The following is a 128161-nucleotide window of genomic DNA, read 5'->3' as shown; positions in this document are numbered from 1 at the left end:
TATAAGTATTTTTGTACACGTTTGGGATACAGACCTAGTAGTGGTATTGGCCAAACATTCTGATGGAGTAACTGTAATAAAGGTTGGTGAAACAAGTAATATAGAAGTGAATAAAAAGAAAGACTGAGTTCCTGATGCACTAAATGCTACTTGTGCAGGTTTTGAAGAAAGTATAAACCTATGAGGTGGTTGTGCATGGCTTTGATGCATTCTGAAAACCTTAGAAATCACAGCTCCAGCTAATGAAGATTTTTTTAAAATTTAGAATAAAAATAATGAAAAGACACTGAAAATCCTCAAAGTGACCATTGCTGAGAATGCAGAGGTTGAAGGATCATTGATGGATAAGGAACTTTCACAGAGCTCTTTAGAGACAGTTATGATGTCATACTCAGAGATTTTGAGAATATAAAAAAAGAACAATTGACCAAAATAAATTTGTGAGACCTGCTTTGTTGGGTACCACTCATGTAGCTTTCCAGTTAACTACTGCAAAAATTGTGGTCACTGGGGCAGCTAGGTGGCACAGTGGATAGAGCTCTGGCCTTGGAGTCAGGAGGACCTAAGTTCAAATCTGGCCTCAGACACTTGACATTTACTAGCTGTGCGACCCTGGTCAAGTCACTTAATCTTGATTGCCTCACCAAAAAAAAAGCAAAAAAAAATTATAGTCACTGAAATTCCCGAAGAAAAGAAGGAACCTGGCATGAGAGGGTAGCATGGGTAGGGGAATGGGAGGTGGCATGGTCAAATTTCCTAGAGTTGTGATCTATCATTACGAAATGTGATGCAAGAGATGCCTCAAGGCAGAGGACTAATGTCAGAGCAGTCAAGTGGAGATACTGACTAAAGTAAAGGCTGATGTTTAAGAGGATCACTTATGATCAACAGGTACTGATTTAAACTGACCCAAAAAAAATGTAATGGTTTACTGCTATCATGATTTGCCTCCAGATAATTCATTTTGTACTTTTGTTTCTTTTCTTTTTTTGGGGGGGGGAGGTGAGGCAATCAGGGTTAAGTGACCTGCCCAGGGTCACATAGCTAGTGTCAAGTGTCTGAGGTCACATTTGAACTCAGGTCCTTCTGACTTCAAGGCCAGTGTTCTTTCCACTGCACCACCTAGCTGTCCCTGTTCTGTGCTTTTGAACAGAAGGATATTTGTGTATTCCTAACAGTGGATGCCACACTCGTACTTCTTTCAACTTAAATAAGTTGAGGCATTCTATTTAACTGTGAAATCAGAATTTAATGCTTGCTGTTCCTAGAAGAAAAATTCAGAAACAGCTTTTCTGTGCCAAGTAAGAATAATTAAAATTATATACAAAGCAGGGAAATATCTGATTATGTGACAATCTTTGTGTAATAAATTTTTTTTGCTTAAAAAATTTTTTTCTGAACCTGATACCAAATAAAATAGCTGTTTCATATACATAGTGTTAACCAAAAACAATATCACAAGTCCATGAGACATTGCATTGCAACTAAATTTATTATAAGAGAAATTAATATGCATGTGGAACCCTAAGCAAGCTAATAGAGTCCACAATTCATACAGAAGTTTGCATATTTATGACAGTACAAAGAAGGAAGGAGAAGAAAACAAAAATCCCCTCCCAAAGGGGAGTGGTATGGGAGAGGGAAAGGTACAGTAGAGGTAGATAAAGGACAAAACCCCTCCCAAAGGGAGAAGCAAGGCAGTGGCAAAAGCAGCCTTCTTTTCCATTGGGAACTGCTAGTACTGAAGATATAATGGTCTGCCTATCTACAAGGGTCCCAGCTGCACAATCAGTTTCTCAGTCTAGTGCAGAGTGACTGGTGCCTGTCTTGACTCCCAAGGACACAAAATGAATCCAGCTTGGGGTACAAGCAAAAAATTATATTAATTCAAGGTGTTCAGGGCATTTTGCATACTCTGGGACTGGTGTTTCTGGAAAATATGGCAACTAAAAAAGAAAAGTTCAGAGGACCCCTTAACATTCCTTAACAATAATCATATCACACCTATCAGATTGGCTAACATGATAAAACAGGAAAATGATAAATGTTGGAGAAGAGGTGGGAAAATTGGAACACCAATGCATTGTTGGTGGAGTTGTGAAATGATCCAACCATTCTGGAGAGCAATTTGGAACTATGCCCAAAGGGCTATAAAAATGTGCATATCCTTAGACTCAGCAATACCACTTCTAGGTCTGTATCCCAAAGAGATCATAAAAATGGGAAAAGGACCCACATGTACAAAAATATTTATAGAAGCTCTTTTTTGTGATGGCCAAGAATTGGAAATTGAGAAGATGTCTATCAATTGGGGAATGACTGAACAAGTTGTGGTATATGAATGTAATGGAATACTATTGTGCCATAAGAAATGATGAGCAGGCAGACTTCAGAAAAACCTGGGAAGACTTACATAAACTGATGCTGAGTGAAGTGAGCAGAACCAAGAGAACATTGTACACAATAACAGCAACATTGTGTGATGACCAGCTTTGATAGACTTGGCTATTCCAAAGCAATACAATGATCTAAGACAATTCCAAAAGACTCATGATGGAAAATGCTATCCACATCCAAAGAAAGAACTATGGATTCTGAACGCAGATCAAAGCATACTATTTTCTCTCTCTCTCTTTTTTTTTTTGTTTCTTCTTTCTTGTGATTCTCCCCTTTGGCTCTAATTCTTCTTTACAACATGACTAATGTGGAAATAAGTTTTAATGTGATTGTACATACATAGCTAATATCAGATTGCATGCTATCTTTGTGAGAAGGGAGCAGAGGGAGGGGGAGCAAATTTAGAACTCAAAATCTTATAGAAGTGAATGTTGAAAACTAAAAACAAAATAAATTTAATTCAAAAAAATCCTTAACAATAATAAAACAGAGAATGAAGGTTATACCTGAAACTGAAGATCCCTACTATGTCTGGCTTGCTTTTCTTTTCAAGTCTAGGGTTGAGGTTTCTAGTACTATCATTCATGAGCCCCTATCAGTGTACTCCTCATTACAACCAACCAGTTGAACTCTATTAGCTTTTTTTTTTGTAGGGGATTTACTTGGAACCACAAGATTAGGTGGTACAAAGCAATCTCTCCCTCCCACCCCCCCAAAAAAACCAAACCCCAAGGAATACTTTCCCCTTACACACACAAAGTCCCCAGGGAAAATGGGCTCAAACTTAAAACATAAAGGTAGTGAGATATGTGTGCTTACTCTTATAGCACCAACACTTATTAGTTGTCACACCACTGGAGGAGTCACATAACCTATCAGACTTTTTTCTTCCACCATAAAATAAGAATGATACCACCCATGTAACTTGTCTCACAAGGTGATTGTGAGGAAAGAGCTTTGTAAACTTAAATAGCTATGTAAATAAAATTATTATTTATTATTACATCTGTACTTCAACCTTCATAGCTTGAGAGTGAGGGAAGCTCAAATGCAGGGGTTTCTTTCTCCAGAGGCCCGTGGGCATAGGGTGGAGAATGTTGGATCTATGGAATGTTCAGATCTGGCCTCAGACACTTACTAGTGTGTGACCCTGAGCAAGTCACTCAACCCTGTTTGCTTCAGTTTCCTCACCTGTAAAATGAGCTGGAGAAGGAAATGGCAAAGCACTCCAGTATTTTTGCCAAAAAAATCTCACATAGCTTCATGAAGAGTAGGACTTGACTGAAAACGACTGAACAGCAACAAAAGTCTCTCAACCCACACCCTACTAATTCAATCTCCAGCTCTTCAGTGGTTAAAGCAAAACCAAGAAGGTCAAAGTTCACCAATACGGAAGCAACTCCAAGCAGGAAAGAGCTCATTGCTCTCTTTCATTCTTTTATGGGCCCATCCTGGACACCAGATTTGGAAAACCGTAGGGTCAAGTCTCTAGTCAGGGGTGTTCTATGAGGCATCTCCTATGCCTCAGAAAGCCTGTTCCCTAGTACAGGAAACAGATGAGCCAATAGTTAAATATTCACAGTCTCATATCACTATTATAATATCCTCCTAACTGCCATCCTTGTTTCCAGGGGATTCCTGTTCAGGTGGGAATTAGACTACCTGTTCTCAAGAATTGGTGGCAATTGAAGCCTTGGTGATAATGAAGCCCACCGTCTTCTTTGGTGGAACACACCCTGGTTATGATAATATACGTCAGTAATGTCATGAACAGATGCATTTCAAGATTCAATGAAGAAGGCTGGTTTGTTGTTGATTGCAGAAAAATATCAAATAGTGCCAATAAACTTGAAATGTATCTTTCCTACAATGTTCTTTGTTTTCCTTTTCAACATCCTCTTACTTGACAATATCTCTTGCAAGAGCTGGGAGATCAGTTGAGTTGATCCATTAGCACATTGCTCAACGTACTGATAAATGCTAACAAAAGTCATCATCTAGGAATAAAATATAAACATGGGTTTGTGATGTGAGCTTTTTCACTACACTTCTGGTACTAAAAGGATGGTCACCAGGGACCCTGCCCAAGGCTTTAAATTAGTCCAGCTAATCACTGTCGTTTTGTTGTCAGTTAAGAACAGTATAGTTTGGGCAGTGAATGCTTGCTAATTGATGGAGGTAAGGAATGCTTGGAATCTTTGATATTGGATGGTGAGATCAGATTTTCAAATAAGAGCCAGGCTGTATAGTGTATCACAAACTACTTTATAAATGGACATGACTTCTTACTTTGTAAGGGGAAAGGGCTAGGCATGTTTTTCTCTCAAGGGAAAATTACTAGTATGGCAATATGGATCTGTTACTGTTGAATCAGGTACTAATATACCTGCTTGGTCTGATACCTCCACCTTCCTCATAACACCACATAGATCAGAAACAGTGGTATGTACTGTAGAAATTGAAATCCCAATATAACAAGATGTAAAACACAAAGCCAAAGGTAGCAACATTCTCTAATTTAAAAAAAAATTGCTCTTTATGTCATAACAACCCCTTGGGTTAGGCCATTCCCTGAAGGGTTAGGCCTGTGAAGCTACATATAAATTTTAGAGTGCATAACAGGAACTCTTATAGGAATAGCAGACATATGAGGAAATCCAGTTCTGAAATGGCCTGTGATTTCCCATGCTTGCACCCCCAGAGACTGCTGAGAGCAGGCTTCTCCAGGAGGTGAGATTGTCTCTCCTTGGTTGAGCTGAGATTTTATATCATTCCTGAGTCAAAGAGCCCGTTTATTCTTATGTAGGTAATACAGGGTTCGGGCCTGGATCATTTGCATAAGACTCTCCTCATTAGTGGAGAGAATGATGACTGGATATTGCATGTCTCCATGGGGATGTACTTAACAACAGAGCTTTGAAAAGGAGAGACATTCTTCTTTCTTCCTGTTTTAAGAGAGTTCACACACACAGTTCTAAACTCTCTTCAGAGGGAGATCTATGGAGAAAGAGAATGTAGTTTAAGAGGCAGCATGTAGGAGAAAACTGGCTTCTCAATATGTCCCTAATTTCTAGCTTCCTTTGGTAGAGATGTCAGGGAATTTCTCCTTGAGTAAGATTGGGGCCTTTCTCTAGGTGAATCTGAGATAGTTTATTTAATAGGAGAGCTCATTCATTGTATTTATTGCATAGCATATTTTAATAACATCTCTGATTTCTTTTTTTTAATTAATGTATTTTGATTTATCAAATATCTCTGATTTCTGTTTGTTATTTGCTTGGGTAAATGGATTTATTTACCATTCACTCTTTGTGAAGGTCTTGGGAGGAAGGGTGAAACCTTACGAAATAAGGTTGAGGTACTCCTTTTTTAAAGGATCATGACAGGGGCAGCCAGGATAGAACGCCCTGGCCTTGAATTCAGGAGGACCTGAGTTCAAATCTGGACTCAGACACATAACACTTACTAGCTGTGTGACCCTGGGCAAGTCATTTAACTCCATTGCCTAGCCAAAAAAAAAAAAAAGGATCATGACCAGGAAAGTATTTGTAACTTGTGATAAAAATTATTCCCCTAGAATTATTACCAATATTTAGCAGAGTAGTAATAATAATAGCTAGCATTTATATATCCCTTACTATATGGTAGGCACTGCATTTAGCGCTTGACAAATATTATCTCATTTAATCTTCACAACAGCTCTGGGAGGTAGGTGCTATTATTATGCCCATTTTGCAGTTGAGGAAACTGAGGCAAATAAAGGATAAGTGACTTGCCCAGGATCTCACAGCCAGTAAGAGTCTGAGACTGGATTTGAACTTAGGACTTCTCTTAGAATCTAGATCCAGGTCTAGTGCTCTGTCCACTGTATCACCAAGCTGACTAATCTGATCCACAATCTCTGAGGACAGCAGAGCAACCAGCTCTGAGAAGGTTGACCCCTTCTGTTCCCCTCCAGGCAAGAATCAAAGCCTCCGTTGGAGAGGAATGAGTAAGATTCCTGATATATCTATCAAATCCTCACAACCAACTGCATTTAGACAAGTCCACAGACACACATGTAACCTACATGGCAACACACACACTGTATTGTCTACCCTATTCTGCATTACTTCCCCAGTTTCTGCTACCTTGGATAAATATGTTTACTGGCTAACAATGATTGTCTTTTGTGCGACAAGCATGTGATTGGAGGGAGCTAAGCGGCCAAGAATAGGCTATTATGTCCCAAATTGGAATAGGAATTTCCTCCCAGAATGACCAGGAAAAGTGGTTTTTATTCTGAACCGCCAAGTAGCATTGAGTCCCTAGGCTGCAAATATTTGATATGTAGAAGATAGATATCCTTCTAGCCTAGAGATAGGGGAGTGGAGGAGCAAATCCCAGCCACTGCCCTCTTCCTGCTTCAACTAAAAATGGAAATGGGACTTTCTGGATCCCAGATATTATCTATTTATATCCTTGCACCATAGGCAGTCTGCAGCCCTGTGGCTCAGGCTTAAACCTTGTGACGTAAGCCAATTTGTATTACAATGTCTCTTGCTTTCATATCATCTACATTTCTCATTATACCACCCTTCCACCCTGCCCTCTACCTCAGAGCCATTCTTTACAGCAAGGAGTTAAAAACAAAAGGGGAAAAAAAAGTCAGAAAAACTAACCAACTCATCAAAAATGTATAACATTATCAGCCAGTATTATTTTCAAGGTCACTTTTCTGACGTTCCTAGAATGAATGTTTCCTCCGCATCTAGAAACTTGACAAACCTTGAATCAATCCATTTCCCTTCAGTTCAATACAACAAACCTTTGATGTGATGCCTACTTGGCCTTGCTTGTCTTTTCTTCAGTATCCCCCCATATTCCTCACAAATCAAAGGTGCCAAATGGAGGGAAAGTGTATGACTCGAGTAGCTTCAGGAGACTGAACACAAAAGTAATTGTCCAAACGGGCCAAAACATGATCTAATTGTAGCATTGCAGCCAAGTCTGTAAAAACAAAGGCAATTGATTTCTTTATGGTAGATTGTTAGCCAGACACACAAAAGAGAGATGAAGCATGGTAAGCTTGCATACTGTTGTAGGGACTCTGCTAAATAGGGGATATTGTCTCCTCCCTCCCCCCTTTTCCTGGGCATCTATGGATCCGAGATTGTAATTTGTGAACTGTTAATGAGGCTGTGGCTGCTTTGATGAGGAGCTCACCAAAAAACTCTGGAAGAGAAGAGTGGGGAATCATGCCTAATACACTGTATGCGCAGTGCAATTAATAATGGGGCCTTGATGCAGCAGAGTGAGAAGTGGGGATGAATATTAGCAACAGCAAAGAAAACTTCTTCCTGACCATCATACTTCAAAATTTGCCCATCAATGGACCAGGAAGCAGTCACAGTCTCTACAAGAGTTGGTATAGGGAGCAGACTCAACCAAATTTGTGAAAATGTCCTTTTCTACTCTTTAAACTTTGATACTGGGCTGCCAGATGCCTGATACTTCCCACTACAATTGTCCTCTGAGCAAATATGTTCCCTTGGAGAAAATGAAGTTGTGAGATCAGATCTTAATGGGATCTTGTTGCTGACACCAGTCTATGAGGAGTTCAAATCTCACAAGAAGCACTGAATTATAAGCTGTTCAGGAGTGTTTATATTGTAATTTTGTAAGAGCCATTCTCCAGTTGATAAATGGTCAAAGGATATGAACAGGAAATTGTCAGAAGAAATCAAAGCAGTCTATAGTCATATTAAAATGATCTAAATCACTATTGATAAGAGAAATCCAAATGCAAACAACTCTGAGCTATCACCCCACACTTATCAGACAGGCTAATATGACAGAAAAGGAAAATGACAAATGCTGGAGGGAATATGGAAAAATAGGTACACTAATCCACTGTTGGAGGAACTACGAATTTGTCTAACCGTTATGGAGAATGATTTGAAACTATGCCCAAAAGGCTATAAAACTTCGCATACCCTTTGACCCAGCAGTACCACTACTAGGTCTGTGTCTGAAAGAGATCAAAGAAAAAGGAAAAGGACATATATATACATACACACACACATATATATGCACACATATATATACATACACACACAGAGAAATATTTATAGTAGCTCTCATTGTGGCAAAAATTGGAAATTGAGGGGTTGCTCATCAACTGGAGGGTGGCTAAACAAATTGTGGTATAAGATTGCGATGGAAAACCATTGTGCTATAAGAAATGAAAAGGATGATGGTTTCAGAAAAAAACACAGAAAATGCCTAAATGAACTGATGAAGAGTGAAGTGAGCAGAACCAAGAGGTCATTGTAACATTGTTGTCATTACAGCAATATTGTAATAATGATCAGCTGTGAAAGACTTGACTACCTTGATTAATACGATGATCCAAGACAATTCAGATTATTAGTGTTAAAGAATACCATCCATGGGGCAACTAGGTGGCACAGTGGATAGAGCACCGGCCCTGAAGTCAGGAGGACCTAAGTTCAAATCTGGCCTCATACACATAACACTCACTACCTGTGTGACCCTGGGCAAAGTCACTTAACCCCAATTGCCTCACCAAAAAAAAAAGAATGGCATCCACTTCTTGAGAACTGATGAACTCTGAGAACAAATTGAACTATAAGGGGTTTTTTTTACTTTTTCATTTTTCTTGGGTTTTTTTGCAATGTGGCTTATATAAAATTTATGTTTTGCATGATTTCACATGTGCAATTGATATCATATTGCTTGCTTTTTCAGTGGGTAGGAGAGGGGCTGGAAGGAGAGAGAATTTAGAACTCAAAATTTAAAAAAAAATTTAAAGTAAATAATAATTTTTAAATTAAGAAATATATTGCAATTTTATTTATAATACTGTTCAGTAAGTCTACTGTAATCAGTAATACAATTATATATTTCTTCAAATCCCATAAGGTTGAAAGGAGATAAGAATCTTAATGAGGGTAAAGGATGAGCTAATTTAGATAAATTTATGAAATATTGTATGATAATCTTCATTGCATTTTAAACTATAGACTAAACAAAATAGAGAATGGGGATCATGTGAAGCCAGGCTGGTCTGATTGTGTCTGTAGAGGTCTAGGCAGGCTTGTATTGAAAGGAGGCCTTGGCCTGGTAAGCTCTAGCTTAAACCACCACCTGGTGGCTAATATAGAGATTGCAGTCTGAGTACATACTGCTTCCAATGCATCTAGGAGGTAAGAGGGTGTGGTCTGTCCACCCACTTTGCCTTTCTGTTTTTAATGGCCCAGTAAGACAGGTGCCTTCTGTGTCAAGGAAGGTCAAGAAGTATTTATTAAGCACCTACTATGTTCCAGGAAGAGGAAACACCCATATCTTTGCATTTATTAAGCACCTACAATGTTTGAGAAACTAGAGAGACAAAGACAAAGAAAACCAGTCTGCCATCAAGGAGCTGACATTCTCCTGGACCATACAATGAGTACATCCTTACCTGGAAAAGAATCCCCTCCACTATTTAGGTGACAAGAGGTAATCCAGTGTTTGCTTGAAGATCTGTATTGAGGGGGCTTCCTACTTCTTGGGTAGACCATTCTACTTTTAGATAAATCTAATTGTCAAAGTGTTTTCCCTTATATTTAGCTTAAATTTGCCCCTTTGTAATTAAATTTAGGAATGTTATTTTTTCAGTTGAGTGGAGAACAGATTGGAGAGAGGAAAGATTGGAAATAGTAAGGTCAGTTAGGAGGCTTTTAAAATAATTCAGGCAAGAGATGATGAGGGCCTAGACTAGGGTGGTCATCATGTGAATGAACAGAATGGAATAGAGGCAAGTGCTGTCGGGGAGATAAAACTGACCAGATTTGACAGCTGATTAAGTATGAGGGTTAAGACTAGAGAAGGGTCAAGGATGACTCCAAGGTTTGCAAACCTTGCCTTTACCTGAAAGAAGGAAGTTTAGAGAATGGATTAATTTGAGAAGGGGATGGGGAGAGATAATAAGTTTTGTTTGAGACATGTTGAGTTTGAAATGCTGGTGAGACATTTAGGTTAAAATGTGCGCTTAAAACAATACAGGTTTTGGGTTAAGGAGAGCAATAGGGTTGGATAGATTTGAAAATCATTTGCATAAAGATGATAAAACCAATGAGAGCTAATGATATTGACAAGAAAGAAGAAAGAGAAGAGGGCATAAGGCAGAACCTTGAGGTTGTTTCTCCCTGGGATTGATTAAATAAAACAAATTAATAAAGTCTCATGTCCATTAAATGTGTGTTTGCAGTGGCAAGATCCAAAATGGGTTTACAAAATCTCAAGAATTCACTGATATATTTTTTTGTATGAATGGAGCTGGAAAAAGTCATGAAACCTTGCTGATTGGACCACCACAAATTTATGTTACATAATCCCAAGGCCTCACTGCAACAAGTCATGTCTTTTACAGTTTCTCCAGTTGCAGAGAACTTATTCCATACCTTTTTATCCCTCCTCAAGACTCCCAAGACCCTCCCTCCATGTTATCAGCTAAGAACCTTGCCTCAATTCACAGAAAACAATGAGGCCATTCACTATGAGCTCTTCCTTATTTTATATCACTCAGACATTTTCTCTTACTAGTTCTACCTTCATTCCCACCTCAGATGAAAAGTTGACCTTTTTTCTTTTCCAAGGCAAACCTCACCTACGTATACCCTTAATTTAATTCCATCCTATATTCTTCAAGCAGATTGTCTTCTCTATTATTCTCACTTTCTGTAAACTTCAGTCTTTTCCTTTCTATTGTCTCCTTCCTTATTGCCTATAAATACATTCATGTCTTTCTTCAACTACTAAAAAACCTTCACTTGGTCTTACTAGCCCTGTTATCTACTGTCCTATATTTCTCTTCCCTTTCTCAGTTAAGCTCCTTGAAAAGCTGTTTACAGGGGCAGCTAGGTGGTGCAATGGATAGAGCACCAGCCCTGAAGTCAGGATGACCTGAGTTCAGATCTGATCTCAGACCAAACACTTGACACTTACTAGCTGTGTGACTCTGGGCAAGTCACTTAATCCCAATTGCCTAAAACAACCCCAAAAAACTCAACTATTTACAATTAGTGGCTCCACTTTCCTTTCACTCTCTTTTACACTTTCTGCAATATGGCTTTTGACCTCATCACTCAATGAAAATTGCTCTCTCTAAAGTCACCAATGATCTCATAATTGCCAAGTCTATTGTCCTTTTCTCAATCCTCATCCTTCTTGACCTCTGTAACCTCTGCACTGAAGATCACCCTTTTCTCTTGGACACTCTTCCCTCTCTAGGTTTTTATGATGTTTTATTCTACTAATTTTTCTCCTTCCTGTTTGACTAGTCTTCAGTCCCCTTTACTGTATCATCATCTAAGCCACTCCCAATAACCATAGGTGTCCCCCAAGGCTCTACCCTGAACCCCCTTCTCTTCTCCCTCAATATTATCTTGCTCAGTAATCTCATCCATTTCCATGGGTTCAATTATCATCTGTATGCAGATAATTCCAGATCCATATAATTACTCCTAGTCTCTCTTCTCAGTTCCAGTTACTTATCACCAATTATCCTTTGGACATCTCCAATTGTATGTCCCTTAGGCATCTCAAACTGGATATGTCCCAAACCGCATCTTCCTCCAAAAACTTCTCCTCCCCCAAACATGTCCTTCCAATTACTGAGGCTCACAACCTCAGTGTCATTATCAACTTCTCTCTCTAATTCATTTCACATATCCAACCTGTTGCCCTGTCTTAGCATTTGTACCTTCACATCTCTTGTATATGTCCCCTTCTCTTCACTTACATAGCCAGCACAGTGGTACAGACTTTCATCACTTCATACCTAGACTATTTCATGAGTTGATTGGTTTCCCTGCCTTGAGTCTCTTCCCACTCCAATCCATCTTCCCTCTACTCGGCTGCCAAAGTGATGTTCCTAAAGTGCTCAATAAACTAGTTGTTCCCTATTTTCTATTGCTGTTGTTTGCCCTTCATTCTCCAAGAGGGCCACGCCATCAGGAAGATGATGCTGTGACTTGCAAGTGAATTGGATTTAAGTTAGGGAGGGTTGTGCAAGGTCACCAGCCTCACTTTCTCCTCCAGAGCCATCTGGGCCCAGTGGCCAGATACAGCTTAGGACGGCTGAAGATGGCCCCCTCATTTTCTATAGGATAAATATAAAATGCTCTATTTAACACTGAAAGCCCTGTACAACCTGGCCCCTTCCTAGCTTTCTAATCTTCTTACACTACTCCTTTTCTACATACCCTAAAATTCAGCAACAATAGCCTTCTTGACTTTTTGTTGTTCCTAGCACACAACAATGCTGTCTCCAGACTTTATGCTTTTTCACTGGTAGTCCTTCATGTTCTCCTTTCTCATCTCTGCCTCCCAACTTTCCTGGTTTCCTTCAAAAACTCATCTCAAGCCTTTCTTGAACTCCACCCCCACCCCCAGCCCCACTGCTAAAATAAGCCCACCTTCTATTATAGTATTTATTCCCTCATTAATTTTTTTTGTTTGCTTTTTTTTTGGTTAGGCAATGGGGTTAAGTGAGTTGCCCAGGGCCAAACAACTAGTAACTGTTATGTGTCTGAGGTCGGATTTGAACTCAGGTCCTCCTGAATCTAGGGCTGGTGCTCTTTCCACTGCGTCACCTAGCTGCCCTTCTCTCATTAATTTTTAACCAATCACTTTCCAACTGTTGGGAACACTCACTCTTCCAAGGGTATCTAAAAGTTCAGCGACCCCCAAGGTTGATTTTTGGTTTACAAGAGAAAGCCACTGACTTCAATCTATTAATTATTCACTAGCCATAATTAATAAATTGATTACTAATTACCCAGAAACTTTATCTGTTGGACTTTTCATTGGTCACACCTACATGGGGTACCTTCCTTGAGCCACTCCATTTTTCAGTGGTCTGTTTCAGCTTCTTTGCTTCAGCTATCTTCCCCTCATTAGGATACAAACTCCTTGTATATGTGTTCTTTTCTTTTTCTTTTTTTCTGTATGTTCTCTTCTTTTGCTTGTGAGGCTGATGACTCTATGCAACTCTGCCCCATTTAAATCCAATTCATTCTAAAGTCAAGATATCACCCATAACGTCATCAGCCTTTGAAACAAAGAATGAACAACAACGTGTGTACTCAGCACTTAACATAGTATCTGCAGCATAAGGGCTTAATAAACGCTCCATCTATGTATTTTTTTTCTGTACGTAGTTGTTTGGATGTTATCTCTCTTATTAGAATGTGAACTTCTTTTGGGAAATGATCATGTTTTTGCCTTTCTTTATATTCCCAGCTCTCAGTGTCTGGCAAATATTAAACACTTACTTAATGCTTGTTGACTAACTTTTCCCATTTCTGTTGGCTATTTGATTAGATAAATGGCTTTACTCCCTGTTTGCTATTTTCGATGGTCCTTTATGTAGTGTTTGATGGGAAGTACTTAAGCTAAGGGATAACATCCAGGGAAGCAGATTTTGTTTTATGCTGATAGGCCAACAACATTTGATGAGGCAGACATACAATTCTATTCCACTACTCCTAGGTGGCACAACGGGTAGAGCACCGAGCCTGGAGTCAGAAGGACCTGAGTTCAAATCCAGCTTCAGACCAGACACTTGACACTTACTAGCTGTGTGATACTAGGCAAGTCACTTAACCCCAATTGCCCCACCAAAGGAGAGAGAGAGAGAGAGAGAGAGAGAGAGAGAGAAGTAAATACCTAGCCCCAGCCATTCACCAGCTTCCCTCAAGCTAGGCAGCTAGGTGATACAGTAGAGTCTGAGTCTGGAGTCAGGAAGACCCAAATTCAGATATAACCTTAGATATTTACTAGCTGTGTGACCCTAGGCAAGTCACTTAGCCTCTGCCTGCTTCAATTTTCTCAGCTGTATGCAATCCTAGTCCCAAAGCCCATTGGTACTGCACTCTCCTCATTGATGGAGATCAGTACCCTCAGGAAGGCAAGAATTGGCAAGAGCCAGGGAAAAAACAAAAAACCTATAGCATTTCTTTGGAGTACTTTGAGGCTTTTCCATTTCCTCAGGCTTAGCAGTTGCTTCTGACTTCCAGTTTAGAAAGAGAAGATGGATAATTCCAGCCTCACTGCAGGTTGCTGAAGGAAAAGACTCTGGGAAAAAGCCAACGTGAGAGAATCTGGCAGTCTCCATCATGTCCCTATCCCTAGCATGCTATTCCAGAGACTTCAGGAAATTTCCTCTTGGGTGAGACCTGTTACTCTCTCTTTTGGTTGGGTTAAGGACCCCACACCCTATATATTTTCTTACGATTTCTCTTTCTATGAACTTGGATAAATGGGTTTCTTTGCTACCTTCTCTCTCTCTCTCTCTCTCTCTCTCTCTCTCTCTCTCTCTCTCTCTCTCTTTTCTGTGTGTGTGTGTGTTCATTGCAGAATTTGTATTTGGCGGGAAGGGAGCCAAGCCTTTAATAAAAAGTTTGGGGTCCTGCTTCCACCCAATTAATGAAACAGTTATCAGAAGTTAGCGTGAACCTGAAAATCACATTCCCCAGAAAAAACCTGTAAGAGAACAGATAGATATAATTCTAACCCAGTATCCCCTCTCTCTGAGGAGAGCAGAATGGCCAAGCTTCTAGCCTCAACCTCCTGCTTCCCTTCCTGGCAAGAAATAAAGTCTCCTTGCAGAAGGGTGGGGGAAGAAGAGGCTAGAGAAGCCTATTCTGCCTCCTTTTGAGCCACACAATGACACCCCCATGCTGCATGTGAGGGGACAGCCCTCACTACATGTAAAATAAAAATAATAATAGTACCTACAGCCCAGTGTTGTTGTGAGGATTAAATTATTGTGTGTGCTTAATAAATGCTTATTTCCTTCCTTCTTCCCTCCCTCTCTCCCTTTCTTATTCTCTTCCTCCCTCCATCCCTCACTTCCTTCTCTCCTTCCTTCCCTTCCTTTCTTCCTCCCTCCCTTCCTTTTCTTTTCCCTTCCTCCCTTTTTTCCTCCTTCCCTCTCTCCCTCCCACTCTCTCTCCCTCTCTTCCTTCTTTCCTTTCTCAAGGAAGAAACTTTAGTACATCTTGGAGAAGAGTCAGCCAGATTCCAGAGATATCTATCCATACCAGCCACTTGTAAGTCACATTTAGACAACACATGTGGACAAATGTATGTTACATGGGCCCGCACATCTTATGTAAAGAATAGTATGTTTTCTGTTTTCATTAATGACACTGACTTCCAAGTAGCTAGGATTTCATCTGTGTGGATGCTTTCTCCACTCACACATGTGATCACAAGCAAGTCCCTAATTCCTTTCTCCTTAGTTTCCACCTCTGTAAAATGGAGATGATCATACGTCACCTACTACATAGAGCTGTCGTGGGGAAAGCTCTTTGTACACTTCAAAGAGTAACTTTCTTTTATGCCTTCAGAGATGGTTTAATGACTTACTTTAAACAAAATGAAAGCCCATCACCCAGGGATCAGCTTGTTGCTAGGTCTCTGTGCACTTTACTCCTCTCTAAGGTTACTGTGTATCTACTTTGGAAGTAGCTTGTCTATAGGTATAGGTGTTGCTTCCATTTAGAATGTAAACCCCTTGAAGGCAGAGAAAATTTCAAGTTTTTGCTTTTGTATCCCCAGCTCTTAGCACAGTGCTTGGAAGATAAATGCTTGCTCAACTAGTCTTTGAACAATAAACATACAGGCTTTTATTCAAAGACTTTTCACTCTGGAAAAACCTGTCATTGCAATTTGTTGGGACAGCCTTTAAAAGTTCAGGGTTGCGGCAGCTGGGTGGCGCAGTGGATAGAGCACCAGCCCTGGATTCAGGAGGACCTGAGTTTAAATCTAGCCTCAGACACATAATACTTACTACCTGTGTGACCCTGGGCAACTCACTTAACCACTTTGCCTACCCCCCCCTCAAAAATGAATAAAATAAAAGTTCAGGGTCACCTCAGTATTGCAATGAGGCATCTAAGGACTATAGTCCTATATTATTAATAATTTTTTAAAAAGCTCAAGTTCAAGTTTGAAGGGTTTTGTTTTCATTTTTGTTTTAAATTTAAGCTGTCTGACGGTGGAGAGGTGGGGGCTAGAATGCCTGTCGTTGTGCCAGAGATTGTCCCAGTAAAAGTAGGCTGATGCGAAAATTCAATGTGACCCTTACTGAAATAGTCATTAATCTTATTCCTCACTTGGGAATAAGTACATTTACCCTTTAATCTGGAATTTGGCACAGACTTCCTAGCTCTTTGATCTTTATGACATGGGCTGAGCAGTTAGAAGTGCCCACTGATGTAACAGAAGGATTTCAGCCAGGTATGCCCCCAACCTGAATCTTCATTTTAACTCTTTTACAGTTAGCTTCAGTTGTTCAATCATTTTTTAGTTGTGTCCAACTCTTTGTGACCCCATTTGTGGTTTTCTTGGCAGAGATACTGAAGCAGTTTGCCATTTCCTTCTCCCCCTCATTTTATAGTTGAGGAAACTGAGGCAAACAGGGTTAAGTGACTTGCCGAGGGTCACACAACTAGTAAGTGTCTGATTTGAACTCAGGAAAAAGAATCTTCCTGACTCCAGGTTCAGCACTTTATCCACTGTACCACCTAGCTGCCTCCATTAACACTTAGAATCACCTTTAATTAAGAAAATCTAACCATTTTCCAGTTATTGACTAACTTTTTCTTACTATGCAAATATAGGAGGGAATTAGTACTGAAAATTAGCCGTGCAGAAGTCCTGATGAATTGGCAATTTATTTTTCCATATTTGTAAGGCCAGTATATTAACTTTAGAGTCAGAGGAGTTGGGTTCAAATTACACCTCTGACGTCATCTTTGGCAAATCACTTAAGTTCCCCATTACCCAATTTTATCCCATTACATAAGAGGGTTAGACTAGACGGCCTCTCCGATCCCCTCTACCACAAAATCTATGATCCTTTGATGACAAGAAGGAGTACATTTTCTTTACCCAGTTTTTGTGTCATGGTTGAAAAGTCTTTAAATGCCCAGCTTGAGCCACTAATGTTGTTGAATGGACTTGGATTAATGTATTTATATTTAAGCTCTAAGTCAAATTAGGAGCAATGGGTAGGAATTGCAAAAAACAAAAATTAGATTTAATGGAAGGAACAACTTCCTAACAATTAATGCTGTCCAAAAATGGAATGAGGTAGTAGATTCCACATCACTACAGGTTTTCAAGCAAAAGCTGGAAAATTACTTCTCAGATAAGTAGTAGAGGGCATTATTTTTCAGGTATGGGTCGTACTATTATGGCTTCTGAAATCCTGAAATTCTATGATCCTGATATCACAAAATGGATAACAATTTAAGTTGTTTTTCTTAAAAAGAAAAAAAATATATATATATACACACAAACATCTGGAGGGATTATAGACAGGTTTAATAGGCAACTAAAAGAAATATGAAGAGGATTGGCATGAGTATTTTAATATACAAGCAACTTTGAATTTAAAAAACAATCAAAATGTTCAATGATCTCAAAAAGGCTATGGTTTTCATATTCAGTGACTCTGAAGATTAAAGTACATCAATCGTTTCTTCAGAAAGAATTTGCCTCATTCTTTTGAATATTAATGAAATATTCTAAAGGGAAAATACATCAAGATACATTAAGAGAGCTACAATTAGATTAGTTTGACATTGTCTTATTTTCCAGGATAATTTGAATGTCTTCTGATGAAAAGTTTCTGAAAAGAAGTGGCTGCAATTTTTCCTTACTATTAAAGAAATTAGCTCTTTCCCCTCCCCCAACCTTACTCCACAGCCATTTATTGTGAGTTGGTGAGGTCCCTGTTCCTCGAGTAAACAGCTTGGGTTATTTAAACAAATAGCTTTTACATGCCAGTTCTCAAAAAAAAAAAGCGATAGTCCTTAGGAAGGGGTTAAAAATAATCCCAGGGCTTGTGACACTTAAACAAATAACTGCTACATGCCAGTTCTCCAAAAAGCAATAGCCACGAGTAGAGCCAAGATGGTGGAATAAAGGTAGGAACTCACCCAAACTCTCCCAGATTCCCCTCCAAACAACTTTAAAATAACACCTCAAATAGATTTCCAGCCCAAGACAGTTTAGGAGGTTGGCAAGAAAGGTCTGTCATACCAGGGTGGTGGTTGGGCCTGGAGTACAGTGCAGGCCCATCAAAGCAACACCAGCAGCAGCAGCTTCAGGAGCTCCCAGCCCACAGACAGTAAGCGAATTGGACAACTGGTCAGAAAGAGATTATTACAAGACACCCTTTGCTGGTGCTGGTTTAGGACCCAGGACTCTGTCGCATTGCCCATATGCAGTTCTGGGTTGAAGTTCTAGGGCCAAGAGGAGCACCAGTACTTGTGGAACAAGGTCCCTTCCGGGTAAAGACCAGAGCATAGGCCAGGAAAGCAGTGAGAACACCTCTCCTTAGATCATACCATCTTGGAAGAATTGAAAACTTTACAGACCCCCCAGAACTAGCTCTGAAAACATCAGCATGAAAAATATGAAGCTTGGGACAGTAACCCTTTGACTTTGGAAGCAAGGCCTAACTTTAACATAAAGTTTAAAGTCAAGAAATAGGCTGGAAAAATGAGCAAACAAGAAAAAAAGAACCTGACTGTAAAAAGTTACTACGGCAACAGGGATGATTAAGACACAAACCCAGAAGAAGACAATGATGTCAAAACAGCTACAAGCAAAGCCCCAAAGAAAAATGGGAATTGGATGTGAGCCCAATGTGAATTCTTGGAAAAGCTCAAAAAGAATTTAAAACTCAAATAAGAGAGAGAGAGGAAAAATAGGGAAAGAAATGAGAGTGAAGATTATGAAAAGATAGTCACAAAAGAGAGGCACAAAAACCACTAAAGAGAAGAGAACATCTTAATAAGTAGAATAGGCCAAGATGTACAAAAATTCACTGAAGAGAAAAACTCCTTAAAAAGTAAAATTTGCCACATGGACAAGAAGGTATAAAAGATCTCTGAAGAAAATAATTCCTTAAAAATTAGAATTGGGCAAGTGGAAGCTAATCCATTTAAGAAACAAATCAAACAAAATCAAAATAATGAAAAAATAGAAGATAATATGAAATATCTCATTGGAAAAACAACTGATCTGGAAAATAGATCCAAGAGAGATAATTTAAGAATTATTGGACTACCTGAAAGCCATGATAAAAAACAGGACCTAGATATCATCTTTCAAGAAATTACCAAGGAATACTGCCTTGATAATCTGGAACCAGAGGGTAAAATAGAAATGCAAAGAATCCACCAATCACCTCCTGAAAGAGATCCCAAAATGAAAGCTCCCAGGAATATTATAGCTAAATACGAGAGCTCCCAGGTCAAGAAGAAAATATTGCAAACAGCCAGAAAGAAAGAATTCAAAAATCGTAGAGCCACAGTCAAGATCACACAAGATTTAGCTGCTTCTACATTAAAGAATTGGAGGGCTTAGAATATGATATTCCAAAAGGCAAAGGATTACAACTAAGAATCATCTACCCAGCAAAACCAAGTATAATCCTTTAGAGGAAAAAAAAAGTGGATATTCAATGAAACGAGGACTTTCAAACATTCGTAAGGAAAAGACCAGGCTGACTTTCAAATACAATATTCAAGAGAAACATAAAACAGTTTCTCTGATAAAGGCTCCATTTCTCAAATATGTAGAGAACTGAATCAAATTTGTAAAAGTATGAGCCATTCCCTAATTTTTGTTTCCCTAATTTTGACTTCCTTATTTTGAAATTATACATCTTAATTTTGACAATCTGACTCCCTAATTTTGACTCTGTAATTTGATTCCCTCATTGTGTCAATTTTGCTTTCTAATTTTGAATTTCTATTTTTACTACCTAATTTTGACTATTTTACCTTCGAATTTTCACTATTTGATGCCCTAATTTTAACTCCTTAATTTTCACTCACTAAATTTGACAATATGACTGCATAATTTTGACCCTTTAATTTTCACAATTAACCTATTTTTAATTTTGAGTCACTCATTTTGACTTCTTGATTTTGAATCTTTAATTTTGCCAATTTGACTCCATAATTTTGACATTTGACTCCCTTGATGTCAAGGTCATCCACAACATCCTGGGCCATTGCCAATCATCTTGACTTTTGTCTTGCCACTGGACTTCAATGACTCTGGAAGAGAGTGAGACTGATGATTTTGTTCAACTCTTCCTCATTTAAATCTAATTTATGTGGAAGTCAAGACATCACCCAGTGATGTCATTAGTCTTCTTCAAAAATGAAGGACAAATAGCAGTCCTCCTCAGGTCATCCTAACTGAGTCACAGAATCATAAAATCATAGAAATAGAGAATTGGAAGGAACTTCAGTGGCCATCTTGTCCATTCTATACACAAAAGGAATCTCAGCAACATCATATCCAAGAAATGATGGTCCAGCCTCTGCTTGAAGACCTTCAAGGAGGGGAAACCCACCACTTAATGAGACAAGAAATTCCACTTTTACACAGTTCTAATGGTTAGGACTTTTTTTTCCCTGACAGCAAGCTTAAATCAATCTCTTTTCAACTTCTTCCCATGTTTCCTGGCTCTGTCTTATGGGACAAATGGTCAAGTCAATTCAACAGACATTTATTAAGTGTTTACTAAGTGCCGGGCACCATGCTAAGTTCTGGAAATATAAATACAAGTTAAAAAGAAAGATAGTCCCTACCCTCAAGAAGCTTATATTCTAATGGGGGAAGGCAACACATAAAAAAGAGTAGAAAAATAGGGAGGGGCATATTGGTAAAGTCCAGAGAGTCAGAAGCAGAGTTGAGAGAGGAAATGACCTTCATCCATCATTCTTACACAAAATGGAAGTTCTAGGTAACTTACGAATAGGAGAAGGGGCCTTTGGGGGGTGAAAGGATGTTTCAGGGTGAGGTGATTGCAGGGATAAAAGGAAATTCAGAAAAAGTTTAAATCCTTTTTTCTACATGATAATTCTTCAAATACTTGATGACACTATCACACATCCTCTGAGACATTTCTTTTCCAGGCCAGACTTCCAAATTCTTTCAATAGACTCTCATAATGTGTAGACATAGGCCCTTTATCCAACATTCCGAATGTTTTTCCAACTTATCAATGTTCTTCCTGAACAAAATACTCCAAATGTAGTCTGACCTGGAAGTATAGACACACTATCATTTTCTTATTCCCAGAATTATGTCTCTCTTAATGTAGTTCAAGATTGTATTAGCTTTTAGGGCTGCCATGCCACACTGGAGATTTATTTTGAATTTGCAAGGTACTAAAATGCCTGAGCTTTTTTTCAGACAAACTGCTGTTTAATCACATCTCCTTTATCTTTTATTTGAGAAGTTAAGTTATTGAACTCAAGCATAAAACTATATTTTTTCCTATTGTTGAAGAACTTATTTAGTTCTGTAAATTTGTCTTCTTTAGTCAAAGCATTGTTCTTTATTCTTGTTGTTATTTGTCCTTAATTTTTGAAGAGGACCAATAATGTGGCGAGGTGATGTCTTGACTTGTGAGTGAACTGGATTTAAGTGTTAAGGATTAAGAGCCCCTCATGGGCTGTTAGAACACATTGTTCTCATCTTCCCATGCCAACCAGGAAGACTTCACATGGTTGGGGTAGACGTTCCCATAATTCACAGACAAGTTTAAGGCCTGTCAGTTACCCTCACTCTGCTATACCTACTGCTGAGACAGTTTTATCAGGGTGTGACCACTGAGCATTCTATAGCTCCTTGGAGCCACAGGTGAGAGATGGGTGACAGATGAACACCAAAGGTAATGGAGCAGTCCTCAAAAGGACTCAGAAGGGCAGCTAGATGGCGCAGTAGATAGAGCTCCAGACTTGGAGTCAGGAGTACCTGAGTTCAAATCCAGCCTCAGACACTTGACACTTACTAGCTGTGTAACCCTGGGCAAGTCACTTAACCCCATTGCCTAACAAAAATAAAAAAGAAAGAAAGAAAGAAAGAAAAGGACTCGGCAAACCCTTACACCAGAAGTGCTAGCCCTCCTTGAACACCCCATACATCTCTCTTTATTCTTACAGATATAAGAAAAGAGCCTGGATGCATGTACTGATGGGTGTCTAAACCAATTCTTTTACTGAACTGAACAAAATCTGAACATTTTATAATCTTTCAAACTTGGTTGAGAAAATAAAAGACAAATGGCATAGTATAGAGTTGGAGGACAGATGAGGGGAATAAGTAACCTTTTAACAAGATATGTTTAAGGAAAGGTAAGGCAAAGCAAAATTTTCCATGGTAAAGAAAATTTCTCTAAGTCCTTCAAGGTAGCAGTATCTAATCTATCCACAGCCCTTGGTAATAATGTTAATTTTCCTAGAAGTACAATAATGTAAGATAGACTTAGAACTTTTATTCCACATGATTACATTTCATCTTATTGGATTCATATCTTAAACTATTTAGATCTTTTTAGATCATGATCCTATCATCCAGTATGTTAACCAGGGGTGTGCTGAAAAATGTTTAATAACTGGTTCTCTGAAAAAAAATTATATATGATATACTTTTAAAGTTTAATCTGCATTATTAACATTTTCTCCATTACTTTGTCTAGATAATCAATTTTTTAAAAATCCTGATTTGTAGAACTTGCCAATTTCCAAGTATAAAATGTATAACTCAGTTGTCATGAGTGATACAAGCCAGCTCCAGTACACCATTGGTATTAATTCTCTCCCTCAGTTTTGTGTCCCCTAAAAATAAGCAGCCATCTGTCTTTATCCAAGTTATTAATAAAAGTGGTAAGCAGAGCAGGAACAAATACAGATCTTTGCAGCACTCCACTGTAGGTTTTCTTCCAAGTTGGCATCAAGCCCTTAGTGACTACTCTTTAGGTCTGGCCATTCAACCAGTTCCGAATATATGTAATTGTCCTATAGTCTAGTCCACATATCTCTCCATATTTTCCACAAAATAGTGAGATATATTATCCAATCTGTTGCTAAAAATCAGGTTAAACTATTTATGAAGTATTTTCCTGATCTACTAGTTTTCAGGATAAACTATATGTGTGTATATGTACGTTGTGTATATGTACCTGTGCTGTATGTGTAGACACACACGTACATACACACAGTATTCTCCTGACTTAGCAGCTTAGTAACCCTGTCCAAAAAGGAAATAAAGTTAGACTGGACTAACCTGTTCTTGGCAAAGCCACACCAGATCTTTATGATTACTCTTTCCTTTGCTAGACGTTCACTAACTCTCTTTAATAATATGTGCTAGAATTTTGGCAAGAATCAAATTAAAACTCACTGGCATGTGGTTTAGATACAAATACAAGCAATAAAAAAAGACAGTCCCTGCCCTCAAGAAACTTATATTCTAATGGGAAAAAGCAACACATAAAAGGAGGCAGAAGATAGGGAGGGGCAACAATTTATGGTCATTGTGATTCAGTGCCAACCTTTGAACGAGTGGTGAGTAATTTGTCCTTTTGAAGTATATATGCAACGCTGAAGAACCATTTAGACTCATGAGATATTTCATTATGTGAAAATGGGTTGACTTGATTCCTTTTCTCAGATTTCATTTGCTTGAATGTTTTTGTTTCTGCATCTAAAGAGTTTTCTTGCTCAAAGTGCTTATGGTACTTGAAGGTAGAGAATAATTAAAAACCTTCCCCCAAATCCTTACATGTGTTGAGGGTCTCTTACTTCATAAAACCATTCATTTTTCATCTCTCTTCATTTTCTCATCTGTTAAATGGGTTAATAACATTTGTACTCCCTACTTCACACAGGTGATGTAAAGAAAAGTACTCTGTAGGTTGTGAAGAGCTAAAGAATTGTAAAGAATTCACATTATTCCTGTCATTATTACCATTATTATCAGGGCAGGAATTCCTGCAGGAGACAACCTTCTACTATTATTTTGTGTTATCATGGCTAAGATGGACTTGGATCTAACACCTATAAGTTCATGGATTTGGGTCATGATTACTCTTTAACAGCTGTTCTTGTCTGCATTGTACTTATTATATGATATTGTATAGTTCTATGCGTGTCATATCCCCATGCCAGATTTGGGTCAAGGACTCTGTGTTAGGGGCCAAAGATCTCTTTTATCTCTGCCAGCACTTAAGACAGTGCTTTACATATATATAAATAGTTTCATAAGTGGTTGAGTGAATGAATTGTGATCATTTGTTTTAACTAAGGTCTCCTTAATTTACTACTGTTTTCATATCTGTCTATATAAGTTGAAGTGTGTGAATTTCCTAAGAGTGTGTGTATATGTATGTATGCATTTGAATTTCATAGGTCTTGCATTTTTTTGGGGGGGCAATTGGGGTTAAGTGACTTGCCCAGAGTCACACAGCTAGTAAGTGTCAATTATTTGGTCTGAGGCCGGATTTGAACTCAGGTCCTCCTGACTTCGGGGCCGGTGCTCTATCCACTGCGCCACCTACCTGCCCCATAGCCTTGTATTCCTTAGTGAAAAATTAGACCAGCTCAGTATAGTCTCATGACTGTTATTATAATCATGTTCTTGGGGGGGATAAGTCTTAAGCTAACAAATGATCGTGTTTCACAATAGCTTTACAAATAGGATTCGAATGAATGTGCTTCTTGTTTTTCCTTAGCCCAGTTTGATAATAGAATAACATTCCATAACTGGCAGGGAAGAAGAGACAAAATATTCATGAGTTTTTACAGTTAAGATTAGGTGAAAGTGTTTGTTTAACAGATTTTGAAGGGTTACGGGCCTTCAGAAATGGCACTTCAAGAGTAAGTATGTTAGCCGCTGTAAACATCTTCCTCTGATGTCTCATCATGGCACAGAATTTTAAAAGGTTATACTAGGTAAGAAACAATTTTATAGGAATTTTTGAGTACAGGAGCAGTCATAGAGAATAAGCATTTATTAAACACCTACTAAGTACTAAGGGCTTTACATATATCATTTGATTCTCACAAAAGCCCTGAGACATAGGTGCTATTATTGTCCCTGTTTTATAGTTGAGGAAACTGAGGCAGATAGGTATTAAGTGACTTGCTCAGGGTCACACAGCTAATAAGTGTCTGGGGTTTCCTGACTTCAGGGCCAGCGCTCGATCCATTGTGCCACCTACTGTTCTCTAGTCATAGATTGTGTATTATCTGAGAATCAGCCTCACTCAGCTCAGGGTATCCACCGCCAGGATAGCCACAGGTTGGATTCGTTTCTGGTCACAGAAACTCAAGAAGACAGTTTCCTGGGTTGTAGAGGGTCTGCAATATGCTTTTGTGGATGTGTTGAGGCAGATGGAGTAAACCGGATGTAGGATGTGAATATGAGATAAGATGCAAGATGTGACCAGCCAGAAAAGTGATCAACGAAGGCTATGCATTGAAGTCCCCCACCGTGGACTTACCTGTGTGCTTTCACAAAGCACCCCCAATTACCTGACATTCCAGAACAACTCTTCCCCTCCCCTGTCCTGTTCCCTTTACTTACTTGTATGGACTCTGGAGCTACGTTCCTCTTCCCCCTTACCTGTTCTCCTTGCTTATCTGTATGACAAAGGCACCTCTGGACTACCCAATATTCCAAGCATTCCAGAGCTGTGCTTGCCCCTCCTCCCATTCTTTTTTTCCCCTTCCTCCATTCCATAAAATCGTATTTAAACTAGACCTTTAACCTGGCAAATGCTTCTGCTTCCTATAGAAGCAGGCCTGCTTGGGTGTGTCACCCCAATAAATGCCTTTCTTTATCTTGGAGAACATCCTAGCGAACATCTTTCAGGACACTAGAAACCACATGTCTATATGTTATCATTTCTGGTGGTATCCCAACATTCTTGGGGTGCACCCTGAACTCTTCAACCAACAAAATCACAGACCCTTAAAGTGTTGAAAAAATTTAGCCAAGCCCAGGCAACCATTTCATATGGAAACATTCCTAATCCCAGAATATTCCTGATTTAAAACAACATTTTGCCTTTAATTTAAAATGTCAGCCTAATTGATGGATTTAATCATTGTTTTTCCTTGTACTGGACTTAGATGGTATTATATATATATATATATATATATATATATATATGTGTGTGTGTGTATGTATATGTATATGTATTATATATATACATATATATATAATGTTAATATATATATTATACATATACAGGTATATACGCATTTATTTGTGTGGTCGTGTACATAAGTAAAGTCACTCCTTCTAATGCTACTTCTTGTTTGCTTTCTAAAGCACTCGATGCCTCCTAAAGAGCATGCCCAACTCCTGGTTCCTGGTATTCTTGGAAGGTCAATGAGTAGCTTTTAGGGAGGGCTTTCCGAGTTCTTAACTGGCCTTATTTTGTCAGTTGGCCTGCGTGAATATGTCAAGGAATGCTTTAGGCACCACGGCTGTTGTAGATCCTGCCATTGGCTTAGAACTTTGAATGATGGCAAATAATATTGAGAACGATATTGCAGATGCAAGTAAAAGTAATAAGGTGCTTTTAAAAGCCCACAAAGAACTGTTTTCTTCATTATTGAACAGATCACAAGCTTAAAGACTTAAGATCCACCTAGGCTCTTTTCTTTTCCCCTCCTCTTTAGCACCCTTTCAGGATTGTCACAGAGGGGAGCTATTCCTGTTGCTTCGTCTTTCTTGTTTTGTTATTGAAGTGCCAAATAATAATAATAACAATAACAGCTAACATTTATATAGCATTTGGTAACTTGCAAAGTGCTTTACAAATATTATCTCATTTTATCCTCACAAAAATCCTGGGAGGTAGGTGCTATTATTATCTTCATTTTATAGATGAGGAAATGAAGGCAGAGAGAGATTAGGTGACTATACTTATAGTTAGTAAGTATATTTTTTTGGAGGGGGGGATATGTTTTATTTTTTTCCAATAACATGTAAAAACAATTTTTAAGTTTATTTTTTACAATTTTGACTTCCAAGTTCTCTCCCTCCTACCTCCCCTAAACCCTCATTGAAAAGGCAAGCAATTTGATAAAGGTTATACGTGTGCAGTTTTACAAAACATAATTTCCATATTAGTCATGTTGTAAAAGAAAACACAGACAAAAAAGAAAAAGAAATAAAGTAAAAAAAACCCCCACTATGCTTCAATCTGTATTCAGATTCCATCAGTTCTTTCTCTGGAAGTCAATAGCATTTTTCATATAGATCCTTCAGAACTGTCTTGGATCATTGCATTGCTGAGATTAGCTAAGTCATTCATAGTTGATCATTGTACAATATTGTCACTGTGTACAGTGTTTTCCTGATTATGCTCACTTCACTTTGTATCAGTTGATGTAAGACTTTCTAGGTTTTTTCTGAAGCCATCCCCCTTGTCATTTCTTATAGCACAATTTCCTATCACAATCATGTACTGCAACTTGTTCAGCTATTCCCCAATTGATGGGCATCCCCTCAATGTCCAACTGTTCGCCATGACAAAAAGAGCTAATATAAATATTTTTGTACAGATAGGTCATTTTTCTTTTTTCTTTTTAAAATCTCTTTCAGATACAAACCTAGTAGTGGTATTACTGGTCAAATGGTGTGCATGGTTTTATAGCCCTTTGGGCATAGTTCTAAATTGCTCTCCGAAATGGTTGGATCAGTTCACAACTCCACCAACAATGCATTAGTATCTCAATTTTCCCACCTCCCAACATTTGTCATTTTCCTTTTCTGTCATGTTAACCAATCTGATAAGTATGAAGTAGTACCTCAGAGTTGTTTTAATTTGTATTTCTCTAATCAATAGTGATTTAGAGCATTTTTTTCATATAACTAGATTAGGTAGTAAGTATCTGAAGCCAAATTTCATATCAGGTTTTCCTGACCCCAGATCAAATACTCTATTGCACTAACTCACTGCCTCAGAGAATACCCTCTCTCCATTTTTTTTTCAAGTTCTAAGTCATTTGATATGACGAGCTGTTCACACAGAAACAGAATTAGACATGTTATGCTTGGGCCCAGAGGGCAAAGTTAGGAGCAGTGGATGAAAATTTACAAAGAGAAAGATTTAGGCTTGTTAACAGAATTTTAAATGTACCGTGGATCGGATTACTCTCTAACCTGTGAATTCCTGGAGCCACACAAAACAGGCCAGACACAGGAATGCCAGGAAACAAGTAGCAGTTTAATTAATTACTTTCAGAGTGAGGAATGCTCTCTATGGTGGAGTAAAGGCACAGCTAATACACATAAATCACGAGTGGGGGAGGAGAGGGAAGGTAGAGTGCGAACAATCATTTTCAGGGGCTGAGTAGTTTTCTACAACATGCCCGCAAGTGCAGGACAATAGAGGTGTTCTGGATCCTGTGAGAATAGTATTGTTTCAAGTCTTTGGGGGTCGTTACTTGGTGGGGCTCAGGACCAGAATTCGGTGATGGGAACAGGCTGTACAATCTTTGATTCACTTCACTTAATGCACACAAACACAGAAGAAATGCAGTGATTGTGAAAGCATTGTCAAGGGTTTGATTGATAGTTTCAAGCGGTATTGTAAGCTTTTGACTCCCAGGCCAGAAGAGGCAGCTCTGAGAAATCTAAATTATTAGTATATTCTTTACATGTGTATCAATTAATATGAAAATCATACTTCCCTTCACAGGTTCAGTATAAGAAAGAACTTTCTAATGACTGGAGGTCTTTAAGCAAAACTTGACTACCACCAGTAGCATGTTGTAGAGATGATTAGAATAAATAGATTTCTAGGTCCCTTCTAATTTGGAAGTTTTGTAATTCAGTGATATTCTTTTATTCTTGTGACCTTTAGAATGTAACTATACTTCAGGGCCCATGTCCTTGGGATCATGATTGCCTTTTTAGATAGATAGAGAGATAGATAGATAGATAGATAGATAGATAGATAGATAGATAGATAGATAGACAGATAGATAGATAAAGGATTTATTGAATGGCCTGGTACAGAAATATTTAATCATTGGAGGGATGGCTAAGACAGCATTTTGCAATTTAGTTGGCTTTTTATTTATTAGACTATGACTAAACTATTGCTATGGGATAATTTTCCTTAAAGTAAGAAAAAGGCAATACAGGACAAGATCTTGAGTGAGCAGAAAGGTTATACTCTTGCTTTTACTTATCAATTGCTCTTTTTTTTTTAACTTAAAAAATCATTTGTTTTCTCTCCTTCTCACCTCTCCCCCAAAAAACTGAAGATAAGAAGAAAAGCAAAACCCTTCAAACAAATGCTCATATTTGAATAAAACAAATTCCCACATTGGTGATGTCTAAAAATATATGTATCATTCTGCATCTTGAGTCTAGGACCTTTTTGTGAGGAGGTGGGTACCATGTTTCCATCATAGGTCCTCTGGAATGATTGTTGGTTTCTTCACTGGACAGAATTATTAAGTCCTTCAGTTTTTTTTTTACAATGTTGTCATTATTATGCAAATTCTTCTCCTTGTTCTGTTCACTTCACTCTGAGTCATTTCAAACAACTCTTTCCAAATTCCTCCGAAACTACCCCTTCTATAATTTCCTATAGCACAACAATATTCTACTACATTCATATACTATTCTTCCTTTCTCTAAATGATAGGCATCCCTTTAGTTTCTATCTGCTTGCTACAACAAAAGGTGCTGCTATAAATATTTTTGTTATATGGTTACATTTATTATATGGTTACATTATATATGGTTACATTTATTCTCTGAACCTCAGTTTCCTCATCTGTAAAAATTAGGGAGTAAACTCTATGACCTCTAAGGTACTCCCAACTCTAAATCTATGATCCTATGATACTTAAAGCCCTATGTAATTATGTTGTTATTATAATCATAACCTGAGATGAATTCATTTCTATTTATGTATTGCTAGACACCCCTCCCCTAGTCCCTAGGAGCTCTTAGGTATTTACCAAAGAGTGGGCATTGCCATTAGCTCAGATTATATATACACCATTTCCTGCCACTTATCTCTGCTTCTTAGAATCTTTAGCTTCCTCCCAGCTTAGCTCATGTGCTAAAAGCCTTTCAATATCAATTTCCTTCCATTCAAATTATCATGTATGCACTTATCTGTTTATATGTCGTTTATTCTCACTAGACTATAAGCCACCTAAGTATAGGGACTATTTTTCATTTTGTCTTTTGCAGGCCCCAATATATGTGTCTAGATTCCTTCCTCCAACAGAATAAAGAAAGCTTTTTGCTTATAACCATTGTTAGCTCTTTGGTTTTATTTTATTTTATTTTATTTTATCTTATCTTAGAGTAAACTGTGGTTGTGATAACCTATGTGAGCTCTTTGAATTTTTCAGAGTTAATAGTGGTTGCATAGCCACTGAGGCTCTTTGGCTTTATTTTATTTTTCAGAGTTAGAAGCAGTTGCATAACCTCTGTGACTCTTTGGTCATTTGTTTTCAGAGTTGACACCCATAGGTAGATCCAGTTTGAAATCCCAGGGTGAGGAGGAGCACTGGCACACCAGAGTATTGCCACAGGACAGCAGTACCTGGCCACAATTCCAGGGTACAAAAGAATGCTTGTGTTCACTCACAGACCAGAGCACAGTCCAGGAGAGAAGTGACTACACCTCTCCCTATTATCATACCACCTTAGAAGAAATGAAAACTTACAACCCCCAGAACTACCTCTGAAAACAATAGCATGAAAAACCTAAAGCTTGGGACAGTGCCCCTTCTACCCCAGGAGCAGAGCCCAATTCTAAGATAATATTAGAAGTTAAGAAATATGCCAGAAAAATGAGCAAACAGCCATAAAAAAGAACCTGACCATAGAAAGTCACTATGATGACAGAGAAGATCAAAACAAACTCAGAAGAAGACAACAATGTCAAAACAGCTATACCCAAAGCCTCAAAGAAAACGTGAATTGGTCTCAGGCCCCAAAAGAATTCCTGGAAGAGCTCAAAAAATCTTCAAAATCAAATAAGAGAAGGAGAGAAAAAAATTGGGAAAAGAAATGAGAGTGATGCAAGAAAATCACACACAAAAAAAGTCAACAGCTTGGTAAAGAAGGCACAAAAAATACTGAAGAAAAGAACAACTTAAAAAGCAGAATAGGCCAAATGGTAAAAGAGGCATGAAAATCCACTAAAAAGAAGAACATCTTAAAAAAAAAAAAGCCTAACTGGTCAAATGAAAAAGATGTACAACAATTCGCTGAAAAAAAGAACTCCTTAAAAAGCAGAATTGGCCACATGGACAAGGAGGTATAAAAGCTGTCTGAAGAAAATAATTCCTTAAAAATTAGAATTGGTTCCCCCATCCTCAATGAGGCACTCAGGGTCCAGGTATTGATGTTTGCCTGCTCCACTACCTGGGCTTCAGGATCTCCTCCTGGTATGCTGAGGCGGGGCTTTCCACTAGCTTGCCGGGATGCCTCCCATTCTGTACTGTCCCCTTCCCCCAGGATAAGAGGGGCCTTTCTAGTTAATCCCTCAATCTACCTGGACTACTGGACTGCTGCACCCCATCTTTCTTCTGGTTCAGCTATTCCAAGGTTTTTCCTGGGGTGATATTTTCTGGGCTTTCAGGGGTTAATAAGAGGGAGTGAGAGAGACTCACCTCTTACTCCACCATCTTGGCTCCCGGAAGTGGAAACCAGCTCCCACCAGCTGCCTCAGCATTCTACAGCTACTGGCTCTCCCAGTGCCTCAGAAAAACTACGGGAAGTAGCACTCCAAGGAGCCCCAGGCAGATAAACACCCTACAACATCCATCTGAAAGTAGCTGAAGAAAGCAAAAGGAAGAAAAGGCCTGGGTGAGCAGGAAATCTCCAGAAGCCACACTACCCAATCTTACCCCTAGAGTTCCAGTATTGCTGCTTTCAGCCTAACACCAGGTAAGCTGCCAGAATCCTACAGCCTACAACTGCCAACACTGGAGGCCCTAGCACACAAAGCCATCGACCAGGCCCTAGGCTCCCAACACAAGAAGCTTGGGTCAGTACCCTCTGTTCCTCAGCAGGAGAGCCCAATCTCTTTAAAGGCCAGGAAATAAGCAAACACCATGGGCAAAAAGAAACATACAATAGATTCTTATTATGGGAAGACTGAAGATCAAGGCAGAAATTCTGAAGAGGACGACATTGTCAACAAACCCACATCTGGAACCTCAAAAGGGAATATGAACTAGTCTGAAGCCCAAAAAACCTTGTTAGAAGAGCTCAAGAAGGATTTTAAAAGTCAAATAAAAGAGGTAGAAGGAAAAATGAGAAAAGAAATGAAAAGTATGCAAGATAGAGTCAATAGCTTGGAAAAGGAAGGACAAAAATTAACTATAGAAAACAAGTCCTTAAAAAATACAATTGGCCAACTGGAAAAAAAGTACACTGAAGAAAACAAGTCCCTAAAAAATACAATTGACCAAATGGGGAAGGAGGTACAAAATCGAATAGAAGAAAACAATTTGTTAAAAATTAAAATTGAAGGGGCAGCTAGGTGGTGCAGCAGATATGGCACTGGCTCTGAAGTCAAGAGGACCTGAGTTCAAATCCAGCCTCAGACCAAACACTTGACACTTACTAGCTGTGTGACCCTGGGCAAGTCACTTAACCCCAATTGCCTAAAAAAAAAAATTAGAATTGAGCAAATGGAAGCTAATGACTCTATGAGAGAACAAGAATCAGTCAAACAAAAACAAAAGAATGAAAAAATAGATGAAAATGTAAAATATCTCAATGGTAAAACAACTGACCTAGAAAATCGATCCAGGAGAGACAATTAAAAAATTATTGGTCTACCTGAAAAATGATTAAAAAAAAGAACCTGGACAGCATCTTTCAGGAAATCATAAAGGAAAACTGCCCTGAGGTCCTAGACCCAGAGGGTAAAATAGCCATAGAAAGAATCCACTGATCACTTCCTGAAAGAGACCCCAAATTGAAAATGCCAAGGAATATAGTTAGCCAAATTCCAAAATTATCAGGTCAAAGAGAAAATATTGCAAGCAGCCAGAAAGAAACAATTTAAATATCATGGAACCACAATCAGGATTACACAGGACCTTGCAGCTTCTACATTAAAAGACTGTAGGGCATGGAATATGATATTCTGTAAGGCAAAGGAGCTTGGATTACAACCAAGGATCAACTACTCAGCAAAAATGAGCATGATCTTTCAGGAGAGGAGATGGATATTCAACAAAATAGATGACTTCCATACCTTCCTGATAAAAAGACCAGAGCTCAACAGAAAATTTGATCTTTAAATACAAGACTCAAGAGAGACATAAAAAGGTAAACGGAACAGAAAGTAACAACATATTATTAATAAGGACAAACTCTTTACATCCCTATAAGGGAAGATAACACTTGTAACTCTTGAGAACTGTATTGTTATTACACCATGTTAAACTGGTATACATAAAGGGAGTGGGTATAAATTGACTTTGATGTAATGATAAAAAAAATCTTATCAAGTAGGTTAAATGGATCCAAGTAAATGAATTAATCTGATCTAACTAAGAAAATGTACTGAGAGAAAAGGAAAGGAGGAGTCAGACAAGGATAAATTACATCACAGGAAAAGGCACAAAAACCTCTTCCAAGCAGAGGGAAAGGAGGGAGGGAGATGAGCATTGTTGGAACCTTACTCTCATCAGATTTGGCTTAAGAAGGGAATAATATAATCAGTTAGGTATAGAAATCTAACATGCCCTAGAGGCAGTAGGAGGGAAAGGAGGTAAAGAAAAGGGAGGGGCTAATAGAAGGGAGGTGGGACTGAGGGAGGCAGTGGTAAAAAGCAAAACATTAGTGAGGAGGGAAAAGGAGAAAGGAGAAAGAAAAGCATAAACAAGGGGGGGAAAGGATGAAGAGAAAGACACAGATAGTTATCATAATTGTGAATGTAATATATGAATGTAATGAAATACTATTGTGCTATAAGAAATGATGAACAGGCAAACTTCAGATAAACCTGGAAAGACTTGTATGGTTTGATGCTAAGTGAAGTGAGCAGAACCAGGAGAACATTATACACAGTAACAGCCACATTAAGTGATGACTGACTTTGACAGACTTAACCCCTGTCAGTAATACAAGTATCTAAGACATCTCCAAAAGCCTCATGATAGAAAACGCTACCCACATCCAAAGAAAGAACTATGGAGTTTGAATGCAGATCAAAGCATATTATTTGCTATTTTTTTTCTTCTGTTGTGTTTTGTTTTCTCTTTCTGGTGGTTCTGAAGAGGTCTAGGGGTTTTGGGGTGCTGGGACCCCAAGATCACAGTACCGGGCCCTGTCTGAAAGAATTCAACTCAAATCTTCTTCAGCCAGAGGAAAAGTTTATTGGTGGTAAAACATATAGGCCGGGTGACGCCCATAAAGACGGAGCGGGCATGAGAGGTTCTCAGCCTTTTGAGCGTGAGATTCTCAGCATCTGAATGAGGGCCAAGGTGGATCTTAAATACTAAAGTAACTTTGGGTGGCCAGAGAAGGGGGTTGGGTAAAGGGTGTAGGTAACAATTCTAATTGGGGAGGTCGCCCGAGATTAAATAGACAATGGGAATAGATAATGGAGGAACAGGAAGGCAGAAGTTTGAAAGGCATCTGCACAGAATCAAGGTGGGGCTAGGACTTTCAAAAGGAGACAAAGGAAGGCCTTTCTGGGGCCTATAGACAAGAGGGAGCCTAAGGCTTTTAGGGCCTTTAATCTGAATAAGATTAAAAGGTAAAGCTAAGGCTTTCAAAGGGACATGAGGGTCTGGGGCCTGTGAGTCAGATTCCCTTTGAGGCAAAGGGTGAAGATCTTGGCTTGGGCCCCGCCCTCATCAGTTCCTCCTATTAGTTCTAATTCTTCCTTACAACATCACTAATGTGAAAATGTTTAATAAGAATGTATATGTATAGCCCACATTAGATTGCGTGCTGTCTTGAGGAGGGAGAGAGGGAGAGAGGGGGAGAAAAATTTAAAACTCAAAAGCTTATGGAAGTGATGTTGATAAATCAAAATAAATTAATAAAAAAAAGAGAAAAAACTGGAACTGGGCAAGCAGAAGCTAATCCACTTAAGAAACAATCAAAAGAATGAAAAAAAGAAAAAATCTCATTGGAAAAACAACTGACCTGGAAAATAGATCCAGGAGAGAACATTTAAGAATTATTTCATTCCTGAAAGCCACGATCAAAAAAAGAACCTAGACATTATTTTTCAAGAAATTTATCAAGGAAAGCTGCCCTCATATTCTACAACCAGAGAATAAAATAGAAAACTCCCAGGAATATTATAGCCAAATACCAGAGCTCCCAGGTCAAGGAGAAAATATTGCAAGCAGCCAGAAAAAAAACAATTCAAAAATCATGGAGCCACAGTCAAGATCACATAAGATTTAGCTGCTTCTACATTAAAGAATTGGAGGGCTTGGAATATGATATTCCAGAAGGCAAAGGAGCTAGGATTACAACTAAGAATCACCTACCCAGCAAAACCAAGTATAATCCTTCAGAGGAAACAATAGATATTCAGTGAAATAAAGAACTTTTAAGAATTCCTGATGAAAAGACCAGAACTGAACAGAAAACTTGACTTTCAAATACAAGACTCAAGAGAACCCAAAAAGGTAATTAGGAAAGAGAAATCATAAAGGATTCAATAAGGTAGACTGTTTGCATTACTTCATGGGAACCTGATATTTGTAACTCCTAAGAGCTTAAGAAGGCAAGGCTGTAAGTTGACTATGATGGAATGATATCTAAAAAAATAAAATTAAGGGGTGAGAAAGAGAGATGCATTGGAAGAATGGAGAAGGGAGAGGTAGAATGGGGTAAATTATCTCACATAAAAGAGGCACAAAAGAGTTTTTACAATGGAGGAGAAGATGGGGTGGTGGTAGACAATGCTTGAACTATTGGAATTGGTTCAAAGAGGAAATAACATATATACTCAGAATATCTTACCCTACATGGAAGTAGAAGGGGAAGAGGATAACAGAAGGGAAGCTGATAGAATGAGGGGCGATTTGAAGGAGGTGAAGGTCAGAAGCAAAACACTTTTAAGAAAGTAGAGAGAGGGTGAAAGTAGAGAGAGAAAAGGATAAAAGAGGGGAAATTGATTGGAGGGAAATACACCATAAATAAGTATAACCGTGAAAAAAAATTTACAGCAAATTTCTCTGATAAAGTCCAAAGCACCTGTATCAGTCATCTTTGTGGCCTTTGGAGCAAATTATTCTCATCCATCCATTCTGATAGGGGAAGTCTTCACACGCATGGGGTAGACACTCCCCTAACTCACCAGCAGGTTTGAAGCTTGTTAATCCCCTCAACCCGGTATAGCCCACTTACCAGTTTTACCAGGGTGTGTATGTGGCTCCAAGAAGCTGTAGCATGAGGAGGATATGAGAGTTGGAACAGAGGAAGAACTCAAACTGAAGGACAAGAAGAAGAAATATTCAAGGCAAAAGGAAAGAAGTATGGTACAGTGGATAGAGCACCAACTCTGGAGTCACAGGGTCGCACTTCAAGTCTCAGTTATGCTACTTACCACCTGGATGACCCTGGGCAAGTCACTTAACTTCTCTAGGGTTCAGACCCCTCCTCTGTAAAAGGTAAGGGTTGTGGGGGCAGCTAGGTGGCACAGTGGATAAAGCACCGGCGCTGGAATCAGGAGGACCTGAGTTCAAATCCGGCCTCAGATGCATAATACTCATTAGCCATGTGACCCTGGGCAAGTCACTTAACCCCAACTGCCTCACCCCCCCAAAAAAAAGGCAAGAGTTGAACTATATGACCCCTAAGATCCCTCTGAGCTCTAAGTCTATGATCCTATGACTTGAGGAGAAGGAATATTTACCCTATTAATATTTTATATACATATATGTATTCCCCTATTAGACCATGAGCTGTGGAGAGGAAACACCATCTTTGACTTGTCTTTATATCCCCAATACTTAGCACAATGCCTAGCACTTAATAGCTTAATAAATGTTTGTCAAACAAGGCCAATGCAACCAAGATTAGAAGGGAAGTGGGAAGCTGGGAAACAGTTTTTACAGCTAGTGTCTCTGATAAAGGCCTCATTTCTAAAATACATAGAGAACTGAGTCGAATTTATAAGAATACAAGTCATTCCCCAATTGATAAATGGTCAAAGGATATGAATAGGCAGTTTTCAGAGGAAGAAATTAAAGCTATCTATAGTCCTATAAAAATGCTCTAAATCACCATTGATTAGAGAAATGCAAATCAAAACAACTCTGAGGTACTGATGAGATCTAGAAGTTTGTGGTGCTGGAACCCCAAGATCACAACGCAGGCCCTACCTGAATGAATTCAACTCAAATCTTCTTTCAGCCAGAGGATAGGTTTATTAGAGATAAATCATATAGGCCAGGTGACACCCGTAAGGATGAGCGGGCATGAGAAAAGCTCAGTCTTTTGGGCATGAGAGAGTCTCAGTGTTTGTATGGGGGTCAGGGTGGATCTTATATACACTAAAGTAACTTTGGGTGGCCAGAGGAGGGGGCTGGGAAAAGGGTCTAGGTAAGAATTCTGATTGAAAGGTCTAAGAGATTGAATAGACAAAGGGAACTGGAAGGAAGAAGTTTGAAAGGCATGTGCATAAGATCAAAAGGTGGGGCTAGGGCTTTCAAAGGGAGATAAGGAGAATCCAGAAGGAACCTAAAAGGTTAAGGGTTTTCTGGTGCTCATAGACAAACGGGAGCAAGATTCTTTTTGTTGAAAGGGGCAAACATCTTGGCTTCTGAAACTGAATGATGGGCCCATACCCCGTCAGTACCACATCACACTTATCAGATTGGCCAACACGACAAAACAGGAAAATGATAAATGTTGGAGAAGATGTGGGAAAATTGGAATGCTAGTACATTGTTGGTGGAGTTGTGAACTGATCCAATCATTCTGGAGAACAATTTGGAAGGGTGCCCAAAGGGCTAAAAAATTGTGCATACCCTTTGACCCAGCAACACTGCTTCTAGATCTGTATCCCAAAGAGATAACAAAAATGGGAAAAAAGACCCACACGTACAAAAATACTTATGGCAGCTCTTTTTGTGGTGGCAAAGATTTGGAAATTGAGGGGATGCCCATCAACTGGGGAATGGCTGAACAAATTGTGGTATATGAATGTAATAGAATACTATTGTGCTATAAGAAATGATGAGCAGGCAAACTTCAGAAAAACCTGGAAAGACTTGTATGAACTGATGCTGAGTGAAATAAGCAGAACCAGGAGAACATTGTACACAGTAACAGCTACATTGTGTGATGACTGACTTTGATAGGCTTAGCTCTTCTCAGCAACACAAGGATCTAAGACAACTCCAAAAGACTCACAATGGAAAATGCTATCCACATCCAGAGAAAGAACTATGGAGTCTGAATGAAGATGGAAGCACACTATTTGCTCTCCTTTTCTTTTGTTGTTTTGTTTTGTTTTGTTTCTTCTTTCTCATGGTTCCTCCCATTAGTTCTAGTTCTTCTTTACATCATGACTAATGTGAAAATATGCCTAATATGAATGTGTAAGTAGAGACTATATCAGATTGCATTCCATCTTGGGCAGGGGAGGAGAGAGAGGGAGAAAATTTAAAACTTAAAATCTTATGGAAGTGAATGTTGAAAACTAAAAATAGATTAATTAATTACTAATAAATAAATAAATAATTGTGTGTCATCTTATTAGCTACTTAGTTGCTTGAATGTTGTCTTCTCCATTAGAATGTGAACTTCTTGAGGGCAAGGACTGTTTTTGCCTTTCTTTGTGTCCCTGGCACTAAGCACCATATGGGGAGCATAGTAAGCCTTAGTAAATGCTTATTGATTGACTGGTTGACTAAAGTAAGGGAAGAGATGTTAAGACAAAGGAAAGAAAGTTGGTTAGGGCCCTAAGGGTGCTAACAAGGTGGGAAGATATTAAAGAAAAGGTGACACAACACTAGAGCTGAAAACTTCTACTACTAATTGGCCACAGCAGTTTTACAGGGCAGCTACTAGTAAGAAAGATAAAGGACTAATTGGAAAATACTTTTGCAGTGAACTACGCTATATTTCTATTATGATCAAGTGACTTCTATTTATACTCAAAGTGCAGTCTATTCTCCTTCCTAGAAGGAAAAGTAAAGAGACTTAAAGAATGCCCCTTTAGTCTCCAAGTTATTGCTAAGAGAAGAGGATAGATAAGAGAGATGTTATAGAGATAGAATCAATAAGATCTGGCAACTGATACAATATGTGGTGAGGGAGACAAATAAGTAAAGCATGATTGAGTGAATAGAAGAATAATGGTGCCCTCAACAGGAATAAGAAAGTTTAAGGAAAAGATGGATTTAAGAGAACAGATGAGTTCTGCTTTGGACTTGTCAAGTTTGAGAACCTAGGGAACAGCCATTTAGAAATGTCCAGGGCATTTGGCACTTAGTCCAGTGAAGCTACTAGCTAAGTGGTAGTTAGATGCCAGACTATTGCTCAGGAGGGACACTAGAACTGGATATATGAAGCTGGGAGTCATCTGAATAGAGGAAATAACAGAACCCATGGAAGCTAATGATATTGACAAAGGAGAGTGTAGAAAGAGGAAGAGAAGAGGGTCCAGGACAGAATCTTGAGTTATACCCTTAATTAGAGAAAGAGACATGAATGATCATCGAGGAAAGGAAGATGAGAATGAATGACTAGACAGGAAGCAGAACCAAAACAAATCTACATCATGTAAACACAGAATGGAGAGACTATGCAAGAGAAGATATCAAGTGTTTCAGAGAGGTCAAGAAGGATTGGACTGAGAGAAAAAAAAACATTTAATCTGGCAATTAAGCAATCATTGGTGATTTTGGAGAGAATAATTTCAGTTGAGTGATGAAGTCAGAAACCAGGTTACAGAGGGTTAAGGAGTTAATGAAAGGAGAGGAAGTAGAAGTATATACTAAGTATAGATAGCTTTTTCTAGTTTGATTCTGAGAGCAGGGAGAGATATAAAATGATAATCTGAGGAGATGGCAGGGTAAAGAAAAGTTTTTTTGTTTTTTTTTAAGATAGAAGAGTTTTGGATATGACTATAGGCATCAGGGAAGAAATCTCTAAAATCAAAGCAATTGAAAAGAGAGGGATATGATTATGGGGGCAATCTGATGGAAAATATGGGAGTGGGCATAATCAAGAGTACAAATTCTTGGTGAGGAATAGGTACCCTTCTTCATTGGAGACTAGAATAAAGGATAAGAGGATGGAGGATCATGAAAGGGTTTTTGAGATTTAGAGAAGAAATAGGGAGCTCATAGTGAATGGCAAGCTTCTTTGCTAAGAGAGGTAGAGTAGAGGTTTGAGGAGAGAAGATAAAGTTCGGAACAGCTGATTATGGAATATGATAAAGAACTAACCATAGAATAAAAAGATTACCTTACAATAGTAAAGGCATAGTTGGAGAGTAGCAAACATAAGGGTACCCAGTCAGCATAATCGTTCAACTTCTTCTAGGTTTAGCAGAGAGTGAGTACAAATGGAGGAAGCAAATGGTGGAAGTAATCCAAGACAGAGTTTTGGCAAGACATGAGCAAGGGATAGGACAAGATGGAAAGACATTCAAGAGTAGAAGACAACATAAAGTTAAACTGATCAGATACAGTGTCATGACTTAGAAGAGGAAAAGGTGAAGCCAGTGCAGAGGTAATGGTCTGGGACAGCATTAAGGATTGGAATCACCAGAGGTAATGGTAAGGACAAAGAACAGATTTTGGAGGAGTGAGATACAGGGAGAGATGGAATGATAGGAAGTTATGATTAGATAAAAGAATTATAGAGTTTTTTATCATAGAAGTAGAATATTTATGAGTGATAATGAAATCAAGGATGTGACCATTCACATGTGGCTAATGTGGAGTGAAGGTGTAAGTCATGGAAATTGAAGAGGCTGATGAACTGGGAGGCCAGTATATCTGAGAAAATATGAACACTGAATTTTCCTAATATAAGAGACTGGGGAAAAGAGAAAGACTGATCTAGGTCTTGAACACCTTGAAAGAAAAAATGGAATGACTTGAGAAACAACAGATAACTGCCATCAGGGTCTGGATAGGATGATTAATCCAGATGGTAAGAATTTCTAAGGATAACTTGGCATTTACTGTGGCGGAAGAAGGATCTGGGAATGTTGTAACAGTCACCAGATAAGCAGAAAGGTTCAGAAGAGGAGAAGCTGTGTTTATCAGTTACTTGTGTCACATATTTGTCCTTGAGGGAAACCAAGGACATTAAGTCCAAACTTGCGAATTGCCTCAAACAAATGAGTTCCTTATGTGCCTCTATATTTGTAAGTTTTGGCCCACTCTTCGGCATAAATACTGTGTATATTCATGGGATGGTGAGCCCTATGTTTATGGATACAATGTTATGTTTTCTTTATTCTTGTTTTGGCTTCTATTTAGTAAATGTTTCTATTTAGGTTCGATAGTGTCATCTTGGCTGATTCATTGATTGGAAACACACCAGGGGGGGCTCAGGAGCTATAGTTGTAAGTAGAAGTGTATTCTGCCCACCAGGGCTATCTGAGAGTAAGTTGTAGCAATATGGCTACTCCTCTGGAAACCCCCAACCTGCCAGTATGAATGCAGGTGAGTAAGAAAGCCAACCCAGAAAGAAAAAAGAGAGAAAGGAATGCAGGTTGTGTATCACATCAAAATCCACATGTAGATATCCCAGCAATGTTTTTTGGAGGATGCAAAGTCTCAGAAGATAAAAGGAATATGAGAAGAAAAGGTCCAGATGAAGGAAAGTACTCCATGCATATCCCAACTACTTTGTAACTTCACAATCTTCAAGAGTTGCTGAAAAACATTACTTTGTGCCCAAACTGGTGATGAGTCCAAGTGAACTTAGCTGGGTCTTCCAATAGCAATCAATAGGAATTACCAAAAGTAGAGCAGTTAAGAATTTCTTGGTTTGTCTTTATGTTAATTTCACACTTCAAAAGATGGAAGAGGGGCAGCTAGGTGGCATAGTGGACAGAGCACTGGCCCTGAAGTCAGGAGGACCTGAGTTCAAATCTGACCTCAGACCAAACACTTGACACTTACTAGCTGTGTGACTTAACCCCAATTGCCTAAAGTGACTAGCAAGTCACTTAACCCCAATTGCCTAAAAAAAAAAAGAAAGAAAGATGGAAGAAATTGGGGCAGCTAAGTGGTGCAGTGGATAGAGCTCCAGACTTGGAGTCAGGAGGACCTGAGTTCAAATCCAGCCTCAGACACTTGACACTAGCTGTGTGATCCTGGGCAAGTCACTTAACCCCAATTGCTTCACCAAAAAAGAAAAAAAAAGATGGAAGAAATGCTATTCTGGACTTAATTCTCATTAACAAGAAGTGGTTGCTTAGGAAAAATGATGGAAACCTTGAGGTGAAATGACCAATCTAACTTTGAATTTGTGGTAGAGGAAAGTATAGTCAGATATAGTCTAACAAATACCCTAGATTTTGGGAGAACAAATTTTAAGGGCTTCAGAGAAGGGAAAGGTAGAATCCCATGACCTAAAATTTTATAAAGGAGATCAGCTTAGGAAAGATGATAAACTTCCCAAGAATGATATTCTGAAAAGAGAAATGTGAAGAGAAATTATTTCTATGAGGAAGAAAAAAATCAGTGTGGATATACAGGAACAGTGTGTATATATAGGGAATGTATTTGTCAACTTAGATTTCTTAAATATTTCCACAGAAGATGAAAGCAAAGGCAAGTAATAGAAAATGAATACACCCCTCTCAAAAACAAAAAAATAAAAGGTGGGAGGTGCTAAAAGTGTCAGGAGTACTATAGTTCAGAAGAAGCTAGGGCTAGTGAGAAATATTAGAGACAATAAATAGAGTTTTTAAAAAGATGCGTCCATATACACATTTATGTATGTATATATATGTATATGTATGAGTATGTACATATGCATATCTATGTGTGCATATGCATGTATGTGTACGTAAATTATGAAAATAGGAGGCTCAAAGAAGTTCTTGGACTGCTATGTGGGTTGGATTTAACAATGATAACTAATGACAGGGAGAAGTCAGAACTATCCATCTCTTATTTTATCTGTTTTCTCTTACAAGGAGAATTTTCTTTGAGTGTGTGCCCCACTTATAATTCAGCTAAGTTAAAGGTAGTAAGCAGGGCAAAGATAGAAAAAGACACATTTTTAAAGTGAGGCTGTTTTGGCATTCTGCACCTTGAAAGGGATTCTGAAGGTATGAGTAACTCAATTACATATGAAAAAAGAGGGAAGGAGGTTTTCAAAGCCTGAAGGAATGAGCCTAGTATTCAGCCACAGCCAGATCTTCACCACCACCCACATCACCCCCCCCTCCCAGAAGTCACCTGGGACAGAGACCAAAGTTGGTGAACTATCAATTTCCCAGCAGAAGAGGATGGGACAGTTTGAGTTGCAGCCCCTAGGAAAACCACAATCAAAGGAGAGTCAGAAAATGAGCCATAGGGGAAAATAATAGAAAAAAGACTGAAATTACCAAAGATCTCAGGAGAAAGAAAACTCAATTATAGACCTTCAGCTTAAGCACAGAAAAAACAACAGGGGCTATATTATTAGCAGAAGGGAATATGGCCTCCAAATCAGATTAAAAGACTTCAGGTATCTATCAATAAATATTGTAAAACAAAGGAAAATAATTCAGTATCTCATGAGGGCAGAAGACTATGGATTTAGGGAGCATGGAACCATAGTAAAATGTTCTGAATGGCTTAAAAGAAAAGTAAGAGGGGCAACTAGGTGGTGCAGTGGATAGAGCACCAGCCCTGGAGTCAAGAGGACCTGAGTTCAAGTCCGACCTCAGACACTTGACATTTCCTAGCTGTGTGACCCTGGGGCAAGTCACTTAACCCCACTGCTTAGCAAAAAACAAAAACAAAGAAAAATAAGAACTGTGAAAGTGGGATTTATGGCCTACACAGTAGAAATAATTGGCAGAACAAATTGAATCCATGGTTGTAGGTCTCACCAAAGAAACAAAACAAAGAGTAACTGAGCAGGAATGCAAATACACTGAAACAAAGGACAATTTGGAAGAAGAGAAGCAAAAAAGCAACAAAATTCAAATAAAGCACTATCTCAATGGAAGCAAAATATCTTCATCTTAAGATGCCCAGAGACAACTTAAGAATAATAGGGCTCCCAGAAGAACACAAGTCAAAAAACCTGAACATCATAATGCAAGAAATGATACAAGAAAATCACTCAGAACTTCTGAACCCAGAAAACAAATTGCCTATTTAAAGAATCCTTAGATTGGCTCCAGAAAAGAATGCCACTTCACAAACTTCAAGACATATATGGACAAACAACAAATTCTACAGGCAATCAAGAGAAAGACTTTCAAATATAAAGGAAAGAAATTCAAATAATACAAGATTCCTCTGTACCCACCAGAAATAGCTGGAGAGACTAGAACAGTATGTCCAAAGAGCAAAGTTCAAGATGGACCCCAACGTGATCTACCCTACAAAACTCAGTCTAATCATAAATGAAAAAAGATGGATGTTCAATTATAAAAAAGAGACAGGCATTAGAAACATTCCTACGAAGATCAGATCTGAAGAAATTGCCTGCTTCTCAAATACCCCAGACAACAGAAATACAAGAAGGGTAAACACACAGAGCAAACAACAACAACAAAATAACAACATTGAAAGATTCTTTCTAAATGTATAGGAAGAGACAAGGATAATAGTAGAAGTCAAATAGAAAGTGGTGGTGGAAAAATGGGCCTGAAACATAATGGATTAAACCTCATAATATCTTGTCCAGCAGTGAATCAATGTTTTTTTAGGGGGGGACTAAATTGCCAGAATAGGAAATCACATAAAAGGGAGGAAGAAAAAGATGGAAGGAGAATATGCAGTGTACCCTAATCAAGTCAAAAGCTAACAATGAAGGGAAAATAACTCCTATAATCTCTCAGAAAGAAGAGAGTCTTCAGGGAAACAGATGAGGAGGCAAAAGGAGGTATTGATAAAGGGGGGGGAGAAATCTTGTTTCAGTACTGGTTGTTATTCAGTCACATACAGCCCTTTGTGACTCTAGTTGGTGTTTTCTTGGGAAAGATACTGGTTTGTCATTTCCTCCTCCAAATAGGGTCACAGAGGGACACAACTGAAGAACAACACATATCATGGGGGTGTGTGTGTGTATATATATATATCGTATTTGTACGTAGTCATTTACACGTTGTCTATCCCCATCAGACTATGAATCTCTTGAATGTCTATTTTTGTGCTTTTCTTTGTATCCCAATCATTTAGGTTCCCAAAGTGGGCAATACTGCCTCCCTGGGGGCACTGGACCAATCTGGGTGGGAGTTGATAGTAGTTTGAAATTACCCAAATTTAAAAAAAAAACTGCTAAAGGGTTAAAGAAAGTAGAGTAGGGGGAGAGGGGGCCACTGAGTAATTTTTTTAAAAAAGGGAGTAGTAGGTCAAATAAGTTTTGGGAACCTCTGAATGCCTGGAACATAGTAGGCCTTCATAAATGCTTATTGACTTGACTTGACTTCCATGTCACATCTATCAGATTTGCAAAATGACCACAAGAAGGAAATGACAGTTGTTAGATAGGGGCACTAATATATTGTTAGTGGAACTATGAATTGATATAGCCGTTCTCATAAGCAATTTGGAACCATATCCAAAAAGTCAGCACCTATGCATACCCTTTGACCCAGCAATACCACTAATATGTCTGTATCCTAAAGAGATCAAAGAAAGAGAAAAAGAATTTAAATGCGCAAAAATATTTATAACAACTCTTTGTAGTGGCAAAGAGCTGGAAACTAAGAGGGTGTCCATCAGTTGAGAAACAGCTGAATAGAAATTATGATAGATGAATAGCTGAACAAAATTATGACAGATGAATACAGTGACATATTAATTCATCTTGAGGAATGATTTTGTAAAAGGGGGATAGTTTTAGACATACCTGGGAAGACTTGTATGAACTGATGGAGAATAAAGTGGGTATATTCATGAGCTGATCAATCAACAAGCATTTATTAAGTACCTACTACATTCCAAACACTGTGCTAAGCTCTAGAGATCAATTCATGCAGGAATGAGGTTAAAATCACTCTATTCCAGGGGTGGGGAACCTTCGGCCTCAAGGCCACAAGTGGTCCCCTAGGTCCTCAGGTGTGGCATTTTGAATCCAAATTTCACAGAACAAATCCCCTAAATAAAAGGATTTGTTCTATAAAACTCAGACTCAGTAAACGGCTGCACCCAAGGACCTAGAAGGCCACAGGCTCCCCACCCCTGCATCCCATTTAACCCTGATATAATGTAAGAATACATTTTAACCTCTTAGCCCTGATATATTTATCAGGTGAAAACAAGACTCAATTAATCAATCATTTCAATTTAGACTAAGTGGGAAAAGTCCTTGGAAATCATCAGATAACCTGCAGTGGCTACACAGGAAGTCTTTTGCAATTGAGTGAAAAACTTGGTAAATATAAGAACAGGGAGCCAGTTCAGAAGCCAAGAGATTTTGAGCAAGTAGAGAGAAGAGTCCAATTTGGAGGCGGTTATTAGGAAAGCACCCTGATCTGTTGCACTGAGGCTCTTCTTAGGGAGCTGAGCATGTGCTCCCTAATTGCCAAGGATGGACACATTTGTTTCTCAGGATTACCTTCAGTACTACTCCAACCAGCTAAACTGTTACAAAGTACTTGATTGAAGGAGAAAAACAGCTTTGAGCTCAGTCTTAGCCTGGTCTCCTCTTTCCTACCCTTAGGTGGAGAAGTTCCTGCAAATTTCAAAGGGTCTGGAGGATTTGGGATTTCCATCGCCCATTTGTGAATTTGCAATGTTGCTGGAGCAGTTGCTGGCAGTATCTACACTGAGAGCCAAGGACATCCCAGATAGATTCAAGACTCCAAAGAGTCCAATAGAAACATTACAGCTTACCTAAAGCAAACATCTGGAGGACACTAGCAAAAGGATTTCTAGGGACTATGAGCTACCTTTTTGCCACACATGCTCTAAGCTCTGAGTGTGTTTTCCCCTGGATTCTGAATGTACTTATGGCAAAGTGAGTGAAACTTTTGAGGAATGTTTGCACCAATTGTTCTTACTGTTCTACCTCAGTAAATTGTTGTTGTTCAGTTGTTTCAGTTGTGTCTGATACTTCATGACCCTATTTGGGGTTTTCTTGACAAAGATATTGGACTGGTTTGCCATTTCCTTGTCCAGCTCATTTTACAGTTGAGGAAACTAAGGCAAACAGAGTTAAGTGACTTACCCAGGGTCACACAAGTAGTACATGTCTGAGGCTGGATTTGAATTCAGGAAGATGAGTCTTCTGTCTCTAGGCCTAGAACTCTCTCCACTGCACCAACTAGTGCAGTATTTACCTTAGTAAATGTTCACTTTCTAAAAACTAAGTCTGGCTGATAAATAGATAATCAATTGACAATCATGTCTGGAAGCACCACACAGATGGAGACTTGTGAGCTATAGAGCAACAGAAATATAACACTCTCCCAGCCCTAAAGCTCTGAGGGTACAAGTAGCAGCCTTGCTCTGGGCACCCAACCTGGCAGTATGAGTTGAGTTTCAGAGCATAAACAACAACAACAACATAAAGCAAAAAACTGTGGCCAGTATTTCCTGATTGGTCCCCTTGTTTCCCCATGCCTAGGGCTATTAAAGATAATATGTTACTGAGCCAGGAAGAGCCACCACCCACCCAGTAGTCTATAAAAAGAAAGAAGAAAGGCCTCACCTCTCTTTTTCTTCTTTTAAGCACATCATTTTGGAGCTCTGCCAGCTCCCTCTTGGATTTCTGGAGAGCAGGAGGAGGGGGAAAAAAATCTCCCCTATTGACAAAGGGTCCATTTGATCAATAAATCAAGAAGCATTTATTAAGCACCTACCAACCACCAGGAAATATGTTAGGCCTCCTGAGCAAGCAAACATTTTTCTCCCTACCCCCAAAGTCTCTAATATAATGAGGAGTAAGAACATATGTCAAGGAGAACATGTGTGTATCTAGAGGAGTCTGAAACTGGATCTCAAGTCCTGAATGCTTCTTCTGTTTTGTATTTCTTTCCTAGAGCCCAGATCACTGATCAGTAATCCTTGGAAACAGATGTGTCCATCATTGAAAGTTACAGAGCACATGCTCAGCTCCATGAGAAGTGCCTCAGTCCAACAAATCAGGGTGCCCTTCTGATTCCCCTCTCTAAATAGGAATGGAAGAGAGCCTGTGCAAGGATATGAAATCAGAAGGTGGAACACTGTGTGAGGAACAGCAAAAGCTAGTTTGGCTGTATCATAGAGATACAGATAGAGATCACAGTGTGTGTTGGGGCGGGGGAGGGAGGGTATGATGTATAATTAATTTTGAAAGCTAGACTAGAACCAACTTGTGAAGGGCTTTAAATTTTAAACAGAGGAGTCTGTGCTTTACTCCAGAGGCAACAGGGATCCAAAATTTCTTAAGCAGGGAAGTGACATGGCCAAAACTATGTTAGAAATATCACTTTGGCCATATGTAAAGGATACATTGTAGAGGAGAAAGACTGCAAGGAGTATATTTAAATAGTCTTGGTGAGAAGTGATTAAGGTCCTAGACTAGGATAGTTGGACAAGGGTCTCCTTTTCATCAGGCTGTTTTGAGTAGAGAAAAGGGGATGGATATGAGAGTTGTCGAGGGGTAGAATAGAAGAGACTTGGCAACTAATTGAATATACCACCTAATCTCCAGATGGTACTTATTAGTACACAGAGACCCTTTTATTCTTCCCTTATTAACTATCTCACCACCCATTGTTAATATACTAAACCCACTTTCCTCTCCTCAAGCTAAGTCCTTTACTGCCAGAAGATTTTGACTCTTATTTAATTAAGAAAGTAGAGACCATTTGCTGTCAGTTTCTTCTCACCCAATCCATACCTCGAATGCCCATTCTCTGTTCCTTTGCTCAAGTCGCTGAGGAAGATATGACCTTTCTCCTTATCAAGGTCAGATCTTCTATATTTGTGCACTTGATTCTATCCTTGGACTTGGTTGCTGTTGGACAGAGTGGATCTTGGGGCTCCACAGTAGGGCTTCAGCCCATGACCTGAGGTGTCTGGTCCTGCTTGGTCCAGGGCTTGAGAGAGGAATCTGAGAGCAATTTAATCCAAGCCAAACAAGTGCTTTCTCTGCTGCGTGGTGGTATAGTGGATAGATTGAGGGACTTAGAGTTAAGATCTAAATTCCAGTCCTGCTTTGGACTTGCTATGTGACCCTAAGCAAGTTAATCTCTGGTACCTCAGTTTCCTCAACACAATGGGAATAACACCTACTTCACAGGCTTGTTGTGAGAATCAAATGAGGCAACATATATAAAGTGCTTTGTAAACCTTGAAACACTATGTAAATGTTAGCTTTTATTATTGAACTCAAGCCCAAAGCCAATTAGTATGAGACTCTCTCCTCATTGGTAGAGATATGTCTTGTGCCTGCATGGAGGTCAGAATGGAACTGTTGAGAGTAGGAGAAAAGAGAGATCTGATCCAGTCCCTTCAGTTTATTTGGGTTCTTCTGGCTTCCAGCTTCAAGAGAAAAGTTCTGAAATGCCAACCTCTCTTCAAGTTGCTTAAGGGAAAGAAAGATTCTGGAAAGAAGTCAACATGAGGGGAGCTAGCAGTGTCCATCACATCCCTATCCATACCTTAGAATTTCTCTTTGAGTGAGATCTGAGATTTTCTCCCTCTTTCTCTCTCTCTCTCCTTTGAGCTGACTTATCTTGATCCCAATGGGAGTGTTCATTTATTTGGGGTATTATTTGGAATATATCCTCATATGTGTACTTTCTCTGATTTCTATTTTTCTATCAACTTCGATAAATTGGTTTCTTTGCTATGTGCTATGTATGAATTCATTGGAAACTGGTATTTGGTAGGAAGGGGGTCAAACCTAGGCTATAAAGCTTGGCCTCCCCTTCCCCCATTAGGAAATAGTGGTCTGGAGTTCAGCTTTAACCTAAAAATTACATTTCCTAGACTAACAATACTTAGGGGGGTAGATAGGTATAACTCTAGCCCAGTACTATCTGTCTTAGGAGAGCAAAGGAGCCAGACTCTGGTCTCAACTTCCTGCTTCCCTTTCTGGCAGGAATTAAAGTCTCCATTGGAGAAAGGGGAGGGGCAGAGATGCTAAAGGTATCTATTCTTGCCTCCTTACAATTATTACTAATGCTATATTATTACTAATACATATTATTATTATTTATTAAATTTATATGATTAAATTAATATTAAAATATTATTAATAAATAAAATAAAAGCTAATTGGAAGGAGAGAACAATGTCAAGGTGGGCTGAAGAATAAGAAAGACAGCCTTTAGAAAATGGTACCTGAGCTGAGCCTTTCAGGAAACGAGGAGTAAAAGAAGTCAGGATAGAGTGCATGGGGTACATAACCTATGCAAAGATGGGGAAGGCAGAGACAGGAGCTGGAATATTGAATTCTCATAATATCAAGGAAATCAATTTGATTGAGACAGTACATGCAGAGGAGAAATGGACAGGGTCAAGGGAGTAAACCAGATTGCTGGCCCTGTGAGAGAAGTGCAGGGAGGTGAGGTGGAGAAAAGAGAAAAGAGACAGAAATGTCTGAAAGGGTGGTGGAGGAAGAGGTAATGACTAGCAGGCCATGTCTGTTTACACACTTGATCTCAGCCAGAGGCAGTGACACACTCCTTTGTATGTGAATCATCACAGATTTGGTGCTTAGTAAAATTTAAGACAGTCTGTACTGCCGTCTGAGTCCCCTTCTGCCATATATTGGATTTATTGACTAAAAGTAAGAGAAGTGGCCATTTCTCCAATGCTCAGGCCTAATCTATAGCTGGGTTAGAAATGTGGGGAAGCTAATCTGATGAAATATCCTGAATTCTTGCAAGGGCTGGGATTGCCAGGTCCAACTTGGCTCTTAATGGGTTAGGAAATGCTAAGAGTTTGAGAGACTACATAGACCAGGATACATTGCAGCTGTATTAATTATATCTCCAAGGAAGGTCAATGTAGAGGCTTGCTGGGTAATGTAGTTCTTGGGCACTCTGATTTGGTCTCAGCTTCTCCTAGTTCTACTGCTCTCCAATGTCACCAAGGACTGTTCCTTACCTTCCCCACAAAGTCACCACAGTGACAAGAAAAAAACAGTCATCTGGGTTAGAAAAGCCTGGGCCTGGAACCTGGAGTAGAACCCAGGAGTTCTGACTGCCCCCTTCCTCTCCATTTCCCTTATTTTATATGCCTTATTCAAGAAGATTCCATTTCTTCATCAAGGGCATCAAGAAGTGTCTGAATAACCTACCTGGTATAGAGTCCAGCAAGACCATGTCACACATACCTGGGAAGAAGGGGAGAGAAAAGGGGAACCACCTGTTTGAAGACCAGAAGCCAGCTCAGCTCATATATTCATAGGATGTAAAGCTTATAGCTGGGAAGGTCTTTAGAGATCATCTATTCCAACCTCCTCATTTTACAGATAAGAACATTGAAGCACAAAGAGAGTTAAATGACTTGCCCAAGGACACACAGTTAGTGAGCAGCAGAGGTAGAAGTGAAACCTAGGTCCTCTGGCTCCAAATCCAGTAAGGCATTGGTCCACATTCTCATCCCAGCCCTGGTCAGCCCAGCATCATTGGGTGGTCAACACAGGTCATTCCTTATGTGCTGTTAATAGTGATAACACAGGAACTAGGGAGTTCACCAGAGAGGACAAAGTAAAAGGAAGAACATATAGTAGGATTATAACATTCATAAAAAATTAATAATAATATTAACAATAACAATATTACTAATAATGAAGCTAGGTGGCCCAGTGGATAGAGCACTGGGCCTGGAGTCAGGAGGAGCTAAGTTCAAATCCAGCCCCAGATACTAACTGTGTGACCTTAGGTAAACCACTTAACCTGTCTACCTCGGTTTCCTCATCTGTAAAATGAGAATAATAATAGCACCCACCTGCCAGGGTTTTTGTGAGGATCAAATGAGATAATAATTGTAAAGTACTTATCATAGTGTCTGGCACATGGTATGTGCTATATAAATGTTAGTTATTTTTCATAAGTGACAGTAATGAATTGAATTCAGGTCTTTTGACTCCATATTCAGTATATGACTTTTTTCATTACACAATAGTGCCTCCTAATCCAGGGGCTTGAACACATCAGCAACCCAGGAGGGAAAATCCTACCCCCAGCCTCAACGCTAACATCGAATCAGAGCCAACTCCCCTTTCCCCCCTCCCAATACAAGCACAGCACTATACTTGTACACCAAACCCTGGCATTTATTGACAGGAAGTAGTAAATGATTCTTGATTAAAATAGGCCACTCTATTTCACAGGAACTTATTTTCACTGTAGAGTGAGATTGGTTTCTGCAGACCCATAAGGCAAACAAAGGCAAAGTGACTTGCCTGGGAACACACAGCTAGTGTCTGAAATCAAATTTGAACTCAGGTCCTCCTGACTCCAGGCCTGGCACTCCACTTCACCAACTAGATGCCTCCACTTGAGATATATATATATCTGGGCCTCATTTTCTTTTGTCTGTAAAGTAAGAGAGATTCTATTAGATGATTTCTTTGGAGCCTTGCAGGTCTAAGTTCTACGAGAACATGAAATTCTTGTTTAGTCTCCTAACCCCTCAACTCCTCTTTCTGTTGAGGGTCCTGAGAGAAACAAGACTATTTCAACTGAGTGAAGTATAGCTTCAGGCTGAGCTTCAGATTAGGTCCACAGGTATTGGTAGTCTTCTTGCAATGAAACAACGCTAGCCCCTGGGGCCACCAGATTAATTAGCATTCAATGGGATGACTGTCGGATCCTTGCACTGGAAACCTGAGAAAACATTTACAATGAATGATTGGAGGATCTCCTTATAAATTCCTGTTGTGCTCGAAAAAGTAATGCTGTCTTTTGTCCAGCAGATGGCAATAACTCACTCTAATTGACTGGTTTAGTACTCATCTAAATAATAACAAATCCATAATACCAGTGCCATGAGGCTCATATAAGATAATAGATATAAAGCACTTGGCAAACCTTAAAGTGTTACATAAGTGCCTATTATCATTATCACTACTATTTTTGTTGTTGTTCAGTAATTTCAGTTTGTGTCCAACTCTTCATTTGGGGTTTTCTTGGCAAAGATGCTGGAGTGGTTTGCCATTTCCTTCTCCAGCTCATTTTACAGATGAGGAAACTGAGGTAAACAACGTCAAGTGACTTGCCCAGGATCATATAGCTAGTAGGTGTCTGAGGCCACATTTGAATTCATGAGGATGAATCTTCCTGACTGCAGGCCGAGTGTTCTATCTACTGTACTATCTAGAGTAGAAGTAGAAGTGTAGTGGCAGAAGTAGGAGGAAGAGGAGGAGGGGGAAGAGAAGGAGGCAGGGAGGATAGTAGTAGTAATAGTATTAGCAGTATGGTGGTAATAGTGGGAGTAGGAGTAGAAGTAGTAATAATAGTAGGAGTAGGAGTATAGTAGTCATCATCTGCCCTGCAAACTGGTGATACCTTCATTCCCTTAGCCTTCAAGTTTATTCCTCCTGAGCTCAAGCAATGTTTATAGAGCAATACAGAGGTGTGCTGCTAAATGTTTAATAACCAGGCTCTCCAGAAAGCAAAACTAGTGTATGCACACACTTCTAAGTTTAATCCACATCATTAACACTTTAGGTCTAGCCAATCAACAAAATAAGTGCCAATTTCTGAGGTATAAGTCCTCACAATGAAAATTTAACAATCTCTGGCAAGCAAGCCAATTACAGTTGGCTCTAGCACACCCCTGGATACTACTCTATATTTTCTCAGAGAGCCCACAGTATCATCACATCAATTCATTAAATTCCTACGAGTTATTTAAGAGGACAGGGTCAATTCCTGTACTGTAGGTGGAGACCCTGAAGCATTAGAAAGTGAAGCATTTGCCTAAGATCTCATAGTTACAAAGGGTTAAGCTCTGGAAGTTGAACCCAATTCTTCTTCTGGAAGGGGAAGAGATTCCAGTAGGTTACTTTCTCTTCTCAAAGACCACCACATAGAGTAGGGTATCCCATAAAGCAGTACAGTCTACTCCTGAATATCAAAATTCATTAAAAAGTCATTTCAGTTGGAGTCTAGGATGCATTACATACCTTATTTTATAATACTGCTACCTTAATTGGGTTTGATTTAGGCTAACATTCAAGTGAAGTTGTATTTCTGGTATACACACCTACTGGCAGTGAATGAAGGTGTTCTGAGTGGGAGAGGGAAGTCAGCCCAGAATTTAAAGGTTGCCATGGATAATACACAAGATGGAGAACAAGTTCATATCCAGCTAATCAAATCTTTGCTGCAGCCTTTGAACTGTGCTATACATAAGCATACTTGCATATTTGTCTTGTATCTGTGGCTTTAAAGCCTGGTAAACTACCTTCTGGTGTTATTTTTGGAGGGGGATTTCTGAGCCCCACGTATGGTGATAGGCCTTTATAGAAATGCTGCTGTCAGATGACTTTAGAGTGATTATGAAACTAGCCTCTTTCTGAAATCCCAGACACATCATAAAGCTAGTCTTCAAAAAAGAAGCTTTTTTTGAGGAATGATTTGGTTTATAAATACAGTGAAATCATATTATGGACTTAGAACCTTACTTTTCTACAGACTCTATTAGCCTTCTTCCTTGTCCACCAAAAAATGTCTTCTCTTAGAACCCAGAAAATTAGTGCTGTCTTCCCTTGTCATTTTATGTGTTATTAACAGATTGTTGCTTGTTCTTTGTTCTTGAAGAGGACCATAACATCAGGGAGGTGATGCCATGACATGCAAGTGAATTGGATTTAAGTGAGGGAGGGCTGTTCAAAGTCACCAGCCTCACTTTCTCCTCCAGACCTATCTCCTGATCTACATCAACAGATAATGCTGTAATAAAGTCCTGACTCCTAGGACCTGAAAGATGTGTTGGAAGTGTCACCATATATTTCTTGGACTCTAATTGGTTTAGGATTCAGAACTGACTATAATTTAACTAGTGTCAAAGGCAAAATCATAACTAGGGAAGAGCAATTGGGGCTTTTTACAAGGATACAAAATTTAGAGAGTGCTAACAACTTGCACAATCCTTCCAGGTAGAAACAATAGAGTTTAGCACCTTGCTAGCAAGAAACTAATTAACAAGAAGCTACCAGATGGCCAGCCAGGTGGTGCAATGCATAGAGTACCAGGCCTGGAATCCAGAAGACCAGTGTTCAAATCTGCCTTCAGATACTACTAGCTGTGTGACCCTGGGTGAGTCACTTAACCCTATTTGCTTCAGTTTCTCAACTGTAAAATGAGCTGGAGAAGGAAATGGCAAACCGCTCTAGTATCTCTATCAAGAAACAAAACAAAACCCAAACAAACCTAAACAGGGTTACAAAGAGTTGGACATGACTGAAATGACTATATGCGACAATAACAAATGCTATATAGAAATTGAGCTAGGTCAAGCCTATTCTTTCTAGATACTGAAGTGGTATAGGGGAAGGGGTCATAGCCTTAAGATATCAAGAAAATATTTATACATTGTTCTTGTCATATCATTGAAGTAAATATCCCTTTGGACTGAGCTTAAGTGGTTAGATGTAACAGGGATGCTATCATAGGCAACTAACAATGGGGGCAACACTGGTGAAGGTTTGAGTCAATGGTAGTAGAGTAAATACCTTCAGGGTATTTACTCTACAACTCTGAGGCCCCATAAGAGCAGACCAGAGTATTCACACTACATCTTCTAGGGGTCTCCATACACTCTAATGCCTCGGCCAGGTGCTTCCATTCTATATCATCACAATTCTCTGAGAAGCAGGCTCCTCAGAGTCCTCCACATGGAGAAAAGCCAAATGAGAATTTCTATGCATGTACAAGACCTTTCCCCCAACATTACACATATTTGATATTTTTATTGGAGAGGTATTTCTGATGACTGGTCCTTGTAGAAATCCTGTTTATTTTTCCATTATCTCCTTAACTGGTATCATCTTCTAGATGGGGAAACCAAGCCCTTGAGAACCTGGCATAATATAGAACCTATATTGTGGTGGGAAACACACTTGAACACCCTGATCTCCAATACAGCATGCTTAAATTTTTTTAAAAAATCAAAATGTCACGTCAATGACCTTCTTTAAAGAACGTGGCTGAGAAGGGCTGAAATCAGCTCTTGAAATGTCAATAATTAAGCTACTCATTATCACTAAACTCCCTCTCAGAGATTTTTTTGTTCACTTCAGTATTTTGTTCCTCTTTGAAGTTCATGAAGCTGTTTTCCCTAAGCCTGTCCAACTAGTGAGATATACAGTTTATGATATTCATTTGCTGCTCAAAATCTGAAACTTCCCGGTCAAGCTTTGGCAGGGAAAGTTTTACTTTCTTTTCTGTTTAAAAAAAAAGACAGAGAGAGAGGGACACAGAGAGAGATTACCGAGAATGAGAGGCTGCTCAGGGACCTGGAATGAGTCACCCTCTTTTTTAAGCTAGTAAGCAGCCCCTCCCAGTGTGCTAAAGTAACATGACGTCAGAATTGTGTCTTTGGGCTTTTAACATCTACAAGCCCCAACTACTCTACTGACTTCATAGGCTACTAAGGAGGAAGACAAGGAGTGCTAATTCTGTGGGTGTGTCACAATTTTCTGTAGAGGTAGCATGGACCTTGATTCTGGGCTTCTGGGTCATCTTCCCAACTCTGCTGCCAATCTCTTGCGTGACCTTGGTGGAGTCACTGCTCCCCTCTGTTCCTCAGTTTCTCCCTCTGTACCAATGGGGAGATTATTTTTCAACAACAGGTAATATCTGGAACTGGAACTTATATTTCTCTGATGGCTGATGATCTATTCTGTGTTTCAAAATTGGCATGTTGAACTTTTAAAAGTTTGAGTATTCTGGTTTATTATTTGTTTTCTTCTCCTCAGGACATTCCATTCGGGTGAGCAGAGACAGCTTGATACTCCGTGGAGCCTGATATCAATGGGACATGGGCAAAATGCAGTACCAGCTTCTCTGACTTCTGGGCAAGACGCTGGACAGGTAGTCTCTGATACTGGACCCCTCAATCCAGCTCTGGATCAGGTAGGTACAACTTGGGTAGTAACAGAGAAAATTCTTCCATTAATTCAACTGGGGCCACTAGCTAGTTAAGGCTTCAGGGTTACCCTTTGGTTGACAGTGATAGCAAAATTGGAGATAAGAATTTCCAGGGCTGTGTAACTGGCTGCTTATTCGGGGAATTAGTATGTGGTTTGAATGAGGGAACCCCCTAGATTCATTTCAAGGTTGAAAAGTTGGGAGATCCCCTACCTGCACAGCTTTTCTGAGAGTGTGAAGGGTCCTAGTGGTATTCTTTGAAATGCAGAGGTTATGGGAGGAAGGTAAAATGTCTGTAAGGTTCTTTAACCTCTCTGATGGTTATCATCAAACCATCTGGCAGTTTTGTGCCTAACTCTAGGGAGAATATATTTACAATATTTTATTAAGAAATAATTTTGTTAAGCCCTTTCATAATCCTATCCTTATTTTTTTTTCCTGTGCATATTTTATCTTATGGAACTGGAAATTTTTTAAATTAAGAAATTTAATTATCCTTATAATCTGAGAGAACTCTACATCCTATATTGTGGAAGACCTCGAGGTAGAAGGTAAAGAGATGTTATCCTGGTTAACCAGGTAGTCTAGTGGATAAAAGGATTTTTTTAGCATCGGAGAGATTGGTGAACTAGGCAGAGGTGGATGTCATCTTCTGAAAAGACTAAATTTAATTAATAAGGGAAAGAGAAAAGAGACAAGAGAAGCCAGAAGCCAGAAGCCAGAAGAAGGAGGCTCATATTAGATACTAGAAATTACCCTAATCTCAGGCAGTCTCCATATCATATTTAGATTCAGGTCAGGCATTCATCGAAGATGAAAGGGCATATAGGACTGGTCTTAATGAAGGCAACACGCAGGGTTCAATGCTATGGGGAATAACATAGTTTATTCAAGCCAAGCAGTTGAGTATGAATGTTGCAATGGCATGTGTTTGATTTTTGGATTGGGAAAACATGGAATTACACAATTTTAACTGTATGTCAAGCAGTGTAAAAGGAGTGGGATCAGATACACAGGAAGTAGAATAAAACAGCTAAGATGTATATAGCATTTTAAAGCCTGTAAAGCACTTTATGTACATTACAATATTGAAGGAGGGGGAATTTGAATACAGCTATTTTTCAACTTCGAGTTCAGCCAATGTTACTTCTGAGGGTTGCAAAAGATCATTTATTTATTTATTTATTTTTCTAATATAAATTTGTTTATTTTTAGCTTTCAACATTTACTTCCACAATATTTTGAATTTCAAATTTTCACCCCATCTTGCCCCTCCCCCACACCCCAAGATGGCATGCATTCTGAATACCCCTTCCCCTAGTCTGCCCTCCCTTCTATCCCCCCCTTCTCTTATCCCCTTCCCCTTCTATTTTTCTGTAGGGCAGGATAGATTTCTGTACCTCATTTCCTGTATTTCTTATTTCCCAGTTGCATGTGGAAACATTTTTTTTAAACATGTGTTTTTAAAACTTTGGGTTCCAAATTTTCTCCCTTCCTCCCACCCCACCCACCCTCATTGAAAAGGCAAGCAAGTCAATACAGGCCATACATGTGCAGTTATGCAAAACACTTCCATAGTAGACTGTGTTGTGAAAAACTAACTCTATTTCCCTTAATCCTATTCTGCCCCCCTCATTTATTCTATTCTTTCTTTTGCAAAAGATTATTTAAAGGAAGGAAAGAAGCATTTTCTAAGCACCTACTATATACTAGGCAGTGTGCAAAGCACTTTACAAATATTATCTTGTTTGATTCTCAAGCCTTGGGAGATAGGTGCTATTATTATTCCACTTTTACAGTTGAGGAAGCTGAGGCAGAGGTTAAGTGACTTGCCCAGGGTTACATAGTGTCTAAGATCAGAACTGAAATTAGGTCTTCCTAAGAGATCCACTGGACCACCTAAGTTGTTTCTTTAGGGCACATCATTCCCTTCATTATTTCTGATTCTACTATTCTTTCGAGGTAATATCATAAAATCTCCTTTATTGGAAATGACAGGAGAGGAAAGAGAAAAGCCAGTTTAAATTACAGAAAATTTTAAAATAAATTCAATTTTTTTTCTTTCAGGGATATAGAATTCTATTTTTAAAAAAAAGTACTAGGCTTACCTTGTTGCCAAATAATCTTAATAGGAAGTTTTACAAAAGAATTTACAGTTAATAAAACAATAGATTGTATGTAAATGATACTTCTGAAGTGCTTTTAAAACCTTTATTTTCTTTAAGGACAGGGACTGGACCTTTGATTTCATTGGTACAGGGAACTCCCCAGAGGAGTTCCTTTTACCAAGGTAGGTAGGTGTGCAATTTGCTTCTCTGTAATTTATAGGTTGAGATAGCTGCCTAGAGCATAGATTAGGTGATTTGCCCATGATCACACTGAGAGGTAAGATCTGAACTCAGACCTTTCTGGTTCTGCCTTTACCTCTCAATCTATTATGGCTCTTTTTCAATGTAATTTTCTTTAAAAGATAATGAATTTGTTCAGCAAATAACCTTGCTAGCTGGGATCTTAGAGATCATCTGATCCTATCCCCTCATTTTATAAATGTTAAAACTAAGGCCTAGAGAGATTATCAAGTCACTTGTTTAAGGTTAAACAATTAGTGTCAGAGTCAGCTCTCTTGACTTAGCCTACACCAGTGCCCTTTCCTGTCCCTTCTTAACAAGAGCAAATTTCATCAAAATTATTCAGATTTTGAATGGAGGTGATGGTGGTGGTGATGGTGGTTGTGGTGGTGGAGGGGGGGAGGTTGTCGGTTGGGTTTGAAATTTTATTGTTAATTCCTCAGAAATTGAATGATATAAGCAAGGTTGAACAACTTCCTCATACACTGGTCCACACAGGCTTCCTGTTAAATCTGATAGTGTATTAATAATATCATTTTGGGTCTTTGAGATTCTGTAATACAGTAGAAAATGCTTGAGGGCTAGGTTATCCATTTGGTTTATAATTGAGCCCTGGGGAAGAGCCTTTGACTATTTCCAATCATTGGTTATGGAAAAAATTTCTACTTTTAATGACACAAGCCTCATTCTTTGGGTGTGTCTAATTTAATATAATGATAACTGAGACCTGAATTCATCAGCAGCTACTCTGAGTAAAATGTAATCTGATGATAACTCTTCACCTCTTCAGCATTTAAGGTACTTGGTTCAGACTATTTTAACTACTTCTATAACAACCTTATAGCTATCTAGAATCAAAGAATGCTAGGGTTGAATGAGACCTTGATGGGGTGTGGCCCAAGCCAAGGTCTTTGCCCCTTGTCCCAAAGGGAATCTGGCTCCCCTTTTGTCTACAGGCCCCAGCCCCTCATCTCCCTTTGAAAACCTTAGCCTACCTTTTAATCTCATTCAGATACCTTTCAGTTCCTTCATTATCCATTCCCATTGTCTATTCAATCTCTTAGACATTCCAATCTCTGGGAATTCTCACCCAGACCCTTTTCCCAGACCCTTCCCTGGTCACCCAAAGTATATAAGATCTACCCTGGCCCTCATTCAGGGCTAAGAATCTCATACTCAAAAAGCTGAGAACCTCTTGTACCCGCTCCTCCTTACAGCAGTCACCTGGCCCTAAGTGTTTTATCACCAACAAACTTTTCCTCTGGCTGAAGAAGAGTTGAGTTGAATTCTTTCAGGCAGGGCCCGGTACCACGATCTTGGGGTTCCACCAGCACCCCAAAAGTTCTAGACCTCTTCAACCTGAGATCAAATTATACAACTGGCTCATTTTAACTTTCACATCTATTGATCTAATTTTATCCTCATAACAATTCTGTTTGAGGCAGCAAAGCATTAGTGCTGACTTTAGAGTCAGGAAAGAAGGGGGGTCAAGTCCTGCCCCTGTGATGCATATTAGTTGTGAATCCATAGACCAATCATCTAAACTTTCAGTGTTAGAGACAACTCTGTAAGACTATAAATTTCAGGAAATTAATTTGCTGAAATGCATTGGTAGAGGGAGTTTTTACCTGGGGAAGTGCCTATTTTTATGAAATTATAGATCCAGATTTCCTCTTCCCCCGTCCACTCCATGCCCCAAGGGGGAGAAAAATACTACCAGTTTCATGAAGTAGGTACTTGTCCTTTGATTGAAAGTGTAGATCACATAGGTAGGTGGTGGCAGCCCTGGGTTTAAGAACCCCAGATTCCTAGCTTTCTCCTATTTAAATTAGACAATCCTGCTTCAGCTGTAGCTGTTTCTACCAGGTATTTGTTCTTTGCCTTCAAGTATTCCAATATCAGGTACTGTGTCTTCCATATAATCTATACCAGAGGCGCTCTTAACTGGTTAGGGTTTCAAAAATGATTTTCAGGTAATTTAGAGATCCCTTCTAGTGTAACATTCTTTGGAAGGTGCCAGAGTATCAAAGGAAAAGTAACATTAGTTTGAGGTAGTTATATTTAATTTCTTCTGTATTGGTTCAAAACACTAGAGTTTCAAAGACCTTAAAGACCAATAACTTTATAGAATCAGGTGCAGAATAAGGGACAGGGGAATTCACTGAAGAGATGGTTTTTAAAAATTGTCAAATTCAGGATATTTTCTAGGCAAAGTTTCACCATCCTCGATTTTCATTCCTCTTGGAACCTTCTGACACATAACATTCTATTATAGTACTTATTGCTGCTACCCATTGAAGAGAATTGTGTGAAATGTGTAAAGTGAAGATTTAGATTTGAGGTTACCTGTTTCTGGCTTTTGGTTACAGTGGCTTATATCACATTTCATTCATGGTGAAAGTGGGGGCAAGTAGTGATGTTTTTAAGCTAATCAGTCTTAATGTAAGATCCTGGTGGCCTGGAAGATGTATAAGTCATCATAGTTAAAAGCCTCCTTTTGGACCTCAGGACCCCCATCTCAATTAAACATTTAGTAAGCACCTACTGGGTGCACTGCACTGGAAATATGAGGTTTTTTTTATTTTTAAAAGACAGTCCTTGGGGCAGCTAGGTGGCGCAGTGGATAGAGCATCTCCCCTGAAGTCAGGAGCACCTGAGTTCAAATGCCGCCTCAGACCAAACACTTCACATTTAACTAGCTGTGTGACCCTGGGCAAGTCACTTAACCCCAATTGCCTAAAAAAACAAAAACAAAAACAAAAGGCAGTCCTTACTTATAAGTAGCTTACAGTTTAATGACAGGACAGGATAGGACATAGACATAAATATGTATGATAGAAGGGAGAAGGTGATAACAGGGAAAAAAGAGATAAGAAAAACTTGAGAATTCCAGGATTATTTTCAGTAAGGTTTGGGGGTGGGGTGGTATTATCAAATTTCCTCTGGCTGAGTAAGACTACAGAGAAAGGGTGAGGCCCTTGACCCTGAAGCCTGGGAAAGGGTGGGCTAGGACCTACGTTGGTATTTTGTGCAATGGGCCCCACCACCCCCATGTCACTGGGGCACCTGTATGTGTACCCACATTGTCTCACTTCTTCAAAGAAAAGAGGAGGTACATTTTTCTTCATTTTTTTTTCCTGGGGCCCAAGTCATTAGTTTCACTATGTTTGGTTTCAATTTAGTAGGAAAATTCTAATCCTTTAAAGTATAAGTAACTGAGACGAGAAGGGTGTCCAGCTCGGGCCGGGACAGCCGGACGAGGCAGTGCCTCTCCGCGGTAGCCTTACCCCGAGCCACTCAAGTGGAGTTACAAGAGTAAGCCATCGACCAGCCCCAGGGAGCCTCCCTCACACCTCTCTGTCCCGGGGGGCAGAGATGACCCCAAATGAGCTCGGAAAAGGCGGGAGGCCGATTTAAGTAGTAACGGCCGCCGCAGGGCCAGCCAATCAGCGGCGGCTGCGGCTCCCTCCCCCTCCCCCGTTCTTCTCCCCCAGCCCCACCACTCTGTTTTTCTCCCCCCCCCATCACCGCCGCCGCCGCCTCTTGGGCCCTCCTCCTGCCTGTCAGTCACTGCCCCGGGAGTGGGGGGGGTGGGGCCGGCGGCGGCTGCTGCGGCGGCGACTCGGGCTCCAGTTCCGGGGCGAGCGGCGGCCGTTGGGGTGAGTTGGAGGCGGTTGGGGCCGATGAACCCCGGAGCGGGAGCGGGAGAGGGGGAGGGGGAATTCCGTTGCGATTAGCGGGACCGAGCCGGCCCGAGCCGCGGGAGGCAGCTGTGGCCGCAGCCTCCCCTCGAGGGGGCAGGTGGGCTGGGAACTGGGGGCCCGGTCTCTCTCGTCTCCCCCTCCTCTTCAGGTGCCCGAGGACGGGAAGGGGGCGACACTCCCTCCGGGCCCTTCGGGACGGGTCTTCCTGCTCCCCGAGCCCCTCCGCTCACCTCCACCCCGGGCAGGCCGGCCTGGGCCGGGGCACGCTCCTCGGCCTCGGCCTTCCCCTCCTCGAGCCGCCCGGGCGGACCCTCACTCTCGCGGAAATTGGGCCGGGGGTGGAAAAGGCGTGGGGAGGCCAAGTTGGGGGAAACCGAGATTTCCAAACTCCGTTTTGCCCTTATTTGCATCGAGTCCTGGAGAGAGGAAGTCGGTGGGGGGAGGCGGGGAAGGAGCCGGTGAAGGGGAATTTCCAGGTCTTCTTTAGGATCGGGGCTTGACAGGAAGCGCTTCGCCGGGAGCCCTTGGCATATTTGCGTGCGGAGGAGAGGTGCTCAGCAAATGGGAGAAGGCCCCCAGGGGTTCTTCTCAAGGTTCCCACCCCCTACCCCGGGGGGACTTTTCCTTGGGAATCGTCCTGACACTGAAAGCCAGTTTTTTGTTATTATTGTTGTTTTATCTGAGTAGTCCATGAATGGATTCCCTGGGCTGACTTGGCTCACATCCTTCTTAAAGTGTTCCAAAGATTCCTGACTTATGTATGCATGCATACCTTTTCAAGGGACAGGCCTAAAATGTTCTGTCTGGATAGAAGAGATACAGGTTCATTTTAAACCCTTACTTTTCATAGTGATGGCGTTCAGGAGAGAGCAGTAGAGGCTCCAGCCATTAGAATTCACATTGGTGCTTTTACAAAGAATTTATCTCATTTGATTCTCACAATGACCCAGTGAAATAAGTAGTATTTTTTACTATTTTGCAGATAAGGAAGCTTAAGAATCTCAGAAACTTTTAAGTGACTGCTTGCCCAAGTTCATACAGTACTGTAGTTAATGTGTGGCAGAATCATGACTTTTTGCCCAGAATCATACTCACAGCTCACCGCTCTTCAAGATCATGTTCAAGCCCTTTTAGAACCAAGTAATATTTTTACTATTTTAGCGATAATAGAACTTGAGAATCCCAGAAACTTTTAATTGACTGCTTGCCCAAGTTCATACACTACTATAGGTACTGTGTGGCAGACTCAAGATTTTATGCCCAGTCTTCAGACTTGTATAGGGCACGCTGCTCTTCAAGAGCATGTTCTATCTCCATTAGGGTCATTCAGATTCACTATTTCGTGGCCATAAAATGTATCACTACTCCCTAGCAAGCTGTATCTTACTGTGTCACAGGTCAAGAGTGTGGTTTGCTCAGTGTAATCTCTTATCACTGCTGGAAAAGCAGTTCAAAATGTTTTCTATTTTCAGTGGAGTGCCAACTTTTTAGATCAAGGACAGCACATTTTGTCATTTACCAGGGCTTAAGGCCTTGATGGCAAGGCATGGAGGTCTGATTAGAATGAAATTGAGCTCTCCTTATTTGGAACCTTAGGTCTGGTTTCTAGTCTCAGTCATACTACTGTATCATTTTGAGCAGATGGATTTTATCAACAGGTATCCATTATTTTATAGTTGAACAAGCACTGGACTGTGTCTAGAGACTTAGATTCATGTCTTAGCTCTTAACTAGATTAAAATGTAATCTTGGGCAAGTTGTTTTAACTACATAGGCCCTATGTCTTTATCTGTAAAATGGGGGAAGAGGTTGGACTAGATACTGTCAGGATTTTTGGAAGTTGGCAAAGGGGCAAATTTTAAATTTGTTGTAAAGAAAAACTTCTAACAAATAAGGTTTTCCCAGAGTGCAGTGGGTCTTTTGGGGAGCTGGTCAGTTCTCCTTCCCTGGAAGTCTTCATTATAGACCCCACAAAGTAGAAATACTAGATTATGGTAAAATACTAGCTTGGATAGTACTTTGGATAGTAAAAAGCTTACAAAATAAATTTTTCCCATGAATTGAAAATATGACACATTCTGGGAGAAATATATAGTTGTGGTGATTCTTTTTTGGGTATGGGTTGGACTATAGTCAACCTCTTGAGTTCCTTTCCAACTCTGATATTATGTGATTCTTTGCTTTTTCCCTTCAGCTTTCTCTAAAATCATTCCAGGAGTCCCTAATACTGAGTTCTAGGTACTCTGAGGAATATAGAAATTAAGATATGATACTGCCTTTTGAGAAACTTGTATTCTACTAGGGGATCAAAAGTAAGCCACTGGAAAAAAATTTAAACAGTTAAATACTGACCTGCATGGTATTGACTAATACATTCATAGGTGGTACTCTTAGGATAGACTATGTGGGCTGGAATAGTCAGAAGGTTTCTTAGGACTGAAAGGATAGATAGGTGTTGTGTGAAGAATAGGTAGGATTTAGATGGTGTGGGGGGGAGGTGCTACATTTTTAGTCTCAGGACTTGGATTCAGATCTTGTCTCTGACACTACCTATATGGCCTTTGGCAAATCACTTAAATTCATTGAGCCTCAGTTTCCTTATCTATATGATGTGGGGGTTCGACTAGATGGCCCTTGAGAGCTTATCCAGTTCTATAGCTATGATCCTTTGCCCTCTCTGGGACAGTTTCCTCATCTGTAAAATGAGAGGATTTGACTAGGTGACTTTTGATTGAGGTTCCTTCTGGTTCTAAATCTGTAATCCCATGATAGAAGGAAGGACACTTCCAAATTCCTGATGCCAGGCCCTTCACTCCATCTACTATGCTTCTTATCGCTGTCTATCAGAGGCAGCTAAGTGGCTCATTGGATGGAACCTGGAAGACCTGAGTTCAAATGCAGCCGCAGACATTTACTAGCTGTGTGACTCTGGGCAAGTTATTTAACATCTCTCTGGCTTAGTTTCCTCATCTGCAAAATGAAGATAATAATGGCATCTTCATTTCAGATAGTTGTTAGTATAAAATGAGAAGATACTTGTATGCGCATTGTAAACCTTAAAGCGCTATGTGTTATTTTCTCACAGGGTTATTGTAAGGATAAAATAAGCTGTGAAATCACTTTAAGGCATAAAAATACTTTTTAAATGGAAGGTAGTGTTTTTCTCCCAGAATGTGATTCATGAAAAAATGTATTTTGTATGTATTTTACTATCCATAGTACTATCCAAGCTAGTATTTTACCATAATCTAATATTTCTACTTTGTGGGATCTACCCCATATTGTTGCATATCTAAGCAATCTTTATGAATAGATTGCTGTAAAATAATTGTTCTTCATGTTAGTATGCAAAATTTAAAAAAAAATTATTTTGATGCCTTTTGTCTTTATTTCCAGATAAATTCCTGTACCATTCCTTCCCTGACAGTTTTCTCCTGTGGCAAAGAAAAACATTTAAGCAAAACCCACTGACATAGCACCTGTGTTCCAATTCTACTTTAGACATGTCATTTTAATCTCACTGGGCCTCAGTTTCCTTATCTGTAAAATGAGGGAGTTGAACTAGATCAACTTCCAATTTAGGATCTGTGATACTGTGGTTGTATCTGATTCTACATCCTTAATCTCCCAACTCTCCAAGGAAAAGAGGAGGTGTATTTCTTCATTTTTTTCCCCTCTGGGGCCAAGATTGGTCCTTACAGTTTCACTGGTTTTGGTTTCAGTTTAGTGGGAGAATGCTATTTCTGAAAATTGTGACATTTGGATGATGTTTTGATAAAAATAATAGTCTATGGTTAAATGAAACAACCTGGCCAATTTTTGAGAGTACAGAGGAGCTAGATTCTAGTAGTGTAGTCTTATGTAGTTTGTAGTAGAGTTGTAAAAACTACATCCCTTTTTGCTGTATTTGATGAAGGTCCCTCCTTAAAATCTGTCCCACACTGCATTCATGAGTTCTGGCACTTACGTACCTAGGTTAATATTAAGTGATATTTTGTGGTCTTTGGTACAGTATAGGACAGCTGGTTAGAATGTTACTGACCACGGGGTGACGTTGGTTATGGGCAGAAGTGTGCTGTAGTACATTCCTGACTCTTGACTCAAATGCCTGCAAGAGGTGTATTTGAGAACTTCCTATCATTGTAAAAATTTCTTACTCACTGGAAAGATTTACTTAGGTGGTGAAGAAAAATTGCTGTGTTTTCATGGGGCAACCAGTAGCATGAAATTATGGATTCTGGTTTTTTTTTTTAATGTTTTCAAGACTTGGTCTTTTCAAAATTGTTTATAAAAATAATTTTAGTAGTGTTTTGGTCATTGAATTGTATAGTATTCGTAAGAATGGATTTTGTATAATAAGGACTAATTGGAATGAATTGTGGTATGTGGTAAGCTTGATGACTGGTCTCTGCTCAGTAAATATTGTTGAATCAATGAAAAGTGTCCTTCGTTTTAAAATTAGGGATTATTATGTCAAAGGGTATGCTTTTTTTTTGGTGATTCTTATATATTGCCAGATTGCCCTCTTAAGAGATTCTTCCAATCTACAATTCTATCAGCAATGTGTGAGTGTACTACTCAACTCTGCCAGCATTGTTTTATCACTTTTTTTTCTAATTTGATGGTTATAAAAGTAGTAATAAATCAATTAACATTTGTTATTAACCTACAGTGTGTCAGGTGATAGTGATACAAATACAAAAGTAATACAGACCTGCCCTCCTTCTGGAGCCTTCTTCTGGAGGGGTAGAGAGAGGTAATCACTTAGTTTAAACAGTCCCAGGGATAGTGAGTAACGATAAATACTGGTAGATTATCACACTTTTAAGTAAAAGCAACAGTATTGATTTGATTATTGTTTCTTGATTGTGAGATGGTGGAGGACTTGGAGGGAATGTCTAGTTAGTTAATGAGACAAGACTGATGCCATTCAACTAAGCCCTGGTCTCCTAGTGAATAGCTGCCTAGGCAGTAATGATAATATTAATAATTACAATAACTAGCATTTATATAATGCCTACTATGTACCAGGCATTGTGCTAAGTACTTTGCAAATATTATCTCATCTGATCCTCACAACAATCCTGGTGCTATTATTATCCCCATTTTGCAGTTGAGGAAAATGAGATAGAAGTTAAGTCATTTGCTCAGTCACACAGGTAGTAAGTATCTGAGGCTGGACTTGAATTCAGGCCTTCTTGGCTCCTGACCCAGTGGTTTATCTACTTTGTCACCTTGCTGCAGAGTACTACCTTGAAAATTTAACAGTTTTAATTTAACAGTTTAAAAACTTTAAGGGATAGCTAGGTGGCACAGTGGATAGAGCACTGGCCCTGAAGTTAGGAGGACCTGAGTTCAAATCCAGCCGCAGACCAGCCGTTTGACCCTTACTAGCTGTGTGACCCTGGGCAAGTCTCTTAACCCCAATTGCCTTAAAAAAAAAACCCAGCACTTTAACAAGGATTTGTCTTGAAGCTGAATGGGGGTGAAGAGGGGGAAAGAGTACTTCAGAATTGTTATAAATTAAAAATTTTCTGATTATTAGTGAAATTAATGAGATTGTTTATGTTCATATTTTTTGACCATCCACTGGGGACTGGGTGCTGCTTTTGAATATTTATATTAGTCTTTGTAAATGTATATGTTAAGATTTTACCTGTTTTATTTGGTGCAAATATTTTCCCCAACTTAGTATTTTTTAATTATATTGTTTTTGCTTTCTAGAACTTTACATTTTTTGTAATGAAAGATAATTTCTTCCATTTGTTTAGTAATTGGTATCTGTCCTCAGTTGAAATAAATATATCATTTCTTTTTTTCTGATATTTTATGATTCATTTTCTTGTGGTTCAGTCTATGATCCAGCTGGCATTTATTATGGCATATGTTGTTTTTTATTTTCAAATTAATATTTTAAAATATTCCTAAAATAAATTAGAATACTGTTCATCCCTGAGTATCTATAGGATGAACTGTTGAATTATTAAATATAATTTAGTGATTAGTCAGTCAGTAAACATTTATTAAGCACCTCATATTTGTCAGGCACTGTGTTAAAAACTGGAGATACAAAAAGAGGCAAAAGACAGTTTAAAAAAGGGGGGGGCGGAGCCAAGATGGCAGTGTGAAAGCAGTGACTTGCTTGAACTCTCCCCCAAACCCTTCCAAATACCCATAAAAAAAGGCTCTAAACAAATTCTAAAGCAGCAGAACCCACAAAAAGATAGAGTAAAACAAATTTCCAGCCCAAGACAGCCTGGAAGGTTGATCGGAAAGGCATATTGCGCCTGGCTGGGAGCTGAGTGCAGTGCGGTGTGGGCGCGCAGGCTGCAGTGAACCTACAGCAGGTCTCAGAGGACGGAATCACGGGCAGCTGGGGCGGCTTCCAGACTCCTCAATCCACGAACGCCAAAGACAACTTAGAAGGTCAGTGGGAAAAGTCTGTTTTTGTGGTGAGAGAAGAGCGCGGGTGCTGGGGCGGTGGCTGTGTCCTGAGCTTCCGGCCCACAGACTAAGGGGGAATCAAGTGGCTGATCAGAGGGGGACTGCAGGGATCTCTTTGCTGGTGCTGAGGCAGGAATCTCTTGCTTTGCCCGGAATCTCTTGCTTTGCCCTTGCTTGGATCTGGGTCACGGTTCTGGGTGGCGGTCCTGGGGTGAGGAGGCGAGCCAGTACAGTGGAGCTTGTAGTGGTGGTGCAGAGGAAACCCTCCTCACAGTTCCAAGAGAGAAAAGACTGCTTGTGGCTGGTCACTCAAAGACCAAAACTCAGGCCAGGAAAAGAGTAAATACCTCCACCCTTATCATACCACCTTGGAGGAACTGAAAATTTACAGGTCCCTAGAAGTATCTCTGAAAACAGCTATACAAACACCTGAAGCTTGGGACAGTACATTCTCCACATTGGAAGCAGACTTTTACCTTAACAAAGAGTTTAAAACTCAAGTAGTTGGCTGGGATCATGAGCAAACCTTGCAAAAAGAGTCAGACTATATTATCTTACTTTGGTGACAAAGAAGATCAAAACATACAACCAGAAGAAGACAACAAAGTCAAAGCTCCTACATCCAAAGCCTCCAAGAAAAATATGAATCAGTCCCAGGCCTTGGAAGAGCTCAAAAGGGATTTTGAGAAGCAAGGGAAATAGAAGAAAAACTGGGAAGAGAAATGAGAGTGATGCAAGAAAATCATGAAAAACAAGTCAACAGCTTGCTAAAGGAGACCCAAAAAATACTGAAGAAAATAACACCTTAAAAAAGCCTAACCCAAATGGCAAAAGAGGTCCAAAAAGCCAATGAGGAGAAGAATGCCCTAAAAAGCAAAATTGGCCAAATGGAAAAGGAAGTCCAAAAGCTTACTGAAGAAAATACTTCCTTAAAAATTAGAATAGAGCAATTGGAAGATAGTGACTTTATGAGAAATCAAACACAGTAAAACAAATCCAAAAGAATGAAAAATTAGAAAACAATGTGAAATATCTCATTGGAAAAACAACTGACCTGGAAAATAGATCCAGGAGAGAGAATTTAAAAATTATTGGACTATCTGAAAGCCATGATCAAAAAAAGAGCCTAGACATCATCTTTCAAGAAATTATCAAGGAAAACTGCCCTGATATTTTAGAACCAGAGGGCAAAATAGAAATTGAAAGAATCCACAGATCTCCCCTGAAAGAGATCCCCAAAGGAAAACTCCTAGGAATATTGTAGCCAAATTCCAGAGTTCCCAGGTCAAGGAGAAATATTGCAAGCAGCCAGAAAGAAACAATTCAAGTATGTGGAAACACAATCAGGATAACACAAGATTTAGCAGCTTCTACATTAAGGGACCGGAGGGCATGGAATATAATATTCTGGAGGGCAAAGGAGATAGGATTACAACCAAGAATCACCTACCCAGCAAAACTGAGTATAATCCTTCAGGGGAAAAAATGGTCATTCAGTGAAATAGAGGACTTTCAAGCATTCTTGATGAAAAGACCAGAGCTGAATAGAAAATTTGACTTTCAAATACAAGACTCAAGTGGAACATGAAGAGGTAAACAGGAAAGAGAAATCGTAAGAGACTTATTAAGGCTGAACTGTTTACATTCCTGCATGGAAAGATGATATTTATAACTCATGAGACCTTTGTCAGTATTAGGGTAGTGGGAGGGGAAAAATTGTATTTATGTATAGATAGGTAGATAGATAGGTAGAGGGCACAGGGTGAGTTGAAGATGAAGGGGTAATATCTGGAGAATAAAATTAAGGGGTGAGAGGATTATACTAGGAGAAGGAGAAAGGGAGAGGTAGAATGGGGTATATTATCTTGCACAAAACAGACAAGAAAAGGTTCTTACAGTGGAGGGAAAACAGGGAAAGGTGAGAGGAAATGAGGGAATCTTATTCTCATAGGATTTGGCTTAAGGAGAGAATAACATACACACTCAATTGGGTATGGAAAATAGGGGAGGAAGGGGACAAGAGAGCAGGGGAATGGATGATAGAGAGAAGAGCAGATTGGGAAAGGGAAGTACTTCTGAGGAGGGACAGGGTCAAAAGAAAGAATAGAAGAAATGGAGGGGGCAGGATAGGATTAAGGGAAATAGAGTTAGTTTTTCACAGCACCTCTACTATGGAAGTGTTTTGCATAACTGCACATGTGTGGCCTGTATTGACTTGCTTGCCTTTTCAATGAGGGTGGGTGGGGTGGGAGGAAGGGAGAAAATTTGGAACCCAAAGTTTTAAAAACACATGTTTTTAAAAAAAATGTTTCCATATGCAACTGGGAAATAAGAAATACAGGAAATGAGGTACAGAAATCTGTCCTGCCCTACAGGAAAATAAAAGGGGAAGGGGATAAGAGAAGGGGGGGAGAGATATAAGGGAGGGCAGACTAAGGGAAGGGGTATTCAGAATGCATGCCATCATGGGGTGGGGGGAGGGGCAAGATGGGGTGAAAATATGGAATTCAAAATCTTGTGGAAGTAAATGTTGAAAACTAAATATAAATAAATTTATATATATAAAAATATTTTTTGTTGGTTTTTGTTAGGCAGTTGGAGTTGAGTGACTTGCCCAGGGTCACACAGCTGGTAAGTGTCAAGTGTTTGGTCTGAGGCCGGATTTGAACTCAGGTCCTCCTGACTTCAGGGCCGATGCCCTATCCATTGTGCCACCTAGCTGCCTCTTACACTTTTTTACATTAAAAAAACCTTTTTAATAAGCAGCACTGTTTTCCTTTCGCTGCGATCACTTGTTTTATGGAATTTAGCAGTGAGTTGTCAGAGTTTTGAGGTATATTCTTTAATGCTTTATTATGAAAGCACACTTCACATTGGATATTAAGCACAACTTTGACAAACATTCCATCTTTCCAAGTCTAGCCTTGATTATGACCATATAGGTTTTGAATGGAGTTTAAATAAGGCAAATTCTCTGTTTTATCTCTATCTCTTGGTTTAACTTCTTAATCTTTTGTGATATGTGGCATGGTATAAAGTCATGTTGCAATAGTCTAGCTCCATTTGAGAATTTCTGTAATTCTCTCTCTTTTTTTTTTTTGAGAGGCAGTTGGGGTTGAGTGACTTGCCTATGGTCACACAGCTATTAAGTGTCAAGTGTGTGGTCTGAGGCAGGATTTGAACTCAGGTTCTCCTGAATCCAGGGCCGGTGTTCTATCTACTGTGCCACCTAGCTGCCCCAAATTTCTGTAATTCTCAAACAATTTTGTATGTTATTGTATTTACCAGAGCTCATCATTACTTCTAGGAGGACAAGACTTTCAGGCATGCCGGAATTTAAAAAATCTCCTAAAATTCTTTTTTGAGTGGATGTTTTATATTCTGTTTAAGATGCCCAGGTCTTAAAGGCTTACCTGTACTTTTCATAGTGTTTTTGGCATAACATTGAATAAGAAAGTCTCATCAGTAAAAAACAAGAACAAAACAATCTTTAGTTCTCCAGGCTTTATATTGTCATGTTCATAATAAGGTTTTTTAAAAAAAATAATATTAACAGCTTTTTTTTTTATTGTTCTTCCAATTACAGGAAGGCTATACCATACTCTAGAGGAATCAGTAACAATCCCTTTAGCTGTCAGCTTCCTCAGAAGGTCTTTACTTGTTTTTTGTGGACAGTTTTCTTGATTCTTGGCATTTTTCTTAATTTTTGACTTTCCTTTGCACTTTGGTGCTGTTGATTGTTAGTTTTAATGGGTTTTAACACTTAACTTCCCCTCAGTAACAGCTGTCATGTTGTCTCTGTCATTGAAGTGTGCTCTTTAGAGTTATAATTTTTGCGTGTTTCCTTGCAATTATCCATTCTTTAAAACAACATAATTAAAAATGCAACTAAGGAGAGCAGTGAAACATGTAGTTATGTAACCAAATCCAGGACTCAGCTTACAGATGCACTGAACTGAAGGTTAGCCACTAAAGTGACTTTCCTAAATTATAGGTCTGGCATTGTCACTTCCATGTTCAGTAAGCTCCAGTGGATCCCTACTAGGGGATCAAATACAAAAATCCTCTGCTGGTGCTGTGTAATGACACTCTGGATAATAAGAAAGTACTTTGAAGATATCAGAAATTATTGATATCAAATGATAGCATTATTTGTAGTTTCACATTACAAAGGTGAATCTAGTATTTAATAGTTGAGTCTGTAGTAAATGGAGTTTTTTAAGTGTTACCAACACAAATAATAACATTGCAAAATAATACAGTTGCTGTAGGCAAATATTTGTTCTTCACCCCCCTGCCACATTAAGGTTGCATGTATAAACAAGAATCAGAAATTGCAAAATTGCAACTTCTCCCAGCAGCAGTGGCTTGCTTGATTTACTTTTGTTACTTTAACCTGACTAGTTGCATTTTAAATGCCCCAAAGCTTTAATTTATTGTTAATCCCATAAATAATATTGCATGTGATATTTCCGTCTAATGTCTTTGGTAGTCTTTTAATTAAATTCACAACTTACTATCTGGCAGGTGCTAAACAGGGTGTTTGAAAAATGGTAGAAGTATACTGCAATGGAGTAGAAGGCATACCTTGAAGATATTGTAGGTTCAGTTCCAGACCAATGCAGTAAAGCAAATCATAGGAATTTTTTGGTTTCCCAGTGCATATAAAAGTTATGTTTACATTACACTGTAGTCTATTAAGTGTGCAGTAGTATTATGTCTAAAAAAGTAAATACCTTAATTAAAAGATACTTTATTACTAAAAAATGCTAACTGTCATCTGAGCCTTAAACTAGTCATAATCTTTTTCCTTGATGTGGATGGCAGCTGACTATATAAGGTAGTGGTTGCTGAAGGTTGAGGTGACTATGGCAATTTCTTAAAAGAAGACAGTAATGACATTTGCTACGTCAGTTGACTGTTCCTTTCGTGAAAGATTTCTCTGTAGCATGCGATACTATTTAATAGCATTTTACCCACAGTAGAACTTCTTTGAAAATTGGGACTCAGTCCTCTCAAACTCTGCTGCTGCTTTATCGACTAAGTTCATGTAATACCCTTCAATGTAGTTGTGTCTCAGGGAATAGGGAGGCCCAAGGAATGGAAGAAAGACGGGGAATGGCCAGTCAGTGGAGCAGTCAGAACACATATTTATTAAGTTTGCAGTCTTAATGGGCATAGGTTTGTGGCACCCCAAAATCATTGTAATATTAGCATCAAAGATCACTGATCACAGATTACCATAACAGATATAATAATAATTAAAAAAATTTGAAATGTTGCAAGAATTACCAGAATGTTACTTAGAAAAAGGATATAAGCACATACTGTTGGAAAAATAGTGCCGATTGACTTGATCAATGCCTGATTGCCACAAACCTTCAATTTATTAAAAAAAAACCACATCTGTGAAGAGCAATAAAGCAAAGCACAATAAAATGGGGTATGCCTGTATTTGACATATTTTGTATCAGTCAAACATTTATTACATCCTTACTATGTTCTAGGTACTATTGGTTACAAAGAAAAAGTAGTTCCTGCCCTTAAGGAACTTGTATTCTGAAGAAAATACATATAAGTAGATATATAATGTCTATAAAGTAAATACAGGATAATGGCCACTAGGAACTGGTAGCACCAAGAAAAGCTTCATTTAGGAGGTATCATGACCTAAGCTAAACTTCGGAAGAAGTTAGATGTGTTAAGATGCAAAGGCGAGGAATGAGTGGGAGAAGGAATGTCATGTGTGAAGGATAGCAGTCAGGAGGACCTGAGTTCAAATGCCACCTCAGACACTTGACACTTACTAGCTTGTGTGATTCTGGGCAAGTCACTTAACCCCAATTGCCTCACCAAAAAGCCAAAAAAAGGGGGGGAAAAGGCAAGATATTAAGACATATAGATACGAAGATATCATTAGAAATCAAAATATCTTTGTTTCTTCCATCAAATTCCTCTGAAAAATATGATCTGTTCTTATAGTCCTATGTAGGACTGTAAGCTAACCTATTCTAAGGATGGATAAAATGGACTTAAATTGAAGAACATATGAAAGGATATCATCAGTCAACAAAAATAGGTACTAAGTACCAATTGAGTACCCAGCATTATGGTAAGGTAATTTAGAAGAGATAAGAAACACAGGATTCATTGCCCTTAAGGAGTTATGATGTGGTTGGAAAAGGTGAGAAGGATATATATGAGCTAAGAAAAGAATAGAGTGTACACTAAAATTCATTGTTAAAAAGGGGATAATGTAGTTTCTCTTGTCTGGTGTTTAAAAATTAACACCCATCTCCAAGATGAGTTCTTTAGGTGTTAAACTGGCTAGAGGCAAGATCCCTTCCTGCTTTGTTTTAATGAGTTTGTGAACTGTTATTGACAGATATTGCTTGTTAGGAAGGAGTACATAGTTTATTTTTGCAAAAATCTTAAAAGGCCACTAGAGATTATCTCATAAATGGTCATTTGCAGTGTTCATTTTGTAGATTATGGTTGAGAGTGAAAATTTTTTTCAGAAATATGTGAATACTTGTGTATTAATTTTAAGATCAGATCCAATGCTTTTAAATTTAAACAGATTTACTAATATTTTTTAACATTTTGGCATGCCCAGGAGAGGAGAATGTATAGATTATTTTTTAGTTGCTTGAAAATTGGTTACCATAGTTCTTATATGAAGCCAATGAAACATGATATGGTTATCAGGGTTAACATAACTTGTGAGGCTTGTATGTATGTCATACTGGTAGAGATACCATTATATGTGCTTTCAGGCATTTTTTTTTTTTGGCTAGGCAGTGGGGTTAAGTGATTTGCCCAAGGTCACACAGCTAGTTAAGTGCTATGTGTCTGAGGTCGGATTTGAACTCAGGTCCTCCTGAATTCAGGGCCAGTGCTGTATCCACTGCGCCACCTAGCTGCCCGTATATTTTTGGATAAAGGGAAACATTTAGTGTAGATAGGAAGTTTCTGAGTTTTGATAACCCTGCAAAAGGAACTAATAAAGTCTACTTAAAATCTTGAGGTGTTAAAATGCCTGTATTTTGGAGATTTATTGTCAACTTGTTCACAAGTTTGAGTGGAGACATATTTTTCTGCTTTCCTAAAGAGATTATGTAGATTATTTATTACGCAAAATAATGACTCAACTGTAAAGTTCTCAAAAACAAAACAGAACAAAACTACTTTGTCTAAGAATAAGTACCTGTGTACTTCAGTAGCTTGCTATTTACTGGAATCTAATGGAGAATCCTTTTGTAAAGCAGATTGTTAATTTTTATATCATTACCCCTCTCAATTTATCTGCTTTTGTAAATTGAGATCCTTTCATGTGTTTTTAACAGTAGTATGCAAAGTACATATGTGTCTTTTTTACATATAATACATATGTGTATATACATATACGTGTGTATATATAACCTTTTGTTGAAAAGCTTCCCAATTACCTTCAGATTAGGTAAATGAGTTCCTTGAAGTTATTGTGATTTCTTTGTAGGAAAACGTTTGTGTGGTAAGACAAGTGAAAGAATAAAATAATAGTGAACAGAACCTAGAAAAGAGGGGCCTGTAATACCAGCTTAAGACTTTTTAAAAGCACCTTTAGTTAGGTTCATTTCTAATAAATTCAGTAAAAATGACAAAGCAGCTTAGTAAATTTCTGTTGGGAAATTATTTATATAGGTACTAATGCCTGCCTGGAAATAGTTTTTCAGAATGAAGTTTATCATTATTGAGTTTTTTTTTTTAAATTATAAAAGTATTACAAAAGAAAACTTGTAACTACCCGAAAACTATTGCAATAGTCCAGGCATGAGGTGATGAGGGCCTACACCTGAGTGGTGGCAATGTCAGAGGAGAGAAGGGGGCATACTGGAGAGATATTGCAAAGGTGAAATCAACAGGCCTTGCCAACAGTTTGGATATAGGGGGGTGCGAAATAATGAGGAGTTAAGTATGACTCCTAGGTTGCAGGCATTAAGGATTGAGAAGGTTGGTGTTGACCTTGATAATAATAGCAAAGGTAAGAGTGGTAGAGGGTTTAAGGAGAAAAATAATGAGTTATTTTTTTATATGTTGAGTTTAAGGTGTCTACCGGACACCGAGTTTGAGATGTTTGAAAGGCAGGAGCTGATTGAGATCACCAAGTGTGGTGGTATAGAGGGAGGAGAGAAGAGAAGAGGGTCCAGGACAGAACATTAGGGGATACCTGTAGTTGGAGGATTTGATCTGAATGAGTATCCAGCAAAGGAGACAGAACAATTGGATAGGTAGGAGAACCAGGATAGAGTGGTGTCCTGAATATCTGAAAAGAAGATAGTATAAAGGAGGAGAGAGTAATCAACAGTGTTTCAAAAGCTACAGAAGGGTCAAGAAGAATAAGACTAGAGAAAAGGTCATTGGATTTGTCAACTAAGAGATTATCGGTAACTTTAGAGAGAGCAGTTTTGGTGAAATAATGTCAGAAGCCAGATTGTAGGGAGTTAAGAGGGTGAGGAGACAAAATGGAGGCACCTTTTTATAAATGCCTTTTCAAGGAGTTTAGCCACAAAGGGCAGACAAGATATAGGATGACAATTAACAGGATTGGAAGAATCAAATGAGGGTGTTTTGAGGATGGAGGAGACCTGGATATATTTGTAGGCAGTGCAGGAGTCATTAAACAGGTAAAGACTGAAAATAAATGTTGGAGGAGATAGGATGGAATGAGATCACTTGAGCAAGTTAGAGGAGTTAGCCTTCGCAAAGGAGTAAGGCAGCCTTATCATGTGAGGCAGGGGGTGACAAAGATAGTGGCGGAAAACCATCTGAGTGAGATAAATGAAGAAAAAAAGAAAAGGGAGCTCATAGTGAATGGCCTGTAAATTCTTTCCTGTAAAATATGAGGTGAAGTTCTCATTTGAGAGAGTGGGTGGGGGGAAGGCCATGGGAGATTAGAGGAGAAATGAAAAGGTTTAGAAGAGCCACAGTGGAGAATGGGATGGTGAATTGATAAGGGAGTTATAATAGCATTGCCTAGCAGCAGTGAGGTTCTAGTTGAGGTTGCGTAACACAAATTTGAAGTGGACCCAGTCAGAACAGTTGCGTGATTTTCTCTATTTTCATTCAGCAACAGTTGTGTAGGAGCTAAGGCAGTGAATGGTAGGAGTATTCCAATGCTGAGGCTCTGCTGGGCACATTCAGTGAAATGCTAAGAGAGCCAGGGATTCAAGAGAGGAGGACAATATAGTGTTGAATTAGTTCACTAAAGGGTCAGATAGGAAAAAGAGGAAAGTGGCAATGGAGATGACCTGGGAGAGAATTGAAGGGTTAAAGGATTGGAAGTCATGGTGTGGACAAGGAATAGGGTTTGGCAGAAGGAGAAGTGGAAAGCAATAGATTATGATTGGATAAGATTATGATCGGATTTCAGAATTCTCAAATATGAAGTTATTACTTTTTGTGATGACAAGATCAAGGGTATGACCACCTTTATATATGGCTGAAGTAGAATGGGGGAGTAGCTCATGGGAAGTGAGCAGGTTGAGGAACTAAATAGTTAGGGTGTTTGAAAGAGCATCAGTATGTATGTTGAATACTTCTAGTATTGAGGGCAGGAGTTGAGGAGAGAAAAATTGTGAGCCAGGTACTGAATTCATTGAGGAAGTAAGGGTTTGACTTGGAGGTCTGTAGGGCAACAGCTACCAGATTTTAATTGGGACTTAGAGATAATTGTATGAACTTCAAATGAGAACCAAATCACTGATAAGAGAAATGCAAATCAAAACATTTCTGAAGTTTTAGCTCATGCCCAGTAAATTGGCAAAGATGAAAAAAAGAAGAAAATTGTCAATGTTGGGGCTACTATAGGAAAGACACTCATGTATATACTAAGAAAGTGACCAAAATGTTCATACACTTTAGGATCCCACTGATAAAACAAAGGACAAACAACAATTTACCTCAAAGAGGTCAAAGATGGAAAGAAGGGTCTTATAAACACAAATATACATAGCAGCATTTTTTTTGTAGTAACAAAGAAATGGAAACAAGATGCTAATCAGTTGGGAAATAGTCAATTAGCAAGTATTGGTTAAATGTTGTGCTTAGTGCCAGGGATACAAATAAAATAAAAAACAGTCCTTGCTGTCAAGGGGGAGACAACAGTAAATAACTAGGTACATCCAAAATAGTGATCTCAAAGGGGAAGACACAGGAGGATGGGCAAGACCTCCTTTAGAAGGTGGGATTTAAAGTTGAATCTTTATAAGAGCCAAGGAAACTAAGAGGTAGAGGTAAGGGGTCTGAGCATTCTAGACCTGGAGAGGGACAGCTGCTGGTGGAAGGCGTAGAAATGAGAGATGGAATGTTTCGTATGAGAAATAGCCAGCAAGCTACTGTAGCTGGATAATGGAGTATGTGGAAGAGAATAATAAGAATATTAAAAAGATGGGAAGGGACCAAATTTTATGAAGAGCTTTCAGTGGAGTTGAAGTGGAACAGTCATTGGAGTTTATTGAGTAGGGAAATGACATCATTAGATTTAAATGCCTCAGAATTGTTATGTTAAGTGTAATGGAATATTACCATGCCATAAAAATGATGAATATGAAGAATTCAGAGAAGCAAAGAAAGACTTATATGAACCATTGTAAAGTGAAGTAACCAGGACCAGGAAAACAATAGGAAATACAATAGGAAACTAGTAACTACGTCAATGACTGGCACACAGTAAATGAGAACAAAAGAAATTGAAACTTAATACCTTGTAATTTTAATAGCCAAACTTGTCCTCCAAGAAGAAAAAAAAAGTCCCTTATTTGCAGACATGAAGCAATATGTGTGGAATATTGAATATCAAATTTATTTGATGTATTGTAAATTTTGTTGAATTGCTTTTTGTTGTTGCTGCTGCTGCAAGGGATGGGGAAATAAATATTTTGGGATTTTTTTCAGAAATTAAGGTGACATCAAAAACAACACATTAGTTTAAAACTTTAAAAATCATAGTAGAGGTCTTGAGAAGATTCCTGTGTCAGAGGATAAGGCTAGCAGAGTTCCCGAAGGTTCATCATCACATTGGCTCTAGGTTGATGAATTTTTTAGTCGCATAAAGAATTCGGGTTGTAAAAGTGCATTGATGGAAGGATGAACCATACCAATGAAATCACAGATATTTGAAACTAAAAGAACTAATAGATATGATTGCTGATCCACTATCTGTGATCTTTGGAAGATTGAAGAATGGGAGAGAGAGACTGGAGGAGTGCAAATGTTTGTGTTTTCCAAAAAAGGAAGAGAAAAGTCTGGAGAGAAGAGTCTTCAAACTGTGGGCTGATATACTTGAATTCTATTCTTGACAACAGCTTAGAAAATTTTATTAAAGGGAGTGGTTAGTGGTTAGTGAACATTTGGAAAAGAGAATAGTGATCACACCAGTGCTGGTATATAACTTCAGCTAGAAATCATGTTGGCCTAACCTCATTCCTGTTTTGACTGCGTTACTAGATCTAATCATCTGTGCTAATTCACTTCAATTCAACAAATAGTTATTAAGTACCTGTTTTGTCACAGGGCCCCCCAGGGCTAGTAGTTGTGGAGACAAAGAGAAAAGGGCTAGTCCTTGCCCTCAAGGACTTTACCTTCTACTGGAGGAATTATAAAGCATATATAAAAGAACTTCACATATGACTAATCTAAAGCCTCACCTTAGCTAGCACTTTTGACCTTATTCCTCCTCAAATTTTACACAAATTTTGTACAAAGGATAACATGAATAGATTTTGAATTTTTTCTCCTCTGCTAAAAGAAAACCTGACAGTTGAAGCAAAAGTTCTTTATAACCGATCTCTGGATAGTCAGGATTTAATATTTTACCTTCCCTATTCTTTTTTTTCTATCCCAGAAGGAACCATATCATTTTTTTATTCTGACGTTAACAAACACCAAGTAAAATGAGTATTTCCGTATATATTGTAGAATAAAAGGTTATTGTATATGAAACTGAATTTATTATATAGAGCTTGCTTGCTTTTCTTTTTAAGTATATAATAAATTCATCATGAAACTTTGAAAGTTTTCTTGCTTGCCTGTGATTCCTTTTGGTCTTCCTTCTGTCCTCTTCTCTGTATTTAAAGAAGAAAAAAGATTCTTCAATGACACTTTATTTCTTCCCTTCCCCTCTTTTCTCTTTTCCTTAGCTTTCCTTATCTCCCTTCAAACTTATCACCTACCCCATTGTGGGGAAAAGTTCCTCCAAAGCCTTTATAATAAATATGCATAGCCAGGCAAAACACATCCTCATGCTGCCTTTTTCAAAAAATGTACATCTTATTTCACATCTTGAGTCTATTACTTCTCTGTCAAGAGGTGGGGTAACATCATGTTTCATCACCAGTCCTCTAGAATCAGTTGATCAGTACATTGATCAGAGTTATCTAGTTTTTCAAAGTTGTTTTTATGATATTGTTATTGTATAACTTGTTCTACAGGTTCTGCTTATTTCATTCTGAGCTAATAAACATTTTCATTGAGTGGGTTAAGCCAGGGTAGTAAGACTCTCTATGTGAACTTTGAGGTATGTAGCAGAAAACATGTACTATATATAAATTATTTGATGCTGTCTAGGTAGGGTATATGAGGGCAATCTTAGCCTATCTATTTTGGGAGTTCTATTCTTAGATTGCCCTCCATCAGGTATGGGGCAGCTTTAACTTGTCCAGGAATCCAGCTTTGAAACTTGAGTTGTGAGAGAATCGAGTGAGTTTTCCTTTCCTGTGAGCTTTGGACACTGCTAAATGAAAACACTTTAAATTGAGTGGTTGGAAGTTGAGGCTTCTTTTGTAGAAAGGGGAGCCTCACCCGGCATGCTTAATTATATTAGACTGGGACTTCTAGGTACTAGCCCTGGTTCTTCCCTTTACTAACTATAGAATGTTAGAGAAATTATTTAATTTCCTTGAAATTCCTGATCTCTAAGGAAGTTAAACTTAATAATCTCTAGAGTCCCTGTCATCTGTCATCCCTAAAATTCCGTGATTAGGGATTCAGTTATAAACCCCTAACTCTTAAATTTTGAGTGAACCCAGTGTTCTTTTCTGGTCACGGGCCTGACCCTGCCACCCCCCCAAGATAATAGTGAGGTGAAAATCTCAACTAATTTATAACCCACTGTTTTCTCTTACAGGGTCTAGAAGTTCATTTGAGGGTTGTGGCTCACATGGCAACAGCAAATTCTACTCCTCCAGGCTCTTTAGATTTGCTTCAGCCTGGATTTTCAAAGGATATCCTAGGAACAAAACTAGAAGATAAATATCTCTGCTCTGCTTGCAAGAACATTTTGAGAAGACCATTTCAAGCTCAGTGTGGACATCGTTACTGTTCTTATTGTCTGACCAGCATCATAAGGTACTGATTGTGATTTTTGAAACTTTTAAGACCCAGTATAGTGGGAATGATGTGTTCATTGCTTGTGCAGAAATTATCAGTCAGCCAACATTTATTAAGTGACTATTATGTGTCAGGCACTGTGCTCAGTGCTAGGGATACAAAGAAAGGCAAAAGACAATCCCTGCCCTCAAGATGCTCACAGTCTAATAGGGGAGACAACATGTAAACAACTATGTATGACAAACTGCATATCAGTTAAATTGAGAATTGTCAACTGGAGGGAAGACACTAGAAGTAACAGGAAAGGCTTCTTGTGGAAGGTGGGATTACCTGGGACGTGAAGAAAGCCAGGAGGCCAAGATGAGGAAGGAGCACGTTCCATGCATGGGGGACAGCCAGGAGTCAGGAAGTGGAGTGTCTTGTGTGAGGAACAGCAAGGACCAGTGTCAATTATACATATTCTTTTGTCACTGTTGCAGGGAATTAGGATCTGGGTGCTGAATAAATACTAGTTAGATAATGGGTGTAGAAGACTAGGGGTTCTATTAAATCTACATAAAGATGGGTTTTTTTTCCCTGAATAAACAACAAATCATGATTTTGGCAGCATTTGTTTATTGGATATTGTACCTCATCAGAGAATACTTATAAGGGCATGTTTCTTTTCTATTTTAATAAGCACTGGGCCTCAGAATTGTGCTGCCTGCATTCAGGAGGGAATATATGAAGAAGGCATTTCTATTTTAGAAAGTAGTTCGGTAAGTAAGAGTTCTCTAAATTGAAAATACTTTAATTGCTAAATTGAATTTGCCTTGGTTTCAGAGGTCATAGGATAAAATTTTAGAGAGCTATAAAACTATTTCTTAACATATTTAAATTTTATTAAGAAACTGCTCTGCCAAGAGTCTTGGTTTAGCTGAGGTTACAAAGACAAAAGCAGACAGTTCTTACACTCATGGATGTTGAAGGTTTTTTAGTGTTCCTTTTTTATGCAAGTCATTTTTCAAATATGTTTAGAACGCCCTTCTAACTTGAACATTCATCTCTGACTTCTTTAACATGTCATTAGTTTGGTTCATATATGACTGAAAGGTGATTCTTTGATATTTATAAAGAGCCATGTAATAAAGAGGAAATTGTAACCTCAGAGAAACTTCTTTTTGTTTTTTTCTAAGGCTTTTCCAGATAATGCTGCTCGAAGAGAGGTAGAAAGCCTACCAGCTATCTGTGTCAATGATGGTTGCACATGGAAAGGCACTATAAAAGAATATGAGGTAAAGACTGGAGTGTTTTGTTTGCTTTTGTGTAGTCTTTTCTTATGCATGTCTCAGTGGATATATGACTGAACTGCATTTAAGTGCTTACTATATGGCAAGCACTCTACTACTACTATTACTAGCATTTATTTAATGTTTACTAACATCAGGCACTGTACTAAGTGCTTTACAAATGTTGTCTTGTTTGACCTTAACAGCCACTCTGTGAGAGGTAGGTGTTATTACCCTGTTTTTACAGGAGAAGTACGGTTAAGCACTCTATCCATTAAGCCACCTAACTGCCTCCAGTGCTTGATAAGTATTGGAGTTACATATATAAAATTCAAGCTAGTCCTCAACCTCAAGGAATTTACATTTGAATGATGTGAGATGAAGAGGAAGGGAGAATGTTTTCAGTAAAATATGAGACAAGGTTCTTCGCTGAGAAGGTAAACAGAGGAAAGGGAGCCACTGGAGGTTTGAAGAGGGATGAAAAGGTTTGGAAAAGCTGCTGTGAGGTGTGAGGTGACTCAGCAGGCAGAAAGGGAATGCCTTGCCACAGTGAGGGTCCAGTTGAGATTATGTAACGTAAATTTGTAGTGGCCCCAGTTAGCATAGCTTCATGATTTCTCCAGCTTTGTTCAGCAACATGTGAGTAGGAGTGAAAACAGTGGATGGTGAGAGTAAGGCTGAGCCTAGGCAGGGCAGGATTGGCAGTAGGATGACAGGGCAAGGAACTCAAAACAAGAAAAAAGTTTAGAGTTGAACTGGTTCTCCAAGGAAAGGGTTGAGATAAGGAAAGGAAGGAGACTATTGCTATCACAGGGGTGTTGGCCCTGGGAAAGAGCCAAAGAGTTGAGGGATTGGAGATCATGGTGAGGATGAACAGGATTTGGGGTTTCAAGGCAGAAGAGGTAGAATGTCAATAGATTGTGATTAGATAAAGGAATTTCAGAGTGCATGAACATGGAAGGTGGTGCATTTGTGGATGATGACAAGGTCAATGGCATGACCATCCCTGTGTGTAGCTGAGATAGGGTGGAAGATTATGTGAAATAAACTGTGGGATTGGAGAGTTAAGGTGTCTGAGTGAGTATCAGTATGTATGTTGAAATCTGCTAGTTTGAAGGCAGGGGTTGAGGAGGAAAGATTGTGAACCAAACACTGAGCCTTATAAAAGGAGTTTCTAGGAGGTCAGTAGACAACAGCTACAAGGATTTTGATTGGGTGTTCGATATGTAGTGAATGAACTTCAAAGGAGGAGAAGTTAATGAGCAGTGGTGGTAGAGGGAGATGCTAGAGGTGGCAGCGGGGAGCAAGTATTCCAACTCCTTTACCTTGACCCATAAGTCAGGAGAATGAATAGAAGCGCAACCAGTGCTAGGAAGTGTGGCCAGGGAGGCTGTATCATCAAGAAGGAGGGAATAAGGGAGTGGGCTGTTGGTGACAGAGAAGGAGTTTGAACAATGGCAGGGAAAACCTTCAGAATCGCTGGGGTGGTGGGATGGGTGTAACCAGATGAGGGTTTGCTAATCCCTGAAGAATGAATTCAGGGGAGTTATTAACATCCCTAGGTGTTAGGCAGTTCAGGTGGAGAGACTAGTGAAGGGAGCTAGTGGAATGGCATTCCTTTTAATCTTGAAGACAGCAGATAGAGATAAGGATTGGACTTGCTATTTGATTGCATTGGTATAGGTAACTCCTGGGTGAGAAAACACCTTCTGCCAATCATGTTGGCACCTTCTCTGTAGCATATGGGCTTGAAGAGTTGCATAGAGCACTGAAAGGTCAAGTAACTCTCCCAGGGTGAGACAGAAGACTTTAACCCAGGCCTTCCTGGCTTTAAGGCCAGCTCTATCCATTATGCCACACTGCTTCTCATATAAGTAATTACAGAATAAATATAATAATGTTAAATACCAGGTAATTAGGGAGGGGGTGAACACTAGCACTTGGGGTGAGGAAAGGCTTTTTTTGAAAGAGGGTGCTGGATCTGTGTCTGGAAGGAAGAGAGGGATTCTGTGACATGTAGAATTAGTAAGGAGGTGCATTTCAGGCATGTGGGATGACCAGTGAAAGAGTATAGAAATGGGAGATGTAGTATCATGTGTGAGAAGTAGAGAGAAGGCCAATTGGTTAAATCAAAGAGTTCAGGGAGAGGGAATAATGTCAGTGATTCTGGAAAACTGGAACTATGATTAGATCCCTGTTCAAGCAAAGTCACTTTAGTAGTTATGTGGAGGATAGAACTAGAGTGGGGAGAAATTTGAGGCAAAGAGAACAGTTAGCAGGCTATTAAAATTTTCTGGTCAAGAGGCAATGAGGAACTGAACTAAGGTGATAGCTATATTGAGTAGAGAAAAAGGATTAGATACCAGAGATGGGGAGGTTAGAAAAAAAAAGCAAAATTTGATGCATGATTGGATATGTGTCATGGGGGAAGTGAAGATAAATCCAAGATTAGAAGCCTGGGAAGCTAAAAGAATGATGATGCCTCAGACAGAAACTGGGAAGATAGAAAAAGGGTGGGTTTGGAGAGATAAGGAGTTCTGTTTTAGATGTTGTTGAGTTTGTTATTAACAAGGACATTCAGCTTGAAGTGTCCAGTAAGTAATTAGTGATGTGGTGTAGAAGCCCAAGGGAGAGAGTCGGACTGGACTTAAAGATCTGTGAGTCATCTGCATAAAGACGATAATTACGTCTGTGGGAACAGATGAGATCTCTAAAGAGAGAGTAGGGAAAAGAAAAAAGAGCCAACATGGAGCCCTAGGGAACACCCACAGTTAGGGTATGGGTGGTGAGTCAGTATAGGAAACCAAGGAGAACTAAGAGAACACAGAGTCACGGAAGCCCATTGAGGAGAGTGTCCGGGAGGAGAGATGTGACCAAAAGTGTCAGATGTAGCAGAGGGATCAAGAAGGATGAGGACTTTGGAAAAACCATCAGATTTGGCAATTTAGATCATTGGTCACTTTGAAGAGAGACATTTCATTTTAGTGATGAGGTTGACAGCCAGCTGTAAAGGGTTTGAGGAATAAATGAGTGGAAAGGAAATGGAGGCAATAAGTAGAGATAGCTTTCTCTAGGAATTGGGCTGAGGAAGAAAGGAGAGATTTAGGACGTTAGCTTAAAGTGGAGTGGTAGGGTCTAGTGAGGTACAGCTCTGGGGTCAAGAAGACCTGAGTGCAGATTTGGACTCAGACACTTAGCTAGCCCAGTGGCCCTGGGCAAGTCATTTAACCTCTTTTTCCTTCAATTTCCTCAACTGTAAAATGGAGATATTAATAGTACCTAAATCCCAGGGTGGTTCTGAGAATCAAATGAGATATTTGTGAAGCACTTAGCACAGTGAACATAGTAGGTGCTTAATAAATACTTATTCCCTTCACTTCTCTTTTTAATGATGGGGATCAACTTAGACGAGTTTGAAGGCAGGAAGGAGTCAGGAGATGGAAAAAGATTGAAATTTAGAGAAAAGAGGGATGATGGAGGGGGCAGCCTGCTGAGGAAGAGAGGGGGAGATGTGATCAAGGGCACATACCTCATTATCAGAGACTAAGAGAAAGGAGGAATGACTTGGGAATGATGTTAAGAGGTTTTGAGATGAAGGGGAGAAGAAGGAAGAGAGCCAGATGGTCTCGTTTTTTCTTAGGTTAGAAGCAAGGTCCTCAGCTGGGACCTGCAAGAGGTATGGATGGGGGGGGAGTGTGGGAAGCTTGAGGAGAGATGAGAAAGTGGATGAGTTTCTGTGGCGAGTGAGAGAGGTAATCAGGGAGAAATAAGAGGTTTGTCTTGCTGCAGTAAGGGCCTGGTTGAGGTTGGTTAATATGAATTTATAGTGTACATAATCAACATGCAAGTTAGTAACCGCTCCAGGCAAAATATTGACAGTCTCTGGAGCCTGTAAGTCTAAAAAGAATATTACCTACTCAGAGCATTCAGATTGTTGGGATGTGCACAGTGACTTTTCTTATCCTAGGAATTTGATAGCTGTTTGTATGTATTACTGCAGCTTTGTTTTCTTCGTGTGATGTATCACTTGAGTCATATAGCAGCGGTTTTTTGTCTTTTGAAAACACATAAAATTGAGAGTATAGTTAAAATATATGTACTCATTCCTAAAAGGAAACATAGTTTTGTACTAAGAATGACTAGCTTTTCTCATGTAGACCTTCAACATTCATAATTAATTGAAGCAAGCAAACATTTCTTCTATGCCTACCATCTGCCAGACACTGTGCTAGGGTAAGGAGGAAGATATAAAAAACAAATAGGAAACAATACCTGTCCTAAAAGAGCTTGCATCCTATCAAATGTCATTTTAGTGTTTGACCCTCTAAGAGGCCAGAGGGAGAGGAGAGGCAGTGTCCCTTGGCATATCAGGCCTGTCTTAGAGACTCCCCGCTGGCAAAGGACCAAAACGGAATAGTATCAGGATTCATTTGGTTGTGGCTAAACTCTGTGTGTGTGTGTGTGTGTGTGTATGTGTGTAGCTAATATTGAAAAGTAAGGTCTATTATTTAAATCCTTCTGTATTCTGGTAATTTTAAAAAATTTGGCAGAGAATTTTTATTTCAGTGAGTAAAAGGTTGGAACTGGTAAATAGATACTTGAGCTTTTTGATAATTATTGCCTTGAAGCCTTATTATTTACTTAGATCTTAGAGGTCAGTCACAATCAGTCCTGCTCAGAGCTTGAATACTCCATTAAAACTTTAATGTGAAGTCAAATCTGGTGGTTTGTAGGTATAATTTACATTCTCCTTTGAGTCAGGTAAGAAATTTTGACAACTTAGACAACCGTAACTTTTCAGAAATAAAATGTAGTGTCTGTACTTCAGAGCAACTTCCCAGTTTGGGCTTACAGCATTGCTTTTCATGTTTTTTTAGTGCAGTTCTGAAAATATTTTTGTAATAACTGTAAAATGATACATTTGTATAAAGTAATTTCATGTACATTAATCCAAATTTCCCAGGAACTCTGTGAGTCAGGCAAGGTAGGCTTCAATACTGCCATTTTACTATGAGGAGATTGATTCTCAGGCCAGGGGAAGTACTTAAGGTCACATGACTAGTAAATGGAGGAACCATTCCAATTAAAGTCTTCTGAATTCTAGTCCATTTCTGTTCCACGACACTATACTGTCTCTCTTTTAGTGATCTTTGATTCTTGTTCTAAGTAAAATACTTCACTTACTTTGGAGAGGGAATGATTGATGTTTGGGGGCGTGAAACAAGGAACACATGGCAAGTGGGTCAAAGATCTTAAGACTCCTTGAGCACCTGCTACAGTTGAGACAGTATGTCTGACTGACCCTGGCTAAGCCCATTTTTTTGCTCTCTGAAAGTGGTGGTCTGTTGTTGCCTTCTTTTTGCTTCTTCTTAGGGAACTTACTGCCATGCCCAGTGTCTCCTTGGAAAAGAAATCTTATTACAATTGAGAAGAGTTCATAAACCATTTAATGGCTATATTGTGCATTAGCAAATAATTTTAAGGTCTTGGGAAACCATACTAAAAATAACTACCAATTGATGTCAGTCAGCTCCTTTTATGCTGTGCCCTGATTAATACCTGAAATCTTTAAGTTTGTTTTGCTGTGTAGTATTATTAGTCAAAAAGTGTTTGTACTCAAGGTTAAAGATCCTACTCCATGTGTTTATTAAAAAGGCCCGCAATTAAATGAAGAGTTATGTGATCCTTAGTTAGAGGAAGAAATGCCTGATAATTGGGAGCCAGTGAATCAAATAAAAGAATAGTCAGTCTGAGATTAATAACAAATTAATATTTATATAGCTGTCTAAGATTTCCAAAAGGCTTTATGTAGTATCTCCTTAAACAGTTCTTTGAGGTAACTACTACAGGTATTATTATTATTCCCATTTTACAGATGTAGAAATTGAGACTTAGAGAGATTAAGTGATTTGCCCATAATTATACAACTATTAAGTATCAGAGGACAGAAGGAAAAGGTTATTAGGATCACTTGTCTGATTATTTGCTTAAATACAAATACATTTAAATTGGAAGTGAGGTAGGGCATAATCTGGCCTATCATCAAATGGAATTTGACCTAGCTTGGATGTTTGAAATAGCCTAATCCTCTCTACCCAGTTTGGTATGGCTGTCTGACCAGCAAGCCTGTGAGTGGTGTGTGGTGCTGCTATTTGCTTGAAGGCAAATAAATGGAGACTGAGCAGGGACTAGTTACCGTATTTTATCAGTTTTTCTTATACAGCTTTTTTCAGCTTGTTACCCAAGGCTATGTATGAAAATCCTGAACACAAGTGTATTAGTGGTTGGACAGCTTTGTAGAAACTGTGTCTCCATAGATTCACTCCACAGACCGCAGCCAAAAAATGTGGGCTGTGGGCTGTGGGCTGTAATCGTAACTCCTGCCAGGCATGCAGTGTGGAAAGTCCCTAGTTGTGCCATTTGAGAACAGCCACGGAAAGTACCTAAGAGGAGTCATTGTTTGTTCATTTGAAAAGGGCAGAGTGTTTCTGTAGGGACTCCTCATCTGGTTAGCCTTTGATTATGAATGATAAAGCCTTATCACTGGCTTTTAAAATTACTAAATGTTACAGGGCCAGAAAAGAGATGAAATACCCATAGATAAAGTTTAAACAAAGCTACCTTCTGGCACTAACATTTCCTTTTACTTCTTAAAACTAAGCAAAATTTATTTTCTCTTTAGGCTACTCAGAATACATCTGTTTCTACTCTAATTCCCAGTTGTCTGAATTGTTTGGTAAGCTGTAGAAAACTATAAAGTACTTGAATTAAAGTCAGAAAAATTCCATTTGGCTTTTGAATGTTGGGTTTTTTCTTTTCTCAGAAACTTTTACCAAAAGATTGTTTTTAACCATTGGTAGAATAAAGCACAGTTTTAAAAATCCATATACAGTATGGAGAAATTAATAGTCTTTGAAATAATAAATTGAGTCAAATTGGTCTCATTTGAAACTTGGAAGTATGATGCTTACATTTACTTAAAACTAAGTTAAATTGTAATTGAATGAAATATTGATGCCTCAGATGTTAATCTAGGTAAGGTTAATGAGGAAAAAAATAGGAACTTCCTTTTAGTTATAAGGTTGTAGTCAAAAGGTTTCTTGGCAGGTGGGAAGGACAGGGCAGTGGTATCTGCTGCAGTGTAAGTACTCTAGATTCATCTAGGGATTAAGACAGCAAAGCAGTTCTTATAAATCCATAGTGATACAGGCTTTAAATCAGCTCAATGGGAAATTGGATTTGTATGGTTTAGTCTTTGGCTATTTAGAATTGCTGAAGAAAGTTTATTAAAGCCAAGAAGCAAAACCAGTTAATTAGACTGAAACAATTAATGTGTGTTGTTAAATTCAGGTTATAGACAACGTTGGTTTAGGTTTGTATTACAGCCCAGAATTCAGGCTTTCTAGGTAAAATGAATTATGTATTTTAGGTTTTATGCTACTGTTTCAGAAGCTCCTTAATATTTTCCAGATTTTTCTGAAATTTGTAGAAAAGTGGTTTTGGAGAACAGAATTTCCCCAAAATACTTCCCCATTTCATACATACATACGTACCTCTACCCCACTAGCCACATTATTTGTAGAACCCATAGTGATTTTTTTCAGTCACTACTTTGGTGGCAAGATTGAACCTCTTGTATTATAGACTTAGGGTTTTTTTTTGTAATGTTGGTATTGCTAAAATTGATTTTGATATTCCCTGACTAACCTTTAAAGTTTCTATTCATATAGGTTTTAAGATAATGCCTGTTGATCTTTAGTGCCGCTATTTCAAATTTAGGAATACTTACGAGTATAATTAAGCTTGTACTTAATGGCATTGGAGCTTTAAGTGCTCTGAGAAAAGATTTACGAGAAGCTTTCATTTCTATTTGGACATGCCCTTATAACAGGATTTTAATAGCGAGCCACTATTGATATGTTGATTAGAGGCAAGGGCCCTAGCCTTATTTCAGGCAATACTTGGACACTTTGAGAGGGAGGTTGAACAGATGTAGACTTACCTCAGTAATGTTAATGGGTTTGTAGATTTGACTTTTAGGCCTCAAAGATGAAAGCCCCAGAACTGGGTGTGAAGAAAAAAGTCTGTAGAAAAGCAAATGGTATTTAGATACCAAATCTGAAAAGTCAATCCAAACCCTACAGTATGACAGGTATACCCAAGGGCTGACTGAGTATGAGATTGAATAGATCAAGTGCTTAGAAAAGAGGTTACAACATAGGCTGTATTAGTCATTCTCTGGAATTTTTATATATTTTGCTTACTCCTAAAATATCTAATCTTTGCTCTTAGCAGCTGTGTTAATTCACACGGAATGAAAATACTCAGTGAGCATATTTGTAGATACTTAAAATTGTAGAGTAATACAAGAGTAAACCAAATCTGTGTTTTCTGGCATGTTGCTTTCAAAGTCAGTGAGATTGTTCTCCAAAGAAGCCCAGAAAAATCCCCTTAGGCCGAAAACTCATATGATAAAATAATTGCTAAACCAATTGGGTATCATTGGAGAACAAATACTAATATTAGGGAGAGCCCCAGATAGTCAGTATTTAAATTTAGTCTGCTTTTGAATGCAGAAAAAATGATAAAGGAAGTAATAAAGTCAGAGAAGGATCATCTAGTTAGTAATGCTGTCCACCATCTTTTTTGCAAAAAAGGTAGGGATGTCAAAAACAGCAAAGAGTTTTCTGGAATTCTGTACCAGTTTTCACAGAGGTTACTGATATGTGAACTGGTGTCAGACATTAAATATTAGATACAGGCTTGGTTTCCCTCCATATGCATTCAGGTGGGTCCCGGTGGTTTGCTCTCAAATTCTTAAAGAATAAAAGCACTTGTCATTTTTGAGACAGTTGATTTGATGTATCCAAAAAAGTAAATGCTTTTTTGCAGTGTATCTGTTTATCTTAAAAACAAAACACTGTAATATTATAGAGAATATATAGCCCTATAAACAGGCTATTGTTCCTTGCCTGTAAGCCTAGCTAATTTCCAGAATTCAGTATGATGCCTTTAGTTAAAACTTTCTGTTTTTTAAAATTCCCATATACCCAATTTATGTATTATATTTAAATATTTAAAAGCTTCTTAGTTCTTGAAACTTAGTAAAAGTTACATGTCAGGGAAAGGAGATATTTTCAGGTGATGTTTCAGTCTGGACGAGGCCTTTCTTGTTTAATTGAGCTCTTGGGCCTTTGGCAAAGCAGTACTTTGGTATAATACAAAAACTCATGTATGCAGTGTGTTATCTCCAATCTTCATATGAGCAGTTCGATCTGTTGGCTCCTTTTTTACATAAGTAACTACATACTGCATGGTACTAATCAATCCTGTCAAAAGTCACCAGTCACGGAATAAGGTATGTTCCCTAATTGGTAAATTTTCACTGTAAAGATAATACATAGCAAACTGTATTTTGTTAGAGAACATAAAATTAAGTAAAACCAGTACCTCCTTTAGTGCACTCTAAGATCAGCTGTACTGCTGGCCTACTTATTCTTCCCTGGACATGATACTACATTTCCCATATCTTTGCCTTTGTACTGGCTGTCCCCCATGCTTTCCCTTCTCACCTCCACCTCCTAGAATAATCAATTCCTGGTTTCCTTCAAGACTCAGCTCAGATACTACCTTCTTCATGAGATCTTTCTTGGTCCCTTTCAGTTGTTAAAACCTTCCCTTCCAAGGTTACCTTCCATCTAATCTGCATGTGCATGGCATGTACCTATTTATTTTCATGTTCTTTCCATTAGAGTGCACATTCTTTGAGGGAAAGGGATATTTTTTGCCACTTTTTATATCCCCAACACTTAGCACAGTACCTAGAACATTTAATTAAATGATTTCTGATTAGTTAGTTGACTGATTTTCTTGCTTAACAAGACAAAATACCCAAGATAATCTGTTAAAACATGGTTAGCTTTTAATGTTGGCATTCAGGACCGTCCATCACCTAGCTCGCTATTTATCTCTTAAAACATGGTTAGCTTTTAATGTTGGCATTCAGGACCGTCCATCACCTAGCTCGCTATTTATCTCTTTATTTTCTCTCAGCACTCTAATTCAAGTTTTCTCTAATTAAACTTATTTTCCTTATCTTCTAAAATACATGTCACATTCAGTTTCATGACTGTGTGAAAACAAACTGTTCTCAGGCAATTTTACAAAGAAGTGCAAACTATCAACATTCATTTGTCTGATGTAAAGACTGGAAAGTAGTTTAGCAGAAATTAGGTTGAGACCAGTATCTTGCACCATACACCACAATAAACTCAAAATAATATTAATACTGGACCTATATATTAAAGGTAACACCATTTTTAAAAATTAGAAGAGAACAAAATTAAGTACTTTGCACCAGGGTGGGAAGATGATGGGAAGATTCTTGACCAAATGAGGAACAGAGAAGATAAAACTTTTTTTTTAAATTTCATAACACTGAAAAGCTTTTACACAAGAAAATCAATGCAGCAAGGATAATAAGGGAAACTCTTGACTGGGGGCAAAAAATGCATATCTCTGATGTGCAAGATAAATAGGGAATTAACACAAATGTAGATTAGGTAGCAGCTAGGTGAAACAGTGGATAGAGTATTGGGCCTAGAGTCAGAAAGACTGAGTTCAAATCCAGCCCTAAATATTTACTAGCTGTGTGACCCTAGGCAAGTCACTTAACCCTGTTGGCCTTAGTTCCCTCATCTGTCAAATGAGTTGGAGAGGAAATGGCAAACTATTCCAGTATCTTTGCCAAGAAAACCCCAAATGGGATCCTGAGGAGTCGGATATGACTGAAATGATTCAACAACAGACAACAAAAAAATAAGACCAAGAGCTATTCCCCAGTGGATAAGTGGTCAAAGGATATGAACAAATAATTACTAAAAGAAGTTCAGACTATTAATAACTTTATGAAAAATTGCTCCAAATCACTGATAGGAGAAATGCAAATCAAAATGACTCTAAGGTCATCTCAGACCTAGTTAATTGCCAAAGATAAAAAAGATAGGAATAGTCATTGTCGAAGAGGTTATGGAAAGGAAGATACCCTGATACATTGTTAGTGGAATTGTGAATTGGCACAATACTAGGAAACAATTTGGAATTACTCTAAAAAAGTAGATAAAATGTCCATACCTGAGTCCCACTGCTAGGTATGTACCCCCAAGAAGGTCAAAGACAGAAAGGAAGGACCTATATATCCCAAAGTAGTCCTAGTGGCACTTTTTATGGTAGCAAAGAACCTGAAATAGATGGTAGATGCCCGTCCCTTGGAGAATGGGAAAAAAAATTGTTATAAAAAGATAATGGACTATATTTGTGCCATAAGAATTATAAATATGAGGAATTAAAAGAAGCATTGGAAGCAGGAAAACAATAGATTTGAAAAGAATAGGGGAAAAAAGAAATTGAATACTAGATAATTATAATAACCAAGCTTGTCTAAGGAGAAGAGTTGAGAAACTGCTCTTTCCTCCCTTAATAACAAAGGTGGAAGATTATAGATGTGGAATGTTAACATACACTGTCAAACACAGTCAAGGTGCTGCTTAGTTTTGGTGAAGTGCTTTTTTTCCTCTTAAAATATTTGTTGCAATGGATGGCTTGCTTAGGAGAAAAGAGAGGAATATGTTCAGAAATAAACGTGATGTATAAAGTAAAAACATAATAAAAATAAGATTTTAAAAGCACGATGTGAAAGTTTCAAATCACTAATTTGTTTTAACATTCATTAAAAATTTTTTTTTGTATTTCAGATTCTTTTCCTTTAGCCTCTTCCCATCCATTGAGGAGGCAAACAGTGTGATATCAATTATACACACGAAGTCATGCAAAACATTCCCATATTAGCCATGTTGCTTATAATAATAATAATAGCAAGAAACAGTGAAAATTTGTTCTTCAGTCTGTATTCAGTTCATCTGTTCTCTCTGGAGGTGGATAGCATTTTTCATCATGGGTCCTTTGGAATTGTCTTAGATCATTGTCTTGATCAGAGTAGCTAAATCTTTCACAGCTGATCAATACTTACAATATTGCTGTTACTATGTACAATGTTCTCCTGGTTTTACTCACTTAACTTTGCATCGCTATATATAAATCTTCCCAGATTTTTCTGAAATCATCCTGTTTGTCATTTCTTAGCACAACAATATTCCATCATAATCATACCACTTGTTCAGCCATTCTCCAATTGATGGGCATCCCCTCAGTTTCTAACTCTTTGCCACCACAAAAAGGGCTGCTATAAATATTTTTGTACATTAGGTCCTTTTCCCTCCAAATCACTAATAATAAGAGAAATTCCTATTAAAACATTCCTGTGATTTCACCTTGTATCACACCTATCAGCTTGGCAAAGATGACAAAAGATCATAATTATCAATGAGGAAGGGACTGTGAAAGACAGTGACCCTGTGCCTCATTTTCCTACTTTGTAAAATTAGGGAGTTGGAATGATTTCTCTGTGGTCCCTTACAGTGCTTGCTGACAGTGTGGTACTGTGGATAAAGCCCTGGATTTGGAGTCAGAGGTTCTGGGTTTGGTTGATCTCAGAGGGCAGAACCAAGAGCAATGGGTAAACGTTTCAAAGAGCCAAACTTAGGTCTGATGTCAGGAAAAATTTAAACAGCTCAGAAGTAAAATGGGCCACTGTGGGAGGTAGTAGTTTCCTTTTCATTGGAGGTCTTCAAGCAAAAGAAGGTTGACAATTTGTCAGGTGTGTTATAGAAGCAGATGTCTTTCTGCTACGATATGTTTCTTTGAGTGTAGGTTGGACTCTAGTTAGGTAGTAGCTACTGAGTTCCCTTGCAGCTCTGGAATTCTTGATTGTATTATGTACTGTTGGTAGAAGTGGAAATTGGACCAGGCATTCTGTAAAATTGTTTGAAATTCTATTAGAAAGGTCATTCAACCTCCCATACGCCGTGGTCCATTAACATCACAACTAGTTGTATGTCCCAAGGAGATCAGACACAAAGGTAAAAGTCTCATATATACAAAAAATATCTGTAGCAGAATTTTTGTGGTAGAAAAAACTACTGATAAAGTGAATGCTTTTCTTTGAGCATTGCTTAAACAAATTGCAGTGCATTTAAGTAACGTAGGGGTTCTTAACTTTTTTGTTGTCATGGACTCCTTTGGCAGACTGGTGAAGCCTATGGAGCCCGTGTTTTTAAAGGCATGAAATAAAATATTTAGGGTTACAAAAGAAACCAATTATGTTGGTATTTATTTGTGACCCCAGGATAAGAGCCTCTGATGTAATGAAATATTATTGTACTGTATGAAATGACATATATGCAGAGAAACGGGAATATTTATAGCACTTAGAGTAAATGAAGTAAGTGGAGTAATAACCATAACAACATAAAAGAAGGTACCGTTGAAAAAAGAGCTGGGACAAGATGTGGTGGTGCATGCCTGTAATTCCTGCTGCTGGGGAGGCTGAAGTGGTGGAGCATTTGAGTTCAGGAGGTCTGAACTGCAGTTGGGAGGGCTAAAGCCAATGAGTGTTTGCACTAAGTCTGGTACTAGTATGGTGAGTCTTAGGAGTGGAGGGCCACCAGGCTACTGACTTAGGAGAGGAAGATACATAAATATGTTTAATGATGAAAACATTTTTGCCTTTACTTACTCAGTGTAGTTGTATTTTATGCTTCAGTTAAATTAAAAACAACAACAGCAACACAACAAAGTTTTCCTTGTCTAGACTGTAAGCATTTACCAAGAACTCAAAAAAGAAATATGTATACTGCTCACATTTGATACCATTTTGATATGGCATTGGAAAGTCATCCATACAAGAAGTATGAATACAACAGCAATACTGTCCATCTGCCATTGCCCCAGACCTTTCAGAAAGCATGTGAACCTGAAAGGGCATTTTTCGTGAGGTAGCATAAGAGAGGTGCTCACTGTATAGGTTCAGTGGTCCTTCAGATCTTCATGTATCACTGCTGTCAACTCTGGAGCTTGTTTCCGGAGGTTTGGTGACCTTATGGAATATAGTAGAATTCAAGGGCTTTTCCACCTTGCATGGAACCACATTTTTATAGTTTTTCTATAAGCCATGGCAGTATCTAGTCCTTTCAGATGCTACGGTTAGTGCTGTCCCCGTTCGTTGACACAGAGCATGCCATGTTTGTGAAATATCTTTATTAGGCCGCTTACACTGAATGCATTGATTATTATGTGACCGTTCCTGTGCTAGGCACTGTGGCTAAAACAAGAAAAGTAGTCTACTTGTAGTCCTAGTCCTCAAGAAGTTTAAAATCTGTACTACACTGCATTTACTTGCTTATACAGGATGTCCCAAAAGTCTTAGTGTATTTCCCCCCTCTCCCACCTCCCCCAGTTTTAAACTGTTAAAATTAAAACTGCCCTAAGACTTTTGGGATGCCCTGTATATTGCCTTGCATTCTTTTTCTAGTTTTTTTTTTTTTTGCGTGAATATACTTGTTTCTCCAGCTAGGTTGTAAACTCCTTTAAGACAGGGACTATAAATAGCCTGCCTTTAAAAAATTTATTCTCAGTGCCTATCACAGTAAAAAGACACACTTAATACACACTAAATGAATGGGGAAAAGTTTTACAAAACAACATTTTTAAAAGATTACTACAGGTATAATTAGCTTGGTGGCAAAATGGAGGAAATTTAAAATGCTTGGAATAAAGCAAATATGAAAAAAGAGGGGGGGCAAACAGGAATAGGTAGAGAATGGCAGCAAAGGTTTAGGGTACAGTGCTTAACCTAAATATATTAATGTTCCTAACTTAATGTCAATAGTATGGATATACGGAGGGATTTTTTTCCACTCAGTAATTGAAATTGCATTGACTCAACCATATTTCCTTGACTCCTTTTGTGGTAAAATCATCTTAAGTGTCTTCAAGATAGCTTGCCTGGGTTAGGATGGCTTAGGAAAGTGATCAAGGCAAAGAGCAGTCTAGTGGGTTGGGCCTTTTAAAATGAAAGTCAAAAAGAAGTTACATTCTTTAAGTTTAATGTTCCCCTTCAATGGGCACATTTGAGAATTTGGCATTTGGTCTTTAGTGGCTTGGCACTGTGAGCTAAATTGAACACCTGGAAGAGGAAATGACAATGTTAGATAGCAGATGAAAAGTGTGCCTGATACGTGTTTGAGTGATATAAATATGAGAGGGAGTCCAGATAATGGAAAATCCAGCAGGAAATTAAACAGATACTTTGAGAAAAGGAGAATATTTTCCTTGACTGCCTCTCTCCAAGCTGTTGCTGGTATGAGAGACCCGCTTCTTCTGAGGGCAATCATAAGCTTTATTACTCTAGGAAATTTGCTGAAGGTCGAGAGAGCATGTAAAAATAAAGTTCTTATACCTCAGACTGCTGCCACAGCCCTAAAGGTATTTCTTGATGTATTTTAAAAGAGGTGATGTTATGTTTCCTCTTCAGCAAAGTCTGGGGGAGAGTTCTCTTCGTTATCATTCTTATCATTTTTCTTTCTCTCTTCAATCTAACATAAGAGCAGATTTTCATCATACTTTTTACCTTGCTACAGCTATCCAGCCATATCAGTAAGGGATCTTGTCCATTCTCAGATTTACTGGAAGATGCAAAAGAAGGAACATTCCTCCAACTTAGGACCATCATTTTGGTCCAGTCTTGACTACTTTACATTTAGTGTCTTTAGAGCAGCACCTTTAAACCTAATTTCAGAATAAGAAAATGAGGGCATATACACATGACCCTCTTCTTGTGGCACCGTCAGGGAGTTAATTAATCTGGCTGACAAAACAGCAGATCCCTATTTTGCTGACTCCCAGTAAGCCTCCCATTGTTTGCTCTATTGAACCTGCTCCCTTTGTTGCCACAGAGCTGCCATGAAGGACACTGCCCATTCATGCTAATCGAGTGCCCAGCATGTAAGTGGATGATCAAACTGGGTGAGAAGGAGCATCATTCTGAGCGGGAATGCCCAAAGAGAAGCCTCAACTGCAGATACTGCAAAGTTCTTTTCTACTATCCTGATATTAAGGTACGAGACCAAAAGCAGGAGTCACTTGGCCACATCATGCTCTTACAGTGTAGTTCTGCCTTTTCACTCAAATTGACTGATTTAGGATCTGTGATGATCTACGACAAAAGCTGCAGTAGAACAAACAGACTTCTGATGGGCTGAAGAGACAGTCATTTTGGGAATTCTTAAATTGAGTGCTTTTTTATAGTAAAATGATGATAGGTTATTAACAATACGCATGTAGTACAGTAAACCTATTAGTTTTTAAATCTGTGGAGTTCTCTTTTCTGGTTTTATTTTTTCATTTTTGTTGCTCACTTTCATTGTCATCACAAAGAATTGCAATGTAGGTGAGTTTGTGTGATAGCATGACTTAACTTTTGGATATATAAAGTGACTACAGAACAATTTTTAATGCTTTCATTTTCCCCCTGGCATTTTTCAAGCCTGTGATCATATCACAATGAAAAAAATGAATTGGTTGAGGACCATCTATGACATCTGTTTTGGAAACTTCAGCACAATCCTGTCAAACTCTCGGGTCCCAGACTTCAGTCTAAAGCCAGTCTGTGGTGGGGCTCAGGGCTAACTGTTTGGGGCACTGGAGTTGGAGGTGGTGGGCAAGGGAACACAAGGAGAGGGCACATGCACTTTCTCTTCCCTCTGGAACCAGCTTCAGACTATCTATAAATGGCAGTGGCTTACTGTTCTACAAGTAGTTTTTATCTTTTCTAAGAATCCTGGTTGATTTTCAGACAGCATGGTATTGCCCCCATTATATGATAGAGGCACTGCTACTGAGACCTTTCCTTTGGTCCTGTTTTCTTTCCTCTCTTTTTCCTTCAATTTAGTTCAACAAACTTTTATTTAAGTGCCTGCTCTGTGCTGGACTTCTGGTGATGATCTCAATATGAACTCATTGTGCTAGCTATAAAAGTCAGTTATTGGGCTTGAATCAGATGGGCGTGAAATTTATTCACTTGCCTTAGATTTGTTATTGTTGGGTGTTCTGCATTTGTGGCAAGAGGTCCTATTTTTCCCATGTAGATTGGGTGATTGTGTAGGAAGTTTTAGTTTTGGGTGGAGTAAGTGAAAAATAATCTGTTGGAGTGAGGGATTCGATAGATATGCAACCTGCATATTATTTGGGATGGTGCACTGAGTGGTCTTAATATTTTTGATTGAAGTAGAAGCGGGTATGTTATTTAAAACTGCTCAGTTCTCTTGTGTTTCTCACATCTAGTGTTTTACAATCTTAAAGTAATTTGTCATAAAGCAGATACATGGTTTAAAAAAAATTCTAGTGGCATGGTTTTAGTGATCTCACAGTATTTATGTAGAACAAAGATAATGGTGGCTGATTTATTTTATCAGTAAAAAGATAAATGACAACAAAAATGTGATTTAACATATTTTATTGATGGTTAGACCAGTGTCAATAGGAAAGATATTGTTTCCAAAGAGTTTCGAGCCATTTTATTTCATTTAGTAGGAAAATTTGAGGATTAGTAAGATGGAAGGTTTATGAGTGACAATTTTCCTCCTTCCCTTTTACCTCCCCCACTGAAAAAATAAAAAACAAAAACCCTCGTAAGAAATAAACATAGTTAAGCAAAACAAATTTTCATATTGACCATATCCAGAAATGTGTATCTTTTTGCATATTAGTCCATCACTTCTTTATTAAGAACTGGGTAGCATTCTCCATTATTTTGAATCAGGCTTGATTGTTACAAAGTTCTTAATTCTTTCAGAATTGTTCATTTTTACAATGTTGATATTATAGTGTAAGTTGTTCTCTTGATTCTGCTCACTTCATTCTGAATCAATTCAGACAAGCTTTCCCGGGCTCTGAAGCAGTCTCTTTCTTTATTTCTCATAGCACAGTAGTATTCCGTTACATTCATATACCATGATTTGTTCATCCATTCTTAGTTGACTGGTATCCCCTTAGTTTCCAGTTCTTTGCCACTACAAAAGGAGCTTTTGCAAATATATCGTACTATGTATAGGACTCTTTCCTTTTTTCTTTTATAAAACTCATTGGAGTGTAAACCTCATAGTGGTATTGCTGGGTCAAAAGGAATGTAAGGATCTAGTTACAAATTGTTTTTCAGAATGGCTGTACCAATTCATAACTTCACCAGTAGTATATCAATGTGTCTTTTTTTCCCACAGCTCCTTCAACCTATATTGTTTTCATTTTTCATTTATCAATCTGATGGGGTGAGGGTGAACCTTAGAATTGTATTAGTTTGTATTTCTCTCAGTATTAGTGATTTGGAGGATTATTTTTCAAATGAGTACAGGTAGCTTGGATTTCATTCCTTGATAACTACCTATTGAAATCCTTTGATCACAGTTTTGTTTTTTTTTTTGTGAGGCGATTGGGGTTAAGTGACTTGCCCAGAGTCACACAGCTAGTAAGTGTTATGTGCCTGAATCCAAATTTGAACTCAGGTCCTCCTGAATCCAGGGCCGGTACTCTGTCCACTGCCCCATAATTTCTTTTTAACAGGTATGAGTCAATCAAAAAGCATTTATTGAGCACTTACCATGTGCCAGTTGCTAACTTCTGGAATGGAGAAGAAATACATTAAAAGAGGGCAAGGAAAACTAATGTTTAAAAATAGACCTGACATATAAAGGGTGTCCTAAAAAAGTCTTAGCATAGTTTCAAGCTATTATTATTCTTTAGCTTAAAACAGAACTAAGACTTTTGGGGACATGTTATATACATGGTATCTGTAGTAAAGGCAAACTAAAATGTTAGTATTGTCTTTAGATCACTGATGTTTCTTTTAGCATGGTCTTGTAAAGGCCTAAGCCTATAGGGATATTGTTCACTAGCCATGGAAGTCTTAAAGTCTTACTTACTAGAAGTCTTACTACACTGGAAATCTTGATCTGGCATGCTGATTTTAGAGCCCTAGCAAACCTGCTTTTCTGAAAAGCATTGGCAGGAAAGGTGAAATGATTTTCCTTTCTGTTTTTAGTCCCCCAAACCTCTTAATTTAGAGCTAACAAGTATTTTGAACTAGGAAGTTAAATTTCTGCTTAGTCAGTACTACTTTTGTGAAAAGAAACCCTTTAAAAAGGGTTTCAATTTCTGTATTAAGAAGATTCAGTTATCAGTGTCATGGGAAAAGATCTTTTTCTTTAAGAAGCTATATAAATGGAAAAATTGCCCAAGCAATACTTAACTTTCATGAGATTAATCTTCATTACCAGATGGGGTATTTAGGCGGAATTAGGTAGAAGTGAAGGGTTGAGGGTCATTTTTGACTCTCAGCCCTAATGATTCTTGTCTCTTTCTTTGAAGGCCCATGATGAGATCTGTCCCAAATTTCCCTTGACTTGTGAAGGCTGTGGTAAGAAGAAAATTCTTCGAGAAAAAGTAAGTTGAGTTTCTTTCATATATTTTAGGACTCAGGATAACAGAATGTGCTCATTTTATAAATATTGCATTTATACTGAATGACATTGAGACAAAATTACAGACTCAGGCCTACAAGGCCCAGAAAAGAAAGAAAAACAATTGGCCCACGTGCCAAGGACCTTGCAGATAAGAGAGCTAGTGAATAGAAATATATGCTTTCCTCCCATTGGCAGTATATGGATAGCAAAGTGACAAAAAAAATGGCAACTCCTTTTATTTTTCCAGCAAAAATTCCTACAAGCAAGTTGTTAAGTGGCTATTTCCAGTAACTTTTTAAAAATGTTTAAAAGTGTTTTTTCCTATGAATTACTTGATTCCTGAGTAGGGGGCCTTACACAATTTTGTACATCTCTTATGCACTTATCTCTACTGGACTATTACAATAACTTCCTAATTCTTTTTAGATGAAGATTCTTCTCCAGTCCATCCTCCATGCAGCTGCCAAATTTATATTCCTAAAGTACAAGTCTGACCACGTCTCTCCTCTCTTCAGGAAGCTTTAGTAGCTCCTCATTGTCTCTAGGATAAAATATAAATACCTATGTTTGGCATTTAAAACCATTCACAATCTGGCTTTTGTCTGTTTTTCTAAGCTGATTACTTATTGCCCCCATGTTATTTTTAATGCTATGATGACTTGCCAGTCAATACTATTTCAGGAGAATTGCATGTCGAGTTAGATTTTTATCAGTTAATCCAGGATAACACCAGGAACAAAATTATTGACGTAAATGTGAATGAAAATAATTTTTTAGTGACACACAAGATCCACAGGCCTCAAGAAACAATAATTTGTTTAGGGACTTGGAATTTTTCTGATAGCTGCCTAGATATTCTTAGGACATTTGTGTTGTCATAGACATGTCTTGAAGAAACCTGTGAAAGAGTAGGTCTTTCTGCCTATCCTGGGAACTTGTTCGCCTCATTCAGTATACATTTATTAAGTATCTACTGTGTGCCAAGACGCTTTACTTTTATAAATAATAGAAGACACAGATTCTCAAAAAAAGATTATTGACTAAATAGATCTTTGTTCTATAGTTAAAAGAGGAAATATGATTTTTAAAAAGTATTGCTCTTAAAGCATTACTTCTCCCTGCAATTTTGATATAAGTACATTTTTAATATTGACGAAAGCCTATATAGTTTTACTGATTTATATAGCGTTTTTCTTCTAAGTAGGTCAACATTTTAAAATTTATATTTTCCTTATAGCTATTATAATATTCCTCTGAGGTCAGTAAAGTCAGTAAACTTATTCTTGTTTTAAAGATGGAAAAACAAGGCACATAATGATTACCAAACTTAACCAAGGTCATAGTATCATAAAATCATAAAGTTAGAAAGAAGTAGGAAAAGCACTGTATTTGGAGTTTAAAAGAACCTAGGTTAAAAGTCCTGCTGTACCAGTTAAGCAAAACCATCTGACACAGTTACCATGTCTGCCTGTATATGCAGTGTTTTGTATTCACAGTCCCCCCACATCTCTGCCAAGGGGAGAAAAGCATATTTCCTTCTTTTTCCTCCAGGATCAGAATTGGTCAAAACAGCTGCTCAGTATTGAGCTTTTATGTTTGCATTATTAAAATCATTAAATATATCGTTCTGGTTCTGCTTTCTTTGCTCTTCATTAGTTCATATAAGTCTTCCCATGTATCTCTGATTTTATATTCATCTTTTATTAGAACACAGTAATATTCCATGGTATTCATGTACTACATTCCATTAAGTCATTTTTGGGCACTTAAATTAACCCCTCTAGACCTGTATTTCCTCATCTCTAAACTAAAGGGCTTAGACTAGATGATGTCTAATGTCCTTTGCCATTCTAATTGTGTGATCCCGTGAAAGAATCATAGTAGTTGTTTAGCTCTTGCTTCTGTTCATGTTTCTATTTCCTTGTCAGTTAACCTAGTTGGTTATATATCCTATTTCAAGTGTCCTAGCAGAGCTTCACTGGGTAACTCACTCTCATGTTAACTCATCCAAATGATGGGTAAATTTAAGCTCATTTACTTCATCTTATTGTTGCATGTACATTTCCCCTTGGTGTGGAGGTGAATAATAATACTTTATACTTATACTATTCCTCTAACTGAGGACTGTGTAATATTGAGGAATATTTGCTGATTCACCTTCCAGGATCCTTTTGTAGATGATGATTTGTTGACAGAGATGGTTCAGTGTCCAAATATCCTGATTTTTTGGTTCTTCATAAAAAATAAATTTTTACTGGTCCCTTTTATTTTTGCATCACCTATATTTTCACTGTAACCATTATTGTAACCTGAGAGCCATCCATGTAATAGAAATTTGTCCTTATATATTTTAATTAGCATTTATCAAAGAATGAGGAAAACTTTCCTGTTAGAGTAAACTTGAATGCTCTCTATTATCTAGATGTTGAAAACAAAAAAATCATTGACAATATTATAAAATGTCAAGCCATACACACAACTCCTTGAGAACATTCTCATCTTATAGTGAAGCATTCTACCCTTCATAATTAGTGAAGCAAATACTATTAATTTATGTAGTTGGAAAATAGGTTTCATCCACTGTGATGGCTAGAACATAGATTTAATGAAGAGGAATAATGTGAAATAAACTGGAAAATTGGCTGGAGCCAGACTATGAAGTGAAGTCAAGCCAGAGTTTGAAATGAAAACCAGAGGAGTTCGTATTTTACCCAATAAAATGTAAGTTTATTGAGGGCAGGGACTATTTCTATTTCTGTCTTTGCATCCTCAGGACCTACCACAGTACCTGGCAGGTGGTGTATGCCTAATAAATGCTAATTGAATTACACTAAGTCCTAGAGGCAGTAGGAACCACTGAAGATTTTTGAATAGAGGAGTGATACAGTCGGACCTTTGCTTTAGGCAAATTATATTGATTGTGTGGAAGATGAATTGGAGAGAGTAAAGAGTATTGCAGTAGTCAAGTTGACAGGTGATGAGGGGCTAGACTGGGTGGACAGCCAGATAAATGGAAAAAAAGGGATTGTTATGAGATGTTGTGCATGTATGGAACTACAGTATCAGCTCCTACTCATATTGATGAGGCTAGACCCCAGGTCATGGCTACGCGGCCTTCTCAGGGCTCTAGAATTTGCCCTGAGGAGTTGGCAAGTATCTTTTCCAGAGTCCCCATCCATCTTAGCCAAACTTAAGTAGGTTTTAGAAAGAGTTATTTACGGAGATGGTACAGTAAGAACAATTGATATAAAACATCCCCCCTGAAAGTCCATCATACTCTCCTACAAGTACAAAGTTCAAGGGAAAGTGTGGTCAAGTCTAGAGCTCACATATGGCAAAGGGGGTTACTCATATAACTTGATTTCTGTAAGTTATTTTCTCCATTCTTGGGGTGCTTAAGATCTTCACCTTAGGCATAGTGTAAGTTATTTTCAGGGCTTCTTGGGGTGCCACAAATCTGCTTTTTTACATTACATCCAGGCTCTACTCTGCTGCCCATGCACAATATTCTAAAGTGTCAGCTGCTGCTGTCTTGGAGGATATTGTTAGGACACTGATGAGAAGATGGGAAGTCCAAAACTCTCTGGACTTTTGTCGAATGGGGAAAAAGACCTAGGTCAAGTCCAAAGCTGAGCCATTTTCCTCCCTCCCAAGCAACTCCTCTTCAGGGGTGTTGCTGGAATGCCTTCTCTTGGCTTTTGCTCATTTCAGTCTCTCAGGACCATATACTGGCTTGATATTTCATAAATGACTCAAGTGGGATGATAAAGTTTCCTTAGCCAATCCAGACATATTTCCTATGCAATTTCATTTTGGCTGATCAAAGACTTTTCCTGCACATTATCATCATAACTAACATTTATATAGCATTACTGTGTGCCAAGTACTATGCTAAGCACTTTGCAGTTATTATCTCATTTGATCTTTGCAGCAGGCCTGGGGGTAGATACTATTATTATCCCCATTTTGCAGGGAGAAATTAAGTGGTTTGCCCAGGGTCACGCAGCTAATAAGTGTATGAAGCCAGATTGGAACTCAGATCTTCTTGACTCCAGGCCCAGTACTCTACTACACTACCTAACTTCCTAGCAGATTGAATATATAAAGAGAAATGGAGACTAATGAGTTGTGAATGACTCCTAGATTGTGAACTTGGGTGCTTAGAAGAGTGCTGGTACCTTCAGCTGAAATACGAAATTTGCAGTGTGAGCTTCTTGAAAGCAGACACTGTTTATTATTGTCTTTGTATGCTAGCACCTCATACAGTGGTTGGCACATGTAGTAGGGACTTAACAAATGCTTGTTGAGTGACTGATTGGAAAAGAAGAAGGTTTGGGGAAGGTAATAAGTTCAGTTTTGGACATGTGTTTGAGATGCTTACAGGGCATCTAAGTAGAGATGTCAGTCATACCGTTGGGACTGGAACTCACAAGAGACATTAGGACTGGTTACATAAATTTGGAATCATCTTCATAGAGATGATGATTAAACCATTGCGGCAGATGAGCTCTTCAACAGAAAATGTAGAGAGAGAAGACTAAAGGGCCCAGGACAGAGCCTTGGGCAGTAGTTAGAGTTAGGGGAAAGAAGGTAATGATCTAACAGAGGAGACTGAGGAGTGTTAAGTAGGAAAAGAACCAAGAGAGAGCAATGTTATTAAAACACAAGGAGGAGAGAGTATGAAGGAAGGAGCTGATCTACTGTCAAAAGCAGCACATAGGTCAAGAGGGATGAAGAACAGAAAAGACCATTGTTTTTAGCATTTGTTAGATTTTTGGTAGCCTTGAAGAAAATGGACAAGTTTCAATACAGTGGTGGGTAGGAAGCCAGATAGCAAAAGGTTAAAATGTAAGTGGAGTATGAAGAAGTGAAGTGAATGTATACAGCTTTTTCTAAGAGTTTTTTGGCTATGCATCAGTGTAAAAGGATTTAATATGAATGGAAGGAAAATTATGGAATGATAATTTGTGTAGACAGAAAGGAAGGAGCCAGTACATAAGGAGAGATTGAAAGTGTGTTTAAGTGAGATATGATCAAGGAGACATGCTTTCCATTTGAAATGGGAAGGAGCACTTTTAAGGGCATAAGTAGAACAGTTATCTTACAAAGAAGAGCCACTTCTTTATCAGAGGTTGGAGCAAAGGAAGTAAGAGTGGGAAATTGATGTAGAGAGGTTTGAGGCATCAAATATGAAAGAAGAGGAAGCTCCTGATAGATGTCTTTAATTTCTCAGTAAAGGAAGAGGCAAAATCCTCTGCTGAGAGCAACGGGGAGGAGGGACGGTCAATACCTCCGTCTCTGGATGTTTTGCCCTCTGTAGAAGGAAGCTCTCCTGTGTGCTAACTTGTTGTAAGAAATCAGAACCTCCTCGAGGATCAGGACTGTTTCATTTTTCGTTTTTGTATCCCCCTAGTGCCTAGCACATAGTTGGTGCTTAATATTTGTTGAACTGATCATATATGTGTTGTATTTCTCTCTTCTCTCTGTTTAGTTTCAGGACCATGTTAAGGCCTGTGGCAAATGCAAAGGGCCTTGCAAATTCCATGTTGTTGGCTGTACTGAAATGGTGAGTGAGCACAGTTTGCGTGTATTTGTAGTGGCAGAAGGCTGTTGGTATTCAGTGTATATATAGCTCATAAGGGAGATTAATAATAACTGAATCTTATTCTTTTAAGCTTCTTTTATTTCAAGAGCTGAAATATTACAAAACCAAGAATGAATCTTATATATAAAGATGTTATTCTACTCTGTTAAGATCATGTTATTTTAGATAAAATTTATGCCCAATCTTGTATTCTCATTAATAAGTTGACCGCTCTTAATGTGTTTCCTGACATTCCTTACACTAAGGGATTGTCATGTCAGGGGATTGCTCCGTGTTCCCCTTTTCAAAATTTAAACAACTATTTGAAGTTCTAGGAACTTAAAACCTTGGTAGAGAGGCAAAATATATACATGATTTGCCACAAAAAAAAAACCCAATTAGGATTGAAGTATCAATGAGTATCAAAATAATGGGATGAATTAAAAATATTTAAGTTCCAAGAGCAGACTTGTGTTTTATCAGGTAAGGCTTGTTAGAATAAGTACATCTGGAGCTATCAAGTATAGATTTTCAGAGATGGTCATGATAATACAAAAAAATTACCGGTAAATAAATATAAAATGATTTAATAAGCAAATTGTCTATCTATGAGACTTTCTGGCCACATACTAAAAATGCATTGTGTTGAGCGTACTGTGTACACAGTTATAAATAATACAACCTGTCTTTAACCCAAGAGATTTGGAACTTTCAAATCCATTGGTCAAATCTTGCAAATTTTATAGATTTGAAATGGTAAATTGATTTGTATACAATTAAGGAAATTTCATGGGCCAAGATGAGGATTTAAGCAAAACTTGCAGTATAGGAACCAAGATTTGAAAAAAATATTCTGCATTAATTTACTTGAATGTTAGTATTAGCTCTGCAGAAACTTAATGTTGGAGGCTGGTGTGAGGCATATGGAGACAAATGTTATATCTGAGCTCCTTGAAGGAAGGTATTTTGTGTATTAATAGGGACATTTATGGTCAAAATACAGGTGATCTGGTCAATTATATTCATTTGCGAAGTAGAAAGAATTGCCATCAGATTTTACCACATTTCAGATTCTTACATGGTGCTTAAAATGGGAAATTTATCTGTTTTGAATCTTGAATGTAAAGTATAGCTGATTTACCTGTAGTCAATAATGGTATCCTTGAAAAGGGATTGGGGGGAGGTCAACATTTGTCATGTTTTAAAAATTTTGTTTCTTCAAAATTTATCACAGAATAAAAAGTTCTGGGCATCTTTGAGGTCCTTCATCTTTTCATCTTTCCACTCTTAAGTGTATATATCCCTTTTCACTTCTTGAGTTAAAATTGTTGTCTCCTCCTTTGTAAATCTGTAAATTATAATATGCTTTAATCACTTAACAGCTGTCCTTCTTTTCTCTAGGTGGAAAATGAGAAACAGCAGGATCATGAAATTCAGAAGGTGGCTGAACACCTCTGCATGTTGTTAAACTTTGTCCTTGAGGCGAGGCACTTCCATGGAGATATTGGTCCCCTTCTTGGCCAAGGTGACATGGGGGGCTGGGGAAACAACTCATTGGCCTTAGGGTCAGAGATGTCCAAATCTACAGAGCTATTGGAGAGATGTGAAACCTTGGAAAGAAAAACAGTCACTTTTGAGAACATTGTCTGTGTCTTGAACCGAGAGGTGGAGAGAGTGTCCATGACAGCCGAAGCTTGCAGCAGGCAGCATCGCCTAGACCAGGAGAAAATTGAAACTCTCAGTACCAAGGTCTGTAATCCTGGGGAGTTACAGCAGTTTTCTTCCTTTAGGACTGTACTTGGGTTTGCATGGTCCATGTGTGTTGCATGTGTGGCACTGACTATTCTTACTGATTTTTACTTAAATCTTGCACTTCAAAAGCCTAGAATTTTAGAGCTGGAAGAGAATGGATGTCATCTGGTCCAACCATTCATTTTACATAGGAAGAAACCAAGGTCACACAGCTAGTTAGTGACAGAGGTGGGAATACTTCCCTAGTCTCCTCATTCCTGGTTCATTCCTGTTTTCTCTACATTGTGCTACTCCCTTCTTTCAGTAGTGATCTTGGGAGCTGAAGAGTTGGCTCTAAAGATTTCTAAAAAAGGTATTACCTCCCAAAATCCTTACCAGGTGAACATTAGTTGTTACCTTAATTACTATGTTGTTTTCAAGAAGTAGAAATCTACTGTTGCTGCGTTTTCCTTCATCCCATTGACCACAGTGATAGAAATATTCCTGGAACTAGATGATTTTTAATGTTCTGTAGCAGCAGCTTTTCATAGTTTTTGAAGCTGAGGTATCTGTGTCCTTCTTGGTGCCCTAAGAATGTCAATTCCCAGATATATTTGGGAAAGGGTTTGTCTTTTAGACACCAGTTAAATATATCCCAGTACATTCTTTCGAGGAATTATCCATAGAGATGCCTCAGGAAAAATCTCTTGAAAATTCCTCTTATAAGAAATTGATAGAAAGTTCAGATGTGGGGAATTGGGATTGTTGTGTTTTGTTGAATTGGATTTCAGTAGCAGATTTTATTGTCTCTAGCTTTCCCCAAAATATTGAGAGTGCTCTTAATGGAATTTGTGTCAGAAGATGCCAACAGGACCCCAGTCACTGCCTTGGAGCTATAGCAGATATGTAGGTCTAACAAGACTACAATGTGTATTCCAACCATTAGGTCCAGCAGCTGGAAAGGAGTATAGGATTGAAAGACCTGGCAATGGCTGACATGGAACAGAAGATCCTTGAGATGGAAGCTTCCACTTATGATGGAATTTTCATATGGAAGATAACAGACTTTGCTAGGAAACGCCAGGAAGCCATGGCTGGCCGCTCTCCTGCCATCTTCTCTCCAGGTTGTTCTCTCGAAAATAACCTTGTAACTGGCACCTTTTTCTGTGCTCCACATATTTCATTTATTCAGGTGGGCATGTGGAAATGTCACCTGCAATTCTGTAGATCAGGTTTAGCATATTTCCATCCCTCCCCCTTAGTCTTTTTTATTTTTTTCATGAAGGAATCAAAACTGTACTGACTTTTAGACTTGGACAGTTAAATGGGAGAAAGAATGGGAATCTTTTTAGGGGAAACAACTGTTATCCAACTTGTGAAATTTTTTAAGTACTCCCTCTTCTCCTGGTACTCTGCCATCGGTATCCTGGCATAATGATAACATCACTACCTGAAGGTCGTGTTGCTCCCTGGCATATAGTCAGCTTTCTCTTATTCTCACATAACTTATCCAAGACAGATGTTGAATTCTAGTTTGGTTTCCCTCTGCTACCTAAGAGGTATTTGATAGACCCTCCTCTACCGTCAGCTGAGGAGCCTAGAGATTGCAGGTTCACAGACTATTTGGGCTAAGATCAAGCTTAAGTAAGGCAAATTTAATGCCTCAAAAATTTTATCATGTGTTCTAGAACTCTTTAGAATGTTTTCAGGATTCTCTTTGTTTTGAATATCTTTACCAGCACTCCTTTCTAGCCCATGTTGTCAAGAATTGATGCTAATGAGCTTTTCCCACTTTTATGTAAAGACAGCATGGATCCTGATGTCTCAAAAGAATTAATCTGGAGCAGGTGTGAAAGAGAAGATCTTTAATGGTGAAATGAAAGACTTTATTTGACAATAAAAAGTATTTAAGATATTTCTTCTATAGTAGACATCTCCCTGCAAAAAATTCTACCTTCTCTTGTACATCTTGGTTAACTCCTCAAGCAGAAGGCAACTTTTCCACAGATGTTCGTGTTCATTTTGAAAGTGTCAAGCAATTGACTTGTTCTGAATGTTATTCAAGTCACCTTGGTGATGACTTTAAAGTTATTGAGAGGGAAGCTGATCACACAAATCCAGGCTTCTCTCAGTTGAGATGGGGAAAGTAGAAGTTTCATTAGGAAAAAGCAGAGGTAACAAAAGATAATTTTCTCAGTGAAACTTGAGTTGAGGTTGCAGGAGATTAGTAAAGATTCCCCTAATGTGAACCAAGGAGTACTACTTCTTAGCTCTTATTTATATAAATCAGGGAAAAGAGCTGTTTGATATTTCAGACAGTCATAACGCTGCTCTTAATAAATTCATAAATATACTTCTAACTTGATTATGAATTTTCTTTGAGCCTGAGTTTATGGCACTTATATGGAGTTTTTCTCTTTGCTTTGTTTTGGATCTCTTTATTCAAACTGCATGTTTTTCTGAGATAAAAACCTTGAAATGGGAAAGACTTCACAGCATTTGTGACATCCTGTCATATCCTTGTTATTTTTAATATGGCTTCATCAGTGATTCTAGGACCAGCTGTTTGTTCATCTGTATCTTTGCAGTGTCTATGCTTCTGCCTTTTTCTACCTCCCCTTCCAAATTTTTCATTGAAATCTGTGCATTTAGAGTTAAGTTGTTAAGGCTAAATCCTTTTCTAAATCCTTTATCTGACTGTTTTTTATTTAATATGAATTTGTTCTTTGGGAATTTATCATTGGGTTAGTAATATGTCTTAAAAAGTGTTGGTTTCCATTTACCTACCTGATAGCTCTTTCTTTAGAGGCTAACTTGGTGGGGGTTGTTGCTTTATTTAAAAACCAGTTTTCATTTCAGCCATTTCTTTCTTTGGCTCTGAAAACTGAATCCTTTCTAGACAGGGGGCCCTCTATCTCTCTTTTGGAAATTGGAAGCCTGATTGTTGGGAAACCGCCAGGAGAGCTTCAATAAGAACAGTCCCACTTAAAAAAAAGTCAGGTTTTTCTTCCCTCTCTCTCCTCCCCCAGTTTTGTCCAGATATTTATTATGTACATTTTGCATCGCTTTGTTAGCCTTCTACACGAGCAAATATGGCTATAAGATGTGTTTGAGAATTTATCTGAATGGGGACGGCACTGGACGTGGGACCCACCTTTCCCTTTTCTTTGTCGTGATGAAAGGACCAAATGATGCACTTCTACGTTGGCCCTTTAACCAAAAGGTAAGCCTGACCTGGTAAACACAGGGGCTGTCTTTCAGTTCTGGTAGCAGTGAGGGCTTCTCAGATACTGTCTTCTCTCTCATTCTTCTCCACAAACACCTGTGTAGTTCCCAGAGGACTCTCCAAGGTCAGGCTTAATTCTTATGAGTCCTGCTGTAGAAAATAGTGTTAACGAAGGTCTTTCACCCATAAATCATACCCCAGGTTTAGAAGGCTATCTGGCATGTGAAGTTTAAACAAACGTTAATCATAAAAACCACCTCTCTAATTGAGAGATAATGGATTTTATATTTTGGCTATCCAAAGTCAGTCTTCAATCAGCTGAATTAACAATCCATAGATTGGGCCAATAAGTAAAGGGTTCCTTCTTGTCAGTTGCCAGAGCAATATGCTTTTTTACCTACCAGTGCTTCTTATCCTAGTATGGAGCCAATCCAGAAGGAGACGAAGCCTTTTTCTACTTCCTAGTAAGAATAAAAGGAGGAAGACATACTCCTGACATTTGGTCCTAAACCTGGTGGCTGAATGATTTATTAGCCTTGTTTTTAGTGTTTAGTCTCTTCCCTCATACTTACATTTGCAAATGACTCTGAAGAAATTAGATCTTTTAGGGGCAGCTAGGTGGCGCAGTGGATAGAGCACCAGCCCTGGAGTCAGGAGGACCTGACTTCAAATCCAGCCTCAGACATATAACACTTATTAGCTGTGTGACTCTGGGCAAGTCACTTAGCCCCAGTTGCCTCACCAAAAAAAAAGAAAAAGAAAAGAAAAGAAAAAGAAATTAGATCTTTTAAATTGTGTGTTCCTTTGGAAAAATATAGTTTCTGCAGGGAAAATAATGTGTGCTTGCCAGTCTCTTGGATAAACAGACACCTTTATGGGGTGACCATTAGCAGATTGATAACACACAAGTCAGTATGAGTTTGTAGCCCTTCACCTTCAGGCTACATTAATCAGCCAATGAATAGACAATATTTGGGTTCTTTAAAATTAATGCCCAGAATTTATCAAACACTTAATACTGTTCCTGGTTCCTTTGAGGTATGACTTTTGGGAACTTGTGGCCACTGTTGCAAAAAGCAAGACTCATCCTGTTCTTCATGGAATGTAAATGATCTTGTCTTGCTTTAGTTTGGATCTTGGGAAAACAGGAAGCTTTGACTGAAAAGCTTGGGATCTGATGTGACATGCTGACAGTTTCTTTACTATTGGGGCTTTCCAGGCTTTTCACCCAGCTGAATCCTGGGAGGTGGTGGGTGTGGGGAAGTTGAATATAGGAAAATCGAATTGAGCTTTCAGATCAAGCTAACACTAAGAAACTACTTAACTTCCTCTGTCTTCTGTTTGTACTCTCTGCTCATAGGTGACATTAATGCTGCTAGATCAGAACAACCGGGAACATGTGATTGATGCCTTCAGGCCTGATGTGACATCTTCCTCTTTCCAAAGGCCAGTCAGTGATATGAACATTGCCAGTGGCTGCCCCCTCTTCTGTCCTGTCTCCAAAATGGAGTCAAAGAATTCTTATGTGCGCGATGACGCCATTTTCATCAAAGCCATCGTTGATTTGACGGGTCTCTAATACCACCTTTCCATCAACATATGGGAGCCTAGTGCCAGCCTGGTTTGGAAGTGTCTCAGGCAGGGGTCTAACCTACACACCTATGGGCAGAGCCCCCCCCCCAACACACTCCAAGCTCATAGGGCAGAGGGGTGGGGCCAAGGCAGGCCTGCAGGGAAAGGCCCTGACCTTCAGCTAAGAGTGATATACAGGACCAAGAGGAGAAGGCACTGGCTAGACCTTGGATTATAGAGGCACTTGGTTTAAGACTTGTCAACAGAGATTGGGAGTCAGTGAATGGGCAACCACTTCTAGGAAATAGGCAATTCAACCCAGGACTGGTTTGAAATTTGCTGTGGGTCTGCAAGCTCCTGCCTATAAAAGATACTTGATACAGTATCTGTGTTGTTATAAGGGGGGTGGGGGATAGCAGACTTACTTTAAGGGAGGGGGGGATGGGGAAACATGTTAGTCAAGAAAGAAAGTATTTCTCTCTGGCACTGTGCTTAGAGGGCTCTTCCCAGCAGGGTTGTTATTTTAGACTCTGCAGCCCACAGTAGCACATAGGAGCAGAAAAAGATCCAGGAGAATTGACAAGAGAAGGCTGTCAAGGACCCATTATGGCTCAAAAGGTGCCCCTTTCTGGCACCTGAGATTGTAGGAAATCACTTTGATCATCTAAATCTGATCATGCAGGGACGCAGAGCCACCTTGAGATGGTGCAGAGTGATCCCCAGGAGATAGAATTGGCCCACAGGAGTAACTACTGATTAGCCAGCCAAAGAATTTTCCAACATGGCCTTTCATTAAAGGGAGGTCAGTTCATTCTGTTGATTCCCTGCTTATATCCACTTTGTGTGGCAAAGGCTATCCTGTTGGATGGCCACACAGGGAGGTTGCTGTGATAGGATGTGGTTAATCATGTCCTTCAATCCCTACTAATTTTAAACTAAGTAGTTCATGCATACCACATGGAGGGGAAGGGGGGAAGAATGAGTAGGGATTATCCACCCCCTGGGCCCACACCAATGATTTGTATTATCTGCATTATCAAATGAGAGAAACAATCACTATTAAATCTTTTTTAAAAAAAAATTTTGTGGATACTGACATGTTGACATGCATTCAACTGCATATCTCTCTGAATATTTGAAAACTACTCAATAGTTCTCTAGAAACCATCATTTACTTGGGATTTTTCAGTATCATCTCCCCCCATCCCCTACCCCTCACCCTCCTTGTTCTGCAGTTACTGCCTAGAAGATAGATGTTAGTCATTTGGTTACTTCCCTAGTGACCTTTATGTGGGGAACCTGAGCATAAGAAAAGAAGTCACTTGTTGTCAGGAAGCAGGCCAGATGAATAGTGATTGAGGGAGGGGCAGTTGTGTGCTTGTTGGCACAGAAGTGAAATAATCCAGATGTGGAAAGAGCAGACTTGGGTTGAGAAAGACATACATATATTTGGATGCTTTCTGCTCTTTCAGATGCTTTATCTGATCTGAATCAGGACAAGAATTTGGAAAGTTGGGTCATCCCTGGCTGCTTCTGAGTAATAGTAGGGCCCAAGTCCTATGGTTTGATGGGGAGAGAGGAGAGTCTTCTGCTCTCCACCCTCTAGAACATGGCTCAGACCGTTCTGGTGAGAGCCATCTTCCCTACATATTTGTGTAATAAGGGATGGATAATAGCAACCAAAGATTTTAGAGAAACGGTTATGGTACAAATTATTCCCCGACCCCTAACCTCCAATTACCATTCTGTGATCCAGGTTCCATCCCCAGATTGGAAAGTTATAAAGCATCAGCTAAATTTCAGAAATTGAGAAGCCACCAGTGGACAAATAATTGAGACAAAATTTCCAAGCTATCTCACCTGTCCATGGAGGGCAAGTTTCACATAATATTCAAGTCATATCCCAGGAACTTTCATATGACTGTGTCATGAAACTGCCTGAACTGTAAGCACTTAATTGTTTTTTGAAGGCAGACTTAGCTCTGCCTTTGACATCTTTTGAGAAGTCTGGAGTTTCCCGAAGCCCTAAGTCCTTATCTCTTTTGGAGGAGAGGGCTAGAAAACCCATAGACACATAATCTGTGGCCTGGGAACCAGAATGAATGTTGGCCAGTTCTCCTTACCCCTTGACTTCCTAAAGGAGGAAGGAAGAGGTATTTCCTCAGATTCCTGTGTTATTACATAACAGGCTAATGAACCTCTTCAAGTTTATCATTTGTCTTTTGAGTTAGCTCATAGGAAGTGGTTAGAATCCCCCTTTTACCACCATTACTTAATTGACTGCATCAGACGCACGTGTCGAAAGTCAACAGATTTGATCCTTAATTTTTTTTTTTTTAGGCAGTTGGGGTTAAGTGATTTGCCCGGAGTCACACAGCTAGTAAGTGTCTAGTGTTTGGTCTGAGGCTGGATTTGAACTCAGGTCCTCTTGACTTCAGGGCCAGGTGCTCTATCCACTGCACCACTTAGCTGCCCCTGATCCTTAATTTTTAAAAAAATGTATCAGTGGCTGTTTATATCACTGTCAGTTCCTGAATGACTTCCTCACCAGTAGAATTTCACTCTTTTAACATGTAGTCAAGCAAAACACAAACACATTGGCTGTGTCTGAAAATGTAGGGCTAATTTTGCACCAATATTCTCCCATTGTGAGCAGGGTGGCATGCTGCACTGTGGGTCCTCTGAAGTTTGAAGATTCTTTTAACCTTTCCCTGCACTCCACTGACTACTGTACTGGCCTGATGCCTGACAGTAAGCTTAATAAATTCTTGTTGCTTGAGAAAGTGGTTACTGACAACTCCTATGAAGTCTGTCCTTCACCCCCATTCCCTTACTGAGGTAATAATCTGACTAATGCAAATCAATTTCATTACTATTCTCAGGGTTCAATGGGTAAAAATGCTTTAGAACCCAATTATTCACATAAATCAGTTCTGTTTGATTGTGCATATGGAGATAACCTACATGGATGTGGAACAGAGAAAAGCAGTTTCCTTATTAGCTTTAATAGTTTTTACTAATTTATAAAAAATATCCTTTGTAGTGAAGAATGCCTTATATTCTCTTTGCATAGTGTATTGATGGGAATAGAATTCGTCTTCTCCCTCAGTTCCTAGGACTTGCAGTGCTCCTTGATATTCAACTTAAAATACATGGACTGTTTCTTAACTGTGTTCTAGAAAGTATGTTGAGAAGCTATATAGTATGTCCAGAAAGGTGACCAGAATCATATGGGGTTGTTTTAACTTTGAGAAAAATCTTAGGGGGATCATGATAATCTTCAGATATTTGAATAGTTGCCCCAACAGGAACTAATTTAATTGCAGAGAAGTAGAATATAGCTCAACTTAAGAAAATGCATCCTAAGTTAGAGCTGTCCTGAGGTTCTGTTCCTAAAAGGGTCAGTGAGGAGTCAGTGGGCTCTTTAAAGCAGATGGGAGTCATTAGACTTGAGATAGAAGGGGCCTTAAAGGCCAGTCATCTAGTCCAATCCCTTACTCAAATCATGAATCTGAAGAACAAGATTTTGACCAGATGACTCTGAGATTACTTCCAAATCTTAGGTCTCACGAATCTTAACACTTCCTTGATATGTTTGGCAACACTTAGCAAATGAGATGAGCAATTTTAGGCTGGCATTTGCACTTCACAATTCTGACAAGAAGTTGTGAGAGTTATACTGAATGAACTATTTATTCACCTCAGTGCTGGCTAGTCATTAGGGATGAAGTTTGTGGCCTTTCCTACTGCATGAAATTTCAGGCCATATGGACATCAAACCTAAGATCATGGATTTACCATAGAATTTCAACTGCCAATGCTGAGATGGCAAGAATGCTGCCTTTATAGTGCTTTTTAATAGTGTATACTTTAAGCAGAGGACCTATCTTGAGTATTTATTTATAGTATAACACACACACACACAAAAGATGAGATATTCAATGAGTGTTTATTCACGGCTGGAGTGAGGTGCACTGGAAAGGCAGACATGCATTTTGACCCCAGGACCCCACAAGAACCTATACCAACAGTTTCACCATGGTAAATCCAGCAACCCCTCCCTGTAGCTTCCCAGACAGGCCTCTGACCAAGTTACAAGGAAAGGAGCTACTGATGCTGGTGTTCAAAATAAGTTATTTAGGAAAAGAATGGGGCAAAGCAGAGTATGGAGCCACCTCCATCCCTGAACCCTATAGTGAGGGTACCATTCTTAAATAGGTTGACTCTATCAGCTGACCAACTGTTTGTAATCCGTAGCTAGGCCAAGGCAACAGAAGAGCTTTAAGTCCAAACTGGGTTCAACCAAAGCCAAGAAGCTCTTTCTAACCAAAGCAAATCTCAAAGACCAAATGAACTCATTTGGGCTAGATTGGAGAAACATTTATCTTTAGTGGGTCAATGGCATGTGTAAAATAAACTGCAGTGCTACAAAAAAAAAAAAACACCACACGTGTGAAGTGAAAACCTCTGAGGAGAGCGTCCTTGATCAGAATGGTTGTCCCTAGCTTCCAGGTGGGTAGAAAGTTCCTGGTAAGCCTATACAACTAAGCTTTCTTATACAAACCTCAAAAACTGAGAATCCTAGCTTTGAAATAGAACACAATGAAACCTAAGTAAGAGGAAAGTTCAAATAACCTATTTTGTAAAATTATTTCTAATCATAAATTCTACTCAGTTGTCCCTGTGCTAGAATTGAAGGAGTGGGGGGTAGGGGGTGGAGGTGAAGCAATCTGTGTCTGAACTCTTTCTCCTATAATTCTGCCAGCACTGCTGTCAAACACAGACTTTGCCCTGCAAACAAACAGTTCATGTTAATGGCTAGACCTCATCTTGTGGCAGAACTAGAAGCCCAAGAATGGGAAAGGATTCTCCAGCTCAGTACCAACTTGCCATCAACAAAATAGGGTCCTGAGCAAAGTGTGTGACAGGCACTGTCACTTGGCAGGCTCTCCAAAGTCTGTCCCTGGACTAGGCTTTGAAGGAGAGAAAGATGGGAGTCATCACTTGGTGGAGGACTGGGTCCTATTTGTCAGACCAGGCACACCAGTCTTGACTGCTGCTTCTCTCTGGTTTGTTGATGGCTTGGGCACTTAGAACAATCTCCTGTAAACCAAGGTGTCTGCCCCTCACAAGAACCTGGGAGTTCAAGATAGCAAGATTGGGTTCTTCAGCTCTTTTGGCTGCCCAGCCAGGAGAAGAAGAGTGGACGGGGCCGTGGACGACAGGCTTGGTGGATGCGCACAGTGCGGGGAGACCGCCATACTTTAATGGTATTATCATCACTAGCACTCAGCAACAGCTCCTGTTCTAGTGGGCTGAAGGCCACAGAGTTGACCACATCTTCATGTCGTAGTTTGGCCAAGCAGATGTTGTAGTGTCGGTCCCAAACATAGCCATGGCGATCTTCTGCACCACTGTTGGGCACATGTGAGACACGATGAGTCAGAGCTAATTGGAGTTCCACCCCAAATCCTTCACCTCACCCCTCCACCACAGGGTAGATACTACAGGTAGGATCCTAGTCTGTGACAAAGGCCAAGATCCTTGTAGTAGGAGCCCAAAGTAGTTATGTTCTAGACTGCCAAGGTCCCTCTACTCTATTCTACAACCAATCTTTAAAGGGAGATATCAGGAAGAATAGGTTACAATGACAGGACTCTGTCCTGTCTTATCTTGTCCTACTGCAAACTTTGTTTATTGGCTTCTATTATATTTTATCCTCAGCATCTCCTGTCATCTCGAGTACTATTCATATGGTCTTGTGTAAATGAGTAGAAATCACCTCAACCCAGATTTCCCAAGTGATTTCCCCACTTGGGGATAGGGGTATAATCTTCCTTCTTCCCCTACCCCACTCCCCAAAAAGGAAACTGTCAATTCCAGTTGGGATGGGAGCTTAAATGTATGGATTTGGGCTTCCTGGGGGATGGTACCTGGCAACAAAATCCCTGCTGACATCAAGGAAAATGAAGAAGCACTCATCGTTGGGGGTATAGGCACGGTGGGCTCTGAGGGCCCTCTTCACTTCCTTCATAGTCTTAAGGTCAAATACATGTAAGTCAATCTCCTCAGCAATAGGTGGCGGTTGCATGGGGTCTGACACCACTGAGCCACTGGGCCACGAGCGGCTATTGACATACAGGTACCTGGGAAGGGGAAATGAGGAGTTTGGATCCCAAAAGAGGAACCATTGATTCCCCCATGCTGGCAACCCCTGCCTGAGTCAATGACCAATTCTTGCCCCAAGGAGCCTGCCATGGTTGGCAACTTGCTCCTCAACCCCACCTGTGGTCAGGTGACAGGCCCATCCCAATGATGTGTCCATGGATGTCAATCACATGATCCAATGAGTCAAAGAACTCATCGGAACGCCGCTCCTCTCCCAGCACTGGCCCTGCTGTTGTCATCTGGTGAGGCAGGATCTGCTTAATCCCTGATAGGGAAGAGGAAAGATTTAAGGTGAAGGGATAGAAGAAGACAGGCGATTAGCAAAACGGCCTGGATAAGTCTAAAGTCCTTTCCGTTTCTACTCTGCCCTAAATGCTGCTACTTCTGTCCCCCCACTGAAAGCATTACTTAAGGTAGCTGAAGACACTAAGACAGAATGACAAAGCCCAAGAGTACAAAGGCAACAGGAAAAATGAGTAAAGATAATAATGGCATCAATAACGCTACTTAACATTGCTCTGGGGCTTCTAACTTTTTTCCAAAGGGTTATCTAACTTAGGTTCTTTTATTTCCTCCTTACAGCGTCTCAAGAAGGACATGTATCATCTCTATTTTACAAGTGTGGAAACTGAGGAAGGGTAAAGTATTAAGTTGTTGTTCAGCCATTTTTCAGTCATATCCAACACTTCATGAACCCATTTGGGGTTTCCTTGTCAAAGATACTGGAGTGGTTTGCCATTTCCTTCTCAAGTTCATTTTACAGATAAGGAACTGAGGCATGAGGAGCTAAGACAAAGTGATTTGCTTATGGTCACACTGCTACTATCTGAGGCCAAATTTGAACTCAAGAAGATAAGTCTTCCCGAATCCAGGCCTGTTACTCTATCTACTTTACCACTTAGCTGCCCTTTTGTTTTAAGTTACTCAGAAAGTAAAGGGAAGAACTAGCACCAGAATCTAAGGGACTGAATTTTCTCTTAGTTGAGAATAGGCCACAGATAACTGGGTATGAGTACCTTCTGAAACAGTGCTGGGCCACAGAAATAAAAGCATTAGGTCTGTCAGTTTATAGTGCTACAAGAATTTCTGTCATATCTCTACCTTCTTCAAATGTAAGAGCCAACCATTCAGGTAGGAATTGCTACTTCTAAAGCCATGGCTGTAAGCCCCATAGTTACCCACCTGGAAATGTCTACTTAAAAGCCTCCACAATATTGCCACCTTGTGGTTTGGTTCGCAGCAGCACTACCAGGCATTGCGCAGAGCTGGGGACCCATTCCTGGTTTTTCTTCACTCAACCTGATTTCTGCCTCAGCCACTCCATCTGATAATTCTATTTATCCCCAGTTAGTTCTTCCTGTTCTTGAACACCTAGATAACCTCTTCATCCTCAGGGGCCTCCTCAGATCTCATCTCCCACTTCCCTTCAAAAAACATTCCAATTCACTGCCTGTGTGGGATGCTGCTTCTCCTGACCCTCCCTTGGGCACCATGAGCTGGTCACCAGGCTATCTGAGCTTGTCTTGTTACCTATCTGGTGTGGGGAATAGGTGAGGCAGCCAGTGGTGAAGATCAAATATTTCTTCTTGTCATTGCTCTCTCTGCTGGCTTCTGGGGCTTTGGTCCGGCTCTGGGCCAGAAACTCTGCAACTTTGCTCTCCAGCTCCTGCTCTGACAAGACGGGTCGTGCCCTCCCCTCCATAATATCATCTAGGAAGCGCCGCAGCCCTTCCTTGGGGCCCCTTGGGAGCTGGGTCTCTGGTGGGAGCAGGACCCAGCTTTCATCTTCCTCATTATCACTGCCCAGGTCAAAAACCCGACAAGGGGATGTGTCAACAGAAGCTGGCTGGGGTCCAGCATCCAGCAGGAGGTCAGGGCTGTCATAGCGACTGCAGTCGGCCACCATCACAGTGCGGATTGTGCTGGCATTAAGGTTCTGGATTTTGAAGAGCCGCTTCACCACATTAACATTCTCTGATTCAACATCCTGAAGAAAAGGACAAACTAAGAGTAAGAAGCATTCTAGCTGCCACGATGAAGCCTGTATTTGTTTAGAATGGGTTGCTTTTCCAGGACACCTACAGAACTCTGAGACAGAGATTGCTGTTCTCATAGATGGGAAGACTAAGTGAGACCTAGAGAGGTTGAACAGCCCAAAGCATCACAGAAAATCAAGCACAGAATTAGAATAATAAGTATATGTAGCCCAGGGCTCCTGACTTCCCACTCAAGGCCCTTCTCCTAAGACCTTCCTGCACATTTGATGTCATGTAAGAGCCCTGGCCATAAAAAAACCCAAGGGCCTCTATTCCCCCTCTTAGTGTTACAGTCCTCCAGGGATCCCAGACAGTGTCTTCCCAACCTGAAAGGCATTGTTGAGCCAGAGCACAGAGCAGGATGTGATGTCTCCAATCCGGTGTAGATTGCCAGAGATCAGGTTGGTTTCATTGAGCCAGCATCCAAACACATCATATGGCTTGTTTCGCACTCGTGAGAGAAGAGCAAAGTTGTCTGTTGAGCAGAGAGGAAAGAAAAGGAGGGGGATGGTGGTAAAAAGGAGGGCAGCAGGGGAGTCTCTCCCCCTACTTTCAGAGGGGAGGAGGCTTTCCCTGAGGAGCCCCCAGTAAAATATGGCTAGGCTTCTGATACCTCACCTGGCAAAGGGAACCGGGGGCAGTTGTGGGGGAAGGTGCACAGATAGGGGATGGCAGTATACTCTTACCCAAGCTGATGACAGCAATCTCTCCTGATGAAGAGTTGTGGGGCCCCAGGAAGACTCCTGACACCAGGAGCAGTGTGTCATCCTGGTTAAACTGGGAAAACTGGGTGTAGCTCCAGTTGTAAGGTCTCATGTTGGAGCTATGCAGGAGTGAGATGGCCAGGTCATTGTTCCAGATCTGAGAATAGAGAAGGAAGGGGAAATGTGTTTCAAAGGATTGTATACCCACTAATAATAACATCTATTTACCATGTCAGACAAATCTTGTAAGCCAGTAGTAATGGATACAGGAGAAAGAGTCAGAGCTATGTGTACCTACCAAGGCAAGATTCCCACTCCAGCTTGGGTCACTACAATCTGATCCCCACAAATCAATGTAATTGTTCCATACTCAATGTTAACCCAAGGAATGCATCCCAACGACCTAAGTGGTAAGCCCTGATAGCGCAGCTGTGTGTGGAATGGTTCCCATTTCCTCTGGTTGCAAAAGGCCCAGAGAAAACCATCCTGGGAGTTGGTGGGCTATTTCTCCCAAAGCCCAGCTTGGCTCAAGCTGGTAGAGGTGACGCCAAGAGTAAAAGGGGCTTCATACCTTGAGCTCCAGCTAGGAGAACAGACCTGTAAGTGGTGACTAAAAGAGATTTCCCACCAAGAGAACTATAAGAAAGCCTAAAACTGGGAATACTCACCAATCTCCCCAAAGTAGCCTCCCTTTAAGTAATATGAAGATGTGGCTCAAGATCCCTAGTGCTAGAAGGTGATCTCACACCCAAAGGAGTGTAACTAGCTAGGCTTCAACGTGGCCACAATTCGAACCTCTCCCCTCTTTTCTCTTGGGATCAGACACAAGGACTTAAAATGCCGAATGCTTAGAATAATCAGCCAGGTTAAAAGTATAAACTGAAATCTTCACATTCTTTCCATTGTTATTATTTTGTTTTTTAAAATCAATGCAGTTCTCCTTGTAATTAGATACAGAACTCACCTATAACCTTCCAAAATCTCCATTTGTACCTAGGTCTGTGTTTGATTCAAGAATCTGGAGGTCAGGAGCCAGACTCCTCTCAGACTAGATCCTCAGACTAGATCCTATTTCTACCGGACAACTGAATTAAGACATGGGCCCATTTTGGCAAAGGACTTTGGCTAGGGCTCCCTGGAGAGGGTGTGTGGCCCTAAGGGATACAAGAGCCATTGACTCTGTCCCTCACTAAGTCTGCATCCTCTCTCTGCCTATTCTCTAACACTTCCCTGAAGGCAGATTAGCTATAACCTCAGGATGAACTGACCCAGAAGGCTGAGACCTGGGTAGAAATGTAGTGACGACACGTTGGCCAGTCACCATGATTATTTTTGGACACAAAGAAATGTCGACCATGCTAGATCACTATCCCAGTGCTCCCAAGAAGAAGCTGGCATCTTGGTTCAACAGGAACAATAGTCCAAGGCAACTACAGTAACACTCTCGAGGCTCTCAGCCTTACCTTTACAGTACAGTCCTTGGAACACGATGCAAACAGGTATCCTGTGTGTGAAAAGCTGAGGTGGAGGACCTGATCAGTGTGTTCTCTCAGGGTCTGTACTTCTACACAGGGGATGGTGTCATAGAGCCTCTGAAACTCCTCATACCAGGAGACAGCAGCTGTACCACACAAAGCCAAAAGATGGTGTCATTTGGGGCAACAGGGAAGAGAAGAGAAAAGTACAAATGATTTCTAAGGAGCAAACTTGTGTATTATAGCATGACCTACCAAGAGCACAGCCCCTTGCCTGTGCTGGCCTGAGTAGGGTAAAAGGAAGATGTATGCTCAATTATTCTTACAGGCAGGAACCCAATCTCCCCCAAATCTGCATAGAAACTACCAAATACAAAGTTCCATGAATGCAGAGACCCTGTCTTATCCAAATATTATATCTCCCCAAGACCCTAATAATACACTGCTTTGTACATAGAAGGCTTCAGAGAACCTGTGAGATCTTAGGCAACTCAATTTGCTCTTCTATAAAATTAGAGAATTAGACTAGCTGATCTCTGTCTCTTCTAGCTTTAAATCTATGGCCCTGGGTAATGTTATTCTACTGTGATCAGGAACCAGTCATCAAGCCATCAGCAAGTTGTGACACAAGCTTCTTATGTCTCAAGCCTAGGGGTTGAGTGGAGACTTTAAAAAAAAAACCCTCTCCTTCCCCCAGGGAAGATGGTGCCCAACCTCAACCTTAACATCTATTCACTGACCTGGATGACGAGGGACATCTCGGGCCACCTGGTAGTATCGGTAAAACAGCTCCTTCCACAGGAACTCATCTCGAGATACTGCCTGCCACTGGCGGCACACCAACCCTGCAGTTAGCACATCTTCATGGCTCAGGCTCAAGAAGATCTGGTAAATAATACTGTCTGGAAGGAAGGGGTTGCCCCCATCATCCATCGTGTCATTCTGTCCCCAAGGAATCTGAAATCACATGCACCTGAGTCAGACAGAATAACAAGAATGGGGGGACAAGGCAGTGGTATAATAAAAACAAGTATAAAACTGACATTTATATATTTCATTTGATCTTTACAACAATTTGAAGTAGGTACTATAGATCTCATCCCTCTTTTGTAGATCAGTCAATAAACTTTTATTAAGCACCTACTATGTGCTAGGCACTGGGGATACAAAGCAGGCAAAAGACAGTCCCTGCCTTCAAGGAGCTCACAATCTAACGATGAAGGAAATTTAAAGCCCAAAAGACGTGACTATGGTCATAGAATTAATAAGATTGAGAATAATTTTGATTTAGGTCTTCCTGACCCCAAGTCTAAGCCTGGTTGTTTGGCCTGGTGAGGACTAGGGAGCTAAGGAGAAATGGATAAGCAAAGCAGAACCAGGAACATAGAGTCTGGGGCTCTGAGACTCAAATAGCCACACTGTTTCCCACAGTAATCAAATGACGGTTCATGAAATACTTGCTATCTGCCAAGCACTGAGTCAGGGGATAAAGATACAAAGATAAAAGCTAAACAGTTCCTACCTTCAAGAAGTTTATGAACTAAGCAGGAGACAGAGATACTACTACTAAAACTAAGCTAGTAAAGCTTAAAACTGCACAAAGACTCTTGGGACATTATCTATCTACCCTGATATACAAAAAG

The 128161-nt window shown here is 39.2% G+C and overlaps 2 protein-coding genes across 7 annotated transcripts; one reads left to right on the top strand and one right to left on the bottom strand.

Moving 5' to 3' along the window:
- The first annotated feature begins 56924 nt into the window (after nt 1-56924).
- TRAF2 (TNF receptor associated factor 2) lies at nt 56925-127560 on the top strand. 6 transcript variants are annotated; one of them, XM_020981827.2, is made up of 13 exons: nt 56944-57180; nt 57307-57463; nt 83140-83360; nt 84022-84100; nt 84518-84616; nt 100462-100623; nt 103928-104002; nt 109514-109588; nt 111008-111355; nt 112284-112461; nt 114412-114560; nt 115924-122941; nt 126041-127560. In XM_020981827.2, exons 1-12 carry the CDS (start codon nt 57041-57043, stop codon nt 116140-116142), a joined length of 1902 nt encoding a protein of 633 aa, XP_020837486.1. In that variant the 5' UTR covers nt 56944-57040; the 3' UTR covers nt 116143-122941; nt 126041-127560. The 6 variants fall into 6 exon arrangements, with proteins under 6 accessions (XP_020837488.1, XP_020837486.1, XP_078006078.1 ...); XM_078149952.1 differs by having other exon boundaries at nt 115924-124313; XM_078149953.1 differs by lacking the exons at nt 56944-57180; nt 57307-57463 and adding exons at nt 63375-63485; nt 69776-69956 and having other exon boundaries at nt 115924-124313.
- Nucleotides 120066-127451, bottom strand: FBXW5 (F-box and WD repeat domain containing 5). Its single transcript, XM_020981832.2, has 8 exons — nt 127259-127451; nt 126507-126664; nt 125026-125200; nt 124666-124814; nt 123834-124290; nt 122421-122568; nt 122069-122281; nt 120066-121549 (listed from the first exon to the last, which is right to left on the bottom strand). Exons 1-8 carry the CDS (start codon nt 127449-127451, stop codon nt 121303-121305), a joined length of 1740 nt encoding a protein of 579 aa, XP_020837491.1. The 3' UTR covers nt 120066-121302.
- Nucleotides 127561-128161: the final 601 nt, after the last annotated feature.

This window comes from Phascolarctos cinereus, unplaced genomic scaffold (assembly GCF_003287225.1).
Source record: "Phascolarctos cinereus isolate Bilbo 61053 unplaced genomic scaffold, phaCin_HiC Scaffold_2;HRSCAF=192, whole genome shotgun sequence".
In the NCBI taxonomy this organism is placed as follows: Eukaryota; Metazoa; Chordata; class Mammalia; order Diprotodontia; family Phascolarctidae; genus Phascolarctos; species Phascolarctos cinereus.
This window is presented reverse-complemented; position numbering and strand designations above follow the sequence as displayed.

Excerpts from the sequence above, each read along its gene's own strand:
- TRAF2 (XM_020981827.2), top strand. The coding sequence starts at position 57,041 with ATGGACCTTGATTCTGGGCTTCTGGGTCATCTTCCCAACTCTGCTGCC. Across the intron at positions 57,181-57,306 it reads AGATTATTTTTCAACAACAG|GACATTCCATTCGGGTGAGC; the intron begins GTAATATCTGGA and ends TCTTCTCCTCAG. Across the intron at positions 57,464-83,139 it reads TCAATCCAGCTCTGGATCAG|GGTCTAGAAGTTCATTTGAG; the intron begins GTAGGTACAACT and ends TTTCTCTTACAG.
- FBXW5 (XM_020981832.2), bottom strand. The coding sequence starts at position 127,451 with ATGGATGATGGGGGCAACCCCTTCCTTCCAGACAGTATTATTTACCAG. Across the intron at positions 126,665-127,258 it reads AGATGTCCCTCGTCATCCAG|CTGCTGTCTCCTGGTATGAG; the intron begins GTCAGTGAATAG and ends TGTGTGGTACAG. Across the intron at positions 122,282-122,420 it reads GGCCTGTCACCTGACCACAG|GTACCTGTATGTCAATAGCC; the intron begins GTGGGGTTGAGG and ends TCCCCTTCCCAG.